This window comes from Mugil cephalus, chromosome 8 (assembly GCF_022458985.1).
Source record: "Mugil cephalus isolate CIBA_MC_2020 chromosome 8, CIBA_Mcephalus_1.1, whole genome shotgun sequence".
In the NCBI taxonomy this organism is placed as follows: domain Eukaryota; kingdom Metazoa; phylum Chordata; class Actinopteri; order Mugiliformes; family Mugilidae; genus Mugil; species Mugil cephalus.
Genome location: NC_061777.1, coordinates 15,183,203 through 15,327,381, shown reverse-complemented (window position 1 = coordinate 15,327,381; position 144,179 = coordinate 15,183,203). Strand labels below are relative to the sequence as shown.

The window sequence follows — 144,179 nt, the reverse complement described above, 5'->3', positions numbered from 1 at the left end:
TATCATCGCCAAATGCCACAGGATCACATACGCCAACCTCTCAAGATGCTACTGTGCATTTTTCCCAACAACCATTTACTCGACATTGAGCTTGTTAGCACGACTGGCAGCAGAGTACTCTCTAACCAGATGGTTGTGTTTTGAATTCTTGATCACCTTTGAAAACTCTGATCTTGGAGAGCGAATGAGTCACACGCTCCCCCGGCTCATCAGCTACCTCAGAGATGCCCTTGAGCAGCACACTTAACCTGCAGCTTCTGAAGTAGAGCCACTCAGTGGCCAGCTGCACAGGACCTGCGGTTATATTGGGCTGCTTCCAGAAGTCATTAAACGCTACTGTGTGAATTTTAAATTGGGCCTTTTCAGATGCTTTTCATTCCCAGCCAAGAAGCATTTAGACCCATTAGATTTGTTAATTTGAGATCCTTTGAAGGAAGTTCAACTTAAAATGTCAAGTAGTGGCACACAGTATAACTGCAGAACGGGTGTATGTGGTGAAATAACATTAAGTGCACTGTGGTTGTTTAGACTAATCAGAGAAGAAGATGCGGCACCGTTTTTACTGCAGTCACTGGTAAACATGCAATGTCCAAAAAGGATTATTTAATTAGACATTGTGTGCAGCCATCTGGATCTGCCAAAACATGTTGGAATTCACTGAGCAGCCTACCTAGACTTTTGAAAAAGTTATACTTTTAATCACTCGCTAATTACAAATCTATTCAACAAAGCCAGTCAAAACACAAACTCTCAAAATCTGTCAGCATTATCTTTGTCTTGCGTGAATTAGCTTTTAAATAGCAAGTTTTTTTTTTTGTATGATGGAGTCTTTGTTGGCTGGCTTAGATGCACAGTTACTCCTACACACAAGAACAGCATTATGTGAAATCTGGAAACACTAAAACAAGACTCCATCATGAAGATGATTACATTTATGTGACTGTGTTTATTGCAGATTTGTGCATTTACTCTAAAATGACCATGCTTTGGAACAGAGAGAGGGGGTTGGGGATTTGACCAGACACCACTGCAAACCAGGGATCATTATCCAGCAGATTTCCTTTACATTAATGAGCACTGACAACTGGAACCAACCCAGCAAGCAACCAGCATTCCACATATAGAGTCACCCACTCCGAGACCTTGTTCTGTGTCCTGTTTACATGTATTTGCAGACAAATGTGATCTTGTTTCGCGCTGGGGAGAAAGGAAGGATTATGAGCAATGGGTCATTCCTCACACAAATTGGTTAAAATCACATTTTCTAACATACAACAACTCCCAAAGCGCCATAGTTTAACTGTTGGGGCCCTTCGTGCCCATCCATCACCACAATGGGAAAGATGATTTACAGTGCGCTCATAAGACCTTCAGGAATTCCGTCCAGTGATAAATTAACTGGGAAAAGATCCTTTCTACATCCCCGAAGGATTTCACACTAAATGCCACCATTCCATACGGTTTACTTTAAAAATAAATAAATACAGTGCAGCTGATCTCGTAGAAGCAAATCTTACGGTTGTTCTTTCAGACTTCATGCTAGATAACCAACTCAGATGATGCTGCCTTTATTAAACAATGACCAAACAGGATGTGAAAACACAAATGCGACTGCTTCCAGTGGAAAGGCGCGTGGATTCATCACATGCTGAAAAATAAGCCTTCCATTTCTTTCCCTCTTCTTTTTGCAGTGGTGAAAGATCATGAGCAATTTTGGGGCCGGGTGGCCTGGAACACATGTTCTGCCTGAAAGGATTGAGTAATGGCGTAGTAGTAGTAGATCACTGATAAGTAAGTGCTCTAAAAGTGTGCTGTAGCGCGAGGGAGAGGGTGTATAATAGGGGAGCTGGACACCCCTGATATAACATACAAACAGTAAGTTATCCAGAACTAATGTAGTATCGTCAATCTTGGGAGTCTCATGCAATCTGCATTCGGAACATGCTGAACCTCATTGCTGTGCTGGGTGTGCGCAGCCTGCATCATGCTTATTGAGTGTTCTCACAATCTCAGATTGCGCACCGTGAGGTAAAGTCCATGAAGGTTATATAATAGCCACGTATGGAAGAGAGCGTTTCCTTCATGTGGAGGCAAATGCTTTTGCTTTTGGATTACTGCTAAGGTACTTATGTTGATATCAACAAATGTTCAGATCACAGGCATTCTCACCCTCTCTAAAAGTATTTTTCCACTCTTAAATGTGTATAAGCTCCTTTGAGTCGTCCCTGCATCTGTACGGCTCCAGTGAGGAATCATTCCCTGTCACCACATCTAAGCCACTTTGCTCACCTCAGCAGGGAGGGGGAGAGGGAGGAGAGAGACAGGGAGAGAAGGGGAAGCACTCTGGGACGATAACCACTGTTAAGAATTTCAAAAAGAGATTAGGCCACATTCAGCTACAACAGAGAGAGGGCTATTGGGAAAGACTTTCTTCACAATCCAAAGCAAAAAGTGAATATCCTCTCAGAATTGTGTGGCTTATAAAGTAAATCTGTCCGGTAATGTGGACTGAAAGTAAAGATTTTAACAACCCAGTGACGACTTTTCCGCATCTCCCTGTGTGACAGTAAGGGTGGATTCGTCTCTGTTATGGATTCTGACTGCCTTGTTACATAACTGTGACCACACTAGGCTGAAAAAGAAAGAACAATAGCTTGCTTTAATGAGTAGCGCATATGTGTGTGTGTGTGTGCGTGTGTGTGTGTGTGTGAGAGAGAGAGAGAATATAAGCTACTCCAGACAGCTTCATAGTTGATGGGATTCCTTTTAGCACACTCAGCAATGTGTTGCTTTCTTCTCTTTTTTCCCCTACCCTGTTTCCTCAACTACACATTGGGTTTGTATTCTATGGCTGACTCTTAGGGGTGCTTGAAATGCACAGTTCTGCAGCACTGCGATAAACACCACCCTAGTTAGACCACTGAGGGAATCTACATCAGGATTAATTTGAGGGCAGACACCATTCATCATTGAAGTTCTCTGACGTGAGTTATGAGCTGCTGTAGCTGTTTTTCTGGCTCTAAAACCTCCTGACAGTATTGGAGTACAAAGATGCTTTGACCACAGCAGACATAAAACTATAGCATCAAGATGGCAGCTCTTTGTTGTGTGACAGTGAGCCAGCAAAGCAACCAAAACTATTGAGGAAGTCCATTATGAAACTTGAAATTGGTTCTCTCTGGCTGATTGACTGCCTGACTTCTCTTTCCATTCTCAGAATACCCCAGACAATGGAGACAGGGAGGCTGGCCTTTATTTTCCTAATGTGGTTACTGTATTCATTCACACATCTTCTTGTTACTGTGAGAATCATGATTGTGTTCAGAAAAAAATCTCCTATGGACTAGAGATGTGAATTGCTTAAAATATTTAATCGCCATTAATAGTAAGGTTAACTCAAGTTAACTCACGATTAACTGCAAATGAATCACACTCTTTTTTTAATCTTTAAACTTAAAGGTACTGTATGTTTTACAAGTTTTCAGTCAACATATATGATATGATCTATGATTACTGCAACAACCCAACACAATGACAAATACTGCCCAGAATATTCTGTAGAACAGCTTCAACGGTTGACATGCTTTATCCATGTCGCAGGCTGTCCGGCATGGTGTGCCTTCAGCGAGCTGGAGGAGGGCTGTCTGCATCTGCTGTGTGCTAATGGTTAGTGGTCTGGTGGTGGCTCAGTTCACACTGACATTGAATGCAGGTGGCTTTGTTCTTGTCGGGAGAGCCATCTGGCAGGTGCAGGGAGCCATGTGGGAGACCCTTAGGTTTGTCTATTTGCTCAGGGAGGTTTGTTTCCATTTGATATCCATGGCGCTGCTTCTGCATCACTTCCTGATTTTCCAAACTGCGGGTTGGGCCAAGGGTCTAATCACAGAATGTGTGTTTGTTAGTAATAATAATAATAATAAAAAAAAAAATGCGCCCAGTATGAACATTAGCTGAGAAGGAACCTGTTTGTTAGTTGAATATCTCAATACTTATTAACATTAGGCCCTGGATCAGAGTTTACATGAAATTATATACAATAGCTGTTTGTCATTTTGTACCAACTACCAAAGGGTAAAATGTACCTTTATATATAGCAGTAGGCTACTGCTACTCAGTGTTTGCTAAAACATAGACAAAATAATTATTTGTACTATAACATTTGTACAATTTTATGTATATAATAGCACTGACAAAGAATAATACATTGATCCTACAATGTCAGGAGAAAATGTCATCACGGTCGTGCCTATCCTACAAACAGCATCTCCACACTTCAGGCATTTACCAAATGATAATATACTGTCCATACACGGTGTCTGACCGGCACACAACTTCCTGGATAGCTGAAGCGTGAAGACACTTCCGCAGGTGCTTTTGTTCATGCAGCAACTTCCTTTCTTTTATTCATATTGAAGGGTGGCCTTGGACTTATGATGCAGCTCTAACACGCATGGAAGGCGAAAGGAGTCACTGGAGCAACATGAAATGTTTATCTAAAAGCACAAAATTGATTTACTGTCTTCTCTGCACAGATAAATATTACTTGCTGATGCTTAAAGGAAGTAAATTTAACCATGACTTAGTTATATGTATATCTGTGCAGCTGTATTTTTAATTTATTTTTATTTTCTGTAGTGCTTATTCTAATGTTTTTACATATGCAGTACATAAGCCACTACCCAAAATTTTGCTGTCCTCACATAACGACAATAAATGAATCTTGTTTCTTCAAAATAATATATATATATATGTATTCTGTGTTCTATATAAGCAATCTGATTTAAGGCAGGGAAGGACGCCACAGTATGATGTGGTACTGAGAGTGAGCATTAAAGTGTAAAAACAACAAGATGTGGAAGACTGTTTTCCTCACCTCAATGGTAATTTCTAGAAATTTTCACTTCAAACAAGAACGAGACAGAATGGAGTTTATCATTATTTTTAACAGTCTTCTGCTGACGATGTTAATGACATCTGGTAGACCTCATGTATAATGTAGCGTTGTCTCAGGAACTTAGACCTCGAGACAAAAACAGCGTTTCATGCCGTAGCTGTGAGAAAGCATTGTTCCTCTGTTCTAATTAACTGTATCACAGCTCTGCCAAAAATAAACTCAAGGACTGATTTGTTTCAGGCATATGGAGATGGGTGGGGTGGGGGGGGATCTTCAGATAGAACACCCAAGTCTGTTGGGAAAGAGACCCTGAAAACCTGCATAAATTACGACAGTACATTGCACTCTGAAATCTCTCATTTCTCTGTATAACGTGACCTAATTTCTCATACCTGGGGGACCCAGTAGCATCTTTAACTCCCCCTCTGTCTCATATTCTTTCACTCGTGCAGAGGCAGAGCTTTGCAGCAGAGCGGAGAACACAGAGAACCGAGGCTTTTACCGCGCGGAGTAAAACCCAGGTCAGCGCTGGTTTAAAGTCCGTACAGTGGCGCTGTAATGCCTTTCAAAGAGTACTGTGGTTATAATGATGACCCAGTCTCAGGGACTACCTCTGCAGTATTCTATCAGTATTTGCATCAGAGGTATCAGTGACTTAAGAGTACCTATTGATCAAAGCAAAGGAGTAGAGTACTGTACAACATGACAACACTGCATGGATATGTTTGATTACAAGGTTACTATATAACATTTTATTTTTTGTTTGCATTTTGGCCTAAAGTGTGTGCACTGTTTTTATTTCATAGCGACAAACCTGTAGAATATTCTACTGCATTTAAGCTGACTGATTTGTTTCAGTTCTGTAAAAGAACCAAAAAAAGCTTATTCATGTCAGTGCTCCTTCGTCCATACTATCGCACCTTATCATTTATTCCTCCTACACACATAGTGTCTGTTTACTCCTTACTCCTTCTCTATCTACTTCTAGATACGAAAAACTATTTTATTTTATCATTTTATTATATTCCTGTCACCCATTTTTCTTTTTACAAGAGTTTTCTTTTGTTGTTGTTGTTGTTTTTGTGCTACTGAGCTAGTGAGACCAAAAACGCAGTTAAAGCAGGCTTGAATTGAACTTACCTCTGAGTGAAGGCATCGTGCTTAAGGTGCCTTACAGAAGAAAAAGGTGTATAGAGTCGGAGCTTGATATGCAGACGAGCATGGCAGGACAACAGCAAGTAATAAACATGCTAATTGAGGAAAGTGTAAGAGCCACTTATCTGGAGACTAAAAAAAAAAAGCCACATTAAAAATGGCTCATAGCATTCCCTTCACCTCTGCATCAAAGAGCATTAGCAGCCGTAGCCAGCGTTACGCCGTGAGGCCAGGCAGGCGCTGCAGCCGCAGTTTGTTTTTCGCCCTCTACCCACAACTTATAAAATATTAAAGGGCTATTGTGATTAGAACAACATAATCATCACTTCTGGCATTTACATATAAAGTGTATGCTTTCGTTGGAATAATGCCTCGGTGCAAGGGGGAGGAGGTCTGCAGTCTTTAATTTCTCTGGCTCTCGCTACTTGTGCATAGAGTGTGTGTTTTGTGTGTTTTCATTAGAGTATACAGTAGATATTCTCACTTAAAGGATTTTAACTAGTAATTCAACTTTATCACATGATTCAGTGAGTCTATTTGCTGTAATAATTTAGTTTATTTATTTAATGCGAGCTAAAACTGCGTGTGCTGCGTTTTTATTGAACTACTTTTCCCTCCCTTACCTGATTTGACTGTGAACGAAAGTAAAACAAATACTTTTGTAAAAGTTCTGCTCTTATGCATACCTCAGTGCCATTTTAATGTCTTGCTATGGATGCCACGGTAATGGAAACACGAATCTGTCCCCATAACTAAAAGCCTCCAGTGGTTCTGCACTGTTAATGCAAATGGCTCGGATGATGAATTTCTGTCCTGATGGGAATGGTGTGTGTCAGGATGACAGCATCCCTTTTCACCTGGTGATTTGAAAAGCATGGCATTGATGTCGCGGAATGTCATCAACAAGCAGAAATAATGTCAGGTGAATCGTGGGCGATTCTGAAAACGCATTTGAGATGATGAAGTGCCAGAATGATGGCCTGCTATCACTTTGTGTGTGTTGTTGCTATCTTCGGCGTTGCCCTTGAAGAAACAGATGAGCTCTGTGGACACCGAAAAACAAAGAGCTATAGATAATAATTTAGATCATTGTTCTCTGACACAGATTGTTGGGCCCCGCCTGAATTTGAACATGGGCTAAAATCGTTAAGTATTCAAACAATACATTTTGTTGAAATAAAGAAACAAAACAGTGTAAAATTGGCAGCAGATGAATTTAACACGTTGACAAACGATTCACCTTCATTACAGTCTTTTCCCCCACGCCTCTCAAGATTAAAAACAGTTTGTAATCTGTCGCTCTGATTTGAAATTCCTCCTCTGAAGCTACTCAGTTTAATTCTATGTTTTATAAGAGATCTGATTCCAACGGAAAAAGCTAAATATGAAATAAGCTTTTGAGTCTGTAAATCTCAACATGTGTGAGAGAGAAACTCTTCATACAGTAAGCAGAGATCGCTTTGAAGCCAGCTATAGGGGGAAATTATTTGCCTTTGTTGCATTTGCTTACTCATTTTCTCCCAATCCCTGTAAATCTAAAGCCCAGCTTCAACCAATACCAGTTTCCCAGGGGCAAACAGTGCCAATAAATCCACAGTGTAAAAGTCTTTGTTGTGAATTTAAGAGTTTGAGCACAGACATTTCTTTTCCATTGTAATTGTGAGGTTACATTTACCACATGAAGTGTTTGCACTGGGTTTCTTCAAAGTTCTTCTCACTGCTTGCCTTCAAATAACGAAACAACCACTCTGTTAATACATCTATTTGTATGCGCTCCCTATTCAGGTTCATGATGGTGACGTTTCCAACGCTGCTACCACACCTCTGAACACTCACATGGCACAAACAGCAATTACCTGCTTTTTTTTTTTCTTAATTGAGCTTAGCATCACACTGCTGACAGGTTTCACACATTAAACATTCATGTACTGTTCATTCAACGCTTGCTGCTCATCTGTATAACTGGTAGCAACTCTCCCTTCAAATAGATAGATAGATCTTCTCTGCCTGACTACGGTGTCATGTAGAGGGTGGTGGACATTGTTCACTATGGGTCAGATTTTGCTCAAGGTCCTTGCATCTGCCACCAATGTCAGGAACCCAAGTTCTGCCCCTACCACAGAGCCTTATGTAGTTTGTCCACTTGTGAGTTGTCCTTCCTCTTAGTGTTGCCTCCCCAGCACACCACAGCTTAGAAGAGGGCAACGATAGTCTGGTACAACATGCCCAGCAGCTTCAGGCAGATATTAAACAACCTTAGCCTCCTGAAGAAATAGAGATGGCTCTGAGTTTTTTTTGTATCTGTGTTAGCTGACCAGTCCAGTTTGTGATCCAGATGTAGAAGCAGTTCATGTGGGCTTGACAATTGTGGAAGAAAAATGATTATTATTCTATCTGAATATGTACAGCCTCTTAGCTGTTAGCTGTGTTATGTTTCGCAACATGTTTCACTTTATTTTCTCTGCACAAACGAGTGTTTTTGATGATTACCTCAGTCCAATCCTTGCATCGTGTTGGTTGGGTTTGACTATAGGTTTCTCTGATCTGTCTAACTCTGAGTGGCAGATAGTAAACGATAACATTTCGGTTTGGGCCTATTTATGTTACTCCAATTTTGTCAACACAACAAGATGACCTTCTGATAACATTGATTGGGTACAGTGTACAATATGACAGTGTTGCACTAAATCTCCATCATGACTGTGATATATAGATTTTATTTTATCAGCAAGAAATGTGGTAGTCTGTAGTGTTGTTATACTGGATTTAATTAAATTAAGAAAAATTTAATGTCAGGGCCCAAGGACAAACAGTCACAGGTTTACTTTCTGAAAATATTTTACCTAAAGCACAAAAATAATTGACAAACACAAGAGGGGAAAGAACCGAGACAATAACGAACAACTGAATACTATGAAGCACCGTCTCCCCCCATGATGTCACAGTTGATACAGTTGACATTTCCGGAGCATCTGTATTTAACTAAGCTCCATCCTTCAACAAATCTTAAACTAATAAGGGAGGATGCGAAAATGTAATGTACTGCATTGCAGCAATGAATTGATGCACATTACCGTATTTTATGTCAAATGTGAGGCTGTAGATTCAGCCATTACAAGCCATGCCCACTAGCAATATAATAGAAACACACCCTTCATTAAGCTAATTCAGATTTAGTGCAGGAGTGTCATATTAGAACGTATTGGTTTTTACTAGTGTCCCTAATGAACTTGCATAAAGTGATCGTGATTTCATCCTTTAAAAGGTCAGAAACCATCTCTCTTTTGCTTATCTGTCTTCTTCTTGATATTAGCTTTACTTCCTGCCGTTGTCTCACTGCTGCTGTCTGCGTTAATGCCCATTTGCCCATCCATCATCGTCTGTCATTTTCAGCCAAGTGTCGAGCCCTGGGAACCGATGAGGTTATCCCAAATCTAACTTGTGTAGCAGCTGCCAGACACACCATTTATTTGATGAGCAGTTCGATTTCCAGCTATGATCCTTTCATCAAAAAACTCCCGGGGAGCAAATATGATTTCCATTTTAAAGCATTTCAGGTGTTGTTTTGCAATAAACAGGCCCAGGCGCCAATGTACTGTTAATTTTGCGCTGCGTGTGTCATGTTTATGTTGATTGCCTGTTTATGGTCATGTCATAAAATGTAATATAACTCATTTGAACTCCTGTGGTAAAAGGTGGAGAAAACTAGATGAGAAAAACACATACTTTGAAAGTTTTTGTCAGCTAAATCAAGCAGCGACCTCAAAGTGATTCGGTCAGTTAAGCTATCAGAGAATTCACATGAGGTTTATAAGGCTATTTTATAAAACATTAACTTACTTTCACTTGAGGAAAAAAGGAACTAATACCTAAGTTGAGATCTTTGAGAATTTAAGGCTCATTTACTGGACCTTGATGCCATAATCTATGCATATAGCCAACGCCAGTATTATCAGTGAGCATTTATACTTGTGTGCCCATCAGCAGAAATATAACTCAAAACCTAAACTATTTTTTGACAATCAGGTTAATTTTTGTTTCTACTTCCTACTTCAGCTTCAACAATGGTGACCCAAAATAGCTGAACGTGAACATCAGTCATACAAATATTCCCTGAATCTCCTGAGTTGACCTTTCCTCAATGTGTTCGATTTGAATTGATACCAAACAATCAAATCAATAGTGGCAGAGATGGAGAAACAGATGGAAATACTAAAACGGAAATAAGCAACGACCAAGGGGACCAATCACAGCTCTTGTGCACCTTGGAACTTGTGAGTCAAAAGTAATTGTGAGTTCTGTTAAAAAGTCAAACAGATCATCAATAAAAAAAAAAGCTCACCCTCAACCTTTAGAGTTCTTTAGTGAGAACAGCTACACATGGCTCAGACTGCAAAAAAGGGAAGCCTTTCGTGAACTCAAAGTTTGTGTTTTGCAAGGTTTTTAAATTTGCAAAAGAACATCCACAGAAAGGCTGCGGCTTTTGGAACCTCGAAGTTCAGGGCTGTTTTTCTCATAGTGTTGTGGGTGAGTTTCCATTTATTGATGGAATTGTAAATAAATAAAAACAGACAACAAACACAACAAATTTGAACCAATTTTTGGATGCATACTTACAGAAATCATTCAAAAAAATATCATTCAGTTCAATGCTGTCGGCAGGGTGTTGATGCCAGTGACCTGTTGAAATAATAGTTTGCCCAGGAAAGAGTTGATTCTCATTCCGCATGGATGTCATGCAGTTGATGAATTGGGAGCTTTCCTGGCTGAAACATGGGGAAACATTTCATCAGTGCTACACTAGACTCAGACTGAGACTATGCCAAGACATTATGAAGGATTCCCCCTTCATGTTAACTTAAATATTTCGCTTGACAAGTATGGTTGTTGTAGTTTTCTTCTGTAGTTCTTTCTTCTTGGATGTCTTTTTTTGTTTATTTCATTTATTATTATTCTATTAGTTTAAGAAGTGTGAGAATGCCTCTGGGGCATAGTGTAGTAGAGGATATAATTTGAAGAAAAATATTTCCACTGTCCCCTGCCTGCAAATCCAAGCTGGACTTTAGTATGATGGCAACCCCATGCGGCCAATCACATGAAAAATATGTTTTGTGGTTTTATGGTTCCTCTGGACCTCACTGAAGGTAAGAATATGAAGGGGGAAACGTGAAGCAAAGACGCTGTGTGAGGTTAAGAAAACAGGTGCATTCTGCTATTCTGAAAACAACTTATAGATTTTCAGCGTCAAGCACTCCTTCCTTGTCTGTTTTGGGTTGTCGCTAAATACATCGGATGGCTTCCCCTGGGTAAAACCCGTAGTAAACGGGTCCGTTGATGGCTTTCTCCTTTTCCAAATGTTTCATGTAGTTTATTTTTTTGGTTTTGTAGGTGCTGGTTGGGTCTTGTCTCAGGGTCTCATTCATTCATAGGGAAAAAGGACAGGGACAAACAGTCTCCCTCCCTCAACGACAGGAAAATATCGAGCCGTTTACAGAAATTAATTGTACCCGTTTCTGGTCAAGCAAGTTTCTGATGGATTATACCCACAGATTTCCTTATTTAAACCCCAAACTTCCCACCAGTCCCACTTAGAACTGAAGAAGCTGCTCGTACGAGTGCTGAAACGCCTTCTCAAACTCAATAAGTCCAGTTGCTTTCTGGAAATACCCTGACCTGTATGACTGACAACCTTCACAGACAGAATTTCCTTGAGCGCTTTGCAAACAGAGAAAAGCAAATACGGCATATTTTCACTGGTGCCAATTTGTCAAAGTGCCAATCCAACAAAAAAAATGTTGTCTAACTGGCTTCTGCCGTCTCAGACTTGGAAAACCTCTTTTATAGAGAGCCCTGAGGCAGTCTAGATTTGAAAGTGTAGCAAAGTTTGCCATTTCGAAGCCTACCCACATCACAGCCTTCTAGGCACAGATTATGCATTGAAAGCTCAGACCTCCGGTTAGCAAGCTTAACTATCTGTTTGCCATTTGAAATGGTGAGTGAAGTTTATGCGTCAAGAAAAAATAATGACTAGAGTCTGTGTTTCTTTGTGGTGGCTGTGAGAAAATATGCAGTCATGGAATGCAAATTTTCTGCTTTATTGTCCATATATATGTACATATACAAGAAATTCTTGTGAATGTGAATGTAGCCTATCCAGTTACACAGACAGAGCACACTAGGAGCAGTGGGCAGTCATACAAGGTGTCCAGAGAGCTTTTTTGGAGCGTGGCTCCTTTGGGCAAAAGGGGCATGGACACAGATCCGATTTGATCCCCCTTTCATGGCTACCCCCTTCATATTTATGAAGCTTAAAAAGTTGCCCAGTGGTATTATGATAAAGAGGGCTCATCCTCTGACTGCAAAAGCCCTATCATCTGTGCATCAGTGTTGTCAGTGCAAGAATGGAATTCTCCTTGGAGCAGAGATCCCAAGACGATACAGAAAGATATAATTGCGTGTCTTATGTGCAACTATGAAAACCAGTCCCATCCTTCCTAATGAGGTATCTGAGAGGATACATGTATTATCTCAGTAGTACAAAGCCCACAATGAAGCTCTAAGGGATATGTGAACCTTTTCAGATTAGAGTTGTTCCCTCCTGGTTACACTGTTAGGAGCGAACAAAGGCACTCTTACTTTGACAACGATGGTCTTTGCGTGTTTCCATCCAACTATGCTTCTAATTCACAAGAACTGTTTTTCAAGGAGTTAACTAAGAAATAATCCAGAGTTACACACAGTGATTTGTGTCTGAGCACAGTGCGGAGGATGAGTCTGAGGTTTCACAGAACGTGCAAAACACACTCTTCCTAGCCAGAGCAGCATCAGTTATGCTGTTATGCAAAATCCAAAACTCAGAATAAGTCAGGGTGTTTTGCTGAAACACAAATAACAAATAACAGATATCTAGACCAACCCCATGCCCAACGATGTGCTCATTTAAAATGGATAACATTGTGTAGGTCTCACTTGTGCCTCCAAAACAGTTGTGACTCATCAGGGAATGGACGTGGGTCTTCTGAGGGGGTTCTGTGGGGTCTGAAAACAGAATATTGTTAGTGGGGGAGTCTTTTGGTCCTATGGGTTGAGAAGAAGGGTCTCTATGGATCAGACTTGTTCCAGTGCATCTCACGCATACTTGATCAGTTTGGGAACTAGTGAATTCGGAGGCCAGGTCAACACCTTTTGCGGGATGTAATGTTTTGTAGTTGTTCCTAAACTGTTTTTCAGGCTGCATCATGCTGGGGGTGGCTGCTGCCATCAAGGTGCGTCATTGCTATGAGGTGGGGGAGTCTGGTCTGGTCTAGGTGGGTAGTTAGTACATGTCTAAGAAACATCCACATGAATGTCAGGTCATGCCAAAAGTTTCCCAACAGAATTCTAAATTGTCACAAAATGGTTAATGTTGTTGACGTCTCATGTCAGTGGTTTTAATGTTGTGTTATGGGAATATATTCCTCATGGAAACATGTAATATACTATAACTAATACTAATACTTTCACAAATTGGATTAGTCTCCTGTCTTGGTGCAAAGTAATTGCAGCCTGTGGTCCAGCTACTCAAAAATACATACTGTCATGGCATAATCATATACAAGCTCTAACTCTACAGCATATTAGGCCGCATGTAATGCGTATCTGCGTCCCTCTGTGGCATTGCAAATATTACAAGCACGTCTGCACTTTCATGACACAACACAAATAAGTTGGCGTTAAAGTGCGGCATACAATATTAATAACAATTCTACGTGGAAAGAATCCTTCAGCTTGTGATTGTGATTCATGATCATGGGATTCGTTTTATACTTTAAGGCAAACAGCATGGCAGATTTAGCAATGATTGTATGGTGTGTATTTCATTGATTCATGTTTTACACAATTGTGGCTATTCGCTCATCTCAATAAATATCAGCAATTTACACACACATATATATATTGTTAGCATAACATTATTATGTTTCATGATCACTGTGTGTGCAAATTGGTTTCCCACAATTCATTCACCCTTAATTACGGTCGAGCCAGTCATGCTGAGGAAGTGCAGTCTGCTGTGATAAATTCATTCCCTATAATGTAAGTCGCGCTGGCAAAACAAGGAAATGTTGGCCTGACACACAAATGCTGTATTAGATAGTGAAGTACTGGAAATCTGTTTAGACATGATAAGAGGTTTTCCTCACGCTGCTGCTGCTTGAGCCAATCATCATTCAATCATGTAGTGTCTGGCGACTTACCCTGCCAAAGTCCCCGGCCCTGGCAGAGCACCAGTGCATTGGTGATTTCATTTCCACTTGTTTTATTTTTGTAGAAATGCACTTTCAAGACTCGCAGATGGCACGGCATCAAACCCTCAAATACAGCAGTTGACATTTTTACCCCAGGACTAAATTTAAAATCTCAGCGAGAATTGGTCACGAAACTTGTTGTCGGTGAACATTATTTGAGTCTGCAGTTGTTGTTTTGAAATTAAAGTGTGAATTAAAAAATTGATTGACACATTAAAAATGTAATGAGTTATTTTTTTTACATGTTGTTTTTCCAGTTTTTGTTCTGTATTGTCGACTGGACAAATTTGCTATTCAGATTATTTATACAACAAAAGTAAAGATTTATTTTTTTTGCACATTTTATTGTTTAATCTGACGTCGAAGTATTTATTTAAACCCCTGCCTATTTGTATAGCTTTTATAGAAACGCACACAGCAAAGTGGGTTAAATGGTAAACCATTCCTCTATTTTCGACTGAAAAATGTCCCAGAATTATGCACATTGCTGTGAAACTGTATCCTATATTTAGTTTAGCATATTTTGCAGTCAACAAAATAATCTGTTTCCCCGTGCATTGTACTGTAGGACGAGCAGCGCATGATGCGAGTGCCAACACTGACATTATCTTCCCACAGAGGTAGATAGTTGGTGAAGAAAATCTGTTTGCTCCTGCACTTCTGCTCGCTGAGTGACAGGCATCGTTTTGTGCCCGAAGATACTGTAGCCTTAGCAAAACGCCTTTGGCATAATAAGCCAGAGGAGGAACATGAATAATTTCCACAGATTTAATGTGTCGCCAGTCAGTCTGTGCTATTGCACTTTCTCTGTCCGTCTGTGTGGAAATTGTGTTACACACAGAGATAAACGTGATTTGCTTGTAGCAGCGTGGAAGTGACCCTGAGATGGTCACGATAAATCTGTACTGATCTAATATGAGAGTGAAACAAGCACATCAGCACAAAAGGAACAGGACGTTTCAGTGGTCCACAATTCTCTCAAATAAACAAACTCTGTATATACACCACCAGTCAAAAGTTTGGACACACCTTCTGATTCAGTTCAGTGAGACAAACTTTTGACTGGTAGTATACAAGGCCTCTTTGACTAAAAACCAAATGTGACTGTCCTGCCAGACAGAGTGTTCTTTCAAATGAGTCAAATTCACTCAGATGCTATTTGAGCCAAATTATTTCACCACCTCCTCAGACAAGGGTATGTTTTAATACTGTATCTGACTCATAGCGCTTTGATTTTAAATCAGCCAAAACAGACACCATCATTCCCTCGTCTGGTTTCCTTTGCTCAAAGGACACCAGGATTGATTTTGCTGTGCGTTATGAAATCATTTAGCATTCATTTTAGCATCACGCACAAGCAACAGTGCCTGAAACATTTACAGACATATCCTTCTCCCAGAACCCAGAGTACCTGTCAGAACTGAGCTCATTTCCCCATTAAGGCTCCTCTCATGCTGACTGAATGACTGTTCACAGTAAATCAAAGTCCCTTACCGTGTTTGAGCGCTGCCCACAACGGATAAATGTACTCTTACGTACTTGAGGCATTTGCTTCGTGTTTGGTGGGCTGTGAATCTCTGCAAGTAACCCGTCAAGAATCAATAAGTCCGCATCTTTTTCGACGGCCCCTGCGGTGGCTGTAAACCGTCTCATTGGGGAGAGAGAGCTGTGTGATACAGGACGGACAATGACATCCAGGAGTCATGTTGGATGCTCTAAAACGCTCTCAGATGTTATTTCTCTCCCCAGGTTGGATCAGGGTTCAGCCGAGCTCCGTTATTAATAACATTGGCATGGCATAACAGAGATATCGGAGGTAACGGAGCAGCCGAGAGACGTCCGCGCAGCCTTGACGGTGGGAAACTGATCTTGTCAGACAGACTGGCATTCCATATTTTTGATCTATTTAACGCAAATTGTGTCGGCCTTTTGATGCCAAAAGCAACTGAAACAGCATGTGAAGAAGTATGGATAAAAACAAGACGGGAAATGCCGAGAAAGTGGGGTAATAATGTCAGAAATGCACATAAATCAGAGGAAGATGTATAATAAAGCAGAGGATTCGCAAACAGTGTGATATTTATTTTATCGTGACGTGTTACTTTAATCTGCGGTGGCAGCTTCTGAGGCTTTGATATCTCTGGAGTGCCATTTCACATGAATCTAAAGGAAACCTAAATCTATTTATTATGATCCTTCAATCAGCACTGCATGAACCCGGGATGCGTAACTGCCAAAACCATAAAGAACGATCCTTAAGTCTAATAAAAGTCAAATAAAAAACAAACGTCTTAAAATGTAAAACGATCAACGATTCAGTCAAGCCTGAGTGTTGCGTACTGCTTTCATTTTACAGTCCCCTTGACGGAACAACTGCAGCAGTTGGAGAGCCGGCACATTCTCGCATTAGCACAAACCCCCAGGAACCCGTTGATATCAAGCCCCCCCTTCTCTTCTGTATCCAAGACATGGAGAATCGTCCCATGTGATATCTGACTGGGGAGCGAGCAGCACACCAAAGACAAAGTCATTTACATATCCCACATCTCCTGTTTACACGGCTCGCATTTATCATCAAAGGCAACTGTACGGCTAGGTTTTTCAGCCGGTGAGCGATATTAATCAAGCGCGGATCCAACAAGAAGCAGAGAGAAATCAGAAAGCCAGGGGCCCGCATGTTCTCGTGTGAGGTGAAGGCCCATGTCTTGGGTAAATATTGCAAGGGGGATAAAGTGTGGGGGTAAGCAGAAACGAGGGGGGGAAAGGGGAGGCAGCGCAGTTTGCAGAAAGCTGGTTTGTTCGACTCAGCAGTTTGGCGTCGCACGACACGCCGGATTATACTCCACGCTGATGCTTTTGAAAGACAAAGTGATATGTTTGCAAGAGGGAAAGTTAGTTTCCTTTTCATAAAGTGCATCAATAATAACAACAGCGCTAAAAAAAACAAAATGCTACAGCTTTGAACAACCAGTGCTCAAGCTTCAGGCTATATATCAAGGAGGGGGAACAGTGTTACGGCAGTTTACTGTAGGTGCAGCAGTGATGATATAATCTAAAACAGTCACATGGACCGGCTTCAGTTGGAACATTAAATGGACTGTGATAAAATACCCAGCAGCAGGGGCCATTCTCTGCAGAGATCCATCCTTTCCAAGGTCTCAAGGTTCATGATGCCAAGTTCGCAAGGCTCTTAAAGACCATCTCCTGCAGAGGGAGTGCACTACTCCGCTGACTTCCGTAGCTTAAAAGGTTCAGCTTACACCCAACAGCAAAGTGTGGGTGTTATTAGCAGCAATTCATGCCTCAAAACCACTTGACATATCGAGCTCTGAAAAGAAGCTCATGCCAGCTACCATAAGATTACCAATACTAGGCATAGCTGCAGCTAACAATGGTTACACTACCAGTCACAAGTCTGGATGCACCTTCTCATTTAATTCAGTGAGACAGTGTGTCCAAACGTTTGACTGGTAGTGTATATCATGAGGTTATTGGACAATTGGTTTTTAATTTAGCTGATTATTAGCCTATTAGCCTGTATTCACTAGTTTTCAGTATTCACAGTGATTCAGTTTGTAATGATACCAAAAAGAAAAACAGATTGAAAACTAAATTAAACTATTATATCAATTGGATTTCTTACTTGAAACACACTGACACTGATAAACAGAGTTAAGTATAATAAGTAATTTATCAACACTGGTATTACTTATTGATGGGGATCTATATTGGCATTCGGTATCAATAATCTTCTTCCCCGTCCACAGACTCAATAAACCATGACAACATAATGAATGAGTTAGGGTGAAAATGTTAGTAAAAGAGAGATCTCCAAGTTTGAGTTTCAGTGCAATAAGACAAATGCTTTCACTTTGCTGTCAAGCATGACGCATTTGTCGTATATTTCAGTGCTGAGAAGGGTATGAGAGGACGACCTCCTCTGTGGTAAAGCAGTGAATAGTGCATAGCTTGTGTTGCAGTTCTAAAGTTTTTAAGTTGTCGCATCTGATTAGTTACCTGTAAATGTAGCATTAACATTACTGTTTTTAATGTGATTGTGACTATGTAATGCAGATTTCAGATTTAATCTATACTTTTAATGTTAAGATAAATCGCTTTAAAATTGCTCCTCTTGTTTGTCACACTTATAACAAGGGGCACTGATATTGGTAGATCGATCTCAGGGTTGATCCAAGTATTTTTTTCTTTTAATAAATGGTCAGATTGGATCGATATCAGGCTTCAGCCAAACCCTGACTTTTATAGTTGTTTGTTTTAGCTCCATTGTAAACCAACACCACATCCTTGTAGCAATTTACAAAAACTACAACATACAAATATGATAGTATTGTACAGCTGCCCTGCAAACCTTAAATAGCGTTATCATAAAACAACATAATAAAGCCACACTTATTTTTATAGTAACACCAGCCGGGAAGCCGACACAAACATCCACTGCCCACAAAATATTAGTGACAGAAAACTGGTCTTTGTTTCTCTGTTGGAGACTGATTATGCCCTGCAACAGATACAGTATAGTGGGCTGATCAAATAATTTTATTGTGGTCTTTATGTGACTTTATGTGAAAATTACTTGGTTGAAAGACTATCCAGTTGCGTGTGGAGGTATTTTTTATTCTATTTTATCTCCGTATTGTATTGAAACACGCACCATGATGATTTCCAGATGGCGTGAGTCCAGCTACATCAGGGTAATCTAACACACAGAAGTGCAGAAATGCAAATCTATGGTAACCTTATGCAGTCGTGGGCTCTGTAATCACCAAACAGAAAGACAACGGTGCACAGCAGACACGCAAAGTCAGTGACACTCGTTTTCTCACAGATGAAAACAGCAAACCCGTACACACATACATGCACGCGCGTGCACACACACACACACACATACAGGGACAGTGTGCACATGAACAGCATCTCTCTTGACAACCACCACCAGTTTGTTGTGTTGTTCGCATCCAGTCCCCGGAGTAAGGAGCTGTGAACTGGGAGTGAGGAAGAGAGAACAAAGGCAAAATACAGTGTATGAAGGTGGGAACAGATTACTGCAGATTTACCACTGCACGGTAAAAAAAAAGAGAAAAAAAAAGTTGTGCAGTCCATTTACAATGTCGTGTTTGCATGCTCAAGGTCTAATGCGAGAACATAATTGCTTTATTATACACCATGCCACACCATGCCATTTCTCTATGAGCATTAAGTTCTTTCGAGCCGAGCTCTGTAAAAGATAACACACAGATTGTGCCAGTGAATTTCTGAGACTAAAAAAAACACCTCAGAAAAATAGATGGAGAAAAAGTAAAACCAAACTTGTATAATATTCATGTTAGCTGCATTAGTTTTTTTAGTTATTTTTGGCATATCAACAAAGCTGCAGCGTGCTTAGTATGTGTCACTGGCTCCATGCACCGTAAAGGGTCAGATATTTCCCCTCAACACACTGTAATTACAAATAATACTATGTCTGCAGGGGCGCGGAAGATTTGAGGTAGTTGACATTGATTAAACAAAACAGAATGTGGTTTACAGTTATTTAAATAGCAGAGAATGAAACAGGGTAGGTTCTATTCTTAAACCCCATATGGGTTATATTCTATCATTGTTGCCTTTTGAAGTGCTGATTGGCTTTTCTACAACTATTACTGTTTCCATTAGGACATAAGAATTGTGAGTGCTTAATTGCATTTAAGCTCGCAAACTTTAAAACTTGTGATCTGGTCAAGACTTGCAGTGAAATGTGAACAAAAGAAGGTTTAAATTTTGTGGCATGTGTCTCTGACTTGGCTGCATCCACAGGATTACAAGAGCTCAAATTGTGGAAGGTATTCTGTCGTAATCATCTATAGGCAGCATAACCTACACGGAATAGTTCCCCAAACGAAAAACACAGACCCAAACCAGTTGCCGCGAGTTCAGTCTTCCTGACTGCAGGACATTCAGGATTCACTCTTGTTTTCAGATGGAATTCGAACTGCACGCAACCATTTAGGATTTCGGCAGAGTACAAATTGAGTATAGTATTAACGACCAGCCCCAACAGATGTATGCAAAGACGGAATGATGCACTGGTATCCTGGAACATACGAAATACACTGGAGATGAAATTCAACACCTTAAGTACACATACATATACACATACATAATATTAGTCTTTACCTTTTTTTTTTTTTTAGTAAGGCAGCGAACTCGTAATATCTGTAAGAAATTGTTAGTTATTTGAAATGCATTAAATTGCGATTTGAATTTCTATAAACTTGACTTTTTGACCTCCGTTCTTATTACATTATAAGCGTAACACCATAGCAAGTGTATGCTAAACTGGAAAACATTGCTGCGGGAGTCTTGTGCCCCGAGTTAAGCCTCTGAGGCACCACACTGCCTCCTTTCAGGCTGTCTGCTTCCTCCAACAAGCTCACAGCATGAGACTAGTTTCAGTCTGAGTTTAATTTAGCCCTCCTAAAGCATGTACTGTTGCAGACAAAAAGCCCCAGAAGGCACGAGTGGCATTTGGCGAAATGAAAATGCAATTAAAAAAAAAAAAAATCACAGTATTAACTGGGCAGAACTTACTATTCCTAACCAAAAAATGCATTGCCAAGTTTGAGTTTCTGAATTAGCTGCCTCCTTCAAAAAGAAAAAAAAAAAATACAGATTGAAGATGGGCTGTTAGACACCATCGATAACGTCTTCTCACGTGAAGAAGCGACTGAACCGTGAGACAACTTTGCAAATGGTACCAGAGCTAATGACTTATCAGCCTGTGTAAGAGGCAGAAAAATGGGGGCTAGATAGTCCAACAGGCGCAGTGCTGGAGTGACATTATACATGCAGACCACCTGGAAATGAGCCACGAACACTGAAGATGAAGTGGGTAGGAAAATACCAGTTTCCAGGTTTTGAAGTGGCACTCAGTCACAAGTACCAATTCATTTCCTTGATGAGTATTCTTGAAGCGCAGACATCGCTGTCAGATCGCATGGTGGGTTTATATATCAAGCAAATATCTACACATAGGTATTATACAATGAATTAGGTGCTCCGACGCGACTGCTCATTCATTCCAATAAAAGCTGCTCATATGAAGGGTACGCCTTTTTTTCTGAAATAGTATCTATTTCAGGTTAACCCCCCGATTGAGAAACATGTCTTGGAACTGCATTGAACCACTGTATTATTATTTTTTATTATTATCATTGTTTGTCGTACTAATATTTATATTGCTCCTTCCTAGGTGTTGGAAAGCCTACTCCTGTGTCTGAAGATAAGCAAGACAAACTGCACAACCATCTTGTGTAGATTGTACCATCACTTCTCCACACTGACAGGTCTCTTTTTTTTTCATTTTTTTTTACATCTGTGCAGTCATTTGTGGTTATTTATAGGACTTTGTGAAAATCCCCTTGGAGCCACAAAAATATTTATTCCACTTTTATACATAATGCAGTAGTACTCAAGACCTGTAAACAGACTTTGATGTGTAAAATCAGTTCCCCTTTAACCCAACCTTGCTCTGAATGCATACTATGACTTAAGTTACCCTGTTTTAAGATTATTCTATCAACTGCAATGACCACTGTCACCACCTTTCTGCTGTAGCATGTTTCAATTACATGGGCACTGAACTGTTGTTTTTCAAACCTCTACTTTGACCCTATGATGAGAGCTCATTTTACGAACTAGAACTATTTTGACAGCTCTTGAGAAGCACAGTACTTACAATAACCTAAACTGCAGCAAGACCCTTTCATTATTCACTCTTTCCTCCCAATGCCTTAGGGAAGACATCAGTCAAAACAAAAGACAGATGATGAACTGGAGACACTGACTTTCAACGAACCCATTCATTTTCACCTCACGTGAACTTTTAACTTTTTATGGATAACACAGATACCTTGCGTAACGCTGTGATCTGGTAGGCGGATGATATCCGACACGGTTCAGTCTTCGAAGCGTGAGGCACGCGCTCACAGAGGTACTGACCTACAGTATGCACAGGATCTCTCCTGGGTGAATAAACTGTTAAAAGACTGACCATGGCAGGCGCATGATACAACCAAAGCAAAACAACTCGGCTGTCTTCAGGATTAGATGCGCGAGTACAGCATATGTTAGCTCTTGAATGGACGGCGGCTGAAATTCCTCATATTGTGCAAAAACATGCTGACTGTTTGGGAAGTGAAACTCCCCAAAGTCTCATGTTCATTATCGCTGCCAACGCTTTGAGGAAAAAACAAGAGGGCGGTCCTAGCCATGTGGATCCTGTATAGTTTTTGTTGCATGCAAACTGAGGTTTGTCTCAAGTCAGTGGTTCTCATTGTTTTGGTCACTGGCTTATGTATGGATGTATGGTTGGATAGGACCAACGCACATTCTTACATAAAACTCAAGAGGTATATACTATGCTTTTGTATTGACGACTGATATAGACAAACACTATGTCCGTGGGGTCTGTATCGAGGAGACAAAAAAAATTTGTTTTCCATCCCGGAGCAGGAGCATATTATATTTTACACTCAGGAAGGGGAAGTTGGCTGTTGTTGGTGCCTAAAGAAATAAAAACAACAATAAAAAAAACCAACAGTCTAGTCTTGGAAAATAGACCTTTACTGTATATGTGGTCCCAAAACTCAGTCTTACAATAAATCAGCCTATAATGACTGCTTGAATTCAAGCTTGTAGTTCAGGTAGGCCACAGAATCAAGTTCAGCTCGCAAGCCCACCTCATCAGCTGATAGTTAATCTATAAATCAGCTGTCCGCTCAGCCGAAGCATCACTGTTTTAGCCGGCCTTCCCTTGCTGTTTCTCAGCTCTCTTTTCAACCCACCTCCACCCAGCTCCTTCTTTTATGCTGTATCTGTTGATCAATGTGAATACTGTGTCATTGATGACTGCTCTGTTCTGTACTGAGGTCTTTGCTGTTGCTGCCTCGGGCTTTCCATGCAGGCGCATGGAAGGGCAGGGAGGTCCCAGAACAGAGCCATAGCACAAAAAATAATTGACTGCAAGTGCAAAAACTTTCTTTGACTAAAGTGATCCAGACTGAAATATTTTCAACAATGCCCCGTTTCATGCCAACGGTGTTCAATGCCCTATGACCTCGTAGCCAAAGAATTAGCTCCTGTTAGCTTGAAGTAGCAACAATGCTGGAGTATTTCTGATTCTTTCTGATTTCAGCTATCTATCTATCTGCTAAACAAACACACGTAGTGCTTAACAATGTAGTGCATGCTACCAACCTAGTAGCTACGGGTCATGAGCATGGTAACGCGGTGGAAAGCAAGCATTATCTAAAGTGCTGTTGTAGTAAATAATTATGCTCTGCAGGGGGCAGTAATACAGCCTGTAATACAAAAAAAAAAAAAAAGAACTGCCAATAATACAGACAAAAGAGGAGAGCCAGTGGAAACAAGTGAGCAGAAATCTATAATGAAACAGATCTTTTGAAAAGCAAGTTCAGCTTCAAAGATCTACTGCGTGGTTCTCTTGGCAAGAACTAAATTATCTGCATTTACTGTCAATGCAAACTCCTGAATCTCCTGAGTCCTGAATTGAGCAAGGAGATTTCTGAACAGCTTAGATGTAGAGTGATACACACTCGGAAATAACCCCTTCCATGCATATTTATTATTTTTTTTTTTAAATATGATTAATTTTTCTTAACGCATCATAAATATAGAAATCTTGTGATTAATTGCAATTAAATATTTTATCTATGATTACATCCATTGACAGCCCTAGTACAAAAACACAAGTATTTAAGTGTTAACTTAGACAATGTGTGTCCTTTCTAAGTGAACTGACTTAATTGTCTAGGCTTTGCTTTGTAAGACATTGTCTTGTCTTGACTGCTGACATCCCATTCAGATCAAAGCCCCTTATTTGTTCACCTGATTTCCTTTCAACCTAGAACTGACATTTGACCCAGTTCACTGCTTGTGTAGGATACATTTCTCTTCGTGTTCGTGTTTACACCTCTCTTACTGACAAGTGTTTTTCTGATAATATATGTAAATTAATGTTTACATCAGCCATTCGCAGAAATACTGTAACCACATTAACTACTAAAAATGCAGAACAAACCTACGGCAATACTACTGTTTGTGTGTTTACTTCATATGCGCCCCCTGAGAACTACGGTTTCTATGGAGACTTATGTGGGTGGTGGCAGTGGGGACTCAAGAGAGACCTTTTCACCCTCTACAAGTTCTGCTACACTGATGGACCGACTTTGAGTCAGGTTAGTTAATGTGTGTAGCCTTGCAAAGTGATCATTCACAGCTCAAATGCGCATATTAATTCAAATCCCTTGTGTTAAATCCGGCAGCCGCATTAATATTCTTGCAGGAGATGCCTTAGTGCAACTTCTTTTTGTGCCTTAAGATGTTGTAATGTAAAGCCGACTATTAATTTTAAGAGTTTAGAAATGTATTGATCTTATTTCTCCTGCGTCTAAGTCAAAATGATGATTTTCAGGTTGCTGATATTTTTGGACTATTTTATGATGGAACTGGCAGCTTCTGTGTTGATGAAAATATGCAATTAGGAAATAATTGTTTCTGTCATATTTCAGCGTGCACAGTTTGTCCTTATTTTTTTTTTTACCTTTTACCTTTTACAGTGCTGGACTAAAGTCTACCAGAACTGTATCCAAATTCGTGACAAATAATATCCTTGTATTGCTTGGCATTTTCCTAAGTCTCGCGAAAGACTAAAATCTGCTTATTGATGAGGGAAAGAGGATTTTGTTTTGCCAGCTTCACTTCCACCAGCAGCTAATTACGCAGCAGCATCCTCAGTTCCCGCAGCTGTTTTCCAGACCTCCGAGGGGAAAAGAAACAATTTTTGGAAGGCTTACTGCTGAAAGATGGCTCTTGAATTGGAATGGAAAATGTCAAGTGCACTGCTTTGTAAAGAAGGGGATGAGAAAATTGAAAATCCTCCATTCCAAACAGAGAGTTTCTCACCGACTGACAAAGGCGCAGCCAAGACAACCTCAGAAATATTTGCCTATTGTGGTGTCGTGAGCAAACATGGCTGTTATATAGACCCAAGGACAAATCCTATTGACAGCTATCGTTTTACGGTGCTCAGACCGTGTGATTGCGGAAGTGTCCAAAGGGAAAATGAGGACAGTATCTGCAAGCAGGATCGTTATATTGATCGTAACCCACGGACTGATGGCCCTGTCATGTCAGTGGTCACCCCAGCTCCGCTTAACTTATTGACCATTTAATAGTTTTTGCAAAGACAGTCAATGGTGACTCAGGAATTAATCCTTAACATTTACTTTCACTCTGTGCCCCACTATGAAAATACCCGCAGAGTGCATAACATCAGGTTATTGCATTTTTGATTGGTTTCAACTCAGATAGTTTTTTTGAGATTGGGAAGTAAAATCGCATCAGTTCTGGTTGGTTAACTATCACAAAAAGGCTCCCTTTCAAGGTCTCTGGTCTCCAGGGCACTGCTCTCTATCAATACCAGTTAAATTAAAGTCTCTGTAGTCCACTAATACAAGGGCATTGGATTGTCGAACATTCCAAGACGCTTGTTTTCATCATAAATGAGGTCCTTTGTTGGGGATACGTGGGAATGGAGAAAATAAGCTTTGCTCCTTTATACGAGTGCTGACTGTTTGCATTTTTGTTGTTGTTCTTTTTTTTTAATATATATATATTTTTAGTGATGGGAATTCCGTCTCTTTTTCAGAGAGCGAGTTCTTGTGGTTCAGCTCACTAAAAAGAGCCGGGTCTTTCAACTCCCAACTGGCCCCTCAGACTTTTTGTTTCTTAAATTAATTTAATACCAAATTATGTGTATAATGTAAGAATTACTAATGGAATTAAATTACATTAACTGTTTATAAATAGCTTTATTTAAATCCTCATTGAACTGCTGCAAAAAACTGTCATCTAGAGGATTGCCCAAACCCGGGCTTGAACCGGCAACCTTCCACACCACGAGGTCACAAGTTTTAAGGTTCAATTTCAAATCGCAGTCTACATCCCGTGTACGCACGCTACTGTGCTCCTTCTGTTGCGTGTGTATAACCCGTCCACTCGCTTAGTGTGGACGCACACCATACATCTTGACGTGAACTGGCTCCGTCGTTCACTTCAAGGAGCCGACTCTTTCGTTCGTTCGGGACCCACTCATCACTATTATTTTTAAGACACTTGACACTACATCTTTATTTTCAGATCATTAACAAAATATAAACATACTTTTTGTGTTGTAATCCAGTGCTAAGCTTTTCTGTTTTCTGTGTAGTCCACATTATATGTTTCTGCTCAACAGTTGGCAACAAAAAAGAAAGGACAGCTTCGTCCGAACTGACCACCACATAAATTATTGAAAGACACAACAGCAGAAGTGACATTTAGTAGTCTGCGATACTTGTCGTCATTGCAGTTTGTCAGCAGCTTCTGTGACTCATTCAATAGCTTGGGGGGGAAAAATAATCACGCATGAGAGAGGAAACACTGTGATAGTGTTGTTTACACTCTATAAATGGAGGTTTGATGTTAAGTGTCGCCTCTCGTTCCTTTCATTCATCTCCCCCCTTTTTCCTCCCACAGAGTTGCTTCAGCGTGTATCATGGTGCCGGGGAAGCTAAACAAAAAATAAATAAATAAAAAGAGTGCCGGAGGAAAGAAAAATTTACTCATACTCTGAGTCAAAGTTTAAAAATATCATTGCAAATGTATCACTAGGGGAGAGGGAGAGAGTCAAGCGAATCCAAACCCGGGTATTGTCTATATTTTTTTAGAGGGGGGAGAAAGAGCCAACTACATTGTACTAAACATTGCTGGCCATAAATATGATAAAGACTGTGTGAGAAACTTTTTTTAAGTGTTTGATAAATATGAACTTTGCAGCTTAGAAAGTTTCCACTTTTATGTTGGCATTTTACTTTTCTGACAGATCTTATTCCCCTGATTGCAGTTTTTATGCTAAACAAAGTTGGCTGGCTGCTGGCAACGGCTATACCAGGGGTCGGCAACCCGCGGCTCCGGAGCCGCATGCGGCTCTTTCGTTCCCCTGTTGCGGCTCTCTCGTTCCTCTGTTGCGGCTCTCTGCGGCGAGCGGTGCGGAGCAACGACACTGATCAAAGCCGTTCACTTTTTTTTACGCTAACTGCCTCAGAATAGCGGCAACTAGTCACTCATCAGTGAACGAGCGAGAGCTACACAACAACTGAATGACACTGAATGCCACACCACACTCACGGTTGTAACATCAAACAACCAAAAAACACTGAACTCCCACAGTGCATTGCAGCACATTTACTAGTTGCTATCGAGTATTTAATTCAAATGTATTTTTATTTTAGTGCGTTAGTTTTTTAAATATAATTCTAAATTTGAATTGATGGTGATCTTTAATATGTATTTAATTTTTCTGTCGCTCAAAATATACGTCACAACTGCCGACGTGCGACACCCACCGGCAGACCCAGGCCGCTATTTATTGGACTTTTCGAACCCAGGTAAGCCAACCACAGATAAATCCCTGTTATGTTACATAAATGCAATTTCGTTTTCTCTGTAGCAGTTATTTCATTTCATAAATGCAACACACTATAGGCCTAGCATAGAGGTAAAAACGAGATAGTGTTATCTTCATTTTAGATGTCAAAGGGGTTTTGTGGCTCCCAGTGTTTTCTGTGGGAAACGGATCCAAATGGCTCTTTGAGTGTTGAAGGTTGCAGACCCCTGGGCTATATGTTTAGCATAAGGAAATGATTGATCTTCTCATGTTAGGTTTGCAAGGAGAGTTTAACATGTACTGGTCTGTCAAGTTAGGCATGATTCAACCTTAATTTCACCCCAGAACTTGTATGTCATATCATGAGATAATACTATGCACAGACTGTTTCCATATTATTATTATTTTTTATTATTCTAGTGCTCTGGAACGATTGCCCTTTTTATGTGTGTTTAAACACTGCACAATCACATGCAAATAATCTGTGTAGATATGCAAGAAGCAATAAACACATAAATACAAATCTTTTGAAATGTCCAAATGCCTTTATGTGCAACTCTCTGTGTCTTTAAACACATTTCGCGGTTCCACCAGTACAAAGGCCATAAGTAGCCCCCAGTAAATGGTTTTTATAAGCAGTTCACTGAAGCATGGTGTCTCCTTACCTGAAACCCTCCACCATTATCCCTTACATATTACCACTGATACAATTCATTTTCAGGCAAGTGTGGCACAGGCCAATGATTCCCTCGGCTGATTCCACTGCTCAGGCTCAAGATCTGCCCCTCGCGCTCCGGAGAGAGCGAGTCATCCGTGTGTTTGTGTCCTCGAGACGTGGACTTGGCTGCAAGCCTTGAGGAGCACTTACATTAGGAAAATGAAAGCCCAGCTTCTTTGTGACTCAGGCCTCCTCCTGTTGTGTTTGGTTTAGGCTGAGTGGGTTTTAAGACGTTTGTCTAGACTGAGGTTAGAGCAGAGGGCAAACCAGGGGCAGCTTTATTGCTGAAAAGCAAACTTCAGACAAGATTTATGATCGCCGCTGACACGGGAGAATCGCTGCTTTTAATCACTCTTGTCAAATAGGATTCTCATCAGGAATGGGTTCATTTGTGAACAGGCAGTGGAGAACTGCTATTTAGCAGCACACAAAGAGGAGCATTTATATGAAATAAACACATGACTGCTATTGATTGCCTCCTACCCTCGCTGTAATTGCCTGCATTTATACTCATCTGCAAGTGAGAAACACCTCAGTGTAGCTGCTGGTTTGATCACCTTGCTCATTAGAGTGTTGGTTGACTAAATTTCTAAAGTTGTAGTTCACGCAAGGTCCCTGCAAAACAAGTTTCCAATTTTAATCAGCAAATCCTGCTTTCGGCCTGTTTAATAATTTTTTTGTGAACAGTTTCTAGTTGTGACAGAGACTTTCATCAACTGTAGATGGGCATAAGGGATAATATGTGTGGATGTTATTATTGTTATTATTATTTTTGCTTGGGGATGTCATGTGTTTACTCAAGTCTTTGATGATTCAGGTTGTGTGTGTGTGTGTGTGTGTGTTGGGGGGAGTGGGATGATTATTTGATCATGACTCACATTGGTACATTATAAATCTGGCTGTTTCATGCAGGTGGACAGTTTATTGATTTTTTTTTGCAGCAGAAATACAATCTGTCCAGGCAGTTTACCTTTGTTGATGTGTGGCATTGTGGTGTGGAAATCGGGTTGCGGGGGTCTTCTGGGAGAAGATCGCACTCATTAACGTAAATTAGTACACCTCAGCGTAACTGTGTTAGGGTGTATTCACTGCTTTACTGCAGGCTTTGAAGCCATGTCCTTCTAAAGCATCTCTGTAGTGTCATGCTAAAGCTGAGCCTATTTGGCCTTGTCTACGCAGTTTGTTTCTTTGACGACACAGATATAGTTCTCTTTTACTAAATAGAGCTGTCTCTCAAGAGACTCTTACAGTTTACCTTTCACGGAAATTAATTTGACATGAAGGACTTCATATACTGCGCGGATTCTCCTGGGTTTACGCACCCAAATGAATGAGTCGCCTGACCGCCTGACTTTCCCAAAAATGGGCAAATGAGCATATTTGGGAGTGGAGCGGAAGTGTGTAAGTGATGCCAAGGCATACGGCTAGCAAACTGTGATGGCACTCAACTGGCCACACACTTATAGTTATGCAGTTTGTCAGGAATCGTGTTCTCATAATGACAGTTGTGACTCTTGATTCTTGATTTTCCTGAGATTTTGGAGGAAGCCTCAAGTGGCAATTTGAGGTACTGCAGTCCATGGTGCTTAAAGTTTCCCTGTTTACCCTGTAGACTGTGGAAAGGTGAAAAAAGTGAAGCCAAATAAAGTAGAGCTCCTCCTGGTGTCTGGCGGCAGTATAGGTCATAAGCTCCACCTTTGGACCAAACCGAAACATTAAAATACATGTCAGATAAATGTATTTTTGAGGATGGTTCGAATCATTTTAGGTAGGCGATATAATGTTGATGCAAGTGTACAATTCAACATTGCAGAAGTCGGGTCGGGTCATCGATATCGCGGCTCCGTGGCTCCGCTGTCGGACCGCACTGCACAGACTCTGGATCAAAACCCGCAAGATGGAAACACTCAAACACTGCTCTGATGAAGTGCTGCTCAAATTACGGCTTGTGTGTAAAAAGAGCCTCAACCAATGAATAAACCAGCTGCTCAATACCGAGTTAAAAACTCTTTCACTTGCGAGATAGCGTATCGACGTGTTTGATCTCAGCCATGCAAAAATGAGAACGTGTCAAGACTACCTGTAAACAAACCACGTTCAAAACTGAATCCTGAAAATGTGACTAAACAAAGCTGTGTATAAACGAAAGCTGTGCGAAGTCAAACACGTCCCCTATGTTTGGGGGATCTGTGGAGTTAAGTTAAAGGGAGCTTTGCTGAAACTAAACAAAGTATTTTCCTTTGTTTGAACTATGTGTTTTCCTAGATTTGGTGATTATTTACATTGTCTGCCATTACTGCAATATGTGCCCGGAATCACTGAATGAAAGAGCTGAAAGAGAAGGAGTGAGAAAGTGCATGTATAAGGTTACGGTTCTGTCTAATGTTTGGTTCCTAAAACTGAGTCAGGAGTAAATTTGTTGCTACTAAAACATCAGCAACAATCAGGAACGTTTAGAATAGCGCTAAAGGCCACGCCGTTCATTCAGCAGACCTCCATATGCAGCATATCTCTGCATTATTCATTCAGCACAAACTGATAAAAAACACTGTGGAGTGGAACGTCAGCGGAACGTGGCTGACTTCTGAGCAGTCCCAGCCAAATATTATGATTCCCAACCATGGTTTACATAAGAAATTCGGGTTTCTGGATGTTGGGGGATTCATCCCAGTCTTTTCAGGCAACCACACAGCTTGTTGCCTTGGACATATTTGCTGTAGAAACAGATGGAACGGAGTGCACAGTAGCAGATCATTGTTATTATGGTCACACAGTGGGGGAGAGTTATGGAAAATGTTCCTCGTAAGGCAATGTATCATGGTTCATTCACTTTGAAAAAGGTTGACATTGTAAAAGTACAAAAAATGAGAACACTTTTGACGTGAATGGAATTCCTTAACTGCAATTTTCTTCTTCTTCTCCTTTGCTATTTTACTGATAAAGTACCTAGTGTTTTCGTAGCTGCACTATTTGTCTGCTCTTCAGTGACAAAATGCTTTAAGCAGTTTTGCACTGAACATCCCAATCACAATAACTCAAAGTCTAATTTCCGCTGCATTTCTATAGTAGCACCTGCAAAAAAAAAAAAAAAAAAAAAAAGCATAATAATAATCGTCAGAATGAGAAAGGCAGGGAGCGCATGGGCTGAAGCCAGTGGTATCAGCGGCCTGGGACTAACGGAGGAGAGAAACAGGGCAGTCTGCTGGGGGATCATAACTCCACTCTATGTCCCATTGCTGAGAGAGGAAAGGAAAAGAAGACACAATGCAATATTCTCTTTGGAATTAATTCAATGTCTCTTCTCCAAGAGCATCTAATTTAGTGTTCCTCGCCTCCCTCACTGTCTCAATCTGCCCCTCGCTCCCTGTCTCTCCCACTTTCTTCATCCATCTCCTTTACTATCTCACTGTGTCCATCCTGCTCAATGATACCACCCCTCCCCACACACACACACACACGCCATTCTCCCACCTCTTTCACTTGACTCTCTTCCTCTCCTTCTCTGCCTCAGGCCTTTGTTAGACTCTCTTTGTGGAGAGCGCAGAGAGAAAGAGTGAGGCCTTGAACACGACTCAAGCCGGTTGATTGGGAAGGAGAGCACGAGAACCTGGAGACATGTGAGATGAGAGAGGGGGCGATGCGGATATGAAAAACCTCTTCTCCCCCCTGTGAGAGACGGGGAGGAATGAGAAAGGGCAGCAGAAAATACTGACGGAAACTCGGACAGGCAAGAAGAAGAAAGTAGTTACTGCCTTATCCGCTGTTTTAAAGAGGGTAACCTCATTAACACTGTGGCTACAAAAATGCTCAGGGCGTGAAAGATAATAAATTCTCATGCTAATAGTACATTCTCAGTCCGAATTTATAGATTCCTCACATAGGCTTCAATTATCGTTATTTCTGTGTCCTAGACAAGCTGCGTCTCCTCTGTCCATTCAGAGAAAAGCCTAAAATCTCAGTGCCCATCAAGGTGTGGATTATTGCTCGGGGGGGAACCAGCAGACACGCCCCTCCGACTCCAACTCGACTTTTGCCGGAAATAAAAACATGCCGCCAGTTTTTAGTGTCTGAAATAAAAACACCAGTAAATGAGTGGAATATGAGAAGGTCACTGTGTTTTCCAGCCCGTTGCTCATCCTAAATGGGTCCCCACGGCCTAAATGAGGATGGATGTGAGCTGAAGAGGATTCACTGGTCGGAGCGCAGACTCTCCGCAAGCCGAGAGAAAGACAAGGGCAGAGGAGTCGGGAAGAGTGGAGTTTGGAAGAAGGACCGGCTCTGGTGAGGTTTTAGGTACACTAGTGTGGAGGATTTACAGAATATAGTTGTAGCCGCTTTGTTGACTGTGTCGGCTGCCAGTGGCAACTGGGAGGAGGTTAAGGGGCCTGTACTTAGTGTACAGATTTACCAGCGAGCCCCAGTGGCGGTGGTCAATCCTCCATGATCTCTCGCCTGCTCTCTTTATCTCTCTTTATCTCTCTCGCTGGCAAAGTGAGACTAATGAAGTGTTTTGAGTTGCCTTATTAGTACTAAATACACACTTGCTTCTTGTTTTTTGAAAGTGCGGTTTGTCTTATTGAAAATTTAGATCTTTAATTTACCTCCAAACAAAAAGCACTACCCGTAAAATAACAGCGTTATGTTGATCTCTTAATACGCGAGATCAGCGTAATACACCGATCAGGCACAACATTATGACCACCTGCCTACCATTGTGTAGGTCTCCCTTGTGCCTGCAACACAGTTGAGACCCTTCAGGGGATGGACATGGGTCTTCTGAGGGTGTCCTGTGGTGTCTGGCAAAGGAATGTTGATAGTGGGGGCCTTTGGGTCCCATGGGTTGAGGGGAGGGGCCTCTGCGGGTCATCCCACAGATATGTGATCAGTTTGGGATCTAGTGAATTTGGAGGCCAGGTTCAGTTGTCCGTTTTTGAGTGTGTACCTGTATCATTCTGCATCCCGCTGGGGATGGCTGCTGCCGTCAAGGAGTATTATTGCTATGGGGTGGGGGTGCCTTGTCTGGCCTAGGTGGGTGGTACATGGCTAAGTGACGTCCACACGAATGCCAGGTCCAAAAGTTTCCCAGAAGAACATTGTATTGCCAAAAGATGGTCATTGTTATTTATTTTAACCAGTGCTGCTCATAAATCTTCTGTTTTAATACTTTGTAAATGTGATTTCATATTCCACTAAGAATCACGTGCTTTGGAGACAGAGTCTGGAAGTCTGACACAATGGGAGGTGCTGCAATCCTAGCAACAGAGGGCACTTTCTCATTAACATGATAGCAGACTTTACTGTGGCTACTCTGGGTGATTTATTAGTCTTGACCAACTGCGTACAGTTATAGGTCTCTATCTACATTAAACCATAAGACACTTGATATCTTTCATGATTCATGATGAGGAGCTTGGAAACACCTCAAGGTCAGCCTGATAACTCCGGGATGTTGGATGGTCACATCAGTATAAAGTCTGAGCCTTACCCCCTTTCTTTCTTGTGTGTGGAAAGTTCTCACTAAAATGTGCGGAAACAGTAATGGCATTCCTACATATGAGATTTCACAGCATACCCTATATAACCTAAAAACAACACAGTCCCACAATCAATTATTGATCTACAATAAATGTCAGGAAAGGGGAACATCATAACTTTGACATTTCATATTTATGAGCAGTGAAAAAAATAAAATAAAAAATAATACAAACTGATTTCCAGTTTCCTGCATCAAATACAGAGAAAAGTGAACAAAATGAATACACAGCGCCCACCGTGGGTTAAGCAGGGTACATTTGAAACTGGCTAAGTGCAATTGTCAGCCTGATTTAACCCCATGCAGATTCTTCAAAATCCAATCAGAGATGGCTGAAATGTCCCGCACGGTGCAGGGACAATCAGCGTGGCACCATCCTTGTGCGAAATAAGCTCATTTTGAAAATGCCACAGCTCAATGAGAAACTGTCCACGTTCAAGTTTCATTAGTCTTATGTCACTGGAATCTGAGCGGACGGATGCATAGTTGGTCATTGTGGTTGAATACGGTTGCATTACCATCATCTAGCCATGCTCTCAGTGAAACACAACAAAAACGTTGGATGTTGATATGGTCACACACTTTCTCTTTGGTAACATTGCAATCAGTGTTAGAGCTTACAGTCGAGTCAGTCCATCACACATCACCTCTTGACTTTGCCAAGCACAACAGACAATGCCATAAATACAGTTTTCACAGATCAGGCATAACATTATGACAGGTGAAGTGAATAACATCTTGTGACCACACAATGTTCTGCTGTGAAACGTTTGGACCCGACATTTGTGTTGATGCTACTTAGACTCATACCACCCACCTAGACGAGACCAGGCCCCCCATCCCATAGCAATGACACTCCTTGATTATGCTCATCTCGTGTATTAAGAGATCAACAAAATGCTATTATTTTATGGATATTGCTTTTTGACTGGAGGTAAATAAAAAAATCTAAAATTTCAATAAGACAAACCACACTTTGAAAAACTAACAAGCAAGTGTGTATTGTGACGGGTGGTCATAATGTTATGCCTGATTGGTGTAGTTGTTACAATGCAATAAAGTGCATTGAAGGTGCTTATGAAAGTACTGCACTAAATGAACAAACAAAATATAAATAATAAAAGTATTTAAAATGGTATTTGTAGTAACTTCTGTTAACATAACTTCGGAGCTGATGTTCTATTGAAATAGGACCTGCTGAAGGTCTGCACTTTAACACGCAAAAAAAAAAAAAAAAGGTACTTGAAACAGCTCCATTCATCAATGTGCTGCCCGCGGCTTGAAAATGAAGGCACTGGGAGGGAAGGAAGCTGTTAGGGAAATACTAAGGAGGGCGATTATACACAATTTAATGTCCCAAGGTGGCGGTTTTGTTTTGTTTTGTTTTTGGAATTACTTTACAGAAGAAGTATGTATTCAGGAAGTTGTCTCCACCGACTAGACAGCGCCCCAGTCGGTGTACTGTGACCGACCACGAAGCGCGCATCCCCCGACCAGCCAAACACGTCTGCCCTGCCTGCAAGCTGCGTAAATATTCACCGCCTAGTCGGAAAGCGATGCACCTTCAAATTAAAATCAAAAATCTCTCTTTACTCTGAAAAAATAAATAATAATAATAAAAAGAAATGTTGAATGGTGGTGTCTCACGTAGCTTTATGAATACAACTCAATGGAGGAAAAAAATGAATGAAGCACCGTACTACATTTCTTTTATAACTCAAGTAAAAAAAAATAGTTCATACCATGAAAAAAAAACATAATAGGAAATTCAACTTGTCAATATTCGTAATACATCGTGTATCAATAATATTTGCAATAATACAAATGGAATTAATGACAGGTATCATAAATTGAATGTTTTATTTTGTAGCCCAAAGGTGGACCGGAAGTGATGACTCCTCTGACAGCAGAGATTTGACAGCAGTTGTCCGGGAGCACCGAGCGCACACGTCGCTCTCTCCAGTACATCGCACCACTGCGGTAGGAAGGAGAAGACAGCAGCAGCAGCAGACAGAGGAGTACCCGGCAGGCGCAGCTCACTTGTTCCTGCACCACATACAGAAAATCCCAGGTGGCGAGAGTTTATCGCACAGGAGGACTTTACCTGAGAGGACATAAAGCAACAGCTCCCAGGGTAGTCCTGCAGCCCAGCGCGAGCCAAGGAAGGAGAACTTTTGGCTATTATTTACCACATCCCCGTAACCTTGGAAGTCAGACCTGCTTGTTGTGAGAGGATGGGGCTGCTACTCCTTTCCATCGCCCTGTGCCTGCGCGCCGCTGTCCCACAGCATGTGAAAGGTGAGTGGAAAAGTGTGGGGCTTGTTATTCCACGAATAAACATTTGGCGTGGGAGAACTACCTCTCGCAGATCAGTTGCGACCGGGGTAATTCACATATTGAAAGTGTTCAAGTGAGCAGCTTATTTAAAGGGAGGGCATCCCTCATGCTGAAAAGCTGAACACAATCTGGTGTATTGTTTGCGGAATAGGAGCAGCCCGCGAGCGGCACGCTTTGGCATAGAGAAGCAGCGCTTCTGATGTGCGCACGACTCGTTAGTTAATTGGTTTACTTATGTTTAAATGACACCTGTTTGAGTCGGTCAGACTGACATTTAAATATATAAATTATCCGTGCGTAATTTCTCTTGGATTTATCAGTCGTCGCGTTTGGTGCGCGCAAAAAAGGTAAAATCAAAAATGTGCACTGCTCCGGAATTTTGTGCATGTGACCATCTTCGGCTCCCTCATTTTTTTCTCTGATGCTTCCTCGGGATGATAAAAAAAAAGCCCCAGGTATAGTGATCTTTATTAATTAAAGATTGGACGTCCCTTCTCCCTCTGGGAACAGAACAGAATTACCAAAAAGAGGATTAAATGGAAGATTTCATCCATGTGAGCTACAGACAAACCCTGATGCTATCACTTAAGAGGAGGTAGAGAGCATCATGATTTAGTTGGGGTATTCTCATTGACTGGGATGCCACCGCAGGAAGGCCAGTTGGGCATTTCAACTCTAACGTAGAGTCTTAACAAAAACTGTCAGACTGCTCTATGTTGAGAGGAGAAAGCTTATAGATTAACCTGACCCCGTGGGCCTCAATTTAAACCATTTCACATCCTCCCCTGCTTTCGCCTTCCGGTCCTCTGCTGATAAGAATGTTTAAGCCTTTGCCAGCTATACATTTTTGGTGACCATGCAGAACCGTACCTGTGGGATTTTCCGTAAAGAAAACAGTGTAGGTCTTGTAGAAGTGGGTCATGCCATCCTCCCTCTCTCTATTAATTTAGCAACATGCTTGCCTCCGGATTCACACATGTCAGACAGACCTCAGTCTCTACGCCGGGATTGTGCCTTAAGCATAGTTTCTAAGGCTCCCTAAGCCTCACAGTGTCAACTCAGAGTCAGCCGTTACAAGACATAATACTCCCCGGTAGGCTGGAATAATGAATGCAGGGAGCCGAGCTGCCTTGGGTTGACTTGTTTCAAGGCTCAGTGAGTTAAAAATACACCGGAAACTTGTCCCTCAATTAATCATATCCCGGTTAAATGTGTGGTATTGAAAAGAGACTTTTGTCCACCTGCTTCGATACCGAGCAGCTGTAACCTCATCTACGGTGAGGGGCTGAATAAGATGTTGTTTCCGATCTGCATTTTAACCTCCTTATAGACACAATAGTCAGCCTGGCAGCACTATTTAGCAATCTTAACCGCTTCATCACTCTCATTCTGAGGCTGGGATGCTGGGACAAAAAAAAAAAAAAAAAAAAATCCTATCATCAGATTGACAGGACCCCGAAGCGTTGAAAGTCCCCGTCACAAAGAAAGAGATACAGAGGATGCATTGTGATCACTAGAAATCCTTTTTGTATTGAGCTGAAGATGCATTCAACTTACCTTTTGTCATTGCTCAAAGAGAGCAGGTGTCTTCGCGGATAGCCGATAACAAACACTCTATTGGGGGATGTCACAGGGCGCCTCTGTCCACTGAAACAAATTGATGGGGTAGAAACATTCGCCTTCAGGTAAAACAGACGCCATTGTTTCGAGCAAGTGAGCAATACATCACTTCCTCTACTTGGTTACTGGTGCTGACTCTCACACATTGTCTTGGATCCCGGCCCCCGTCCGTCCGCACAAAGCACATGACTGCACCCGTGGGGCCCCTCTGTATGAAAATGTAAGATGCTTTTGTGCTTGTTTAGAGAGTCGCTTTTTAATCAATTTTACGCATCTTAATTTCAGTCTCAGTCTTTTTATAATGGCTGCACAATTAGAGCCTTTTAGGCAAATGGGCGGCCATCTGGAGTGGCAGCGCGATTGTCTGCTCTTGGTGAATCGTGATTAATGCTAATATTGCTGGTCGCTGTTCACTTCGCCGGTGCAGCGCAGTCGAAGAAGTCAGTCAAGCGCCCATGTAGAAATGTCGTAATTTGCCGAATGACTGTGGCTCCAGATTGGCTTGATAAGACGGTCATCGAGTCCACAAACTGTAATTTAGTGGTTTTCAAACTCAGAATCTGACAGACGTCGATTCGCTGCCAACAGGAATGAAGCCTGGCACATTCATCTCAACAGCAGACAGAAATTGTATCTGGATGGGACGTGATGCTACATTTATTCCTTCGCTCCAATTATTTGAAGTCAACTGAACTTAACAGGAAAAAAAAACTGACCTTTTGTACGTAAAGAGGAGGATGGATATTAATGGATGACGCGAGTAGATGATAGCAATTTGTTTAAAACCTCATTACATTTGCTGGCCACTGAAGGTTATGGCTGATGTATGGGTGACTTTTAACAACAATGACTTGCAACCTACCTCTACAGCGCCCTTCACTCTGGTTTTAAATGGCACAATCTTCAATCAGTGGAGAGAGGTCGGACCTCTGTCAGATAACCAGCCACGAGAACAGAAGAGATCAAACCACTGGACGGCAGCCCAGGCACGTGGAAACCGAACTTGGAATGTGAGAACACAGCAATCGGTGGTGTAGTGAAATTGGATATTATCTTTTTTTTCTTTTTGTAACCGTAGAACTTAATTGGGCTATTCATCACACTGCAGATATTCCTTGATACCTTTATTATATGAAGGCGACTTAATTCGTTTCTTATGCGGGCAGGTTAATGGATACAGCGCTATACGTCTGTGTGCTGCAGTCAGGCCTGTGTTGTCCTGCCTACATTTCATGCTTGAGTTATTGGGAGGGCACTAGAGGGACAGTTATAGAGGCTGCAAGGACACGCACAGAGGAAGCGCTTACCAAATAACTTTAATATAGCCCTGAGATGAGGATGGCAGCACAGTGGTAAAATAAGTTGTTTGAGCTGACACCGACTCATGCGAGCTTTCAGACAGCGGCAAAATGAATGTGTCACTGTTGTTTTGCTTTTTCTTTGTATTCGATTTTCTCCCTTGTAATTGAGTAACGACATGTCCTAAGTGTCTCACACAACTAAAACGCTGAGGCTTGTGGTGTACTTACGCTCAGTTTCTGGGTCTTCAAGGTGGCTTATCGACTCTGCATTTGTACAACAGAGCGTGAAAAAGGACTCAAAACATCGCACGGACACAAAGGCAGATCAGTGTTAAAAATAGCCTCCTTTAGTCTTAGCCTCCGAGTTCTAGACGGCTTTTCTACAATCCTCAAATCAATGTCTGATGTTTCTGTTCACAAAACTCGGGAAACATTGATTCTGACGCCTCCCAGACATTTGAAAGGTCCGCCGCTTATTAAAAGCAGCATGTGACATTGTGACGGCTGGTTTACTGCCAGTGTCAAAGAGCCCGCTGAAAACAATAAAAAGATTTATGTGGATGTTTCGTTTGTAGTGTCAGTTCATGTTGGTGTGCACATCAGTTCGTCGGCTGAGAACATGCAGCAGCTTAGCCTTTAATAGTTTGAGCGTTCATAAGACTGCATGCTGGTTTTAAGTAATCCCACTAGGTCACGACTAATGACTCACTACACTGTGTATGTGGTTAAAGCAAAAGAGCAGATAAGAAAGTTGCCCGGTGCCTGGTTTGAAATGAATACACTGTAACGCTTGGGCTCGCTGTTTACTTGGGTCAGGTCTTATAAAAAGAAACAATTTTAAGGAGGCAAACATTCTTTATGAGGCAATTTTCTTTATCTTGCTGTTAATTCACATGCAACATTTGTCACTAATTGTAACTTGCTGTCGTTTTCGTGGCTTCACTTTGCCAATATATGAGATGTTTCTTCAGCAGAGCCGGAGGACTGTTCAAATTTGGATCTTGCACAGACGTCCCGTAGGTGCGTTGTCGAGGCAATCCAAACCTCCTTTAAACGTGGTGTTGAAATCCAGATTTGAGCAGTCCGTCTCTTGGCAATTGACGGCATTCTTTGAAATACGTCTCGATGACATCTGTCACTTGACAGCCAAAGTAAATCATGGCACTGTTTTTCAAATGGTAGGACTACTGTACATGTGGTGCAGAAAGAGATGAAGATGAAACGCAGGTTTTTATTTACTCTCATGCTGTGTGATTCTGTCAGCACCTGGGAAATTTAACACAAAGTATTACATTTATGTTTTTAAAGCCACGTTTTACGGCTTCCTACAGTTGTCAAAGTCCATATACGAACCCAGTGTCCTGTTTAATTAAAGTGTCGGCAGTATTCGCACGGCTTACTGCAATAATAGCATTAACATTCTACAATGTGTCGTGCAGCTTCTAGTCTTTTTGATAAATAATCTAAAAGGTTGATGGTTCTGTTTATAGTCTCGCGTCAGGGTTAAGCTTGGCGCCATCAGACAAGGTGTACAATGTTTATTTTACAGTCTTAGAAGCGCGAGATATTAAAAATGATTTTAAAAAAAGAACTTTGCATTGGTCTACTTTCTAAGGGTTGTCTTCGCTCTTGTTTCTTCCGCTTGTACGTGAAATGGAAGAGCACAGATTTCATCATATTCTGCTCTAACTTCTGCAGTATAATTACTTTGCAGGAGCTCAGTTACTCCTTTTGGGAATCAGCAGCAGTTTGATGGAGAAAAGTCTGATATCTCTGTGAGAGGGAAATGAGGGAACATGGTGCACCGCTCCACTGCAAGTGTTGTGTTCTATCTATCTATCTATCTATCTATCTATCTATCTATCTATCTATCTATCTATCTATCTATCTATCTATCTATCTATCTATCTATCTATCTATCTTCTTGTATGTTTGTGTGTGTGTGCGTGTGGGAGTTGGGAGGCAGGAATGCAAAGCGCACTGACAAGCATCAGGGTGGGTTTTCATTGCATTCCTTTTGCGATCCAAGCACATTTTTTATTCCGTAATGGGCGTGGCTGCTGAGCGCCCCGGACCCACCAGATTTGTCAGGGAGGTGTCACCGGAGCGTCAGCCATTTATCATCAGCGTTGGCCATGAGTGAAAGAGTCCACCTTTCCATGGCAGATCAATAAGCCGAATACATTATTTTTGGATTGAGTGCAGAGCTGCAGCAGCCTGTGAGCCAGAGGAGGTGTGAGCAGCTGTTTAAGTTTTATTGGGAGACCAAAGAGGGTGAGGTTAAAACTGAAAAGCTTTCACACGGATGAATGAATGATGCATAGGCCTTTGAATGTTTGATGTTTACACAAAAAGCCAGCATCCGATGCATTCTTGTTATGTTGAGATCCTCTCGGTGGATATAAAGGTTGTGTTATAAAGGTTATGCACCTTCCCAGAAACTCAACTATGCGTCACGGCAACTCAGGCCGCAAGAGCTGTGATTGGTCTGCTTGATCGTAGTGTATCTCCGCTTTACTGTTTCCAGCTGCTTCACCACATCCACGATTTTTAATTGATTGTTTTGGATCAACAAAGATGAAACACATCGAAGAAAAGTAAACTGAGTAGGTTGGGCGATGCAAACATTTGTATGACTAATCTTCTGCGAAATTTCACCGAAGACAAGTCTCTGAAAAAGAGCACATCGACTTGATTCAGTGTTGTCCAGCCTTGATGCAGCCCCAGCTTCCTACCCCCTCAGCTAATGGTAGCTCCTCTGGTTTCCTCATTTGGGTGATGCATACAACCTACTGCCACCTGCTGGTATTCAAGAGTGTTTTTCTTTCACTTACGCAAAAAAACAAAAAAACAAACAAAAAAATGTGCCAGCTGGCCTGTGTGTTCAAATGCAACTTTTCCATCAAGACACAGGCAACGTGAGGCGGTGTTTCTCCCGTTGTCCATTTTGGGCGTCAACACCTCAATTCTTTCATGTATTTTCAGCTGTGTGCATGGGACATCTAGAAGGAGAGTTTGTGAGTCAGGTTCTGAAGAACTCCAATATGTATTACATTTATCTGTGCATGTGTTGGACAAGCATGGTGTAGCTCATCCAGACTGAAGTTAAGCCCTTTTTAGTCAAAATAAGATTGAGGAGTTAAAGAGATGAGGGGTTTCTTTGCTCTAGTAAAGACTTTCCATTGGGTTGTGGAACACCACTTCATTTTCAATAAGCCCGATCTACTTATTTGAGATTTGGTGCTGGCGGCTTAAGTTCTTACTTCCAACAAGCCCTTAGGAGATGTTACATACTCATTTCTATTCTGGAGAAACACTTAAATCATGAGCCCAAGCTGAGCATTTATGCACCAAGCTTAAAAAAAGCAACTTTTACTTATTCCTCTCTTGCATAGTTTATGTACAGTTATGATGTGACTAAAATCTGAAATCTAAAACTGCTTTTCATCTTATTCCTTGACTTATCACCTCAAGTGTTTGCAGTATTTGGACATATTGATACCTGTGCAGAGTGCGATGTGTTATTTTTGAGCACGTTTGAATGCAATGTGTGGATTCTTGCTGTTCGAAACATGGAGAGGTAACCCAGAAATGTCATCACACAACATCTATGCTGCAATTCTAGCTCTTTTGCACAATACCGATGTACGTGCATGAAAAACTTCAATCATTTGCCAAAGCACAAAATAACATCCCTTTATTTATCACGTCAGCCAGCCTGCTTTCCCACTAAATTGTGCTTTATCCCAATAAGGGGGTGTTTGGTGAGTGATTCACTGAGAGACAAGAGGGAGTATCTGTTTAAGTAAAGGGTAAAAATTGTTTTTCAACCTGCCAGATCTCAACCGCCTATGCCTCAACTCAAATCTGAACAAACTGTCCTGGAATTTTTCCCAAGTACTTTTCTGAAGGGCCATTTGAGGTAATGGCATAAAGTATATGCTATCCATTGAAGTGAAGTGCATTTTTTTTTTTTTCAAAAAAAGTGGAATATCTCCAGTCCAGATGTTTTAGATTACCCTTGGGGTGTGTAGTACCAGACATTCGGAGCAAGAGGGACAGAAAGAGAAAGATGAGAGCCCGGATGAAAATCTTCTTTAATGCAAAATTCAATGAACAGAAACCACTCACCTTCAAACTTCAAAGTAAGGCCCATTAGAAAACTGATAAAGAATCATCGTCTCCGCTGAGTAATTGCAGTCCATTGCCAAAGAAGAAGGGTTTGCAACAAGTTGCACCGTTTTGGTAACTGTTGGGTGGTGATATGAAACAGATGATTAAATTACTTTTTTCCCACTTCGTAGTCTTCCTTTTACGGCTTTAGGGGCAATTCAAAACCAGCTAAAGGCGTAATAATATACAACATGTGCAATCAAGATCCTTTATATTTGGGGTCACAACAACATGCTGTAAAACCGCCCTAATTAATTTCAAATGAGCACTGGAAGACAGAGCGACAAAGGGCAGGGACATGTGAAGGAAGATGTTGAATTCAACATAATGCCAATAAGCAGTATTCATTCGTTCTTTTTCTTCCATAAAGCTCATTTGCTCTGTTGCCCAATAATAAGCGTTGGGTAATCGTCTCTGTAGCCACTTGTTCAGGATTAATGCTAAAATGAAACTTGATAATAAAATAAAATTAGCGAATTAAAAGTTAATACTCAATGAAATAATACTTTATTGACGGCATTGCCTTCAAAGGACGGTGTATGGCCAGTGGTGATATAGCTACTCTGGGTACTCAAATAGAATTGAATTGAATCTTTTTATCAATCTTTGGTTGTGTTTAAGACATCCCCCTACCGTTAGGCATTCCCCCTACCTAACGTTTGTTGGAAATGAGAAATCCACCTATCCAGTGGTTCCTTATCTGTCTTTTTCCAAAAGCCAGTCCCAGCATGCACTGCACACTAGGGCTGCACGATAAATCATTAAAAAACCGTGCTCTTTCGAAACACAACGATTCTTAAGCATTTTATTTCACAAGTGGCAGCACAAACAAATGATCCCATTTCTTACTGGGTTTTTTTACACACCCCTAAAGGCAGCACTGCCGCTGACTCTTCCCTCGACCTATGATAAAGAGTCTTTTCAACACGTGATTCTGTCAATGTCAAAGTTTTGTTAAAGTTAATCAGTGAAATAAACATTTTGTAAAAAAAAAAAAAAAAAAATGGTGCCAAAGATTCGTGATCTCAATTCTAAGCAAAAAAATCGTGATTCACATTTTTCCAGAATTGTGCTGCCCTACTGTACACCAAGGATGTATTATCTATCACAGGGTCAACGTGGCTCTAGATATACACACATTCATAGTCATAAACCATTATTTTGTGTTGTTTTTTGAAAGATATTTTACCATTCATTGCATTCATTGTCAAGTTCAAGTGGTTCCCCACATTTAGTTCTGTTTCCGTGCTGTTCCTTATTCCACTGACATCATTCATCGCACTGAGCACCCTCATATATTCTTCTTTGAACCAGCTCTTTCAGCAGTTTGGTTTCTGTATGATTCACTGCTATATATTCAGGTATATGAAATATTTAGTGTTGTGGCCTTTCAACCCATGCATCAGTTGTCCTAGGTTGCTGTGCTCTATTTTATATGCAAGTGGTACATTGTCAACACTGTTCTTTCAAATCAGAATCGCGTTAGAGCTGGGAGGACTCTGACAAGTTAAATTATCAGCTGAAGATGTTCAAAAGTTTCAATCACAGAGAGTGATTTTATAACGAGGTATTAAACAGGAAACTTTGTGGCATATCTCACCCTCTTTTGCTGTCGCAGTCTCTCACAAACACGGTCTCTGCAAGTTTTAATTATAACACATCAAGCCGTGGTTCTTAGGTGGCTGCCGCAGCTGGGCGGAGAGTTGGCTCGATGTGATGAATAAAACAATTGGATAGGTTTTGCCTGCGCTGTGCACTGGACTGGTGAGTTTGATTGTGGTGCATCTGCTTATTTCACAGATGCACGCCTGTCAGTTTGATGCTGTTCAGTACTACAGTGTAGCAATTACTCGTTTCAAAGATATGTGTGAAGCCTACATCTTGGACTAAGGGCTTATTCAAGGAGACCCAAAATAATGGCTGAAAAGTGGCTACAGTGAAGCATTTTGAGATTCAGTAATCACCCTTGACTGCACATCATCCCTCATAAAGCCACTGTACACTGGGCCTTTTCCTGCCAAACACTGATGCTCTTTGAGCAAGTAGCGCCTGCTACATGAAATTCACTGACCAAGGGGTAAGCAGGATGAAAAAATTCAATTTGTCAAGGCCTGCCCTTTGCAGTACACACAATGCTCAGCTTAGGCCAGCGGGTGTGAAGTGCAAGGGGAACAAGAATCAAAAGACATGTTGTAACTACTTGTTTGCGTTCCTCTAACATGCATTGAATGTTGAGCAACATCACACACAGCGTCACGGCGATAATTTTCTCGGTTTAAATTACTCGTTTGACCATGACCAAACAAGCAGTAGCGCCACTTGGAAGACCTGCTATGCAATAAGACGGTGACCAGCGGTACACTGAATATGTGAACGTATGATCCGCACTCTGTCCTCTATTGAAACCAAGGAAAATTAACTGTGTGGGTAATTGTCTTCAAGTTGTGATGGAGCGTGTTGAAGTGGTGTGTTTTATGTATGAGATGACATTAGTCTGACATTTTAGGTTAATACGATGCAAAGAGATTGGTGCCATTCTCAAATATGTGTGTTCATTATGTAGCCAGTGATACACTTAAACTTAGAGTTGATTATGTTTTGGATTATTTCATCAAATTTGTCACTGTGAAGGTGAAATGAAACCAGCTGATGGTTTTGATCAGACTTTTAATGCTACTGACCCAATTACGATGATACTACCAAGTACAAATTCACATTAAATCAGCTGGCGCCAAGTCTTGGTACCTGTGAGAGAGTGGTACCATATAACTGACAGAGACATTGGCAGCCCTGCACCTTGTTTTATTCCAACAACTTCGTTGGAAAAATTGGCAAGTAGAGAAAGCAGTCTCAACAAGTGTGGATACACTTTTCAAACATTGGAGCAACAAAAATTTCTAAAGTGCAATGCAAAACCTAACAACAGCATTCAAGGTACACAACCCTAACCCTAAGGTGAGGAGATGTCTGGTCAAACATGTAACCTGCAGCCACTATAGCTAAGGTTAGTAGCACATGTGCAGCCAGTGCCAAAGACAAAACTTTCAGTGAGACATCAACTACATGAATAGGTTGTTAAATGTCTAAATTTGAAACCAGTAGCATGTGAATAACATACTATATGCTGAGAAATATTACAGTAAGCAATGATTGTAGAAGTGACAAAAAGAATAACAGACAGCAACCAAAGCAACTCTTCATATAAAATACAGTATCTGTACCAGGAATTCGGTATCACTACCCAGTGGTAGCAAATACATGCTATTTAAACTGATGCCTTGTTAACATTATGGCAAAGTACCCAAACTTACCAGGTGAGTGTGAAGGTCCTCAGTCATCCAGGTCATGGTATATCCAAAAACGTCAAAGCAAGGCAACTTTTCTAAAACTCTTCTGCTTTTGGACATACCAACTGAGATTCAAAATAAGCTCCAAACCAAAAAACAGTCTGGGACAAAATCGGTCATCAAATGGAAATTCTCATATTTACATGTACAGCACTATCATATATTATAGTAATAGTTATATCAGTCTTGATATGTAACACTTTTCATTTAATGCTATAATCAAGAAAGAAAACTGGGGAAGTATTTAATCACTGACCTTTTTTGGAGTTGATTGGTTCTTTACAGCTATCTGTGTCTCCCTGTCACAAACAACACTTGTAAAAAAACGGAGCACAATTTGCCATACTAGCGCGTTCTTTGTAAATTTTGGATCAGTCACAGAGTGTATTTGTGTGGCATAATTTCCCTTTCATCCAAAATGCCACATGGAAAACATTGGGACAACAAGAGAGCTAATGAGGTAAACATTTAACAAACAGGGTCAAAAAAATGCCTCCATGTGCTGTTGAATATGCATTAATCCTGTGAATTGGTGACACACTTCTCAACTAAAACACATTTTCCCTCTCGCCTGTTTTCCTTTCCTCATCTGTTAATCTGCAGTGGCACTTTTTCCATCACAGACACCTTCTTCCTCGCTGCTTACTGTGAAGATTCAGATGAGATGTGAGCTCTCCTTTATACATGTTTGATGAATCTTTTTATGCCGCTTCTGGGATACAAGTGAGAATGTGGGAGATCTTGTCTGGGAAAAAGGTACAAAAGATGGGAGGTGTCCAACTTTGTAATGAGGCTAGCAAGGATCTCCTGGCTCTCGAGCAAACTAGGGCATCTGTAATGAGCGTGCCGAGAGACGTGGGGTGGGCAGAGGGGGGTTAGAGGCAGGGAGGCATGTTGCTAACTTGCACTGAGCCACAAGCTGTAACATCAGCTGTCCAGAGGCAGGAGGTGTCAGTCACAGCTCCCACTCAGCAGGGGATAGTGAACAAATCTGGTAATTGCCACTCCCTTTAGAAGCTCATGCTTTCCGAGAAACTCAGCAAGCTTGATTTTTAACAGGTTTTTAGATGGCAGCGCTTGTCAGTGGAACAAAATACAGTATGAGTAGTATCATGAACTACTATGGGTTTAAGAATACATATTATGCATACAGTGGCATATAATGACACTTTTTAGTCCTTTTTTTATTCTTACAAATACTTCCATGCAAATAGTACTAATACGACTGCTATTGATAATAATAATAATCATAATATTCATAATAATTCATTAAACCAGGTGACATATAATGGAAGTATTAATAATATTCTGAATCCAGTAAAATATTTACCAAACCAAATGAGCTTTGCAGGCTCTTAATTAGCGAGAACCTGAAATAGTATGCTTCTGAATTATATTAATTAGCACAATCCATCAAAGGTCCACGATGTTATGTTTTCTCTGCCAGTCTGTGATTTACAACCGAGGAGGGATTCCAACACTGTTTATTTGTTATGGCTGCTTATTTTTGCCTACTGAGGCGCGCACTTACTCATATTTATTTATTTATTTATTTTTTTACTCTTGAGTGCTAAGCTAAATTAGTAAATGAGAAAAGTGAGAATTTAGAAGGACGGGTATGTTATGAAGTTCTGCACTTTTATTTACTTCAGATTGTAGCGTGGTATTACCAATATTTATCAGCACATATGGAGCAGTCAAATGTGATCAACGTGAACGCATGATTCACGTACAGAGCCATTCAGTAATCCGTCACTTGTCTGGAACATTGTGTAAAACCAGTCAGGAGCTGTTGGAGATGAGCTAACTCATGACTCGACTTGCTTTTGGGGCTGTGGATCAAGATGACGGTGCTGTACGTTTCATTCACCTTTCAGTGTCAAAGGCTGGATGCTTCACATGAAAAAGAGTTGCTGAGGTGCAGCTTGTTGTGTTGGATTTGCAGGTTTGGACCACCTGAGATTTTCCCTGTGTACGTTTAGTGAAAGTTACCAGATCCAGTTTTGAACTACAAGGTGAATGAGGCATTCATGGCATGTACACGATGCAGGTAGTGAATAATTAATATAGTGACATTAGGTGGTGCTACTGCGTGTGTTATTATTGTACCGTGTCACGATAGCAACATTGCGTCATGTCGCTTTTATCAACTTTTGAGAACTCATGTAGTAGGCGTATGTACTATTGCATCTACATTGTCACTGTAGTACAATGCACAGTTTCATTCTGTAGTGACTTCATGGTTCACACTGTACATGGGCTAGACTCTCACCTCAGGAAAGCTACAGTCCCGAGTCACTGGAAAATCCTGTGAACCCTCTAGGCCCTGGGCTGAGTGCATTATCGCTGCCCCTGGCCCATGATGAGGAGAGGTATCGATCTTATCCTCAGACGAAAGCCCTCTGTGCACCTCTGCAGGGCTTAGAGTTGGCTGAGGCAGGATGCACGGTAATGAGAGCAGTGGAGGGCAGAATGGGGGACCGGCTTATTCCTAACAAGGATGGAGACCTTTACACTACAGAAAAGAAAGCAGCTAGCAGGGCAAATTTTAACCCCTACCTTCAAACCACTCTGTTCCTTCTTCTTCTAAACACAGTTTAGGTCGAAACCACACCATTCACCCTACCCTCGGTAGTCTCATCTGGAATTTAGGACTCCTGTGGGAATACATCTCAGCGCAGGCTGCTTGAAAACTAAATTTGGTTTACTCCCACTATGAAGTCAGAGGAGGAGTGGAGGTGGCCTTAAACGATTAAATGCATTTCTAAGAGAAAGTGGTTCGAGCTTACCCAGGCCTACCTCTGGCTCGGAAGAAAAAAGTCGCAGCCCTTTGAGCGCCATGGTTGGAGGCTTTTGCGGTGGCAGAGGTTGTTTTTTATGACAGTGACTGCAGAGAGAGAACTCTGTGTGTGACCTTAGAGGTGATGATTGCATTTGGTGAGGCCCCAAACCTCACAGTCACCAGAGCTCAACCACCTACCTCTCGCTGATTATGGGGCTTGGATGGTGTAGGTTTCAATGACGGTTGGCCAGAGCGTAAATCATACTGTATGGTGGTGAGAAGGGTAATCGAGTTCAAACACTTTGTTTCACATCCAACAATGGATGACTAAGAAACTAAGGAACAAATGGGATTACATACAGTGTATTATGTATTCCTTAGTGGTCACTTCAGTCCGCGTTAACACCTTGTGGTACCAGAAAGTGGCAATCTTAAAGCCTGGACACACCAAGCTGACATCAAGGAACTACCAAAGGCTGACTGTGACTTCAGAGTGATCTTCTGGCAGACTCATTCCGCTAATAATTCAACATGCGAAATAAGATAAATAACTGGGACTCAGATTAGTGCCAATGGTGCACCAAAACTAAGGCCCCAGGTGGTTCAAAGGTGATGTGCAGGCAATTGCAGACGGTCAACGTTGGCTTGACACTGGCTAATGTTCAGCTTGGTGTGTCTACTTGCAGTCAAAGCTTCTAACAGAAAAAGATAACCTAATGGTTTGCTACTGCACAGGTAATATTTTAACTTCTTACACTGTGAACTCTGGTCACTACTCCACAAAAGGTCAACAGACAATGAGTTTACAATGAGTGAAATCAAATACTTTTACTTGAGAGTGAAGTACAGAGCGAGCAAAGTAGATCTCTTGATTAATATACTATAAATATTAAAAGCGGGAAATTAATCGCACGAAACAACCCAAGGCAGAAATGTTCTTGTCATAAATTATGGTCTCACTGGTCCTTGACCTATTTGAAAATGGAATATCACAAGGTTGATTTTTCTAAATATTAATATCGGCCCATATTTCCTCGTCGTAGTGATCTGGTTAACTCTGTAATGGGCGGGTTAAAGGACTACCCTCAGCAATCAAGTGACTTCACAGGAGCACCCACAGTTTCTCTCATCTTCAAATGTCCCTGCAACATAAACCCAGATCTCTTCTCTCTGGACTAAAACCTCCCAAAAGCTTTCACAGACTTAGTGGCCAGCAGGCTTTCTGTTATCAAATCCTATTGCATCTGTTTGATGTGCTGCTTTTCCGATATCTCCCTCTCTACGTTCCTTCTCCTCTCTGGCTCCTTTTAATTCTAGTCCACATTCCTTCGTGTTCATTTCTCTCCTTTGTGCCTTTATCTTTATAGGGCTGTTTTTGCACGCTTGGCTGTGTATGCTTCTTGACTTACTACAACCACACTGTCTGCCTTTTTAGTTTTCCATGGATATTTAGCATTTTCAGCCCTCTCTAAACATCTCCCCTCTTGCTTTCCCCTCCCCAAGGCCAATGCAAGTTTATTCCCTCTAGCTATTACACCCAATTAGGAGGAGTGAGAGCTTCAGCCCTCCTTCCTTTCTACACTAACAATGTGGAATACGGTGGAATGAGTCGGGGGTTTTCTCTTCTCTTCTTTGATGTGAACAAATTACACTTCAGATGCACACTTGGCAAGGGAACAAAGACCCAGTTTACTCTTTCAAGTTCGGATTCTTTGTCATTTGGTGAACAACAGGATACACAGCTGAATACGAGATAATTTGGTGCGGACCGGTGCCTTATTTTCTCAGCTGCTCGCTTTACAGCTTAAAACGTTTAACCTCAAATTCCAATAGCAGCAGTATGAATATACGCATATGTAAAGTGATTGAATTTCAACTGGACTGTGATCATGTTGCTAAGTTTATTCCTTGAAGAATAAGTTTCCATGAGTGTTTCCATGAACAGCATAGCTCTGATAGTGTTCATGCTGACGACTGACATGCGTGTGGTTTCCCGTGGATTTTCTCCTTCCTGCGGGTCAAACCAAGTCATGAGCCAAATCTCTGAAAGAACCGTTTTTTTTTTCTATCTTCAGAGGCCCTTCAGTTGAATATAAAACTGCACTGCATGTAGGATGTGTATTCATGATGACCTTTCAACAACTCTTTCGTTTCAGAATCGATGGCCTTGAAAACCCCTCAAGTTAACGTCCATTTTTTTTTCCTCGCCAAAACAAGTTATAATGAAAAGCTTTGTGACCCAGCACAGTTTGATGAAAGAAATGGAATAAAGACGTATTTTTGGTTAAGCTCTATGGTATTGTGCATCAATGCCAGTGTCATGTAGTGAAGTGAGAGCTGAATTCTTAAAAGCAGAAGCCAGCTCTGGTAGGTGTTTGCTTCAAGGGCATACAAAGCCCTTAACAGCAGCTTTGTGTACCACAAACAATAAAGCTCAGGCATGTTTGACAGTTTTCTGTATCATAAAGCTTTACAGGTGATAGAAAAATCCAGTTTTACATATCCTCGCTATGTCAATTGAAACTGTTTGGAACTATTGAAAAATAAAAAAATAAAGAAAACTGGGGTTAACCTCTAGGACTCCATCTCAGATAATTGAAGTAAACAGTGGTTTGTGATACAAAGGGGGTGGAAAATTATCATAAAATTCCTGGAAGCAGCTTGTGCTGCATAATCGGGTCCGTGCACTCTCACACTCAGGGAGCTTGTATGCTTTTGTTTATTGGCTGTACACACTTTGGCAGGTTTTGTCTCACATACATGAGGGTGAGGGCATCCTTTTCATTTTTGCATGCCCAGTTCCTTCCCAATAGTCTGATACGGAGGCCTTACATGGTTTGCTCGCGCTGCCAGGGCCTGTCTAGTTTACTTCACCTCACACCTTCGGATTTCTCATTCTTGGCATGCTTTTCAGTTATGATCTATACATGCATTATTCATTAGAATACACAGATCGAATAAATAAACATGCGTCCGGGACTCGCCACACCTTCTCCGTATGTGTCCACTGCTTCTAATTCGTCTTCTCTCTCCTCCATATTTTCTACCTCATACATAGAAACCAGTGAAGCTGCGTTTTTATCAGGCCACATCTTTATTTTGGAAAGGTTACGCCGTTTCATGTGTTGAAACTGCTTCTTATGACACTGTTTTTGTTAAAAGCCACATGTAGTTTTCTTATATGAGAACAGTACATTCAGCACAGTGAGTTGTTTTCGCATCCCAAACCTCTTTTGAACCCTGACCACTGCATAAATCCAAATAATGTGCGGACATGTCCAAAAAATAAGTGGAAGCAAGGACGACTGGACTCGCAGACAGCCGCAACATTTGGCTTCTACAAGTCCAGTTGCCCTTGTTTCAGCTTATTTTTTGGATATACCATGAACTGCATGACATGTTGGTTAGGAGGACATTTCTGCAACACATCAGAAAATGAAGCAGAAATAACATAAATCACTTTCTTATATTACTGTAAATAATTGTCTTATTCTGTGTAGTACATCCTCACAGGACACTAATTGGTCTGAACCTCTGTGGTTTGCCCACGAGCACAAAACTTTAAGCCTGGCAAGATGGATTCTGTAGCCCTGGGAGAATCCAGCTGCCTCACAAGGTGAACATTACAAAACATTCAAAGGCATTTGTTTTTTCTCACCTGTGTCTCGCCAAGATGTGCTTAGGGTGGATCGTGGCTGTTCAGAGTACTCACTTGTCACACCAGTCTGCCGTCATTACGGCATTTCGGTGGTTGTGGATGAATGGAGATACACACATCACATCAAGTACTGTAGCCGAAGATTTATTTCTTCTTTTTTTTGAACCAAACCAGAATCGTTCCCTCCAAAAAAGAACTTTATCTGTGAACATTGTACTTCAAGAAAGGGTGGTTTTAGGAGGAAAAAAAGTTGATACTGATGTTTTCCATCAACATATTTGTGACAGGAAAAGGCATTCATTAGCAAAATTTCCTCATTAGGCTAATAGGAGACATGTTGCGGACACAGTTGATTCCTTCACAACATGCTGTGTTTGCTGTTGTGTGTAAAAGTGATGCCGAGGAGACAGGGTGGACATGCTTGAGAAACATCTCCCCGCTGAAAAGCACAACTTTCTGCACAGCCGCGCATATCCGCCTCTTTGCCAAGGCATCTCATTAAACTGAGCAGCAACTGTTGTTCAGTGAAGAATTATTTTTGGAAATGCGGCGATAATTAAGGTGGAAACCAATCGTTTTTGTCGTCACACTCGATGGCACGGCCTGTGTTTCAGTTTTCCGTCTCTCACTCTGATAAAACTTGTGAACGACTTCAGTATGAATTTTGTATGTATTGTCAGAAAAAGCATTTACGTGCTCTACTTATGAAGTCCTGTAAGGTGTGGGCGATCAATGCTGACCATATAGCGGTATTGATAACACACATAATTTGCTGACACTTGGTTTTGCACTCTGACACTTAAGAGCAGACCTATCGATCCCATGTCGAAAACACAGTATGAATCAGACCTTGGATGTATTGACCACATTACAGAAACACTTCTCTGCAGACAGACAGATCCAATGGGATTTTCTTTATATTATGCTTGGAACAGCAATTTGATGCTCTATTTGACTGAACATCCCCTCCACAAGCAATCACATATAACTATGCTGTGTAACATTATGGATTTTAAACATTTTTGCGCTGTTTTTTTTTTTTTTTTTTTTTTTTTTTATATCAGGCTCATGAGTAAAAAGAAACTAATACTGCTTTGGTTCAGCCCAGACACACCATGTTGAATAAATACAGAAACACAAAACGAGCATATCACTTTGAATACAGCTAAACTAATGCTATGCTAAACTGTCACATGAGAAGAACGACTGTTATTACAAAAATTTAAGTAACAAATAAACACACCGATCAGCCACAGCATTAAAACCACTGACAGGAGAAGTAAATAACACAAGATATCAACCGCCTAGACCAGACCAGGCACCTCCACCCCACAGCCACGACGCTCCCCGATGGCAGCAGGCATCCCCAGCAGGATGCAGCCTGACACAGACACACACACAAAAACAAGGAACAACTCAAACAACGAGAAAAATATCTCAAGGTGTTGACCTGGCCTCCAAATTCTCTAGATCCCAAGGCCAAACACAACAGGACACCCTCACGGCGACCATGTCTACTCTCTGATGTGTTTTGGAGATACAAGAAGGTAGACATTCAATGTTAGGAAGGTGGTCCTAAGCCCGGTTTTAAAATTTAACAAACTAATATTAGAATCTTAAAACACGCAGACAATCCATATCTCCTTTGTAAAGCATCTTCATCTTTCAGTGCCTTTGTCACTATGTTAGAAAATACCACTGTAAAGCAAGAAATATATAGAAAACCATACCCAAGGTATATCTCTATGTCAGAAATGCTGCAATAAGATATATTTTTTTGGTCTCTCCCTAACCCTAGCCTATCTGGGTGGAGTTTTCATGTTCACCCTGTGTCTGTATGGGTTTTCTGCAGGTATTCCGGTTTCCTCCCATCCTCCAACGACATACTCATGAGGTGAACTGACGATTCTTAATTGCCCGTAAGTGTGAGTGTGAGTGTGAATGGTTGTTTGTCTCTGTGTTAGTCATGCTAGTCAACAGACTGGCGACCTGTTCAGGGTGTAACCCGGCTCTCGCCACAATGACAGCTGGGATAGGCTCCAGCAGACCCCTGTGACCCTAGTGAGGGGATAAGCGATAGTAGAAGATGAGATGAGATGAGATTTTTGCCGTCCTAATTTTTCACAATACTTCACTTTCATGCATTACTAACTTCTTAAGAAAGATTGAAATGGCATGAAAAGTATCCCTTAAAGCCACATAAATCGTACAGGAAAAAAAAATCCCTGACATAACACTGGTGGTAGAGGGGGGCTTAGCTATGTTGCAGAGCTACTCGCTAATGGAGGGCCATACCCTGCACTTCTGCTCCGCTGACTCAAAGGAAAATGAGGATGGATGGGGTATTTTCATACAGAGATGGTGTGTACCACTCCAGCTGTTATACAAGGGTATGCTACTGCACTTCCTTGTCATTACTTGGGAGACAGCTAATGATAAGGAAGTGCCTCAACAATGCCTCCCTAATTGTTGTTGGTATTGTGACTGTGAGTCATTTCACAGTTAGCCACCCACTCCACGGCGAGATGATTTAATGTTAATAAGCACTGCTGTGATGGAAGAAACACTTTTAAGGTTGATGCTATGTGGGAGATAGATCCACAGTGAGCATCTGTTGGTGGTAGGAGAGTGTGTGCTTGTGTGTGTGGGCAGGGGGTACAAGGAAAGGTGATATCTGTAGTGCTAATGTAGCACATGTACACAGGCTGCCATATGTGCCTCAGTGCAGCTAACTAAATCCTCATTTGCAACAAAGCACTTCAAACATTGCTTTCCTATATTCGCTGTCAGAAAAAAAAAATTAAAATAATATGCAGTGTAAATGTAAATATGAATTCTGACAAGGTTTAATGCCAGCCCGACTGAGTTCTGCACCAATCTTTGAAACAAATAAAGTGTTTTTACACACTTGCCTGCAGAGAGTACTTTTTCCAAAATTCCTAACCATGAGTGACATTAAACCTCAGCGAGGTTGAATTATGTCACTTCTATGAAACGCTCGCTCTCACCTGGTGGTACTATTCATGACGTGCTTATTCCGCAGCTGCCTTGCGAGGCGATTATCATAATAAATACCCCCCATTTATGGCTTAAAACACATGGAACATTTTAGACTGCGACTTGAGCCGTGCACTAATTAAATGCAGATCTGTGACAAATTAAACTAGTGTGTGTGATAATTTTATGGATCTTTTTTTTCCTCCCCCTAAAACTACTGTATCCTGATTAAAACAGCTCATGTCTCCTTACGCTCTGCCAAATGCCGGGAAGGGACATGAAAACTCCAACTAAAGTTTTACTGCTTGAGATTCATAACTACAGGCACTCAGCAGACACAAACAGGATTTGTCAGGCCCAACGAGCAGTGTCTGGGCTGCCAGCATTAGCAGTGACAGCTGACTGTCACTCTGGATGCTCCGCTGCTAAATGGGAATACGATCCATTATACAGATTGTTTTTGACTTTGCCACAGGCTGACTGGCTCTGAAGGTAAGACTAATAAGTTTTACAGAGTTGTGATATCAGGTGGATCTCAGTTTTTCTCATGTCCAGTTATTGTTGGGTTGTCAGCTGACTAGAAACGATAATAGAAAAGAAAAAAATTGCTGGTCACGGTACTTACAGGCGGTGAAACCTACCACTTGGGCCCAATACATCAGCCATTGTCAACCCATGGGTGACCGTCTGTGGCTCTTCTTTTGCTGTGTCATGTCAAGAGGACAAATACAAAACCTAAATATCTGTCCATATGTTTTCATTTTGTCAAGAACACAGACCACTGCCACCTGCTGGATTGGAGAATTATTTCATCTAACTTAAACGCTAGTCGGCTGCAGTCTTTGCGCTATGTTGTGTGAAACTTTTTGCCATTTACAAGTCGCCCTTGAATTCAACTTTCCTTAAAAGTGTTGAAACATGATTGTTATTACATAATTGTAACACCCGCACAATTATATAACACCCTCTGGGTGGCAAAAACTTTATTCTTGTAAATTACACTGAAATGAAGTTCTTCCACCTACTCTTTTGTCCGGGAAACCAAGCGTCAATCAGGTCAATACCATCAAACACGGCATCATGATACCGACTCCCATGGCTGTGTAATGCACAGCAATCATAATAACAGATACTGCAATCATTGTGTTGACCCGTCCCACAGACAAATGGAGGTACATCAGAGCATTAATGTTATCTTTATTATGAAAGCCTTATGGGGTTACAGGGTTAATACTAATGCTAAGGAAACAACACTGGAAAAGTACATTAAACGCTTCATGCAACCTGGTCCCACTCATTCCAAATGCATTCGCCTCTTCACATTAAACCCTATTGGGCAGCTATTTCTGAAAACTATGCATATTGTATGCAGCTTCTCAGCTTTCACGCTGTCTACGATATTGCTCAGCCTCCCAGTCATATTGGTATTTAATGCCAGTAACTAGTACATTATGAAACTGCTGAACTCCACCTTTTGACATCTCGACAACCTGCGCTGAGAGAAAAGTTTTAGCGTCACGTATTCGCTGTCTTTACAAGTCAAAATCATTACAAGTAAATTACCTCTACTTTCTGACAAATACAGTTTCTCTCTGTATCATCTTGCCCACGAGCCACGTATAGGTTTTCGCTCCCTCTCCTCTCACTCCTTTTCACCCTCTCGGATTCCATTTCTAGGTGTCTGTCAGCTTGTGAAACTGCGTCACGTGGTTTATCTGATGTGGTACTGATGCATTTTACACTTTCATTCATTTCAAGTAAGCCCCTTTCCTATTGTCACAAAGATATCGCTCTTCAGCTCTGTGAATCTCCAAAAGTCTTGTCACTCAGATGGTCCTTACAACACAACATTAATAATGGTATTGGTCAGTATGTCTATTATTAAATGCACTATTGATTTTTATTTGGCCTTTTTAAAAATTATATCATGGCTAGATAAAAGCATGTGAAATCAGTTCTTAATGTCACCGGTGGGCTACAACAGGAACACATTTCTGTCATGTTAAAGTCATGTGAACACCTTAATATTTTACTGTATATCTTCCATTGGTGTGTTTTTTTGTGTGTGTTTTGGTTTTGTCTTACGCACATTTTTTATACCCGCTCGTCCCATGCACTCGCTCCTCTATCTCAGCTGAACACCTTGAGGCCATATCAGCTGCTGGCCTGTTCCTATTTAGATTATGGATGGTTATTACTGCCTCCTGGCTGTCAGTCAGATTAAACCAATATGTCCCAGCATGGAGGCTTATCATGCTACAGAGAGGATCCTCTCCTGGGAAGGAGGAGGGGCCACTGAAATAAGTCATCTCCAGAACCTTACATGTTTTACAAATTTATTAGTGCGGCTTGAGATGTAGCAATGCATCAAGTGTTTATTGTAGGAGACGGAGCAGTATGTTAGAAATTGTCCTTGTCTGTCTGTCTACTGTACATCTGTCTACGTTAATAACATCAGAAATATAACCACAAGTGTTACATTGTCGTATGCTCTCGGCACCTGGTGTTGATTACTCTGAGTGCTTGTAAAGTTCCCATTTGTAACATTTAATTTTTGGTGGATAGCAGAGTAGTTTTTGGTTTTCAACCCCCTTCTGATTGTTGACAATAAATCATTATTTATATAGTTTCGAGGAACATCAGTGAGACTTGCCCAGTGAGTCACTTTCAAGATTCTTTATAGATCTCTTTAAAGGCGCCCACTGCTGGAGGGAATACACTGGTGCGCCTTTGAGGACTCTTTTTATGGAGAAACTTAAAAGATCTGTTAGACCCGCAGGTTTTTATGAGGAGAGCCTGCCCAATGCTCAAGCAACATTTTCTCATTCTTGTTGGCTGGATGTGACCAAAACAAAACACGTACCAGCATCATTTCTGCTTTCCTACTTTCTTGTGAGTATGCTTTACAAAATAAGAGGTATTTCCTCCAAAACGCGTGAAAGTTACGGCATTTTAACTGCCAGTTGTGACTGACAAGTAACTCCTTCACAGTCAACTAAAGCACTGTCCAGAATCAACATGGGAACTGGTTATAACATAGAGCACAGATAACATAGAGCAGGTTAGCATCATGCTACCATAACTCAAACACAGTCTGTTTAAAACATTGTTAACTAATTAAGAGTTTTACAGATGAATGAAACTACTTTACGACACAAACGGAATCACTACTGTACAATAAATTCAAGCCATGTGCCTCTTTGGGGTATTTTAACTCGTTAAATGTTCTGTTCAAAGTGTAGCATCTCAATCATCCATTTCTCTTCATCATGTGAGGAGACATCTACAAAATAAAAAAAAAGATTCCTCTGAAACTGAACTCAGCCGCCCTGAACTGAAACCAGAAACGAGAGAGGATGAGCTTAAGACATGTTAATACACTGATCAGGTGTAACATTTTGACAACTGACAGTAGAAATAAATAACATTGACCATGCAGTGACAATGCAATGTTCTTTAGGACCTGGCATTGGTGTGGATGTTACTTACTCATGTACCACCCACCTAGACCAGACGTGGCACCCCCCCATCCCATAGCAACGACAATCCTCGATGACAGCAGCCATCCCCAGCAGGATGTAGCCTGACACGGGCACACACATACAAAATGAACAGCACAAGGTGTTGACCTGGCCTCCAAATTCCTCAAATCCCAAACTGATCAAGCATCTGTGGACTGCACTGGAACCAGCCTGATCCACAGAGGCCCATTCCCTCAACCCATTGGACCTAAAGACCCCCACTATCAACATGTTGTTGTCATACACCACAGGACACCTTCAGGAGGCCCATTTCCATTCTCACATGGCTGGATATGTGAATAGCTACATAAAAATACATGCATAGTCGCTACATACGTAAAACAGATGCTATAGCCTCTTTTTACTGCAACAACACTTTGAGGACAAACTAATTTGTCAGTGTCTTTTAAAACAACATAAATAACTGTTTCAAACAATATACTTGCTGGTTTCGTGGTGGATGTCTGAGTATAGGCACGGCTTGGTTAAAGTTAAGAAAATATAATCATCACGATGCTACTGTTGACTCCTGGTATTGTGTGGGTCATGAACAGTGCTCTCTAATTTTCTTAACCCAACACTCCCTTCAGCCGTAAGAGGTTCTTCAGTAACAATGCCACATCATCTCTGCTCCGGGTATTTAAGGAAGACAATATATACTCTTACTTCTGCAAAAGGCATATTTGTAAATTTAAATTAATTTTTAAATGTGGAAAACATGTTGGTCCCATGAGTCAGTAGTAAATAAATGCAGGTGTTTGGCTTCCATGGGAAACAAACCACGGGATGCAACTCACACTGGGGCGATTCATCTTTAGGAAACAGCATCAGAAGACATAAATTTCACCAGTCCGGTGAATTGTAAGCTTGGTATTTTATGCGTTCTTATGATTCACCACTTCCACACTCGGATAAACAACAAAAAAACTTTCTTTTATGTATCTGTCTTCTCAGCATGCGTATTTATGTGTGGTTATGAATAGCTGTCTGCAGAGGCGCATGGTTTTCCCTCTATTTCCTTTTTTTTTTTCTTTGTAAGCGCGTTATTCTGTTTGCAGTATGAGTCTGAGTCCGCTTGCAAGTGTGCGTCGTGACCCTCCTGGTAAGAGAGGAGAGGAAATGGCAGGAAGAAAACCACGCTAAGTGAAGCGTGGAATGTGCTTGGTTTGGGGATTACATTGGCCCATGTGCATGGGGAAACACAAAGGGGAGATTCTGCTGCCAGACAGATGAGAGGTTGAGAAAGTGGTTGGCTTTGGCTCCGTACGACTTCAGCTGAAGCGTTCTCTCACATTAAAAGCAGTGTTAAACGCTGCGGTTCACCGTTTAATTCCGTCTCTTTATCACAATTGTGGCTAAGTGAATCATTTTACTGTGCAGATGCTGTCGTCTGGGTGGAAATCATCAGTTCCAGACGTGTCCAAAGTACCTAGAGCCCTCTTTCCAGAAATAAAGCACCACAATAATACTATATTAAATTATATAAGCAATGTGAAATGTCCTGGAAACGTCCTGGGAGCACTTTGAGAAGACATTTGATTATTCTTATGCAAAAACCCCACAATGGAAACAAATACGCTGATGTTTGGTTTCAAACAAGGACAAATATTCATTTGTTTCTCTTGGTTGTGATTAGAAACGAAACAAGTTTTCTACGATGGCTTTGGATTCATTTGTTCATAGCTGTCTGTCAGCTCCACGATCTATGTGGCCTTAACCTTCTCCATATGCTCCCACACAATTAGTATTCAGTGCTGAAATGAAAACGTGTTCGTGACATTGAATCATACGTTAATTAAACAAGCATTGGTAAGCAGTATCATTAGCCACTGAGAAATAACTGACACGCATGTTTAATTGGATCTGTAAAGCAGCGAAACCCTCATTCAAGTCTTGTTTGTCTGTCCGTCCACAAATCCATGGTAGCCCATTTGTGGTCCCCCACAACATTACCAGCAATATTGTTTACCACCCTTTTTCATCTGATGCCCTTGGTCAACCGTAGCTGTGTCCAGCTTTCAAGCAGAGTTTCTGGAGCTGTTTCACGAGTAATGATGGAGATGGAGGGCTGTGGTAATGATGGCAGACAGGCCAAATCTCAGCCACGGAGCCGGGCTGGGGGCTTGGGAGCCGGGAGATGCAGCAAGCTTGTATGTATGCCGCAGGGGCTAATCCTACACTGGTCCAGAATGATGAGCACATATTAGTCAAAGTCAGCGGACCGGGGCACATTCTATGAACGAGGGGGGATGGGCTCTGATGCTGAGCCAGGTTAGAGTACGTGTCATGGAGTATTTCTGTTGGCAGGATTTTGTACCCTACAGGTAGCAGGTGTGTCTGGCTTTAAATACTGCGCGCTCGAATGAGTTGCACGTCAAGAGCTCACTGCCACATACGGCGGGGCGCGGTGCACTTTCTAATAAAGTTGAATCAGTAGTGCTAAATACATCTGGAGTGCGAAGTTCCTTTCATTCAAATTAAATTCGTAGTTTTGATGAAATTAATATGATTCTTCTCTCTTTCTCTCCTCCCTCCTTTTCGTCCTTTGTGTCTCTACAGCAGCAGATGGTGAGGAACCAACTTCAGCAGGTGGGAAATTTTTATGCTTGGTAACATGACTCCCCTTCATTTGTGTTTGTGTGTGACTGCGTGTGTGTGTGTGTGCAGAGAGACAGCAACAGATTATGTCCAGTGTCTCAATCTCGGCTGAGGCTCCTCTTTCCTTCATTATCACGGAGTCTAATTCCTGCATTGACTCACTAGTCGTGCCAGCAGCCCTCAAGATTATATCATTTGCTAGTTTAGTTCATTTAGTTTGTACCCATATTTAATCTTCCTCTTGGAAAACTATCTTGTTTTGTACGTGAGTTTTGAGATTATTTCCAGAAGCTCACGGTCCAATTTGGACCAGTGATTGCTTTTTTGTTGATTGTTTTTCGTCCCAAGTGAAATCTTCTGATGATTCCACGGGCCGCTATTGAAAATCATTCCTAGCATGTGTGAGCAAAGACTTTATGATCCATTAAGTTAAAAGCACCATTACTCCATAGAAATGTCTACATATGTATTATTAAATGCATTACTTCCATAAATACATGCCATTAGCATCAACCTGAAAGCGCAGTGTATCCACTTTGTAAGGGGTGCACCAACTCTGCTTCATGCTGCTCTTACAATTTGCATTTAGTAGGCACCGAAGTACAATTCCATGAATTATCATAAAGGTGCACCTTTTTAAAATCGTCTTCTTAAGAGAGCGTGTTGGGGAGCTGGAAGGACACCCTCAGATTATTAAAAGAGCTAATGTAATGGGAGTTTTATTACAAAAGCAAGACCACAGAGGACAACAGTAAACAAGAACCTGATTTATCTTCATCAGCGGTGTAATTAAAATGTCACTTCACATCCCTGGGAAGTACTGCAACTGAATACAAACTTCCCAGCTCTAAGTGCATCCTCGGCATCTAATTGTCTATGTTTCTTTCATTAATATTAATCCCCGCTGGTTTGTTGGAGATCAAGTAGGTTAAAACAAGAATTATTTGTTTAGATAAGAAGTAATACCCCAGGAATCAAAGTAGTTTGTTGGTGTAATGCGAGGATTTGTGTAATCTCACGCTCTAATCCCATAGACAACAGGACAAAAAAACAACACACGAATGGTGTGTATTTACATTTGCAAAACAGTAACTTTTTTCAGTTTGATTGAAAAGTTAAATACCTCGCTGTGAATGTCAACTGAAAGTATTACCTCGTCAGCATTTTTGCAGATGCTCTAAAAAAGCCCAATTTAAATTTAATTATCCGGAGAAATAATAACAAAATAAGCCAACTGGCTGAAAATCAAACATGTGCCTTGATATGTTTTAAATGAAGTATTACAGATACAGATTTTTAGCATCAGTATACATTGTTGATGGCTTAAATCTTTCCAAATCTTTGTTGTTCTGCGCAGTTTACATCAGAATCATGCGAACAAGGCAAACAGCACAAGACTTAATTACTGGATTTACAAAATGACCTGAATTAGGTGTGACTTGTGAGCACTGACCTGTAACTGGACCGTGAGAGAAAATAGGACAGGGTGATGCAGAAGGGCAAATTGCTCCTGACAGCTTTGAAGATTTTAGCAATTCAGCTGCTACTTTCCCAACCTTCATATCCATTTAATCTACGTATTCACACGCATTGTCTGCACTAATAAAAACATAAGGGGGTTGGGTGGGAGGGGTTCCTTACCATGTTTGGCCTCTTTAATTGGGCAAATGTTTCATTCTACTGTAGTGGACTCTCTGTTTTATAACTAAAAGTTTGGGAGTTGAGAGAGGAAAAACCTGCTGAATGTGCTAAACCTGAAAGCATACTGGGTTTCGTCTTGCCCCAGCGGAATATTAAAATGAGGGGACTGGCTGCCTACACTTTATCTTCATGAATTGCAATTCTTTCTGTGCTTCCAAGGAAGATTGTTCAAATTAGGAGGAAAAAAAAAACATATATATACTGTATATATGGAAAATTCTTGATTACAGTAAACACAAAGACTTAGTACCTTATGCTGCCTTACACATATAACACAATAATAAGCACAAGTTGAAGAAAGTGCTTCACTTTTCTAGTCTACATAGTGGTTTTTAAGTCATTTTAATTCACAAGATCTCATGATCATGACAAATAAATACTCCCTTGCCCTCTCAGATTGTCGCATGCACGATCACATATACATTCTGCACTGCTCTTACTGTAAGCTCTTCATTAAAGTCTTAAAGCTGCTGTTCTATGTTCCAGTTCGCCCATCACATATTACTAAATATTACACTTTATATGTCCTTTGCTGTAAGAGTTAGTGTTTTCCAGATGTTTGGTCCCCCAAGCTCGTTCATGGCATTTGTAAAGCAACGCCTGTTTAAAGACCGAATGGGGCCTCTGTGGTATGCAGGCCGAGGATCTTCGGGGAGGGTCCATGAGGTTAAAGGCTCTGGGTGACCAGAACTTAGGAAAGCCCTTTGCAGGGGGTGGGGTACACATTTCATGTAACCTGAAAAAACAAATTCTCAGAAATTGAATTCGCCATAGCGCAGCAGGTGCGCCAGGAGCTGCTATGACTGCACAAGCCCAGTGGTTGTGGCATGTGCAGTCAAAATACTATGAACTCCGCGGAGACTGCAAGAAGAATTTCTGAGCCCTAAGGTTAAGTGGGTAACTAACAGCCTCCAAGGAGAACACAGAACAGTAGTCCTCCTCGAAGCCAGCCTCAGTTTAATTTTGAAATCGTTCGGGGGTGCCAGAATTTTCTTTTATTATGTGCAATTTGCCCAGAGACATTGGAGTTAAAAAACTACCTTTTTTGATGAGAGCCTTGGGAGGAAGGCAACAACTCTGACATTTTTGTGGCATTTAGTCCCGGACAAGACGGTCCCCATTTCTTTGTATCTTCCTAGAACGAGGATGATCCTCAACATGACCTTGCCTTTTGGATAGTCATTTGACATATTCCAAACCGTTTTGTTTCAGCGGGATTCTTATGACTTTCACCTCTCAGTGCATTCGTCTGACATTGACAAATGCTGATGGGCTGAAAAGGCGGAGTGGCAAGGGCACTGGAGAATAGGAGGCCAAGGACCCACTAAAAGCCTGATCCTACGGTGGCTCGAGCCTTGATGTAATATTGGTGGTACAGTGCCAGTTTTCATCAGTCGAGGTGCAGGATGGGTGCAGTGACCATGAGCCCATGAACCAGTGAAGCCATCACAGAAAAAGAGGCAGGGTTAAAATAGATTTGACACAATTAGGCCATGTCAGATCAGTGAGATGTGGCTCGGTGCACATTCAGAGCCGGGGAGCTTAGATGTAAATTTCACACTCTCGGGGAAGGTAATATGCGCGTATGTGTGTTTTTTCTTAAAGATTTTATGAAATGTTAACTAGATGGATGGTGAGCTGCCGTGCGACTGTTAACTCAGTGCTTTGTTAGACGGAGGAGCTGGTATTCAGAAGTGACAGTTTCATTTTCACATGCGTTTTTCACTGACAGTCATTTCAGTTCTGTCATTTTGATGTCCACAAAAGGTTTCTCGGTAAAAGTTGCGGACGTAGCCGGGCTTAGTGTTGCTCAGCAGAGCTGTCAAGAAGATCAAGACTTGTGTGCAGATGCTTGTTTGTGGTTACAAAGTGTATTGGATTAAAAGCGCTTCCTCCTCCTGTGCAGCTGGCCCCACCACCCCAACCTGACCTGACCCACTTCACTAGGATCAGCCAAGATCTGGAACGAGGGACAGTCAATAATTACTTGTCCATCCTCGTCAAAGACCCCACACAATAATGCAAAGGCTATAAAGATTAAGTAGCAGTAAAGAGAGGGTCTTTCTTTTCCTATGCATTTAATTGTCCTTGAAACAACCATGATATACGGTTCACAAAACGAGAGGCTCAGTATTTAACTGTGTCCTTCTTACATGGTAAATTCAAGGAAGTCTTTAAAGCTCCAGCTTTTAAGCTTCATTTGTGATTGTAAAATTTAGTGTAGTGAACTATAGGAGTTAAAAGCATTGAGCACGCGATGTTATCCTTCTCCCTAATGAAGGATTCCTTGTACGTTTAGAGTGAGCGGATGTTCACGAGAGCTTTCAACTAAGATATAAGGGCACATATGTAGCCATAGCCCTGGAAATGTCAAGTGTTTGTGATTGATCTGCAAAGAAACAAAGGACGCTTTTCCTGCGTTTGACCATTGGTCAGGTTTCCACAGCTGATTGATTAGCCTCTCTTTGGAGCCAGAAAAGAAATCACAGCGCCCGTGCCGGACACAACAGGGGCTCACATCAATCACCGGGCAAGCGTTGGCTTGTACAGGAGAGCAGCAGCTGACATTCACACAAGAAAGCTGCCAATGTTTCCTCCTGACATGCATCGCGCAGTCACGCATCACACAACTTGCACAGTGAAGAAAACATCCACTACTGTTGACACACAGTGTCCACTTCCTGGGGTCTTTTTATGCAAAAGTGTTGGTGGTGGTTTTTGTTTTAGTTGTATTCCGTCCCTTCCCCCCTGCAGCCCTTGCTGTATGCATTCATGCTTTATGGGAAAGCCAATTGTGGAAGTGAATTGGGGACTTAATTTATTTAAATCTTAAAAGGAACAATTTATTTCTCAAAATGGAATTTCGGAAATGGAATATATTGTGCAGCACTTGGTTGAAAGCTTTAAATGGGTTTGTGTTTTTTACTGTCAGTGTGTCAGGAAGTAAAAATACATTCTTCCTCAACAGACTAAAGACGTAATACCAGTTATACAATGACCAGGCATAACATTATGACCACCAGCAGGTGAGGTGAATAACATTGACCATTTTGTGACTATACAATGTTCTGCTGGGACATTTTTGGACCTGGCATTCATGTGGGTGTTACGTAGACATGTAGCACCCATCTAGACCGGACCAGAGGCCCCCAGGACCCCATAGTAATGGCACTCCTTGATGACAGCAGCCATCCCACGCAGGATGCAGCCTGACACATGAAAAACAGTGCAAGGTGTTGAACTGACCTCCAAATTCACTACACCCCAAATTGATCAAGTGTCTGTGGGATGCACTGGAACAAGCCTGATCCACAGAGGCCCCTCTCCTCAACTCATAGGACCCAAAGACCCCCACTAACAGCATCCTGTTGCCAGACACCACATGACACCCTCAGAAGATCCATGCAGAAGGTCTCTGATGGATCACAACTGTTTTGGAGGCGCAAGGGAGACCTACACAACATTAGAAAGGTGGTCATAATGTTATGCCTGATCAGTGTAAACATTTTTTATCCCTTCTCAGTTGAATAGTTTTTAATATGCTGTGTGGATCATGATTCATATGTTTGTGTGTGCTAATCTGACACATAGTGTAAAAATAAGCAGTGTTTCCAGCGCCTTGAAGTATTTTTAGTTTCAAGCTGATGTCTGGCCTCATGCATCACAGTAAATCAAACTCTTTGATATGCTGCTCTATAATGTTGTATTTATAATGTCGTATTTATAATGTGGTGTGTATAATGTGCAAAAAGCTCAGACTCAAACGTATCTGTCATTCAGAGCGCTCTATCGTCTCTCGCTGTCCCTCTTCTTTCTCCTCTGCTCGCTGCTGTTTTTCTGCTTTATGCGCTCTCCATTAGGGAAGCTGTCAGTACAGCGTTGTGTGACTATGGATCGTCACATCAAAACAGCCCTGAAACCTGTCACCCCACCCCCCCGCCTCTCCCTGAGAGAGCGCGGCCTCTGCGATAGCTATTATACGTTCCTCTGTTCGACTGATTAGCCACCGTTCCAATTATTACTGATACAGGTCCTGGCTTTGAAATGCTGTGACTTCGATAGGATTAGCGCGTTTGTAATTTATATCTAGAGGTCTACTAATTCCAACAAGAGGGCAATAATAAACTAGGTAGTGGTATTTTTTTATCTATATTCGTTTTCTGGGTTGGAGCTAGTCTTAAATGGTTTACCAAATGATGTGTTTTACAATTCAAGGCCATGTCTGTTTACTTGACGTTGTCAGATGTTTTGCTCCTGGCCATTCATTTGTCAAACTGACTCGAGAGGGCACGCTATTCCCACTTGAGGCTTCTTCATGTTGCTTATCACTTAAAAGGAAATAAGAGAACCGTCAAAGCCAAGTTTACCTGTCATCGGAAAGAATGCAAAAAATACTAGAATAGACACATAGAGGCACACTTTTTTTTCTTCCTCTGATGCTTCTGTCCAAAGACTTTACATGCTTTAGGCCTTCCATACAAACCGTAGAATTAGGGTTAGGGTTAGGGTGAGGGCTGCATAAAGATGGATGACGGAACTGCTCCTCAAAAGTGAAGGCAAAGCAAGTGGAGCTCCTCCTGGTGACTGTTTGACAGTATAGCTCATAAGCTCCACCCCCTCCACGTCAGTGAAAGGGACTTGGGCCAAACTAAACCACTAAAATACATGTTAAAATTTTTTATTTTTTTTTCCAAGGGTGGTTTCTGTCATTCTAGGTAGTCAAGACAATATTGATGAAAACTTTGTTTTAGTTATTTGCTGCTACAGAAACAGGATGTGACATAATGGCATCAAACGTACACATAAACTACCAGTTGGGACTGTGAGAGTGGTAAGAAAAAAGTACAGTGTATTTTCCAACATTTGCTTGTAACCAGTGGAAATAGAGCAGAGCGTAGTGTTAATTAAACGGAAATGCGAGTGAGTCTGGCAGAAGTGTGGTGGGGTCATCGATAATGTGGCTCCACTCTTGGACAGTGCTGCGCTGACTCTGACTCCAAACTTGCGCTGCCCATATCCTCAGGAAAATAGTTTCAGTTTGGCCAATGCAAGGAAGTGGGGACGTGTCGTCCGTATTTACACAGTCTATGATACAAACCACTAGATTAACATATCATCATTGGCTTGTCTCTCGCTAATATCTACTGAAAGGCTTTTAAAGTTATGACATCCGCCTAAAAGTTTTGACAGCCTTACTTTTACCAGTCACATGAGACGACTATCGACAGGTCTTTGAGCTATGAATCCAATAACCCTGCATCAAAGCCTTGTCATTTATATGTGGCCCCATGCCGTAGACCGGTCCCACTTTGATTTTAGATGGCGGTAATACAGCACCACGGTGTGTGCACTGCGAGTAAAATAATCTATTGTACTGACAGTGTTGTAACTGTAATAACTTCGATTCAACGCCTCGGTTTTCGTCACTGGTCCCAAAGAGATAATGTTACGAGGAGAAAGAACTGGAAAAACATCAAAACACAGAAGGGCTCCAACTGAGTTATTTATCATTACCAGGATATCTTTTAAGGCCTTTTCTTCAGTTTTTTTTATCCACTTTTTTGAACTGGATATATTCTGCTTGTTTTCTTGTTTTCTAAATCCCAAAGCATGAATTCTCTCGTGGTTAAGCTTCCTGGTGTTTCGACCGTGGTTGTGATGAATGTAGCGGGGTGTGCACAGCACGAATCCGTGCGCTCGGTGACTAGGAATATGAATTCCCTCGCAAATTAGTGTTTGCCTCCTAAGAACCCTTTGTGCACTGAACCGCACTGACCCTTGGACAGGAGAATGCATAAGTACCCTTTGAGTTTCACTAGGAATAATGAACGGTTTTAATTTGTTTGCATGCGACAACTTGTGCAAAGCTGACTGGTGACTGGAGGTTCACAATAACGCCCTAGCACAACAAAGAAATAAATAAAAACATTATTCACATGCCGAGGTAAGCCAGCGAGCCCGTACTGTTTTAAAGAGCAATATTTATCATTAAAGGAATAGTGCTGGATATGCACAGCACACCTCTTACTTTTAGACAATGTTTTCTGGATTATGTGGAATGTGGTGAAAATATGAGTTGCACACAATGGAGCCCCGCGAGGGATGTGAGAAGGCGGCTGCAAGTCAACCCTGTATTGATTGTTATCGATCAGCGATTGATGCTCTCTGCATTTTGCAACACCGGCACACCGCTGCATACTGTGCCTTCCGTTTACCAGAGCATCAAAGCATCAGCGGTGGAAGGTCACGTATTAATTATCCTCCGAGGCAAAAGTCTCGCAAATGCAATCACTTAAGCAATCACTGTTTCAGAGATGAATGTGGGAAATAAATAAAGTGCACGACTGATAACTAGCTTTCTAGATTGGAGATGGAGAAAAAAAAAAACTAAGTAATTAATCCCGTTTAACTGGGGCATTGTGCATAACGATGCCCACTTCTCATTATTAGCAAAGGGAAAAAAAGCTGGCTTTCCATTGTAACAAATAACCTACTAATCGCCTGATTTGTGTTACTTTATTGCGTTGTGTTTTTTTCTTTCTTGTATTGAAGCCGTATGAATTTTCAGCAAACCAAAGTTAAATTGAACAAATGTACTCTACGAATATGTGTGTGTGTGCATGTGCTGCGAATACTTTTCAGTGCATTTACATGATAGTGCACCTTCCAGCTGGTCTGTGCTCTCATCTCGGCTCTGCGACAATGAGGGTTCATCTTCCTGGAGGGAACACATTCAGCGGTTTCTAGACGGTGCCTTGAACCGCCCTCTAGGGCACAGAGACCAGCAGCGGTCACTGGGAGCCCCGTCAGCTTCGGTTTTGTAATTTATGAATCCAAACTTTTTTTTGCTGTTCAAAAGCACACCCGTTGTACATTTTTTTTGGTCTGTTTATTTTTTTTTAATTACTGGCTATGTAAGGTGGTCAGAGAACATTATTGTCACTGTTGACATGGCAACATTCATTTTATTCTTCCACTGTGAATATATTACCTACAGTCATCTTATATACACAGTAAAAGGGAAATATTCTCATTATCGTTTTCTTACCTTCTCCACAGTTTCTTTTTTTTCCGTTGTTTAGAATTTTTTAATTGCTATAATGACAGGTAACATTTGTCTTCCTCTTTATTCCACACAGGGCCCTGTCACCCGAACCCTTGCCACAACAGAGGAACGTGTGAGATCAGCGAGACCTACAGGGGCGACACCTTCATTGGTTACGTGTGCAAGTGTCCACCAGGCTTCAGTGGCGTTCACTGCCAACACAGTAAGTTGGGCCGCTCCCTTCCTTGTTTCCTTCCTTACATGGAGAGTAGAATATAAAATCAACATATTTATAAGGCAAGGTTAAAGCCTCCATGTCTCCTTTGAAACATTACCATGAGCTATGATATTTTTTCCTGTTTGATCAGATTTTCCAAATGAAATAACGACCTTGGGCAGTGAATAAACACTAATCGGCTGACAGAAAGTAAATTCTCGTTGAAAGGACAAGTTCAGCAAAATGAAAGTGGGCTCGCTAGAGAAAGGAAAGCGCTGAACTAGCCTTCTTTTGTTGCGCGTGCTCTTCATAAAGGTTAGTGTCAGAACATTTTTTGCTACCTATGAAATAGTACTTTACATTAGAACGGGAGCATTGTTCTCACCTACAATGCAATTTATGCTGCTTTAAGAGGGACTCTCTGCAGCTAATTCCCTGGAAATGGACACAAGGGTAAGAGGACAAGCACGTTTGGGCGAGACCAGCGCCAACTGCTAAAACATGGGTAAATGATAAAGACTTCATTGCAAAATGGGCGTCCGCAGTAATCTGGCAAGCTGGCTTTTACGAATTCTACAAAGACAGGAACAGGGCAATGGGAAATCAGCAGTACTGGTCTTCTTAGAAGAACAAACGCTGGTATTGATTATTGTTTCAAAGCTTTCTTCAGCCTTTGTCTAGATTTGGCAACTGTTCACATCAACAAGAAGCAGTCAGCGTTAGTCAGTTTGACATTTCAAAAAGTTGCTTTTTCCGAAGGAGTCTGTTTCACTTTTAACTGTTCTCAGTAGTTCAGGTTCTCAGCGGTGAATAAGGAAATATCATATGGAGGCTCGCTCGTGTCGATATTACTTGCGGAATCACCTACAAATAAGGCTGCTATCCACTGTTGGGATCTAAAAACCCACTTTTATTTGTCTGAAAATCAAAGCAACTCATACACGAGATGGAATCAGCGTGGGCTCTCCAGCAACGCAGGCACATATTCACGGCATCAAGCGTACACGTCGATATCCTGCGTTTCTGAATGGATCTCGGCATTTGGAATAAGCTGCGTCTGTAAGTGCTAAATCTTGCTAAATCCAGCAGTGTGATATGTAGGCCAAGTTCCCTGCCTGCGTGTGTGCTTGGCTGAGCACCGCATTAGCCTGCACACAACGCTTGTCCTTCATCACAGGTCTGCTTGTAATGTGATGCACTTAACGTGCCATGGTGCAAACTGCATGGTGGCTTTTTACTGGTTTAGCTAAACGTAGCTAACTGACAAAAATAAAGAAATAAATAAAAAAATGCTGGGAACAGTCAGTATCTGTCGTTGATTATTTGTTTCCCCCATTGCTGTTATCTTTCTCGCTTTATTAAAAGGCATAAAATACGAACGGAAATGAAACAAGTCAGTGTGTCAACGGCACGCCGCTGTGTTTGTTTCCAGCCTGAATTGTGAGCAATCGGCCAGCATTCATGTCATAATTCAGTTATTGTTTCCTATTAAGCTCTTAGGGTGGTGTGAAATGGATTCGATACGGGCAGAATACACATTAACGTCTGCCAATTTTCCTCACGGTCTTTACAGTTGAATGGAAGAGAGTGGGTGACGGCGGGAAAGAGAGAGAGAGATACGGGGGTACTTCTGGATCTGAAGACATTAATAATCAAATCTGTGTCTGAGTAATTCCTCCAATTATGCCATAAAGGCACATAAATTATTGTCCCCTGAGGATGACGGCTCGGCTGGCTTTTTTATTGTATGGTGGGGCTTTTAATGAGTGACAAGCCTAATGAAAAGGATAAATGTGAGGAGCACTGGACTGGGTGTTCAGTAGAAACAACCAAAGACAAGGGGATGATGTCCTGGTGAGTAAAACGTATTTTAATGCACATGTGGTATTTGAGTATCAGTTTAATGGAGATATAATGATATCACTAATAACTAATATGTTGTATCTGTAATACATTTATCAGGCTTCTCTTTAATAAGCTCACACTGCCTCAAATCCTCAAATATTAATTCTCTGGAGCAAAAATTTCACTTTGTAGATACGTATAAGCTTTCTTTCTATTTTTTTCTTTTTTCGTTGGATTCAGAACTGTGTCAGGATTACCCTTCACATGTGATATGTATTGCTCTGTGTAATCAGTATTTCTCCACACTTCATGTTCAGGTTTGGCGAGTGTGTTCTGTACAGATGTAACATGAAATATGTGTAGGCCTGGCCTGGCTCCTTACCGTTACTCTTAAAATCTCTTTGCCCTGTCAGATCCAAATCCAATTTCACACCTTTAAACGTTATCCCGAACACATGCACTACACATTCCGCTTGTTAGGCCAGCTTTATGAAGCGCAGATGTCGCACACGGAAAAAACCAGGAGAACTACGAGCTGCTTCCGACTTCTTTTTGAAGTGCAGAAACGGCGTGTTGCCGTCAGTGAGTCATCTCGAGGTGGTGAGATTTCCACATTCAGGGCAGACATCATAAAATCACAGCTGAAGGTGATGGCGGCATGCCGGCACAGCGCGCGTTCAGCTCAGAGAAAGTTTCCTAAGATGGATTTCACTCACTGGATGCAAATAAATCCCACAGTTTATGAAAGATCGGAAAAGATTGCAGAGATGTTAGATTGTTTCTTCTGCACTTTGCATTAATGATCCTGCCGTGCTGAGTTTTCCATACTTTTTTTTTTTGTAAACAAGAACAGTTGAGACAGTTTCAGTCTCGACCACACTTCAGGCGAGGATCAGAGTTATCATTGAGTTAGTGTCAATGCTTTCAATATTAGAGCCATTGTTATCACAAAGTCATTCATCTTACGAATGGCGTGGCGCCGTGTCCCCGTGGTGACAACGGTACAAGTGCGACGTTGTCGGGCACGCAGCCAAACGCTGTAATGAACTGTCACAGTGAGAAGATTGGGACTGATTGCCTCAGACGTCGCTGCACATCATTTTTAGGGCACGTATTCTGAGCCCATCAAGGACAAATGTGGAATAAGAGTTTTTTTTTTCTTTTTCTGCACTAAATTTTGCCACAAACTCTCAGCATCAACGGCCCTTGTTGTGTTGAGATTGATATGTAAAACACAATTAGATGTGATGAAGTGGCACGAAGCTGTCAGATCAGTAGAAACTTCTTTTTTATCCTTTGAGTAAAGAAAGTTTCTGTGGCTCTTTTTCTCTGTCTCCCTTAACGATGTTGGCTCCTTCCGATTCCCTTAAGCTCACCCTCAGCACTGCAAATCACAGTGAAAGTTAAAGCTCGCAGTGTTTCTAGAAACCATGACTCAGCGCAAGTTCAAGTTGGTGGCCGTGAATGCCGAAGCACGCCGCAGAGAAAAGAATTACCAAGTTAATTCAGCCAACTTCTTTCTTAGTCGCTTAGATGACCGGCGTTCTCCTTCTAACTTTCCGCGGCTTAAAGGTCCTTTGAGTGGATTCCATCTCGCTCTTTGATCAATATGTGTATCTGACTTGCTTTCTGAAACACAGCAGCGTGGCAGGATCGATGGAGGCTAAACGTTGGACGTGGAAAATGTTTTTTAAAACACGCCCCATGCGTTTGATCACAAATTGACAGTTGGTGCTGGCCGTCGTGCCGTACTGGCCCCGCTGCCTCCTCCAGGATAATAAGCCAGTGTTTATGACTGTGGCCTGGTGCGAAGCCGTGAGGAATCATTACTGTTTGTCAATTCAGGAGAGACACAGGAAAAGAAAAAGGCATTCTCTGTGCTCACTATTTGGTATATACCCATTTAGAACTGCATTAGCGACCTGTTCAGGGTATCTTGCAGCCGGCAAGGTAGCATCCAGAGGCGATTACACCTTCTTTTCTTGTATATTTACTTTTTCTGCTCTGACTCCTCACCTGCACACGGATCTTCACGCAGAGTGAGCAAGAGAAATTGAGATCTGACTTTTTCAACTTTCATCTGTGTTCCTGTGAGAGAGAGCGAGAGAAGAAGAGAAGATAACATAAAAATAACGCTGCAACCCGAGGCGGCGTGAATCAGTATGAAAACAGCAGCGGTTATGTACATCTTAACCTTTACACATTCAACGACAACAACAGACTCTTGCTTGTCAGACACAGTGCAGAGGTCTGACAGTCTCTGCCGGCGCCCTCCACCACCGCCGCCGCTGCCACTTCACTTTACCAGCACTCGGGAGTAGTTACCCGCACCTCTTGTTGCGAAAAATCACTTGCCCTTCTCAAACCTGCCACCGCCTCACAGGAGGTGACTGTAACAGCGGATCTACAGTATTTTGTGACGGCAGGGGGAGGCCTGGCATATCTTCCCCTCCTACTGTGTAGGCCATCGGGAGAGTGCAATAGGTAAGGTGAAGAGAGAGATTGTTGGGCTTGTGGTTCTCTGTTCCCTCTCGCCGCGATGAAGGCAGTTGTTATCTCCTTCTGGCTGTGAGGCTGCACTTCTAAAGTCAATCCAGTAAAGATTACGAAAAAGCATGGAGACTCACTTTGTACAAGCTTTTAAATGTTAATGACAGCCCACTGGGCCTGAACAATCCCTTTAGTTAGTCACGGGAGTTTTTTCATTTGTAATGAACAATATAAAGATTTTTCTTTCGTGCTTTAAGCGAATGATATATTATTAAAAACACACAATGTAAACACAGGTCAAGGTTCTGACCTAAAATATAGAAATGGGAGAGTCCGTCTCATTGTCAGCGTTTCCTCCTGGAGCTCCCCTCACAGCTCACAGAACAGAAAAACACGTGGACGAAATAAGTGTTTGTTCATTCTGTCCGTACTGGATGTTATTTTGTAAAAATGATGAGAGTTCTGAACCAGTAAATAAGCCCATATTTCCAGAAAATGATCTTGCAAATTGTCACTGTGTCCAGAAAATCCACCTCGTATTTATCTCCGTAATGAAACTTCACAAAGTGGCGCCGCTTTTTTTGTCTATAGCTCCGGGGAAAAGCTGTCCATGTACGGAAATCCACTAGCCGTCTAAGGTCATATAAGCAGTAGAGCTGAATTTTGTTTTAGAGCGGCTTTTCTCCTCAAGTTATAATGCTTTCAGGGCAGGCTTAGCTAAATGGATTAGGATAGATTTAAGTGCGACTTAAGTTAGCGAAAAGTTTGTTAAAGGAAAAGAACTTGGTAAACAGGCAGAAGGAATACTTTGTCAATAGAAAGTTAAGCTATTAAAAAAAAAAAAAAAAGCGGTTTAGTCATAGTGCCCGAGGTGTGTACTTGTAGGTACAAATCTGTCTCTTCATAACAGCCATAGGGTTACAAGACTTGAGAAATTTAGCTGAAATTATGCAAATCTGCATGGCAGTTTTAGTTTGAAACGCATGCATTAGCATAAATAAATTTAGCGTTTTTTCATTGTAACTTGTGCCTAAATGTAGGTCGGGTTAGAAATTTAGCTCACGTGGCAGGTATTTAAATTGCTTTATTGCAATCTACAAGTTATAATTAGCAATAGTTCATTGTTTGAGTTTGGGTTATTCACTCAAGAGTCTTCAATGTATTTTTTCCTGACACCTTTAGATTGTGTGAAATTCTTCCCAAGATCGCCTATCTAAAAATGTGCCCCACGACCATGAAGTGTCCTCAGAGCTACAGTGAACTGAGGAAGCCTCGAGGCTGTCCCCGCTGCTAGATTGCTGTGATGTAGAGTTGTGTGGGGAACATGGCCATTTCCAGACCTCATCTCGACTTCGCGTTCGCAATCCCGCAGCCCACCCACTGCTCACAGTCTGTGGCAAGAAAGCTGCATTTACAGGAAGAGATGAGTGTAGAGAATCCTGGGGGAAGGGTCCGTAGTCCAGCAAGCATCCCAGGAAGTGACCACAATCACGGAGCCAGGCCGACAGACGCCAGTGATCAACGCCATGTGGAAAGACCATAAGTGTGCTTGTGGATCAAAATGGAAAGATGGGTTATGCCTGCGGGCCGGCGCTCGGGTGGTTTTAGCTTGGTGTGCGTATTTGGTGTTTCCCTCTTCAAAGCAGCGTCCATTTGTGTCGGTGGAAATAGCAGAACTCCTCATTCAGTCAGCGAAGTCTCTAAATCCAATGTTGATGACTTATGTATCTGTTTCTGTGCCATGTTGAAAACACCAGAATGCATCTTTATACACCAGTGTTCATTATGGTATTGGGTATTATGCTATCATTTTATATAAAGGTATTGTTTTTATAAAATAAACGAATCCACAAAAGAAGAGAATTAATTGTTAGCATGCATTTATTGTCGAACATGAATAAGTAGTGCATGCACGTGGGGCCATAAATCTAATGTAATATATTGGGCTCCATGATGTTCCCATAATTGGAATCATTACATGTTAGAACAAAGGTTTAAGATTAGCAATGATCCTTTTTAGGTTATGGTTAGGGTTAAGAAGAGACAAGAAAAGCAATGCGTGGGGCTTGGTTAGGTCTCCATGAAATGATATTAACTGAATGTAATATCCTGAAGTGATGGAAACGTGACTCTGTAAACCTGTAGCAGGCTGGATCTCTGTGTTTGACTTGCCAAGTGCTACAGTTGCTTCTCTGTCTGGCTGATCGTCTCTTGGTGAATCGGCTACTCTTGGGGTCCCGGTGAAAAGGGTGTAGCAGAAGCAGATGTCTGCTGTTTGTGTAATATAACTAGCATTGTCTTACTTGACAGATGCTTAATTATCTCCATTGTAGAGGTAGTGAATATGCACTTGGCATGTTGTTCTGTCAAAGGGGTTGTGTTCTGCATATAAGGAGGCTTTGGTAAAACCCAGAGTTGGGGCAACTTTTACCCTCACATACTACATGTACAAAGCTTTATGAGGGGTTTACCCTAAACACATTGGGTGTTGCCATAAACATTATAAAGATTGACGGCAGAACAGGCCCTCAAAAGTGAAGCCAAAGAAAGTAGAGCTCCCCCTAGTGACTGACTGCAATCTAAGCGCCACCCACCCATGTTAGTGGATGAGACTTGTGCCACATTAAAAAACAAAAGTACAAATCAAATACATTATTTTCAAGGACAGGTTCAGTTATTTTAGGTAATTAATATAATACTGGTGCATCAAATATTTTTTAATATTTTTCTGAGAGGTTTTAGTTTGTTATTTTATGCTATAGAAACAGGATGTGACATTGTGAAGACAGCAAGTTGCCATGCCAACCACTCTGTAAAGCAGTCTCAAGGAGCCGTAAGAGTTAGAAAGTCTATAATCCAAGATTTCCTTGTAACTGGTGGAGATAGAGCAGACCGTAGCGTTAATTAAACGAAAACGGACGGTACTGTGCAGACTTTGGCTGCAAACTTGCAAGATGGTGCCACCCCTATCCCCACAAAAATAGTGTCAGTTTGGCCTGAGCTAGGGAGTGGGAGACATGCCACCTATGATTATATACACTCTACGGGTCTTTCCGAAATGTTGTGGCTATATATTTTCTGTTACTGAGAAATGGATCATAGGCAACACACTGTTGCATCTGTGGGGACCTGTTCTGGGGTCAAGCGCTTGGTGATTTTGTAGGTATTTGTACTAAATGATTCCTGAGATGGAACTCTTTGTCAAAAGAAAACTGCCTTCTTCTTCCAGTCAGGTGCATGTTTTGGGGGGGGGGGTGTTTGCTCCTGCAAAATTGGCACAATTGCGATGTGATTGTGGGTGCAATGGCTCATTGTAGCAGGACTTGTATCTGGCAGCACTTGCTGGAATATGAATATAAATGTACCGTTCGTTTATGAATAGTTTATTTGGAATCCCCTGTTGGCATGAAAATTGTTGTTTCTGGAGCAGAAACTAGTTTCGTCATTTTGTTGGGGCACTACCTGCTATCACTTTGAAAGTCTCTCATGCGAACTGTTGAAGGCTAGCGCTGTTTGTGTCTCAAAGGGCCCCCAGACATATGAAATAAGTAGGTGGGCGGAAAGCTGCTCTTGGTACAATAGAGCAGTGATTACCCAGGTAAATCTTTTCTTTGTGCAAAGACAATCAACAGTTTGTCGACTCATGTGGTAATCCTACAGATAAGGTGCAACGAAACATCCCAAAAGCTCTCGAATGTGTGAGTTTACTTTTTGTCTTTGTATGTGTTTGCTCTCGGTAAGAGATGTGCTAGTTCCATTGTTCAGTGGACTAAACCTGCAGTAAAGAGACTAAATAAAACATAAAAGCAGCTTTAAGAAAGTAGCCGGTGAAACAGTAGGTCAATGCAGAAAATATCACATCTCTAACATAGTTTACAGTATTTTTTCAGCCAGCTATTTGTTTGCTTTGGGTGTGTGTGCATCAACAAAGATGGGAACCAAATCAAACATCAGTATTGCTCTTCAGCTGTCTATTTCCTCAGGTATCCTGCCGCCCACTTTCTCCATTCCTGGAGGAGCTGACCCTATCTGGCTTCTGTCAGAGAGCAGTTTGGATAACAAGCTGGGGAAATGAGCTAAAATCAAGGTGTTTAGGAGCACTTTCTCTGTGGCCCTGACACCAGTATTTTATTTACCCTTTTGCGACGGAGCCTTTTGCTTGGCAGATCAGGCCGTTTTTCCTCTGGATTATTGAATACAAAAAATGGCTCTAGACACTATTCATTATCAGGATGCCCGTGTTTGGCCTTGCTCTTGTTAGTGTTAGTCTGATGCATGTTCACACACCGTCATCTGTCAGGCGCTCCGGCCCATCATCGGCAATATAACGGCGCTGTGTCACCTTTTCCATATGTCTTGAGTAAGCCCTCACATCCTGCCAAATAAAATTGCTGTAGAATCTTACCTTGAGTAAAATGACCTTTCCATGTTAGCAAGGTGGTGCTTTGCTGGCAAAAATTACAGCAGAGACGGTTTCTTCGAAAAATCCAACGTTGCTAGTAACCCCTTGTGTTCTCTCCTCTGCAGGCACCGGGATGTGTCTGTTATAAAATCGCAACGAGCGCCATTTTTTAAAGGTTATCAAGTGTGGCACATTTATTGAAGTGCCACTTTAATACCACTATGTCTAAAAGGATGGTAGCATTTGTTGTGCTTCATTGTTTTGTTCCCTCAGATTGGTTAGCGCCGCTGTTCAGAGTGTTATAGGTTCAATAACATCAATGTTTACCGACTCACTGTAATATACCCCTCTATTTTCTCTCTAATTTAGGTAGAAGTAAAATGTCAGTTTTTGGTGGAGTTTCCATATCTCACTGGGGCCTGGTGATAAGTATGCAGAGAATTATTGTATTTCTAATACAATATATGCCTTTTATCTATAGAGCTCAAAGATGTTCCATTTATACCTCACAGCGTTGCAGCAGCGTCACTTTTCTTTTCTTTTTTTCAAATGGACATTTTATAATATAGCTTTATTTTTTATAGATTCATGGGTTAGGACAAAAGATAATGGCACAGACTGTCATGATAAAGCTGGAGTTAGAGTTCAAAATGGTCAGACCGGTGGCTTGTTAGCAAAATATAACTCCCACGGAGGAATCCAGCGCCTTTAAAAGTGCTTGAATGTTTTGTTCTTATGTTTGTCAGAGCCTGGGCTTTCTTAGGTAGCATTTGTTGAGATGAAAAAAACAATCCTTAGAAAAGCGTACCTTGGATGCTATGAAGAAAAACAGCAGAAAAACACTGACGTGGGAATCGCCTTGAACATATTTGTTCAAAGTAATACACCACCCTTCCCTTCCTCTGTCTCGAGGCCTCGAGCACCCATTCACCTGGTTTGTCTCTCCTGTGGAGGAGTTGCAGGGAACGAGCTGTTACCAGGGCCTAATTGTGTAAGGCCCCCTCGGTCACTCGAGCTGCGCTGTCGCCTCCTGGCCTCTGCAGTAAGGATGGACCTGTTGGCAGATGGCCAGAGCATAAATAGAGATGAAATTCTAAATCCCAGATGGCGGAAAAGAGCTGGGCTCAGCCCTGCCCAGGGCTTTTTGGCTGCCACTGGCAGCCAAAACAGAACGCTGAAAAATGATCAGCTTGACTACACATAGCTGCATTAATTCAGGATGGTGAGTTTGGGCCAAATTAGTATGGCTGCTGTTTTACTACAGATCGAGTTCATTCACTGTGACGGATAAAAGACATTAAGGTCAATGGTCATGAGAATTTCAAGTCTGTAAACCATAACGTGGGATTTTGCCAGGTCTGGTCTAGCGTTTTAGTACTAAAGCTGTCACGGAGCCTTCATCTTGTGTTCAGCAGAAACAGAAAAAAAGTAGTTCAGAGAAAGTATGAGCAAGAAAATAGTGTGAAATTAGTTGCTCCCGAAACCACTGAAGCATTTTAATTTGGCTTCAACATTAAACTTTGCACAAGTAATTCAGAATGTGATCCTAATACATTCTTTTGATTGGTGTGATTTGGTAATGTGGCTACCTTTTCCTTAGATGTTGTTAGAAATTTATGTCCGCCTGCTTTTCATGTCATGACTTGGATTTAATACCATTGTGTATTAATAGCGTTTTATTTGATGGTAACATGCAGACAGGATGGCTCTAGGGATGGATGGATTTTATATAGACTTTGATTGTTCCCAGTTGTTAAATCCAAAGGACTTCAGTGATCCTGTGACTTTTCCTCCGTCGCCACTTAAAACAGTGATAGTCCCATGGCCTTTTGTTCTATCCTCACTAGGGTCAGGAGGCAGGATACACCCTTTCCAGGTCGCCAGCCTATCGCAGGGCTAAGACAGAGACAAACAACCATTCGCTACTCAAACCTGGACCTTCTTGCTGGGAGGTATCAGTGCTAACCACTGAGCTGCAGTGCCGTCTGCCTTTTGTCTTGTAGTTTTTCTTATTTTTGTTTCCAACATCTTATGACTCACACCTATAAAACCAATGGTACCGTCATCACAGTGACGATTTTCATTGTCCCAAGTGGACTCTTTTTTAAAGCCTTTAATGAGCTCCTGTTCCAGTTGGTCCACCTGGACTTAAATTTCTGTTCTATGCTCAAGGACTGATGCCTCACAGTAAGAAGGTTCTGGGTTCAGATCCATCGGCCAACTGGGGCCTTCCCATATGGAGTTTGCATGGTCTCCCTGTGCCTGTGTGGGTCGTCTCCTGGTGCTCCAGCTTTCTCCAACTGTCCAGAGTCAGTGCTCGTTCCGTGAAATAATGACTCTGAAATGGTGTGATTGGTCTCTCTGCGTTAGCCCTGCGACAGACTGCCGACCAGGGTGTACTCTGCCTCTCGCCCAGTGACCCCTGGCCCTCCAGAGGACAAGTGGTTGCCGAAAAACGAATGAATGAATGTTGTATGATCACCTGCTCCATGGTTTGTCATAAATCTGGCTCTGACATGGTTCCCAGATGACTTTGGTAATCCTGTAACGTTTTTCTCCTGGGCTTCTGTGACAATACCTCTTTTTATTGTATTTTTAAATTTTAATCAAAATATCATGTTAACTATTGGTATAAATCCCTGAAAATTGTCTCTCTTTGTTTCTACAACCCTACTGACATTTGACATTTGCTTATTCACATTCAGAATACACTGCATTGTCACATACCTATGTTGTGACCTCATAAGTAGCTGCAAGGGCAGATGTCTCTTGTTATCTTTTTTTTCTCTAAATTAAACCGGAGCTTGCTCTTTGTCCGTTGCCGCCTTCTGCTTTTTATCTGCATGTCATTTAACATTCTAGTAAGTGTATCTTGGCGATGTTAAGGAGCTTGTGGATCAGACTCTGTTGTTCCTAGTTACATCAGTATTCCACTCACACACCTGCTGTGGACTCTCCATCTGTAAGCTTAAAATGACACTTAAGGCTTTCCTCCGAGTGTCATTCTACCTCCGAGCTGAGGGCTCTCCTATTCTGTGCGTCCCAGCTCCGGTGGAGCCCCGAAGTCTGCATGTCGTCAGACTGATGAGTGTTTTGCTTCTCACATACTCAAAGCTCTCTGCATTATATTCCAAGATATCTATTCAAGGGCTTCTCGAGTGCAGCTTTGAATGACTTCTCAGTGGGCTAATCCCACTTCAAAAAACATGTCCTTGGAATACACCACTCTTAATCCTGCATTCACAGCTTCACCATCTCCCCTGAAACATACAGCACGCACCCCTGTGAAAACTACCCCGCATATGAGATGAGAATTTTTGCAGAGGAGATCAATAAAGTCAATACTCGCGCTATGCTCAAGCTTTGACGTGTATAACGAAAAGCCCCACATGTATCAAACACATTTCAAGGATGCACTGGGTGATCCTAAAGCTCTGGTTCAACTGGTTGTGCAACTTCATCTGGAATCCTGTCTTATGTGGTGATAGTCACTTGAGTGGCAGGCGCACGGCAGGGATAGACTGACAGCGCAGATTGGCAGTGGAGACAGGCACTTCCTTGTTCTATCTTCTATCTCCGACTCAACTGGGAGAGACGGGGCTTGTCTTGGCCCTGTGTAGTGTGGACTAGACACATTTCACTGCACCCGGACCTGTCAAACTCAACATTTAAAGGTGATCAAACTTATAGGACGATGCAGGTCTGAGGACATGTCAGCAAAGTATAGTAACATCATAGAACTATCTGAATGAAAGTCACACAGGCATGCATTCAAAATAGATATGCACCGATTGGACATAACATTATGTCCTAATACTGCAACACAGAATGCAACAGAATATTGTTAGTCGGGGTTTTTGGGTAATGTCGGTTGGGGGGAGGGATCTCTGTGGATCAGGCTTGTTCCAATGCATTGCATTGCCTGCGCCAGGCTGCATCCTGCTTGGGGGTGGCTGCTACCATCGAGGAGTGTCATTGCTATGGGGTGGGGGTCCCTGGTCTGGTCTAGATGGATGGTACATGTCTGAGTAACATCCACATCAGTGCCCGGTTCAACAGTTTCCCAGCAGAACATTGCATTGCCACAGATGGTCAATGTTATTCACTTCTCCTGTCACTGGTCATTATGTTATGCCTGATCAGCGTATGTACCATGTGTACGTGTGTGCGTGGTGTGTGAATGTGTAATGCAGCTACAGTATATATATGCCTAAAGCTCGCATGAGCGACCCTCATGGGAAACAGAATGAAAAGCGCTCGCACATTTCTTATGACGTGATGACATGCAGATGGAAAAACGCAGCGTACGTTTTGACTTTTACTGGTAATAAAGCCTCAACTCTGCACACACACAAGCGGCTGAGATGTCCTGTTTTTGCACTGAGATATGAGCAGATGTGTTACATCAAAACTGCCAAAAATGAGCATGAGGTATGTAATATTCACAAAAGGAATAAATAAGCAGGAGGACTGTGCGTCTGTCACAGAGGGAATAGGAGAGTTGTTTTTTTTGTATCAAAACTGCAGCTCTGCTCAACATTGGCTTGTTTACATTGTTACCATCTCAGAGTACACTTGCGTGTCTAGCGTGACCCCAGTTTTTTCAGCGGTTTTCAAGGTGTTTTTATGCATGAAAAACATTGAATCGCGTGTTAACGCTCGGATATGTTTCTGTCTCACTGAATTATAACGTCATGTGCTGCTGAGTGTGTACAAGCCTTGAGCCAGCGTATACATTAGCTCATATGCTAGTCTATCTACTAGCTTATATATTGCCTTCAGTTGAACCCAGTACAAATAAATCAAATGTATCGTGACACATTGAATTTCTGTTCCCGCAACTTCCTCAATAAAATGTCTGCTAAAGAGATTGTATGTTAATGATATATCCACTCAGCTCAGTAATCTAAATCACTGGCTGTGTGTTCATTTCTCCCAGTCGTGAATTCGTTTGACGTGTGATCCCTTCTCTGTATAAGATCCTACGGATCCTACGTGAGGAGCAGCGTCAGCAGCCTCTGCCTGGGGAATCCCTAAACACCGTAAAAGACAGGGTGATTACTTCCAAGGAAGGAAGGGTGTACAAGGCCAGGGGTTAATTATGTCACAGGCATAAACAACCGTCTGTCCACTTCCTTCCTGTCGATCACTGACCGTAGAGGTCAAACCACTGTTTCTTCCCTTGATGGAGGGGTCGAGAGGGTCGGCTCGCTTACAAAACACGTGACTCTGAAGCGTCACAATAGATAAGATGAAGCCTCCCCATGGGGAGTAAACTGTATACATGTGGGCTGTACTGTGTCTGAATGCTGTAACACATAAAAAAAAAACAAGGCGTGAAAACAGTCTCGACGAATCGCCAGCTGTTTGGCTTTACTCAACATGTGACTGTGATTTAACGAAGGGAGTGGGTGAGCTGCAGGGGCACTACTGCTGGGACATTACCTGTCATTTAGATAATTAAGTTTGGGCGCATCGCAAGCGTGCAAAGATTACAGGCTATTAGTGGGCATTTATTTCAATCATCTGCGTGATTTATGTTTCGGTTTGAGGGTGTTTAGATTATCTGATGCCGCTTCATATCTATGTAAAAGTCCAAATTAGAATCCTTATTTAAGTATAGTTCAGCTCTGTGAATCATTCTTTGTTCAACAGCAGAGATAATATGCCTGCGCTGTTGAAAGAATTGGAAGGCAGAGTCAGTGGTCTCTGTGTTTAGGTGGCTGTAGCAGGTGCCGGGCGCTGTAGAGGTCAGCCCAGCCCACGGGTCCCTTGACCCCCCTGCCCCGTCCTCCCCGCACAGCCTGTTCTTCCCTGGACACACAAAAGCCAATTTAGCCCTCAGAACCAGCATTAGTACCTGACACCTAACACTATTCATTGCTCTCATTACTGTCCGACTCAGACACTTTTTGGAGAGCAATTGAAGAGTAAAGCCAGGGATCAAGATGTTCCAGGAGATTGATGAGAGCAACATGAGGGTCTGACCAGACACCCTGGAAATATATTTTGGGGATGAGAGCCTTATTTTTAGGAGGCTCGGTGCAGGGTGAGCGATTGATGATGATGGTGGTGCTGGTCACTCGTTGATTCTTTCATGCTGATCTTCATTCACGTTTCCATTCATCCTGACATAACGCTTTCCCCGCCCTGTTTTGATGGAAAAGCCACTTTATAGCTTAATGTTGAATAGCAAAACAAAACCAATAAGAACCAGACGCTAGATCAAGTATATGCCCACTTTGCTTTCCACAGAACATGCAATATACAAGCTTCATTTCAGCCACGTCTTTGTTAATGTTAATATTAAATTCACGGAAGAAAAGTGGTTTGTCTTTGTTCCCACAGTAAATAGCACAGGATTGTTTTCTGAAGTGAAATGAAGTCACTCTGGATTACAGCTCCGATCCATTTAATTCCATGTTACACATCATTTAATGTATGTGCAGTGAATGGACAAAATGACATGTTTGCCTTCCAGAGTACTACAAACCAGTGTAATTTTTCCAGTCTTCACTTGACTCAGCATTATTCTGGGACAGATCCAACAAAACACTTTGAGCCTGTCTAGTACTATTGGACAGTCAGTGTGTTGGATTGCATTTAAGTGTCTGGTATTTTTCCTGTCGTCTCACTGTAGAAATCTTTACTCAAAAACTAGCTTCTTTAATTATACATAACATTATCCTCATTCAATTGAGAACACCAGTCTAAAAAAAAAAAAAAAAAAAAAAAAAGCAGTGTTTAGCCACATTTAAAGCTTTAATGACATTTAAATGCAGAACAGTGGACTTGGATTGACCTCCTCAAAGGAACCTCTTCGGATCCACGTCTGTGACTGCAGTTGTGTAAACTGATTGTATTTACCAGACCACTGGGCGAGCGTATCTTTTTCTCCGTGCAGTTCTTTTACCCTCTCCTCTCAGTCGTTCGCAGCTTCTGCCTCCCCCGTCCTCTCCGTGCTTCTCATCTTCTCCTCTCTAGTTTTTACCAGGTGGATTAACAGCTTTTCCCCGAAGTGCCGTAATCCCTTTTCTCTCACCTGATTTACTGGCAAGTCTCACTTTCCCCGCGCTGATCTCCCAGGGGCTAATGGCCTCTCATAAAAGGAAAGCAAATTGCATGATGGGCTGGCTGTGTTTTCCACTCAGAGGTTTGCTGTGCTCCGGGGTTATTTAAGTGACCCAGTCTTGTGGTTTACACCCGCATTTGAACCGACTGGTGGCAACGAAGGATATGAACCTAAAGGTTCACAGCGGCATCACATATCGAAGTGGGATTATTACAGTGCTGTAGTGTATATAACAGTATATTGCACTGTGTGCTGAACGATCTTTACGGACACGCTGTCCATATTGCACACACTCAAGAGGTACGTCATTTTTCATATGGGTTTTCATATAGGTGTTTATATACATACACACATTCCACGTTCATTTAATGGACAGAACCCGTCATATCTCTGTGTTCACAAATGGCTATAAAATCACATTTCCCCTTCACTATTCCACCAAGGCAATTAGCAAAAACCCAATACTGCCTCTACAAATGATTTTGACGTGAAATGCTCGACCGATGTTTCACAGGGGCGTGCTCCTGTGGGCCTTGATTAATGATTGTATCGGCATTGTTATAGTTGTCGTCATAACTGCTAACAATTAGTCGTTCTTGAGGGTTAGAGGTATTAAAATAACCGAAAAGCTGAGTAGTTGAATGAGAATTGGCCAGTGTTTTTTTCTCTATCGGGCAGACCCTCAGGCAGGCATTTTTCAGTTTAATAGCTTGTTGCGTGATTGTAAGGCTCCAGTGAAAAGAATTCATTCCAACATATTCCCCACTGATTGCAGGTACCTCCCATAATCAATATGTTTCCCTCTGACAAGAGCTTGTTTGTTCATCTCTGCGCTGATAATGTGTTGCCGGTAAGAGGCCAGTGTCTAGCATTAATCACGCCGGTTAATTTCTACGTCTGTCCTGATTCGTCCTGCCGTGCACTAGCTCATCAAAGCACAGCTACAGTATGTAATAAATGACACGTAAAGTATGATTCTGAATCTCATACATGACAGTTGATGTGAATCGGCCACAGAGGAGTACAATAGAGACTGATTACTGTTAGTTTGTGTCTAATTATAGGAGGCAATTTGAAGGTTTAAACACACCTTTAACACCTCAAATCCCACCTGCCAATGGAAGGCCTCAAGCCTTTGAGCGACCAGGTCTCTTGATGCAGGATTTGAATAATGGGCTTGAGCGAATCCCATCTAAATGACATACATTTAAAAAATCAAATCTATTGTTTACAGTTGATAAAAGAGACATATTATCATTATTATTGTTTTCTCGTGTCATACTTTACTCTACATGCTATTTAGCACACAGCTAATGAGGACTCATTTGCTCACACGTTCAGCCTATGGATAGATAGAATTGTGTTTTAATGTGTGCTGTAAAATGCCCTAACAATGTGCAGGACAAAAATTAAAAGCATTTTCTTTTCCCGAAAGCTGGCTTTTGTCCTCCATCAGGGTCATTGAGAATAATTGTCGTGTCTTACTGGTTGTCTACCGTACAACATACGGTGTTGTATGGTGACTATCAACGGTAATGACTCGAGTATGTGAACCCCGGTGTACAACGAGAAAAAGATGTAACTGTGATGCAATTTGGTCGAGACGGTGCGCCAACTCTGAGCTGAGGCTTTAATGGCTTTGTATCAAATGGCTCCCAAAAATGTCTTGGGGAACAGAAAGTGGAAAAAAAAAAAAAACAGTCATACACAAACATTCATTAACTATAAACAAACAAAAGGCAGTACTACTCGATAGAATTTTTAAATGTAAAAAATGTTATGTTACGTGTTGCGCCATTGATAAAGACGTTACAACTCAAAACACCTGCTGTTCTGACACGTCTTGGCCCACCACGAAAACATATAAGCAACACGAAAACTCGACATGAGATTGTGTTCGGGTTTACTGCCAATCCCAGGTCTGCCAAGGTCCAGACGAATGAGCTGCATGTCTCTTCATGCATACCAGATGAAAAGGAAAATGGAAAAAGATGTGTGCGCAACTGAAGTTCACCTGGACGACTTATTCATTGTCTCTTAGGAAAGACTTTATTGCTCAATTTCACCAAACATCTTTTAGCCAAAATATGCTCGTCTTGTGGGTCCCCCGTGGATTCTTGGGTGAAACATTTCTCATTTCCCTCCCTCTATGTGCCTCTCTTTTTTAATTATTTTTTATTTCACTCTAGTTATTTATTTTTTTCAGAATCCTGCCCTGCTGCAGATTAGTCTCGTCTAGTCACGGTACCTCGTTGACCGTCGTGTGTGAAGCCCATGACTGTATTTCTCTGGAGCATAAGACATTCCCCGAAAAAAAAAAAAAAAAGATGTATTTGCAGATATTACAAATGTGCCCGAGTGACTATTATAGATGTTACAGATACAATCTCGGGGAAATGAAGCACCGTAACAGACTTCCTTTAATCATGTTTCACTTTCTTAAGCTTTCCAAATCTCAGGCCTAGTTACATATTCATGAAGCCAAAAATGTACCTATGAGTCACAGACAGCTCGGAGTATGTTTCGGAGGATTAAAAGTCGTGTAGCAGCCACGGGCAAGTTTGAAAATCATTAGAAATTTGCTCAAAAGTTGTTCAGAGCTCCCTCCTTTTCGTCTAACCCCCTTATGAACTGTCCTTGCAATTTCCCCCCATTAACCGCGGTGGAGTCCAAATGTGAGTGATGGCCGGCGTTGGAGTTTTGTCGCCTTCCGTAATTGGTTCGATGAATCAGAGAGAAGCTGTTTTGGGAGAGCAATTACAGAGCAAAGGTGACTGTACAGTAGATGATCAGTCCGAGACAATTTGTAATATTGATAAGTCTGTTCTGCTCTTGTCGCTTCCTGCGACGTTTGGATGAAGACACAGGAGGCGTTTAACAAGTCTGCTGCGAAAACGTACTGCCAATTTGTGTCGTCCCGTGTCAGAGGTATTTGCTAACACGGCAGATGAGACCGAGTCCAGCTGCAGTTCATCTGCCTAGAACAAACATGCGGCTAAACGAAATGAGTCTGTGTCTGGAGAGCTTGTCGACTGCTGAAGTTGGCTTATTGTTGCTGAGCAGAAGCATTTGTTCCCACAAGACAAACTGAAATATACAGCATAACGTCAGACACGAAAACAAATCAAATTCCCAAATCCTCCAAGTTATAAGTAATACATGTTAAAGGCTTGTGTTTGTTCTGCTGCTATCGCTTTATTGTTGACTTAACAACAGAATACTAAACAAGTTTTAATAGACTTTTTTCTTTCTTTTTACTCTTTTTAATTTCCCCACACAAAACATCTGTTGTCTTTTGCGTAAAAGCCAAGCGCTGTGCCTTTTTAAAAATCTAATCTAGCCTGCATTCAAGCATTCAATACTCCACCGAGGAGTTATTTTCATTTATTTGTTTCGATAAGCATTCGCCTGATGGACTGACGGAGTCAGGTAACGAACAGAGGAAATTCAATATGTGCTACCTACCAATGCATTTTAATGAGGATTAAGTCTTTCTAATGGCTTGGTTCAAATAAATGAACGCGCCCCTTTCCCTGTGTTTCTTGTCTCTTCCAGATATTAACGAATGCGAGAGGGACCCGTGTAAAAATGGGGGCATTTGCACAGATCTGGTTGCCAACTATTCCTGCGATTGCCCAGGGGAGTACATGGGGAGAAACTGTCAGTACAGTAAGTGTTCATGTTTCTTTTGAAGTAATGTTTTCATTGCAACTCTTCTCCAACTTCCAATTGATTTTAACAGCACACCTGATGCAGGTAATTACACAGCACATCGAGCGATCCGATTGCACGTGATTCACAAAGATAACATCCATTTTTATACTTCAGCGGATAGTGCGCAAACCTTTGACATGTCTGATACAAGTTATTATTATGATTAGTTGCAGTGGTATTAGTAGCATGCAGACGATCTGCAACAGTACTTAGCTGTGGTACACGAGTTCAACTCAAAATTGTTCCGTTCCATCCCTGCTGCTCATCCTTAATGAAGGAGTCAGTTGGGTGGAATGATGAGCTGTCAAGTGAAAAGGATTAATAACTGTTGGAGCCACTATGTGCTCAGTGTGCACCGCTGCACGTTGAGGATCATATGCTTCGCTGAAATTAATCCATACTTTGTCTCTCACCACTCTTCTCCTCTTATCATATTGGTAAACACACGGGCATGGATCTGATCTTACACTGCACACTAGATTTCAGTGTTCTGAGTGTGCGTCTTTACAGATGTACACCGATCAGCCACAACATTATAACCACTGACTGGAGAAGTAAATAACATTGTCACATCTTGTGACAATACAATGTTCTGCTGGGAAACTTTTGGACCTGATTGTTACATGTACCACCCACTTAGACCAGACCAGACACCCTCATCAATTCTTGATGGCAGCAGACACCCCCGGCAGGATGCAGCCCGACACAGACCACAAATGGTTTAGAAACAACTCAGAAACCTTGAAAAACGGCACAGGGTGTTGACCTGGCCTCCAAATTCACTTGGTCCCAAACTGATCAAGTATCTGTAGGACGCACTGGAACAAACCTGATCCACAGAGGCCCCTCAAAGATCTGCTGGGCCAATCCAATAGTTCTATGACTTTATCTGGTACTGGGCTGAAGTGCAACAGCAAAATAGTCAAACATGTTATTCTTGCACCACAGACTTCAATTTGTTTACGACGAAATGGCTCTGATTCATTTTAGGATTATCCAGTTACATGCAGAGCCCTATCATGAAATCCAAATTACATGTCACCAGTCTCATAATCTGATAATAATTGAGTCTGGCTGCAGCAGACTGGCAGTATATAGTATTTCTTTAAAACAGTGCAATATGTTAAGGCTTAGACACAGAACGTTCCTGTTTTCATTAAAAAAAAAAAAGGAAACATGGATCAGTTGTGAAATATAGAGAAAAACTTAATGTATAAGTATGAGATATTACAAAGTATCCACAAGCTGTTCATTTATATTGAACAATGACATATTTATTTTGCATGTTCATACAAATGCAATTAAACCTAGAGTGTAACAGTGAATAATGAAAAAAGCTATCTGGATGCTGATAAGTCACATTTTGTGTTTACAAGCCCTCATTTCATTTTTCCCAGTGGCCGTACGGAAAGAGGGAGAGCCTCTGTCTTATCAAAAAGTCGCTTTCTATTCCCACAAAGGCCAGGAGCTAAACGAGACTCCGTATGTTTACTATGCTATTGTGGGGATTTGCTCTGCAGTCTAGGAGCCTATTAGGATTAATATATCAGTGGGCTCGGAGCCCTGAGCCACATCACCTGCACTGCTACTCACAAATTAATTCTCAAAATTTTCTATCTCACATGCACCACAGTTGTTCGGTGACAGGCCAGAGCACCTCAGTATGGAGTTTGGAACATGTCTGCATAGGCAATAGAGACATTTCTGATTCGGTTTGAGGGTAAGAGGAGACGGAAGAGTCAAGAGGCGCAGGCTGACTGAGTAGATTGGATTAGTGAGTGAAACAGTAGAGAAAAAAATTTACGTCATGCTGATTGAACACGGGCTGAGCTCCATTATTTATTTAACAACGGTCATTTCCTCCCCCTAGAAATTCAATATGTGTACAGTGTATTACACAACCATTATTCAGCCAGTTCCTGTCTTATCAGTCTATTAGTCTAAAGTCTTACTAGAGTCTATTAGTATTTGAATGGCTTGTTTTGGCGGTGTACTTAAATCCTTTTTACTCTGCATTCCAAGCTGCACGTATACTGTAAAATGGCGTACACTTCCTGTCTCCTCCTGAGTGGTGACTTTCATTAAGTGTTTTGAATATAATTGGTTGCATCAGGTGAACGTGATCTCACATTAATGCTGGGCTAATGCACGACGTGTGTGTGTGTATAAAATAAATAATCTGAAAAACCCTGAATAATATATTCTTTGGAGGAGATACCTCTGCCGTCGGATCTCGCAAGAGTGGGCTGCTGAGAGACAGGCAGGTCAAGTTAATTATCGTCTGAACTGTCCGTCAAAAAAATACAATTTTAGTTTCAGAAAGTTTGGAAGATCGAGTGTTGCATTTAGTATTTAGATTATGAGGCCAAACAGTCCATTAGAGTCTGTGCTAATGTTCACTCCCACCATTGGGGTTGCAGATGCTTCCGAATGTCAGATGGACTGTGTAGGAATTGTAACCACTCTACAGGAAAAAAGTCTCACAGTCATACACTATTCACCTAACACAGATGTCGGCGAGATAACATTTATTTCCATTTGTTTAATTTGAAATTCAGTCTGCTGGACTATAACCAAACATAACATCGTAATGCTTTCAGGCTGAGCTGCGTGTTTTCAACCAGGGCTACATTTTGCTCGAATGACAGATTTGGATTGCTGGAAACAGCAACAGAGGAAAGCTTTGAAATATGTCACAAAAAATCTGACTTTACGCAGAAGGAATACAGATGTTTTAAGTGGCAACTAAAAAATCTAAAAGTTTGGAAGTGGAAATGTTAAAGAAAGGTTTTGGATTTCTGTCGTCAGTGCCTCTTTACAAGAACAATTGATGCACGTTGGTACATTTAGTAAAGCATCAATCCAGATTAAATCAAATCCAGACGACACTCCCTGTGATGAATAAACTGTTTGTAGATATTCATGTATCTTCATGTAAAATGAATGCTTTATTAATACGCTAATGTTAACATCTGTCAAGTACATTTAACACATGCAGGTTATTGTGACCTTTCATAGTTTGGGAAATCCAGAAGAGCCTGCTGCAGCTGTAACCCTGTGGAAAGCAAGCAGAGTGTGAAGTGCGGTCATAGTAAATAATTATTCCCTGTAGAAGACAGTCACACACCCTGTAGTGCCACAATTCCCCAAAATCCTCAAGCACAAATGGAAACCCTTAACGTATGGTTCCCTTGATAATGTTAATGTTTTGAATGGTTGCAACAATAAAAACATACATTTGCATAAAGTAAGCATATTCGTCCACTCCGTTCTTTATGAGAGCAAAGCTGCTGTTTTTTAGAGGTGGCAAAAACAAGAACGAAGTTCATTCTGGCCAGGTCGTTTATGCTAAACAAAAAAGTGCAGAACGTTTCCGCTTAAACCACGGCAAGTTCCAATTTCCAACCAATCACAGAATAGTTGTCAGACACCAAACGAAAAGAAAGTTCTATTTGGCTGATGTGTCGAGAACAAGTCCTGAACAAAGGCTGCGAGAAAACAATGACGTTATTCTCTTTCCACAGACCTGGTAGAGAGAACAAGTTTCTCCGTTCTTGCGGAGTATATAAGAAGTCATAGTATATAAACTCATCACTTGTTAAATATGCTGTGTGGTTGGTTGGCTCCCCGGTGTGCACAGATAAAGGTAGAATGCCTGGAATGCAAGAAATCATCATCTCTTTTGACTTGTTCCCTCAGCCCACGTCGCGTGTGTGGGCAAATCCAAGCACAGACTGTGGCAGAATAAGCAGCTGAATATTTTCTGGATGTTCTGTGCTATACCAGAAATCAGCTTGAGAATTTTATGTGAAAGCAGTAGTGAAAGTAGTAGTGGAGTTTAGGCTACTGCCTTTTCAGTTCAGTGATTACATTGCCTTCAGTATTGATTTCCTTGATCCCACGGAAGGCGAAAAGCAGGAAGTGGACTCATATCTGTTACTTGCCGAAATGAATCCTACTAAATATACAAGAAGGCATAAAATAGAGTGAGATAACACTTGGCACAAGCTCCCTCAGCCTTTCTGCCGAAGCAAATTTGGGAATGCTACTGTGGTACTTGTCCCGAGACATTAAAGCTTTCAGACACAAATTAGGCTAAATGGTTGGTTAAAGATTCAGTACTGAAGACAGGTGATGACTCTGGTGCGCCCAAGTTCCTAAAAGCATCTTACAGATACAAGGATTATAGAGCTTATAGAACTGAAGAAGCTTTTTGGGTGAGTGGTGAAACATCTTGTCAAAACTGGACGAGTCCAGTTGCCTTTTTTTTCTTTTCTTTTCTTTTTTTTTTAAACGCCTTTTGGAAGGATTATAGAGCCATCTGTCCTGAGAAGAAGCCAAATTATTAAGTACTCAAAGTTTACCTTGGATGTTCTCCCATCCATTAACATGACATAAAACCCAATGGCCCTGTTTCAAATAAATTGCAGGTGGCTGGAACCTCCGCTATCTGCTACAAATCAGCCTCACTTTTCATGGTATTTAATACAAAGTGTTAGCACTTCTGTTGTCCTGTTGGATTCATTTTTATGTCTCTGCCCCTGAGGTATTGTGTTTTCATTTCTTCTGTTTGTCCCAATTTCGGGAACATGACAACTCGGTACGCCGTTGAAGGAATTTCTTTCAAACTGTGCTCAGACATCGGCCTGGACTGAACTGAGTCGGTTTTTAGTCATTTTAGTTGTTGTTGTTCTCGAAAGTTTACTGTCATTTTGTGAGGAATATGGTTGTACGCAGCGTCGTAACACTTTTATACCGACTCCATCGGATAAAATAACACAGGAGGTATACAATAAGTGCAGGCAAGTATAAGATTTAATGTTGGCCCAGAAATAAGATAAATTGGTACTGCCTCCGATATGGGATAAATCTTAGTCTTGTCAGTACCGATACCGACACTGACCTTGGGATTGGTACTATCTATACTACATTCTGAGATGAAACTCATCTAAACTAAACTAGAAACACTGTCCTCGTCTGTTCTGAAATAAATAAATAAATAAATCTCATGAAAACCCTTATGCTCATGCTTTGGCTCTGTCTCTCTTTGTTTAATTATAGTGCAATTATTTTTCATCAAACTATCAATCGCTCTCTGACTCAATTATAAACCAGTGCCATTTGTCATCTGTGGAACCTACGGCTGACATCTGTTTTGTGTGTTTGTTATTCCTTTCCTCTGCCCCCTCTTTCTGCTGCGCGCTCATTAGTATTGGTGTGCTGGCATTAATTTCGGCGGGCCACTAATTTGTTTAGGCCGTAGGTAGGGCTTGTGGGAGATGGATTCAGCTGTCACATCACGGTAGCGCTGGTGTTAGTGATGTGTGCTGTCGCCGGGCTGATGTATGCTCAGGGGCCAGCAGGGCAAGGCCCGGGGGCTGGCTGCCTCCGCCGCTCTGACGGACGACTGGCAGGCAGCTCGTTAAATGCGGCCCGTCATTGCCACAAGGTGAGGAGGACCGCGGCTTTGCAGTAGTGTCTTGTCACAACAGTTGCATAGAATAACAAGAGAGCTGCCCAAGAGGTACAACACCTAGACAAATGTGATATGATGTGCTGAGGCAACATTGCACTTCGATCCATAACATCTGGCCTTAATGGGTAGCAACAGATGCCATCTCGTTTTTTTGGGAGTTAAACTTGAGTGATATGCCACTTGCTGCTTGCGCCAGAGAACCATGCGTAACCCCGACGAACTGAAAGTCAGGATTCATTAAGTATATTATATTGAAGCTATTGATTTGCACCCGCCTGCATGCTTTGCATTTGGTCTGGCGATATGAAGCTCAACTCAATTAACAGTTCATTTGATTGCAATGTGCAGACATTGACTGCTTGCAGAGACAAACCGTTTTGTCATTTACAAATTTGTGCACAAGTGGGGCAGCATAAAGTCAGCTCTCGGAGGTGGAGAGCGGTGTGAGTTAAATCCAGGAGTTTGTGGCCGCTACAGAAATGTACGTTCTTGCATCGCTGACTTTGACAGTGTTAAGCGAATGTTACAAGGTGAACCCGTCCAATCTGCATCCACCTCCGCTTTGTCGCCTACCGCGGCGAGGCGTCCCACTCACTTTCGTATGCACTCCAGTCGCATGACCATGGGAGCTCGAGAACATATGCAAACACCAGTCATTTTGCTCGCTTAAAAAGAACAGCCTGTTGCTTTTTTATCGTTGGGGATCAACTTTAACACCGCGGCGCCTAGAAAAATCCTGGACTCCGTTTCGCAGGTCCCTCGTCTTTCCAAGCGCTAATACACGTCTAAAAATAAAAGCTGTTTATCCTCTGCGAGTCTTTTTTAAAAGGACCAATTTAAAGTCATCCAACAGATATGGGAAAATCAGAAGCTTCTGTGAGCTTCGGGAGTAGGATAGTGCATCCACCTACACCATCCTCTCATCAGTCTGGGAGCAGTGAGTCACATATAAGGAAGAACTAGTGAAACGAGAGTGATTTACCACGCTGGAATATATAAACATATCCCTGTCAGTGCACACAGATACACTTTTTACTCTCCTCCAGCCTCCAGACGATTCCCCCGGACTGTCCTCAGACATTACTCACTGTCTCCCTTGCGTCGCTGTTGACTAGAACCCCGCTGTTTAAGCAGCTGGATAAGTCGTTCCAGAGTTGTTTTCATTGTTCCATTCTTTTCTGACTCTTGGCATTCTTGTGTGGTGAAAGTCTTCTCACAGTTCTCAGCGCTGCCAGTTTTATTCTGTGTGTGTGTGTGTGTGGGTGTGTGTGTGTACCATATGTGGGCCTTTTCTGTCTGCGTGTCAGGGCTCGGTTTTGAAATGCTCGTGTCTTGTTTAAATGGTGACGGCATCACAGCTTTCAGGTGACCCTTGCTCCAGGCTTCCCCCGAAGGCTGGTTTGCACAGACACTTACAGTTGAGCCAGCATGAGCAGGCTGTGGCTCCAGCTGAAGCCTTCGCTTGACATGTCCTCATTCAAGTTCCACTGTGGTTTTCAGGCTCCCACGCACAAGAGTTTAATCATCTGTGAGCGCAGACAAAAGCATATAATGTGAATTATATGAATCAGATACACCACTGCTCATAAAACAGAAGTATAATAAGTTCTGCCTATTACTTTAATCGCTTTTATCCTTGTTTCCGTTAGGAATAAACACAGAGAACAGAGTAGGAAGAGCCCCTCCCACATAATTTCCATCGTGAAATGGAGGCTATTGTGTATCAGTGAGATTAAATGCAGCATTTGTAATAATCCTTTCTCTTTTCTGTAATTCTGAACCATCATTCAATTCAAAAAGTGGAGCTGAAGAGCAAAATATATGTGCTTCTGCCTCTGACAGCCACAAAAATACAGCAACAATAAATGCCTTTGAAAAGGTTGCGTACACACGGAGTGAGTCAGGCAACAGCGTCTGATAAGCAGACGACAAAACCCAAAACACAAACGAGCAGAGGGACAGAAGGCACGCTAGACGGGCTTGAATGCTTGGTGCTAAGACAAACTGGAACCGCGAGAGAACACACAAGCTGAATACACAAGGAGGGGAAGGGCAATAAGCAAAAGGTGAGATTAATTGGGATGAGGCAGGCAATCAAACAGACGGGACACACGCCAAGGATCTGAACTAAAAGCTGGTGTAAGTCTCGAAATAAAACAGGAAACAATCAGCGGACGGGGTCCAACAACAAGGCGGCGGATAATAAATCACATACATATTTCAGGTTTATTTTCAGCCTCATGACGGAGAATTAAATGCCTGCTTTGTTATCTCCCAAATCACAATGTATGCAAAGACAATTTCAAACCAATTTCATGTGAGTGACGAACGTATTAGAAGTTAAGACCTGCATGATGATGAAATGGAAGTTTCACAGCCCCGAAGATAGTCACATCTGATTCATTTGTGGCGGCGAATGCGCCGCAGCTGGCACCAACAATTCACCCACAGTCAAAGCGTTCAGGGCGCTTTCTTGGCGCACCTGAGCTCCTCAATTATGATGCATTTCCGCGAGCTGAGTTATCCTATAATTGTAGGGGAAGCCCTGCGATTTGCAAGCGTATCATATTTTATAATTGCATCCATCCGAAGATGGTGGCATGCCTTAAAATCTAATGTGCGTTGATTGAAACAGGAGATGTTTTGTGAGTAAATGAGCAATTATGAAAATCTCTCGTCAAATTGTGAGAGGATTGCCTAGTTTTTCTACTACTACTGCTATATGATAAAAATTCTATGATTCTACTCTGTAGTCTGGGGTTAAGGTCTGGTCTCTGGGGGCCAATCCATGTGTGAGAATGATGTCTCATGCTCCCTGAACCTCCCTGTACATCACTCCATCTGTCTCTCTTCTTACCCTGATGCCCCATCCCTCTGGAACAGGGTCAATCTGGACTCATCAGACCACATGACCTTATTCCATCGCTCCAGTGTCCAATCTTTATGCTCCCTTGCAAATTGAAGCCTTTTGTCCCGGTTAGCCTCACCGATTAGTGGTTTTCTTAAGACTACACAGCTGTTCAGTCCCATTCCTTTGAGTTCCCTTCACATTGTACGTATTGAAATACTCTTACTTTCACTTTTAAACATACTGTTGTTTTTCTTTGATTTGATTTTCACCAAAAGTTTAAGTGATCATCAATCACGATCAATCAGGATTTTTTCCAACCACATTTCTTCTTCGAAGAACAAACAAATGAGAAGCTACTCTCAAATATATGGACTGCTCAACGAAAGGATGATGCTTTAGCCTGGAGATATAGTGTGTTGGCGCCCCACTTATAAATAGTTAAAGATGTAATATAGCGTTTAGATTTCGGGGATGATGCAGTTTGGAAGCGGTCACAGCTCATCAGGAAGGAGCGTGTGGGAGTCCTCGTAATGACAAAGGAAAGGAAATGATTATATGTATTTATATCCATTATGGTCACCTCAAAGACAAATTTTCAACAGGATGCAGTAACAACAACAAATGTCTGAGAGGTTTAAACAGAGGGACATGTATATTGACTACACTATGGAGACATTTAAGGGGCAAAATCACTGACCTTACAACACGCGGGCTTTGTGGTATTTTTAAAAAATCTATATGCACTCCATAGACTGAGCCGAACACGTATTCAAGTGTTGAAATCATCTCCCTTTTTGTCCGTCTCTTCACCCAGAATGCTCCGGACCGCTGGGCATGGAGGGCGGTATAATCTCCAACCAACAGATAACAGCCTCCTCCACCCACCGCGCTCTCTTCGGCCTGCAGAAGTGGTACCCGTACTTCGCACGCCTCAACAAGAAGGGCCTGGTCAACGCCTGGACGGCTGCCGAGAACGACAGATGGCCGTGGATCCAGGTAAAGCACAGTCGCACGAGAGACCAGGGCGTATCGAACCAGTGAAGACACAGGCACAGTCCTAATTATAGACAGACATTTGTTTATACGTCTTGAAGTGGGATTTTCAAGTGACTTTTTGTACAACAGCACTTTGCATGAATGTGTTTTCTCTGTGAAATGCAGCAGTTTTCGTCTTTGGAGTTTATCACAGTTACTATAAATTTGACAGGTAACTTCATAAGCCATAAGAAACTGTGAGCTAAGGGGTAGAACGGATGCAGATGTAGTCAAGTGTGAGGAACAATGTTTCACTTTATGGTCACGATTTTTTTTTTTTTTTTGGTGTGTGTGTCTCCTCAGCCTTGCCAACTCTTGTTTTGACTTTCAGTTGTGACAGTCTGCAGTGGCACCTTATTCTGTGTCATAGTTTGACTTCGGCAAGGTTTCCTAGCAGCTAAGACCAGAATGCACACAGTAATTATTCAATCAAATAATGGGCTGGCACAGAGTTGTGGTGGTCAGCACTGATGCCTCAGCAAGAAGGTTCCGGGTTCAGAACCAGGCCGACTAGTGCGTTTCTGTGTGGAGAGTGTGGAGCGTGGGTTATCTCCGTGTACTGCGTGTTCCTCCCGCCGTTCACAGACATGCTTGTTAGGTTAATTGGAGATGCTAAATTGACTGTAGGTGTGAGTGTGAATGGTTATCTGTCTCTCTGTGATAGACTGGTGACCTCACCAGGGTGTACCCCGCCTCTCGCCCAGTGACAGCTTGGCCCTCCCCCCGCGACCCTCTAGAGGACAAGCAACCCAACATTGAACATTTTCAATTCATTAGTCATATCAACAGTATTCTTACTAAAAACAAATGAACTGTATATAGCTTTTCATTCCCTTCTTTTGTCAGTCTTGTACTTCAGAGAGCTTCAATAGAGGGCCTTCATTTATGTCAACCATGCATGAAAAGGAGCTTTCCATTTACAGCAATGAAGCATTGATACTTGACTCTTCTATTACTCTGCCTTTGTTTAATGCAGTGCTGTTAGTCTATTCTTATTGTTGAAGGTCTTTGTAAACAGCTCAGCATGTTATATGTGGTTCATTTCTACTGCTACAGAATTGTGAACCTAAGAACTGTAGACTGATGGATGACATAAAGGCTGTTCTAAAGTGAAGCCAAAGCAAGTAGAGCTCCCCCTGGTGACTGGCTGCAGTATAGGTCACAAGCTCCACTTTCTCCATGTTTGTGAATAAACTAAAATACACATTAAGTCCATTTTTTCAAGGATGGTTTCAGTCATCATGTACTCGATAAAATACTGATGCATACTCAAGTGTCCATTTTTCTGATAACTTTTGTAGTTAGTTATTTGAAACTATAGAAACAGTATGTGACCTCACGATGACTACAAGTTGCCATGGCAATCACTCCGTAAAGCTGCCCCGTAGGACTAGAATATTAACAATAAAATAGCAATAAGAATTCAAGGTCCAACATCTCTTTGTAACTGGTGGAGACAGCGGCGAGCGTGATATTAATTAATTCATTAATATTAAACAAAACCCCGAATGAGTGTGGTTGGGTCATCGATACTGTGCAGACTCTGGTTCCAAAGTCATGGAGATGGCGCCGCCTGTATCCCCAGGAAAATAGTTTGACCAATGCAAGGAAGTCGGAGCACAGTGTCCATATTTTTACCATGCGGTCCATGGTTTCAATACATAAGTCAATGATTGTGCCTTCCTTACCTATAGACAGCTGTAGCTCCTAAAACGTCAGATGATGCATAGAGCGACTTATTATTCGTGCAGTTGTACAAAAAAAAAATATTTTTTTTCCTCTGCTTGGTTACTTCAGAGCATGTTGTCAGATATATGATACACAGACAGTGAGGTGTGAACAAAGTAGGACAGAAAGGCATACTACACGGCAACAGCACGATGGAGAAAGTGGAGCTACATGTAGCAACAGGAGACGACTAAGAGAGAGGGCAAAAAAGGGATTGTAAAAAAAAAAAAAAAGAAGAAGAGAATTATGTGAGAGAGTCAAAGATGCGGCCAACATGAGTGAGAGGAAAAGACTCTGGCACATGGAGAGGGTGAGGATAGCGGGACATAAAACATTCAGGCAGTTTGTTTGACTTTAATGATGCCACGTGGGATGCTGCGCAGGATGCTGTAGGCATTGTGTGTTTCTACAGAAGACTGGGATAATTGGGACGTGAGTACGGAGGTGTACAGTCATTTCGGTGCTCGGGGATTATGCTAAGGAGTCGATGGTGTGCCTTTGGAGCGCGGAGAGATGGGCTGCGACTGTTTGCATGTCTGACACGCGAAACAGGTTATACTGACAGATGACAGCCCCTTACAGGGCTCGGGGTTCAGATTTGTCCGGGCTGTTCGTGAGGTTTCTCTCTCTGCAGCAGTATGTGCTGTATCTTTGGACGGCAGCCAAGTTCAGCACTTCCCCCCCTGCAAACCTCGACGAATGTTTCAATCACAAACAAACATAGAGCAATACACTTTGAATAATACATCACACAGCTTCGCACAAAGCATGCAAACACCGAATATGTGTTTGTTTGTGTTTGCATCGGCCTGTGCTTGTGACTTGGGTGCGCGCACGCCGGCTTGATACCATTCACACATCTGTGCACTGTGAGAATGTGGGTTTTCCACAGCCTCGCCACGTCTAGCTCACACATAAAATTGCATTTGAACACTCGAGGGAAATATGCTGCCGGTCCCACCAATATCAACAAAATAAAGCTACAGCTGGCTGTTATGGTAGGACGAAACAATACAAATCACTTGTGAAGGCCAAGAGAGTCCCCACATATTTTAATGTGAGTTAAGCGGTTAATTAATTAATTAGTAGCCTTATATATCCGATGTGTATCTGTGTGGTCGCATTACATGGCATGTGGACTGTATGTACAGTATAACTGACTCCAGGACTCTTATTCCGCCTGGGGATTCCAGTGTAACCTTAGTTATTAAAACATTCTGCAGTCTGGTGTGGTTGAAATGTGACCCTGATGGAGGCTTTTCTGTCACAGCATGATTGCACGAGAGAAACCGATTCAAAGGTTTTGGACACACACACTAGGATGTTCTGCGTTTTTTCTGCAAAACACCTTTGGACTTACAGTAAGACAAAACCTGTTCTTTGATAAAATAAATAAACAACAACGAGTCCTAGTCTGAGGTCTCAAACTCACGGCAGCGTATTTAGCACAGCGAGCGTTATCCAGATGATTTCTGTGGAATCTTTGACTGGCTATCTGTTCCGAGGCAAAGCTGCGTCACATCACCGACGGTGGTAGGCCGCCTGAGTTCTGTTCTTGCCACAACATCTCACTGGGTGTTACTGAGCGGCTGTAACGCTGTCTGGAATGGGATACAGGTTGACAAGCCGCCGTCTCTCGGGGGGAGCGAGCTTCTTCTGATGGCCGACTATGGACGCTACACGGGTCGACATATAAACGAGACGAGAAAAAAAAGGAAAACATTAAACGCAGATGTTACGTCAGCATTTGAATAGTGACAATAAGAGACTTTAAAAAACAAAAATTAAAAATTGTGCTCGCGTGCAGCATCTTTGCATCTGTAGCTGCAGCTAAAGTCACCTTCTTTGCTTTGATACCATGGTCCTCGCCTGTTACTTAACACCTGCTGCGAAATCACCACAACTCCTCAAACAGAATCGCAACAGAAAGACGATTTTCCAGAAATGTCGGCTAGTGAACAGTGGCATTGTTGCTAGCTTATATTCTGACTTCTTTATTTCCCAGAGACTACTTCTATTGTCTTTCTACACGCTTTAAGTATCCATTACGTGCCGTGTCAGCATTTTGGCCGGACTTGCTAAGGTCTTATAGGCTGGACCGGCTGCAGCTGAATGCCTTGCAGGCACGAATGGGATATGTCCGAATGATGAAATTGTATTTAATGTCTGACTGCCCCCACATCGGCGAGTTCCTCTCTGAGCCAAAAGTCTCTTGTTAGCAGCCAGGTCGCTTGCATATGCAGCCACCTACTATTGTACTACATATTCATGATTGGCAAACCAGCCTGGAGGTGCATTAGCGTTACCCTCTGCCAGGCATCCGGTGAAGTTGTGTTGTTTTAAATGAGTATTTATTTATGTATTAATATGCCTGGAGCGCGATCTGGTAGCACCGAAATGGAGCATATATCATAAAAACGCATTTAATTCTGTTCTTCATTATTTAGCAGAAGACTTTCAGGTTCTGACGCACTCTGGTGAGACATAATTGAACCGGACACTTAAAACAGAGCAAACAACAGGAATCAAAGTTTTTATCACGACTGCGTATGGAATTATTTTCATCATTAATTACACTGTTGATCGTTTTCTCCATTAATCAATTACTCGTTCTGCCTGTGAAATGTCAAGTAACAGTGAAAAATGGCCTTCATAACTCCCCAGAGTCAAGCTGCCTTTCACTGACTAATTGTTTCGGCTCCAGTTCTTACGCATGGCTCAGATTTTCTCCTGACGTGTATTTCTTATGACACTGGTCTATGAATTTAGATTAAGACATAAATGGAAACAGTGTTGAAAGCAGATCTCTGTGCGCATGTCAAACACAGGGTGTATGTTTCCTACTTTGTAATTACAAATCTGCCCTGTTTTAAGCTGATTAATACTTAGTCCTTGCTACTAATAACATAACTATAGATGTGCTCTCCAATTAGAAATCAAAGACATGTTTGAGTATGACCTTAAATGTATGGTCATTTCTTTGGCATTAAAACTGAATAGATATTCCCTGAAGTGTGAAGTGTAGCTGTGGGATATATGCAGTCTCAGGATGTTGCATAGTGACAAAGATAGTCGCCGAACATTTTCTGCCTTTACTGAAACTTCTTCAGCGGGAAACCAGGTTAAATCGCACTGTACAAACATAAAGATATTTATGATTTGCGAATGAAGTTTGAGATCAGAAACGTTTTGATGTTGGAGTTCTTTTCTTTGGGGGCTCATTTTAGTGGGGGCGCCTCAAACGCAGGGTACTGTGCACGCCTGTGAAAAGAAAAGGGTGAAACAGTGAAAGGGGAAGAGTTCATTTCAAACTTTTTTCTTCTGCATCGTTACTTCTCACTGTCTTTGCCGATAAACCAAACTTGGAGGCTACACATCTGCTGAGGCGACACTTTCCGCATTGTTTTGTTTTTGTGCTTTTTAAAAATAGTGCAGATATTTTCATTCCCAAAATATGCACGCAGTTTTGCGTACACCGATCAGCCGCAACATTAGAACCACTGCCAGGTGAAGTGAATAACATTAATAATCCTGTGACAGTACATCGTTCTGCTGGGAAACTTTTGGACCTGGCATTCATGTAGGCCAGGCGAGACCAGGCGCCCCCACCCCGTGGCAGTGACACTCCTTGATGGTTGCAGCCATCCCCAGCAGGATGCAGCCTGACACCCTCAGAAGACCCATGTTCATTATCTGATGAACTGTTTTGGAGATAGAAGGGAGACCTACACAATGTTGGGTAGACAGTCATAATGTTATGGCTGATTGGTGTACATAGTACCAGACAAAGTAATGCTGAAATAGAAAAGCATCATCGCATAAGAATTGTACCAAATTTGATCGAGTTACTAAAACATTTATTTTCACTCATAACAATGTCCCTAAAACTTGGCGTGTTAATATTCTGGCCTCAGTAGTTGGCTGGTGTCAATGGGAGCTGTAGTTTCTTAGCCAGGAATGTATAAATGTTTGCACAAGGATGTACAAGTGAGGTGAATGTCGTTTTTTTTTTTTATTTTTTATTAAGGGGTATTTTTTTAACAGAGGTATCTTCTCTGTAACTAATATTCCAGTGTGAGTCCTGAGGTCTTGGATCTTAGTCAGCTGAGGACTGAATAGGCTCTTGATCCATCACTGGGCATCTCACAGAGCCAGCATTTAACATACACCTCCCAAATTTCACGAGCCACTGCAGTACCAGACCTCTGAACTACAGGGCAAATGCACTTTAAAGGGAACATATCAGAATTATGGCCTTTTTTGACACGTAGTCCCTCAGGAACAGCTCGTGGCTCCCATCCAACTGCGATAAGTACTAATGTTGCCGCGGTGTTAATCCGTGTTTGTCGGTGTAAACTTTATCCACCCCCGTGTCAGTTTCCTCTGATGCCTTTTAATTGGCACTTCCCTTTACGATGACACATGTGAGTGTGTAGACGAGCAGTGTGCACGAGGAGGATGCTTCTGGCTCAAACAAAGAAATGCATCACTATTAGCACTCAAGTGACAGAGGTGCGTTTTCTGAGTGGTCATTAAAAATGTGAAGAATCACCCCAATTACCCCAGCAGTGGCCTTTTAGTGACAGGGCTTCTAATTAGTGCAAGAAGTATCTATCTCTATGGAGAAAGCTGAGAATAGCGGAGAAATGCTGCGAATGAGGAAGAGTGGGTCACTGCGGCTCTGAGCCTCTAAGAGGGGTCCTTATGTATAATTAACCGGATACATTGGTTTAAGTTTGTAGAAGGGAAAAAAAAATATTTAATTGAGTCTCTGCAAATGGAAATTAGAATGAAAATCTAACAGTGCTTATTATACTTTACTCCATTAGTTTCAGACAGTTCAGAGACGTAAACAGTTCTTTTCTTGTGCTGGATCCTAAAGAGCTAACATTCTTATCTGTAATGTGTCCAGGAGACATAGATTGGATTGTTTTCATTAACAATAAAAAAAAAGAGAGTATAGCTTAGCGGGCTTAGCCTTTCTATTTGAGCGTTTGCACTCAAATATTTTACCTTTAAATGGCCTTATTTCATAGCTACTACCTTCTACCATTTCTGCGGCAGAAAATGAGCTCAAGCCCCTGGAATACTTGCCTGAATGCGGTCACACTGTCAGTGGGCGACAGGCCTCCGTTTCTGGAATCGCCTTTAAAGCGCTTCATGTTCCTAAATAGAAATAAATTTGAAGTTTGCAAAGATTAACAGAAACTGGGGCTTGCCTGTTTGCAGTATGACATTAAGTCGTCTCATCTAAACAAAGAGAGCGGTAATGACTGCAGCCTTGAGTCATACACAACTAGCTCGATTCATGGGAGTGATTCACACTCTCTTTTAGTGTGAATGTCTTTTTATTGGTCAGGCCATTCTAGGTTAATGGCCCTTTGCTTAATACTGACACAAAACTGTATTACTGCTGCCTGTCTGTTCTGGAGCTGTTGACGACTAGGCCGCTGCGTTTTTATATCGGACGAACTTCAAATGTCAAAACGTGTTTGTCTTTTATTTTTTCCTCTGAAAAGATAAGCGACTTGGTGTGAAGTTAGTGCCAAAATACTTAATGGATTTACTTTATCTGAAATTGCTACGTGTGTACCTACATTGTTTTTTATTTTTTATTTTTTTTATTTCAGGTAATCGTAGTTAAAACTCACTGTAACAAACAGACAGTGTGTGCGAGCGTGACAGCACAATGTATGAGTATGAACCCTCCGCTCCTTAGTCACCACAGGCTTCTTCATTTTGTCACAATGAAGTGAGCTGTCGCCGGCTGTCGTTGGCTGTCTCATTTTTAGACGCGAGTTCACCAGAATTAGAGGGCCAGAGGCACTTTTATAGGCAACCAGCGATGACAGATTGAAAGCAAAGACTGGAGGAAAAACATGGGATGTGGCATGTGTGATATTACTCACATGTTCTCCCTAACTCCCTGCAGTCTTGTAATTAGACGCAGGCTATTGACATTTTTTGCGGAGGCATGGGTGGAAAAGGAGCCGTGAGCGTGATAGTTTCAGATTCCTTGACTTGATCAAGAATTATTAAAACTTTTTTTTTTAAGCCCTGACCGAGATACAGTTGGTCAGGCTGCCCTTTAGAAGAATCTCTCCTTCAGCTGAATAACTTTTGGGAGAAATCCAGGCTTTTGTGAAGGATGAGTGTTTTTGCTAATTAATTCAAAGACTAGTCTAGCGATACACAATGAAGGACACTTGCAAAAACTGCTCAAAAAAAAAAAAAAACATATCAAAACCCATTCAATGTCTAGCAGTAGAACAGAAGAATAAAAGAAATAAAAACTGCAGTTTTTCCTCAAGGCTTCTTTATCAAAATGACCTGACACGAAAGATCTTAACCGGGTGTGTACATAATGATCCTCCTTTGTGTGCGCTAAGGAGGATCTATGGAAACCATTTATCATTTCCCTCCTTTCTTAGCACGCTCTTTTCCTCTTGGCTCACCGAGCTGCTTTACATTGGCACCGTATTGACAGTCTGCGCAGGCTGGACAGACTGGATGTGGAGCGTGGGGATTGATTAAATGTTCCATTTGGTCACAGACTTTCTGAATAAGATGGATGGCCCTGACAGAAAAGATATAAGGGGGTGAATTGATTCCCGCGACACGCGCGCGCAGCACGGCGCGCTCTTGCGACGTCTGAAACTGAAGCCATGATTTCACGATTTTCACCTTTCTTTTTTTTTTCTCTCTCTCTCTCTTCAGATAAACCTGCAGAGGAGAATGAGGGTCACGGGCCTAATTACCCAGGGTGCAAAGCGAATCGGCAGCCCGGAGTACGTCAAGTCCTACAAAGTAGCCTACAGTGACGACGGGAAGAGCTGGAGAACGTACAAAGTCAAGGGCAAAGATGAGGATATGGTGAGTCGCGCGGACATGGGCGTGCGCGTCCGCCGTCGCCCGTTGCTTCTTGCTCTGTGACACACAGATAAGGACACACACACATCGCACGTGCGCACGCACAGCGACTAGAGACTGCACTCAGTCAAGGACGGAGTGGAGGACATGATGAGATGGCTTTTTAATTAGCTAGCGCACACCGGGCCCATCCTGCTGCCCCTTACCCCCCTCCACTTTTATGAGTTCTAGATTGAATTTTTATACTATTTGGGGATGAACAGCCACCAAATAGGCCACACGGCATTCTATCATTCCTGACAGCAAACCACGGCTGTCCTCTGTTTGGCTGAGCTCCGGAAGACCCGGACCCCCGAACTCCTTCCCAGATTTATTAACGGCGTCTGTCTGGTCTTCAGCGGTATCAACTTCCAACTCTTTTATTGATTGCTTATTTTTTATTTATTTATTTTGTGTGTGTGTGTCTGTCTGGTCAAAACTAGACACGCAGAACACATGACCGTGTGTGCACCCTTCACTCAAATCATTCTGTCATTAATCTCAGGTCAGTTGGATGAAACCCACCAGAAGGTAGAGTGATATAATTGGGGCGCTAATTTAAAACACACCACTGTTCTTATGAATTACTGGCTCAAATGGTGCGAGAAATTGTCTATTTTTCCCTGTAATTCTAGCTCATTGACCTTGAATGACAGCAATTTGTTGAGTGTGGAGTAGACACTGGAGACAGCGGCGGGCAGAGTGTCACGTTATTGCAAGCTGATCCGCCTCGCCGTCCTCCCCGCCCCTGATGCGCTGTCATTTCATCCCTCGCAACAGATTTTCAGAGGAAATGTCGATAACAACGCTCCGTCGGCCAACTCCTTCACCCCACCCATTGAGGCCCAGTTTGTGCGCATTTACCCCCAGGTCTGCAGGAGGCACTGTACCTTGCGCATGGAGCTGCTCGGCTGTGAGCTAACAGGTGAGCGAGCTGTTGTCACCCGCGGACTAATCATCATGAATCACAAATAAACCGTGAATGATTTGAAAATTCACTCCAGAATTCGCCCTCCGTGGTTCATGTTCATGTGCTAATGTAATCTGCTCATTTTTGTTATGTCCAGGCTGTTCTGAACCACTGGGGATGAAGTCAGGCCACATCCAGGACTATCAGATCACGGCCTCCAGCATCTTCAGGACGCTCAACATGGACATGTTCACTTGGGAGCCAGGGAAGGCTCGTTTGGACAAACAAGGCAAGGTCAACGCCTGGACAGCTGGACACAGCGACCAGTCACAGTGGCTACAGGTAAGATGTTATCTGAGCTGAATCAGTTGTCTGCTGTAGGTACTGTAGAGATAAATCAATGTTTTATCGGGAAAACAAACGACAGGCAGTCGGCTTCTTGCAGATATCTGGTTTTGACTCTGCTGGAGGATTAGCTCTTACCTCCCTGGCATAGTAATTGATGGCGTGCACATGGTAATGCATGCCAATGGATTCAATTATATTTCATCTGGAAAGACTTCACTGATGGGTACAGTGTCCATTGTGAATTAAATTATATCTTGAAATCCGTATTCCGTTAGCTCACTCCCAGTGTACTTCTGAGAAACGGCCAGTAAAAGGAAGTCAGTTCTGTTTATTTCCATGCCAGTCTTTGTGAATCCAACACCCCCACATTGCCTCTGCTGGAGACCTTAGCCCTGCCCATCCTTGGCTGCAGTCCAGGCTTTCTATCTCTATGAAACCAGCCGATCTATTTGTTTTCATTACAGTAACCGATGTCAGAACATGTCTCCTGAAAGGGACAAGACGCATCTCTAAGTGGACGCTTACCTCCCAGTCTGCCTGTTTTACAATATGTGAGACTGATGGAGGCTGAGCGAGTTTAGTCGGACTCATCGTGTCCAGTAAGCCCTCGCGTGTGGCCTTGTGTATTGGATTTTTTCCCCCCGTTCTTTTAAAATAAAAGGCAACAAATGTGCTTTCGGCTTCAAACTGGGGAAAGAAAAAGTGATAGCACAGAAGAAATTGCGATGTGGACCGTCTTCTCAGGGAATTGAAGATTAGTGATTTCTTTGATTTCTTGGCCCCTCTCTTGCGCTCTCTCCACGCATGCCGCCTCCCCTAGCCGTGACACAGTTAGCGCTCCGTAGTCATCCAGACCTGTCTGGCCGTTATTAGATTGGCTGGGTCTTGATTCAGACATGTTTTTTTATTACACTGAAAGCTTTTTTTAGAGGGTGACGGCATGGAGTCTTCTATGTGTCGGAGGAGACAGGTACTTAGGCAGGCTCCAGCCATACCAGGGAGCTCATCTAAGCAAAATTGATTGCTGTGGCTAAAGAAAAACTTGCGGCCTCATATTACATGCTGTGCCGGCAGGAAAGAGGAGACGCCATGCCGATGCAGTGAAAGAAATCAATGGCTTCCACTGCTAAGGACCATTCCTGTACACACTGGTGTATAGAATATCTGGCTTTTGAAATGTAGACGTTGAGAGTCGTATACCACAGAGTAATGCTTTACATTTATATTGATAATGTTGGATATTCAGTGATCATCTTTCTTATGCATCCCCATCAGTGCCTTCTTTCTGCTGGTTGCCATGGCAAATAATCGATTCAGGGACTGAATTACTGAATGACTTAAAACCTCAAAGAGTGATGGAATTAATCAGCCTTAATAATAAAGTAAGTATTCCTATAAATCAAGACAGCTGTTCTGTTGTGGGGTGGAAGCAGTGGGAAACTCTTTGCAGACACCAAATAGCATAATGTGGGCTGTTAGATTGATTGGACTGAACGGGACCTTACTTGTATAGCAAACTGACAAGTGATGAGATCAGCCCTAATCACCTTCTCTATCTTGTATTTTTATTTTTTGATGAATTCATTGCCGGTGTGAGTCTTAGGTGGACTTTGGTAACCTTTAAAGAATTCTTTATTCATGGCTCTGGGGTGCTTTAAACCAACAAATAGGTATTTTAGACATACCCCCAATAGTAAATCTAAGATATTTGATGGTTTGTTTGACCAGGCTGTGTGGTTAACACGTTGAGAACATAGCTCTCAGCTGACTAAATACTCCACAATTGATATTCGGTGCCACGGAACACTGTAAGTCAGAACAAAAACACGCAGAGCCGGACCCGTTGGTTGGCGTCCAAGCTAAAGTTATTCTGGCGTGGCAGGAGATAAAATTACACAGGGGGAGACTGAACCAGCATCCTTCAAGATGTTTTCAGGAGAGTAGCTGAAGCTGTCAGACCGAGCTGCCAAATGTTCCAGCTGGCGTAAGCTGATTAGTTAATTATGCACATTAATGTGTCCACGTTGCAAAGAGAAATTGCTGGAGAGACAGTAGCTACTTTTCTGTTTCACTGTGTTCCTCTTAATGAGACATATGCAGGGCAAATCTTCTGACTAGCTCTGCTCGGGACTGTGAAGGGTTTTTTATTTTGCGGTGGATTATGGCACACATGTTTCAAACGAACAAATAAACGAGGTTGCTACGGAGTGATCATGTCTCTTCTTATCCCTTCCGTGGAGTCGCAGTCAACAAGTGAGGCGTCCTGTTGAATTGCGTCTCATGTTGTGGACAGCACTGTGTAGGTTTTTAGATGGAAGAGGGGGCCAGTTTTTTATTTTTGAGGTGATTACATCTCTGATAATATCTTATCCACGAGTATTTTATTTCATTGCTGGTTTTAGATTCTCCTCGATTCTTTAAGTTCCAGAAAAGTCGCTACACTAAAATGGATCACTAACACAATTTACATTACATGTACTACTGTTTCCCCTGAGATGAAATATCTGTTGACTCAACAAGTTACGTACTGTTGTGCATGCATGGCTTTGTGTAGGGACAAAAAAAAACACAAAAAATCCCCAGCATCGCTTCATTTGTAACTTGTTAAATTTCTATCTCCAGCCAGCAAAGGTTACAAAACAAGCTATGAACATTATTCCTTTCCGGTGGTTCATTTGTTATCCACTGTCTCCAAGGTTTTCACACCCAATTATCTCCTAAAAGTGATAAATATGTGTGGCGTGTGGCTCTGGCACCCTGATAATCACCTCTGCCTCTGATGATGCAGAGTGAGCCGGAGCATGTGTGAAAACTTTGAAAGAACGACCATACACCCTATGCAAATAGTGTAATGATGTTTGCACTAAATTCAGCCTAGAGCCAGTGTTGCATATCAGTTCACACTTTGCCTAATACAGTAATGTGGTAGCGGCCGTTCCTTTTTGCCCACTGCAAGCAGTACATTTGCATACACATTAACTTGTGTCATCCTTGGCTGCAAACAGAAGATGTCTGCGATTATTATTATTATTATTATTATTATTATTATTATTATTATTATTATTACTGTCAGATTGTTAGACAAAGTTTTTACTTAATTTCACTAATTAAATCAAAGACATTGTTCTGTCTAAGTCGATGAGGATTGATGCTTACACCGCATTAAACAGATTTATCCTACTTGTTGCTTCTGTTTATTTTGTAGCAAGCGTGGATGCATTTTTTATTTATTTATTTTATTGAAGACTGAGCTATGAATTCACAGAATTAGCCTAACTAATGCGGAGCTCTGAGAGTGGATGTTTGCATAGCCAAGTGCCAAAGAGAAAAGAGTCTAAGGTAAGGAGTAGCATGCACATTTAGGAACAGAAAAAAAAAGTGCCTCTCTGCTGGAACACAAAAGACCAAGGAGAAAGCACAGTGGGTGACTATAAACAAAGACGGTGGAAACAAAGTAAAGAGACACAAGTAAAGTGACCTGTCAGTGACACAGCTGTGATATTGCAGGAGTGCTCAACAGGCTCCTGCTAGTGTTATTACCCGCCTAACACTACCTTATAAGCACTGTGTTTTTTTTTCTCTGTCAGGATATATAGTAGTTTCTCTTCCCGTGTGGCAGCCAATAGGAGCCAGTAGCAGGAATAGAGTGTGATTACTTCAGAAGTGCTTGTGCCCTCGTTCTGAATGATGGGCGCGGTGCATCTCTTTATATTCGGTGCTAGGGTGAAATGTTGCTTGCGCTCCACGGGCGCACATTGTTGGCCCCGGGAATCCAGTTGAATAATATAAACAGAGTGCAACGGCAATAAATGGCTTCGCCTCAAAATTGTTTCTGTCTTCAGTGGCAGGAGTTGGGAATCCTCAGAAAACGCCGGGGACAGAAATTGGGTTGCGGCCATTTGTTTCCTGACTTTGGCTAAATCCATGTGTGCAGTGAATGGTCACTAGAGATGATGAAGCCCAGGGAGGAGGTGGTTGAGCCGCCCAATTCACTCTTTTTGGCTTTGAACGAAGGGCGCCAGATACACGCTCTGACGCTCTGTGTCACCCAGAGACCCGCAGACAAATACATTAGCATCTTCAGAAAAACACTGTAAAGTGGTTTGAGCTAAGTGGCAGGGAAAGACCCTCTGCTGCTGCTGGCATCGTGGCATCAGCAGGTTTTTGTCAGCTTCCATTCTTTCAGCTCACAGCCCAAAGCTTCACACATCACCTCTGATGTGTGTAAACATTGTGACATCCTGATGGAGCTTTGCAAGGTAGTGGTTGATGGTCTTCACGCCGTTTAAATCTCTAGATCTGATCCATATCTGGAAGAAACTGCCCTGAAATAAGAAGAAGAAACCATTAACTGCTTCAGTAACACTGAAGCAATGGTTAAGAGTCTTTTAGAGTACTGTGGGACACAGACGCTGTAAACTTTGCACGTTGCCTACAGTGGTGTGAGGCATTTGTACTTGTGCGATTATCAGTCTGGCTCGTTCTGCAACGATGCCACCCAAACACTAGTCAGCGCTGTGTCTATTTTGCCAGTTGGGTTAATAATTGTTTCTACTTCCTGCTTCGCTTTCAGCAATAGACAAGACGTACAAATGTTTGTATCGCTGTACCTCCTCAGTTAACCATCCAAAACAATCACTTTAGAAAATTGCGGAGATGAAGCAGCCAGAGATTCCAAAGAAGCATGCTACTACCAAACAGAGCAATTACAGCTCTTGCGGTCTGCATCGTTGTGGCATGTAGTTGCATTTCTAGGGCCTGCGTATGCCCTGCGCTGTCGTCAAATTGACACAGAAGCCTAAACCGCCTATTAGTGGTGGACAAATGTTGTCACTCACTCAGCTGAGCACCTCTTAAAGATTTGCATACTGGAGAAACCCTAGGATGGTTTGAAGGATCACTGGGAGAACACAAGTCAGTATCTGAGGAGCAGAAGGTTGAAGGTGAGTGCGACCTCGTCATGTTCAGGCAATGCACCGAGCAAGTTGCACTTCGAATGGACACAACCCAACATTTGAACTGGGAGAATCAGCCGTGTGCCTTGCATAGAGCCCTTCCTGTCTCATTAATCTCAATGTAATGGCAACTGAACGTAATCGTTGATTTGGACTAAAACGTATGAAGCAGATTTGCATCTTTATGTGGATCGTGTCTGAAACAACACGGTAACCAAACAGCAAGGAGAAATCTGTTCATGCATTCAGAAACTCAGTCCATCAAACGGCCACTGATTACTGCCTAGTAAGTCACGAGGAGAAGTGAATGAGGTAGAAGCAGAACAAGACACACTCGAGACTGAGTCAAACTGAAGGACTTGAGTATGTTTTGCAGGGAGCAAACCTTAAATATATTTTGCCAAGAGTAGTATTAATAGATTTCTATTTTAAATGTGGATTTCATTGTGCTCCCATACAAAAAAAAATAATAATGATACATACCAGGGATGGCAACCACTTAATCTGTCTTTATCTTATGGAATACATAATATATAGAAATCTCTCTCTCTCTCTCTCTCTCTCTCTCTCTCTCTCTCTCTCTCTCTTTTCCTCTCTCTCTCTCTCTCTCTCTCTCTCTCTCTTTCTTTCTCTCTCTCTTTCTCTCCATATATATATCAGGACATGAAGTTTTAGGTTTGTGGCAGCTTCTTATTCTGCTTCATTTAAACATGTTGTCGAAAACGGGACAGTGGTGGACAAGGTACAATACCTCATCAAGTTTTACATCTTTAACTTCTTTATTAATGCTTATTAACTTCTGTAGTTTAATACTATGCTCGAATTTACCAAATTCTATTAATAGTGTCGAGCTACAATGTCACTAATTAGCAATTGTGTTTTTGTTCGGCAATGTTCAGGAATTGAAATAAATACTGTTACACATTGGTGACTTTTTCGTTTTATACAGCAAAATAATCCGTGTCCACATATGAGGACACTTTTTCAAAGATGATGCTTAGCATTTGTACTTCTTAGGTGCTACTAATCTCAAATACCTTGGCGAAATCAAAAATGCATATCAAAAAAAAGTTCCGGTCTCTGGAGGTCAAAGCCATTACACAGAAACTATTCTCCAAAGTTAAAACAGCAACTCTGCTCCTGCGCTCCCTGTGTCCCAAATACTTCTCGTGTCATCAGTTTCTGTTTGAAGACATGTTTAATTTAACAGCGCAAATTCAAATTGTTCTTGTGATCTTGAAGCTCATGAATTAATATCTTAGAAGTGAGCGACTCCACCTGCCTTTCCAGTAGTCCGTAAAGTGTCACTTCACATAGAGCATTGTCCCGTGTGGAGCGGTGGCTGGGAGGAACAATAAGTAGACGTGATGCTAGATTGATTCTTGCTCAGTGCCTCTGAGCATACATCTGATGTAATCAAACTGGTATTATCATTTCACCAATTTCGCCGAGCAAAGCTTCCTAATCAAATTGCTACCTCAAATACAGCACTGCCGACAACAAACTCTGTTTCTTTTAATCAATAGAATTAGCCGAGTGTTTGTTTCATCCACCCACAGAGGAGAATGGCTTAAATTTGTCCCGCTGAAACTCATCTCTTCTTGAGTGTTTACGCGGCGATGATGGAGTGTGTCCTTTTTAAAAACCGACAAGCTGCCTCGGAGAGAGTAAAGGCGCCGTGGCGTGAAAAGATTGCAGGGCATTCTGATTTTCTGGAATAGCAATGATTGTGTCTTTATTTTACCAACAAAAGACCAGTGCTCTGAAATGACTTGCATGAGTAGAATGGCATCAAGAATGTATAGAGAGGTTTAAGGGCAAATCGTCTTCCTGCGCTCCCTCCTTGATCCCTCTCAAATGCTCAGAACCAAGAAGAGGATCCTCCAAAGTCTCGCATTTTGATACCGTCATCCTACACTGATCGGGTCGAACCTAGATAAAAAGGCACTTCTCCCTGCAGGTCGGACTATTCTAATCACACTCTTTATTTCACCGGCTGCGCGGCGTTTTATCATTATTTGTCCTACAACGCCACGCACAAAACCGAATCAATAGGAACAGCACCTGTAGCCACGTTTTCTTGCTGAGCTAATTAAAGAAACAGAACGCTACAGGGCCAGTGTATCTAATTGGTTTCTGCTGCTATCGCTGATAAGCCCACAAGCCTTCGGATGCAGCGCTGAAAAAGGTTTAAAGTTCGGGTGATTAGGTGTGACAGTGTTAATTATCCAAAACAACGCAGAGAAGATTTTCATGTTCATAGCTTAGTCAAGCATTTGTAAACACACACAGACTGTGAATCTATTAATGGCATCCTATTCCTCCTTTTTGTTTTTTATTTCCCCCCACCCCACCCCAACTTGTTGACAAGATCTGAGTTATGGCACTGACGCCCGCTGATGCACATCTTCAAAGCCAGAATAACAGATGACCATGACTGCAGATCCCTCTGCCAACACTAGCTTCAGCAGATGTGCCAGCTCACATTCAGAAAGGCGAGATCCAATTTGCGGCTGTGTAGCCATGAACATTGTGTGCTTGATTACAATACTTGGCAAGCTTTTTGACTATGGAGGAGGCCGTATGGGGGGGGGTTGTTGTTGTGAGCCGTTATCAGACTTCTACGTAGGAGCCTGTGAAACGGGGCCTATATATCTGATCCCGAACCGCTGCGTCTCCAGCTTAAGATTCCCATGTACTTTGAACAGCCGCAAATAAAGTATGTCGGTTCCAAAACGTCCCCTGAAGCTTCTGATAATTCCATCATCTTGAGAACATTATACGAGAATTCGAGAAGATTCTTAGAAAGAGTCCAGACTAATTTGAAAACATGCCCGATGTAAATTTCATTAAGGCATTATTGTCGGAGCCTCATTTTAATCCTGTCCAATGTGGCTCTTTCTTTGCTCTATTTTCTTCAAGTTCCCTGCAGCAACTATGCTGATTCAATTAGCCCCCAAATGAAGTTACGGGAGGGATGGTAAATCCATCTGCTTCTCTAATTCAATTGGGTGGTTTTTAGTGTTCCCTCCCTCCAACACCATCCTTAAATGCGCAGGTCTGGAGCCTGAGTAATGTTACCCTTTTATTTTCATTATCCGGGGAAGCCATCTTATCCTTCAACACTACATCCTTATCCTCATCTCTTTCTCTCTGCCTATGTCCCCCTCGCTCCCTCTCAGCCGACGCGGGATGCCTTTATCTGTTTCATCTTCGGATGATTGATTCATGAGTCTGCAGCAGCACCTGCTATAATCGCGGGATCTGCAGGAATTGTCAGGAGCGAGGATGCGAGATCTTAAAAAATCAGTGCACAGCCATACATTTAAATCAGACATCTTTATGCTGCTCACCCAGGAGAGAATGGGCTGCACTTAAGGAGCACATGGCAAATACCTCACTCAGAATGGTCCAATTTCTTAATGTGTTTTAATGCCGGGTAGCTGTCGGATTACACATTGTGAGACATTTTTTTCTTATTTTGTGGTTGCTTTTTATTGCCTCAGATGCGCTGCTTTTTTTCTGCTACTTGTGCAGGGGTGCGTGTTAGGTTGTGTGCGTACGTGTGAGAATTTGACATGAATATTTTATGTACTGCGTGAGAAGGAGGGGAGCGGAGAGAGGAATGAGGAATGATGAGCTGTAAGTGCAGCAGTTGGAGTCGTAAAGATTTTTTTTTTTTTTTGACTCCAGCCTCTTTTTTGCAGGACCTTTTAAACTTTTTATCATCTTTACCAGAGTGGGAAAACCGTACGTTAGGCCATTAAAACGTTTCACATTTGCATAGTGTTTCGACGGAAAGCATCAATTACATCCTGCATGAATTACAGATTTGACTTGAGTCAAGATCACACATGGAGACAGGCTGCTAGATTTTATCGGCGAGTTGGTGTCCATCAGATGTCTAGTCGCGGTGCGCATTAAACAGGGTGTGAAATTCCCCCAAGTCCTGTCCTGGTGCACTGTCAATGCCATTTTTTACGCATATGATCCGCCTCCCTCGCTTCACTCATCCTAACATGGCGAACATCTGGCCGGTTCTGCAGATCCTGTTCTCCTTGCTTTAATAGCTCTAAATGATGCAGACCACCATGGTTGATTTCCTTCCTGTTCCTTTTGCCATGGCCAATTCCCTTCGTCGTTTCCTGCAACCGTTTAGACTTAACTTGACATGCTGAAGTGAGGCTCCATCTGCTTTATGGCTGTGTGCTCTGAGTAGACCATTACAGGCCTATTCAGGTAGTAATGGTTAGGCTTTAATGTACTGGCATTGATGAAAGCCTGCCTTTCTTTTGGAGCAAAGAATAGGGATTAAGTAATAATGGGACGGCCTGAGTATGCACCTTCCATTTTAAAGTTATTGTTAAAATGTTACAGTTTAAATGATTGAAAATCTTACTGGAAAACAAATAGCAGACCGTGCAGACATTTGTCTTGCAGGCCGTTAAAGGGGAGAGTCATTTTTCAACCAAAATGTAATTTTACACCAATCAAGCATAACATTATGACCTCCTACCTAATATGGTGTAGGTTCTGACTCATTGGATAATGGACATCAGCCTTCTGAGGGTGTCCTGTGGGTCTTATTGGGGGCCTCTGGTGGTCGGGCTTGTTCCAGTGCACCCCCACAGATACTTGATTTGGAGGTCAGGTCAACACCTTGTTCTGTTGTTCATGTTTCATGCGTTATTCCTGAACCATTTTTGCACACGTGTCTGCATCCTGTTGGGTATGGCTGCTGCCATCAAGGACTGTCATTGCTATGGGGTGGGGGTGCCTGGTCTGGCCTGGGGTCTAGGAGGGTGGTACATGTCTTAGTAACATCTCCCAGCAAAACATTGTACTGTCACAACATGGTCAATGTTATTCACTTCTCCTGTGAGTGGTTTTAATGTTGTGGTTGGTCGATGTATAATCCAGTTCTCAGTAATGCCGTCTGATTTGAGGAATGAACATGCCTGTATGTTTTACTGATAACACAAGTCGAAGTGTTTGCAGCCTTGCTTAAATGCGACCATTAGCATTCAGACAGACTCCCTAGGACATTGCTAGTGCGCTAATGCTTGGCAAGCGATATTTACCATGGACCACGTCCATCATGTAATTTAACTTTTCAGCATAACATTTGCTTCAGCACAGTTGGATCTGTGAGAGGGAAATCGGAAGGACCACCAAAGTTATTAAAGTTCTTCCCCATCATCCTGATGGGGAAACGAATATCTGTGCTACATTTTATAGAAATCCCTAAAGATGTTTTTGTGACATTTTCCTTAAGCACTGTGAATGTAATCATGATGGTTTGCAGAGCGATTATGGTACATCCTCTGGGAGGTGTATGTTCATAAGATTTTGTGACATACCATCTAGTAGAAACAGCCCACAGTACATATGGAAATTATGGTCTGGTGGCGGTAGTAGGATTCATCTTCAGGGAAACAAACATTGCCACGCTCAGACCCTATCTGCTAGCATGGTTAAAATATTTGATCAGGCGACAGGGTTGTTTGCACTAAGCCTGACTGTGAATATATGCAAATTCTAGCACAATTTTAGACGGAATGAGAAAGAAATTAATTTCACTTACATGCAACATTGCGTCATGTAAATATGCTGGCATGAAGACTCGAGAGAAGAGCCACAGGACGGACGAGGGAGGATTTTTAATGCACAGCGATGTTTGTGCCATGTGTAACTGTTTGGCTCCCGGATTTGTGCGTTTTGCAATTCATTGCGAGTCAACGTGTAGCGCTTCCCTCGCATTCGTAGCCCTCCATCAATTTGGCCGCAAGATGTGCTCTGACCAGCCAACCAGCTGACTCCTGTAATGTACTGCCAAAGCGAGTCATCTCGATCTGTGACAGCGACATCTATTCTCACGTCAGGACGCCGCGTGCCACGTGAAGATGTTTCTTTCAGGCGACCAGATTCGATTCCACATTTAGCACTTTAAGAAAAAAAATAATAAAAAAATCATTGTGTACAAGTCACATTTCGAAAAAAGAGAAACTGTTCAGTGCCACACTGACCAGCCTGTGATGTCTTCCCTCTGTGACATTGCCTTTTTCCATGCCCGACACTCCGGGGCTACTTCATACTGCCTACACACCTTCCCTTCACTGTGTGAGAGCGCAGCAGGCATTTATACCTTTTGACATCCCACCACCCCATGAGTAAACACCAGCCACAAAAGGTGTTTGAGAGGAGATTCACTCCGTGTGTGTGCTGGGTGCAGGCAGCATATGTGCCTCACAGGGCCCGTATTTAAATTAGTATTACTTTCAAACACAGCTCTGGGTCTAAGTTGCTGCACGGAGTCTGTTAAATTGTAGACTTTGATTCCGCTCAGCGAGGATTACCGAGAGAGGCTGTGTTTCGCGATAGATCATGATCACCTACTTGCTCTGCGTAAACAGTGGTGCAACATTAAGCATTCATACAAATTCTCTATATCTCTCGACGTTCAGACATGAGTGGTGTTGCTTTTTTATTTTACCATGGGGTCTTTCCGTGAGGAGTCTCCCTGTTCTCTCCCTGTGCCTACGTGGGTTCCCTCCGCATGCTCCAGCGTCCTCCCACAGTCCAAAGACATGCTCGTTGGGTTTTATTGGCCGTTCCGAATTGGCCGTGGGTTTTTTATGTGTGTGTGTGTGAAGGGCCGTTTGTCTGTTTGTGCCGGTCCTGTGATAGACTGGCAACCTGTGCAGGGTGCAACCCAGACCCTGTGACCCTCTAGAGGACAAGCATTTACAGATAATGAATGAATGAGCCTTTTACCAAAGGTCTAGCTATCTTGTGAGCAGTGAGATGGGAGCTGTGTTTCTTTATTTCTTATCGTAAGGAAAGAATGTACTTTTTCCGTCTGGTGGAAGTGGAGAACTACCTCCCAGCCCACCCACCCACTCCTCTTTATGCAGCCTGAAAGTATTAAGGTGTATTAAAATCTGGCCCTGAGTGAACTCATAAGAGACTTTCCTCTCTTTTTTTTTTCTAAATTGGCCTGCAGCTATTTATAATCAGCACTCTAGATTTTACATATTAATAAGTCATTATGGTTCTTTGTCTAACAGGTTGTGCTTATGAAGGGGCTGCAGGCTGTTTGTTTGCTACAGTAATGAAAATACAAACAAAACAAATGAGTGTTTGGCTCTAATTTATTTCAGCTGATGTAATTGCTGAGTAAGGCCGCAACTTATTTGATATCTTTTCATTTTCACTTTCATGGCTCTGCAGCGGCAGCACGCCTTCGCTCTGAAAATATGTCACGTAACGTTTTTTTTTTTTTAAGCTCAGCGAGCCTCAGACCAGCGCTTCATCTTATGAGAAGGGTTTAGCCACCTCACCTCTGTGTGCAACAGCCCATTTTTCAACGCAGAAAACTATCGTGACCCAAACAGGCTTTTCTTTGCACTCAGCAGAGAAGCGCTGTACTCAGTCAGCCATCTGTCTGGACAATATCTGCCCGCAGCATTATACCTCGTACCTGTTTTTCGCAGTAATTCCAGTCGTGCTTTTTGGGTCATGTATGGCGGCTTTTCTGCTTTGGTATGTGCCATGTAATATTATGTTCAGATAGTAAGCAGATCTGATTGAACATGGAGAACATCATGTCAGGTCACCTCCCCTGGAGCCCATGTGCTGGCTCCCGCATTCTCCCGGAGAATGGAGGCTTCATTACCTGGTTGAAATCAGTCTGATTAGATATTTTTTTATATATATATATATATATATATATTTTTTTTTTTTAATTTTTCCCCCCACAAATTTAAATACCTTTAAATACACATTAACATAATTGTAACATATTATAGTAAAGGGATAAATGGAGAGCGAAGACGTTACCGCCACCCTAGTGTTGCACATGTCTGATAGTAGTTAGAGGGTCCATACTTTGTCTCTCCATCAGTTTGGGGTCCTTGACCTGAAAAACGCTGAAGAACCCTGGTGCACATTGCTGTTTGTTGCGAACACTGGTGCACTTTGAGTAGCACCTGCTGCAGTGAAAAGTAATTTCCCCTTGGGATTAATGAAGTAATTCTGATTCTGATTCTGAACGTAGCTCTTTATATGGACTCTAAATAAAATTCAATAACCAAACCATACCCAAAACATCACTCAAAATGGAATTTGTTTGACTTTGAGCGTGGCTGTGGCTCTGCCGGCTATGGAGAGACGGATCTGGCAGGAACATATCATGAAGAGTAGAAAAAGAAGAAGCTATTTCCCCCTGATGACACTGAATTCATTCAGTTGTAAAAGATGGCCCTGGCCACATTAATTCAGGCTCCAAAAGCACTTGAAAACAATATCGGATCAAGTGTTAATATAGCCTATTAGGCACTAATATTTTCCTCTTCATTGGGTTATCAATGTGTTACACTACCCTTCTCCGTACACTTCAAAATTCCTTCCCATCGGGGCTACATCCGATCTGAGTGGGTGCCTTTGTGGAAAACGAATGTCCACGTGAACGCAATCTGTGTCATTCACAATGCTTGTGTTAAAGAACCTAATCTAATTTTAAATGATCCACAGAAACATATTCACAGTTGTCGTAGGTGACTGCATGAGTCACAGTCTGTAGCTTGTATTCTCGTCCTTCGTACGGTACGCGAGATTCATGCCCGCGCCCTGTGAAAGCGCTGAGACAACACGAGCCTGGAGGAGTTAAAAAATAAATGAATGAAGAGCTGACAGACAGTCGCTTTGATTTCTCCTGTGTGCTTGCGCGGCGCATGGAAACTTGCGCGCTCGACTGTCAGTATGCTCGACACGTGGAATGGAGTTCTTCATTCTTTCTTAATTATGTTGCATGTTTAATTTCCTCTGAGTAAACGCTGCCTGAGCTATCCAACGTGATTCTTATCTCAGCGCGGTCTTGGCCCTCTGAGAAGCCTTCACGGACCTTCTGATGGTTTAGCATGATAATGATTCTGCATCGTGGTCTTGGGGAGCCAAGGACATTCACGCTCAACGTGATTACATGAATTTTACATCGTTATGGATTTCAGCGGATGCTTAAATAAACAGACTGGCCTCGGGTTTATCAAGTATTTTTCTAGAGAGAGGAGCAATGAAGCATGACATTTTCATTTTCTTACTACGGCTTTAAGCTTTAACGATAGCTGCCCCGTTGTGTGATTGATGGACCACAGTCATGTCTTCCTCATTGCTCTCTGAGTATCGCGCCATTCTGACTTCTGCACTGTGAATATACAGAAAATATGCATCTCTGGAACAAACACATGAACACACTTCCAGCTGTAAAGATTAAATGAGTCAGTTAAATCGCTGCAGCTGGAGGGGGAATGTCGGCGGGTTGCTATGTATGCATGCACTGCGTATATAACATCAGAAACTGGGCCTCATTTGGCTCCTTTTAAAGCCGCCGTTGGCTGCATTAATCTCTTTATCCTGCGATGGCAAAGCCACTTCAAATGGGGACATGAGATTTACACACCAACTCCTGTCTTAATGAGCAGCAGAGATAAGGGTTTGTCTGGCTGAAGCGCACGAATGTCGCCTATCCCCAAGTAGAAATGGGTAATTCACCCTGTCTCCGTGCGGATGTGTTGTTGTATTTGTTGCAAAACTGCAATCTGAGATCAGCGCCACGTGATCCTTATTCTGTGATCTCAGATGCAGCAGGCAAAATTCTGGAATTGATTATCGTGTTTCGTTCCTTTGTAACATCGATACCGCGCGCATCCAGAGATTGCTGCGAAGAGTTCACACTCCTAGTTCGTCTGGGTTAAAAGCTTCTGGAGAGGGGGGCGATGAGGCTGAGAATGCGATGGGAGAAAGAAAAGAGGGTGGGGGCTGGAAGAGAGGCCTTGCTTTAACAAGCTTATCTCGCTCCCTAATTCAGTTTGGGCCATCAAAGTGTTCAGAGGCGGCGTCGCTAGGAGCGGTCGTATTTTTTGACCGCTACCTGTGACAGCAATTACAGGTTCCCCTTCAAGCATGCCTTTGTTTTGGTGGCAGGCTTCGACTGCTCGGGTAGAACGAGATTACCTCAGTGTTCTGCAACTGGAGTATAATCAAAGCCCCACAATGCAACGTGTCACGCCCCTCTGAATCAACCAAACAGCCCTCGCCGCCATTTCTTTTTGGCCCCCCTTCATCCCGGCGGCGTGTTGTGGCGTTATTGTCATTTTAACAGAGCTGTTGTCTAAACGTATTCATATACATCACAGCACAATATTTCACAGTGCTGGCACAGCAGCATTCGGATTCGGCGGCGAGCGCTACATTACACAGAAAGGGAAGCGGACGGAATTCATTTAAAGGCAAAACTTCATGAATAGTGCATTTGCAACAAATGAAGCGTGCACTGTGCAGCATCTGCATAAATGCATACCTGTAACCACAGCGATGCTAAGAGTTGAGGTGTGTCTGCATGTAAACTTCTGCCCTACTTTCTTTAGCTCAACGTTTCACAAATGGAGAGCCGGGTGTTTATCCGCTTGGACGCCTTTTAAAGAGTCAAGGGTTTGCTTTGTAGCTGCTAAGGCATGGCTTTGTGTACATGTGTGTCAGGACCAAGGTCTATTTCTGCTTATGTGCACAGCAGGATGTCAGCGTTTAAGAAAGCCTCAATAATACCAAGGGAGCAGTCGTCCAACTTAGAGTAGCTGGGAGAGAAGAAAAGCTCTGAGAGATGAAAGGTCCCCCCCCCCCAAAAAAAAAGATAGTTTTGGAGTTTGTAACACACTGCAGGCAGCAGAAACGGGATGTAGAAAGATGCAGTGCAGTGATCTGCAACACGTCAAGACCAGGAGGAGGTGGAGGAACGGAACTGAACCTGTACCTCACGCGTTGGTTGTTTGCTTTTTTTTTTTTTTTTTTTATCTACAAGGTGCCTTATTTTGTTTTGTCAGAGCGTTGTGACACAGTATACAGTATGTTGGCCTGTGACCAGGCCAATTAGTGTGATGTATGGTTGTCTCGGTGTGGTGTACAGCATATTCAGCAAAGGAAATAAATCTCTGTGCTTACGTTTCCCTGGTGCGCTCGCTGTGCTTCTAAATTTTGCCAGAGCGAAATGCCAAGTCGAACCCAGTTTTTCTTCTCGTACAGATGGCAAATCTGTGCTGCGCTGATATATGTGAAAAGTATGACAGTTTTATTGTGACATTTAGGCTATTAATATCACCGGGAAATGCTATTAATTATTTACCGTCTCTCTTTTCACATTGTTATAAAATGACAATCCTTCCGATACAGTTGCTCACATGAGTAGTTATGGAAATTTCCTACCTTTAATTCCTTTAAAAATCGTTTGAAGATACTTTATAATACAACATTTGTTTCTCACATCACAGTATATTATTCATTTTACATAACTCCTACAGTTGAAACACGTTTCTTGTAGTATGGCTTGACCATTTTTAGATGTAACCACAGAATATTTCTCCATCCACGCATTTTGGGTCTCAGCTTAACTCAAACCAACGGTGCTGAATGCTTTTCGAAATAACAAAGCATAATTGGACACTAAAGTGTTGACAAAAGTAACATTTTGCTTATTTAATGGCACTCTGCCGCAGTAAATTGTTTGCAACAAATGAGTTCCTATTAAAAATTAACCCAAATGGAGCAGTGTGGGTCTCAGAAGCTGCTGCAGCGTGCAATTTCTGTTTTGCTGAGGCGAGGTTGTGGACTTAGCCTTGTTGTTCAATATCCTGTGAATAATTGAAACTGACTTGACTTGCACACAGTGTCTTTATTCAGTAAGTCCTATGATGACATCAAAAGGAAAGAAAAGATGCTGACTAGAATGTGAAAATGTAACACGTCTGACACTTTTTTCTTTATTCACTAGCTTGAAATTTCTTGAGCCGCTGAATTTACCGTCCTCCGCTCTGTTTGTCTCGCTTTCTCTGCTTCTCCTTCGCCTCTCTCAGGTGGACCTGCTTGTGCCGACCAAGGTCACGGGTATCATCACCCAAGGAGCTAAAGACTTTGGCCATGTGCAGTTTGTCGGCTCATACAAAGTTGCCTACAGTATCGATGGAGAGCGGTGGAAAGTTTACCAAGATGAGAAACAGGGGAAGGACAAGGTAAGCTGCTTTCACATAATGACTTTGATATTAACGTCTGCATAACCAGACCAAATGTTTGTTTGTTTGTTTGTTTTCTTTAAATGCAGTGGAATAGTTTGGGGACGGCTACTAGTTTGAGTTGTGGGAGCATTTCGGGTTGACAGCATCCCGACAGAAAAATACACGTGAATGGGAACAACCCTGAAATAGAAAGCGGCAAATGTCAAAAAGACAGGTATCAACTGTGGAAATGTCCATTTTGGGAGCTGTCTGGTCCTGCTTTCTACTTCCCTTTAGCATCGTCTTATCTGCTGCCCAAACTGAACTCGCCCGCTCCGTCCCTATTGCCTCCCTCTGGTTTGGGGATCAGATAAGACCGTTCTGTCAACCTGGCCTGGCCAGTGCGGGACTGAAAATCTTGTTTGCGGCCCTTCAACAGAGTACACATGTCCATTCCAATCACCCACGACAGCAGAGACAGTGTAGAGCTGCAGCCGCCGCTCTGCTGATATCAGGAGAGCTGCAGGCGCAGGGTTACAGCTAGAGCTGAAGCCTCTTGTCTTTCAGATGCTGGTGTCAGGAGAGGTAATATTTACTTTTCTCTCTTGCTGTGTTATTGAAAGATAAGTCGTTCTTATTCGTGTAATGCTGATGCGTTGCCTATGGAAATCAAGAAGACAAATAGTGCAGTATCTGCAGTTTAACATGCTGGATAATTTGTTGGTTTAATCTGTTGTTGTTGTTTTTTTTTAATCTGTTGAACATAATTTTAATTTGTTTATTTTTCCAGGATTTACAATTAGCATTTTTTAGCATTTGAAGCTTGAGCTTGAAGATATTTGCATAAATAAACAACCGTTTTTATTTTTTTATTTTTTTTAAAGCCCAGCTGTCAGAACTTCGTTGCTTAATTCGGACTTGTAGTTGCGCGTAATATGTTGGGACCAGGTCGAACAACGTGCACAGATACTCTGAATCTGGCCTCCTTATAATACACTCAGATTCACAGAGGACACGTTCATGCTCGAGTAAAGTGTTTTCTTGTCGTTTTGTGGTTCAGCAACATCTCACACAAAAGCTGTTTTTTGTTCGACTCCAGTTGCCACGCCTTCGTCTATTAACAAGAACTTCTTCCGTCTAAAAATAAAATCCCCACATGAAGGCATTGCTGGGCTATTTTCTGGCAACTTAAAAACCTTTAGTTATTAATTTGCCGTCATTTCATAGTTCACTTTCAGATCATATACCTCGCGGTCTGAGCGCATAAAAACCTCAGCTATATGTTTGTTTCCTTGTAAAAATTGATTCTCAGCAGTTCGTAGGGTTGTGTGTTAACTCCAGCAGCCATTTCTAAATTAGATTTTCTTAAAGAAAGACTTTTATTCTGTTCGAATCAGAGCTATAAATCTGAGCAGCAGTTTATTAAGGAAAATAACCGCACCCTGTTCATGCCCATGTTGCAGATCCAATGCAGCCTCCATAAATATAGGATCTTTTTTTAATTTATTTTTCATTTCTGCACTTCAGCATGCTTTCCACTGACATAACCTGGATACTAGGAAGCAGAGGCCTTCTTAAGTCCACCTCTGAATGCAAACACAAAGGGAGAGAAGTACAGGTGTCATCTCCCTATTGCATTTATTTTTAAATCTCATTTTGAGAAGAAAAGAACTCCAGAGCACAGCACTTTTACCCAGCACCACGTTTATTTTTAACTGTCTTTGTAAATCAAATGCAATTCCTCCCTGTTTTATCATTGCTGTTAAATTCAGAACCAAGGGCCGGCATTCAATCTGACTATGTGGGCTCTGTATTAGAGGGCAGGCGTGTTAAGCAAGACTAGTGAATATGTCAATCAGTCTGTCCCTCGACGGAGCCAAGTGGCTGTTCAGATGTATGCTTCTTCAAGGTGTTTTCCCCCTCCAGTCAGCTCAAACAACCATTAATGTTAGAGGACACATTTGGCTGCTGGATTCCCCAGGCTCCTCCTGCCACACCACAATGCCCGACTTGGCAGGGATATACTGCGAAAGTGCGTGTGTGTCTGGTTGGAACACAGCGGTAGAGGCTTGTAAGTATTCTTCTCAGCTCCCCCCTCCAGCTCCTGTGTGGCAGAGTCTGCAGGCAGTTAGATCTAGATTGAGAGAGGAGGCTCTGTCAGAATACAGATGTTGTCAAAGCAGGGCACAGCGGCACTCGCACCAACAGTATCCCTCTACAGAATCTATCGAGTGCCGTGCTTGCCTTTTCTCTGCACGCAAATCCCAAATACCTGCAGATGTAACCGAGGCTTATTGTGTAAAATTAATTAAAGTGGATTATTTTACATATCAACTGAGTTGCATCCACAACTTTGTCGCTATGCCGACCAGCCCTGCACATCTGCTCTCGCACGGGCGTCAATATTTACACAGTCTGTCGATGGGGCACAAAAGTAATTGATTTAGGTTTAATAGTGTTTCACTCTGGTGACATGGGGTTAATTAGCCATTAGAGGCTTCAGTTCCCTCCAGGTCACAAGTTAGGTTTGAAAGCTTTGAACACAATCATCTGAAGATGGACCACTAATCGTTTTTTATTTTTTTTATTTCTGCAGTCCGAGAAAATGTTAGCCATGAGAATCAGCTAACCCCAGGATAAGAGAAATACAGTCTATAGATAACTCTTCACTGACCTCTTTGAAGAAGTGGTCATGTTGTGCGTTTCAGACTGATTGAGTGTAACTGCCTCTTCTAAGCTGGCAGGCTGCTCTTGACCTTTCACTGAAGACATAGAAGAGTTTTCCTGGTGTTTCCTGGTATTGCCGAAGCCGCCTCAGGCAACCTGAGGGCAGAGAGCAAAGAGATCTGAGTGACCTGATCCTTTGACCGGTGCAGCACGTTTAAATAATGGAGTATTTGCACACAAGGCCGTCAATTGTAAATCTATCAGATTAGAAAGTCAGTAGTTCGGAGTAGACTTGAGGACCCTGGGTCAGGTTAAAGATACATTCAGAGACATGTGCCCTTTGTCCTCGTGTCGAGACTGCTGGGTAATGTAGTTGCAGGTGGTGAAGTGACATAACTAACTTCACACATAATACGGTGCAGGTCTCCCTAGTTAAAACAGTTGTGGCTCATCAGAGAATGGACATGGGCCTTCTGAGGGTGTCCTGTGGTGTCTGACAATACAGTGCTGTTAGTGGGGGACTTTGGGTCCTATAGGTTGAGGGGAGGGGCCTCTGTGGATCAGGCTCGGTCTCCAGTCCATCCCGCAGATACTTGATCAGTTTGGGATCTAGTGAATTTGGAGGCCAGGTCAACACCGTGTGGTGTTCTTCATGTTATTTTAGTTGTTCCTAAACCACAGTGTTAGTGTCATTACTGTGGGTTTAGGTGGGTGCTACATGTCTAACTTACATTCACACCAATGCCAGGAAGTTTCCCAGCAGAACACTGTATTGTCACAAGATGGTCAACGTTAATTATTTCTCCTGTCAGTGGTTTTAATGTAATGGCCGATCGGTGTGTAGGGTTACGATATAAGAATGTAAATACTCATGTACATTCCCCAGTTCAATCAGTTTGATCAGCGCTGAAAATACTACCTTTAACCTGTTGCACAACTATTTTGTTTTTGTCGGAATTCGCAGACGTGAGTCCCCATGAAATCACCCTATCATGTTTAAGGGTTTTCGTATATATCATATGGCTTATATTACACATACATGGCCTACCTCCAGTATAAACCAGCATAAAGTCCAACACTGACAAGCTTTTGAAAGTATTCTTATAAATTTTAGGACTAAAATTATTTAAAAAAACATTGTTACAGCTTTTATACAGTTTGCAGGTCATCCATAGCGTGTTTTCTTTGCAGTCGACTCCCTCAATACTTCTTCTAAGTTAATAAAAATGATGCATTTTGTTCTTATCTCATCGCTGTCTCTGGAATCTTTTATTAACACTAAGTTGTTTTCCAATATGTTGCTGTTGTTGTTGAGGATTATTTCATCACTTTGCTCACCCTTATCTTTCATTTTCCTTCCTAACATTATTTGGCCTTTTTGTTGTGATTCTTCACATTTCCTGCTCCGGAAACGTTATTTTACAGACGTTGCTTCTGATACCGTGCACGTCCCCAGACAGTCTAGGAGACACCTTTGTCATATTTCAGGCAGCCAGCGGTTTTTATGTGCTTCCTGTCCTGGCTTTTCCCATGTGCTCTGGTTGGCACATCACCGTTAATCCTGCAGATGGAACATTTCTTACAACCAAATGTAGTCCTAAAATACAATAAAAAGTAAAAGTAAAATGAGTAAAGACAGAATGGATTTTAAGATGTGTGTGAGTGCTATTCTTAGTCTACATTTGTTATATGATGATTGTATGCATTTGCAATTTCAAAACACTGCCGAAAAGAATTTAAATAGCTGTTTCCGTACTTTTGAACACATAACATAACAGCAGTTTGTGCTTATTCTGTGAAACAGAACACACCTGCTTTAGTGTACATTTATGTGCAGTTGTTTGTTATTCAGAGAGTGTGACTTTTCATCATTAGATGCGATGATTAATTGCAGAAAGCTACACTAAATGTCACGCAGCACCTCCTGGGACTATGAGAAGAGCCTCCAGGCAAGTGACTGTACCAGATGGCCTAAAGTAATAGGGTTGGGCTGCCATCATATGGGCTCACCACCTGCATGTTTAGGAGTACGAGTGTGATTCCAGTTATGGCCAATGATGTACTTCACTGAGGGTAACCTCTAAAGTGCTTGTTGTTCATGCTGGATGTGGACAGGTCTATTCATTATGTCTATAATGTACCACATGATAGTTCCTAACATGGACTGTATAAACACAGTCACCACTTCCTTACGTCGGCTAAACTGACACTATTTTTCCGGGGATGCGGGCGGTGCCGTCTTGCAAGTTTGGAGCCGGAGTCAGGAGTCGCGTTATTGATGACCCGACCCCACGTTCTGTACTTATTATTTTCATATTTTTTTTTACAACTCTCACAGTCCCATAGGGCCGTGTTACGGAGCGTCGGCATAGCAACTGGTATTTGCCATTATGTCACATTCTGTCAACTAACCAACTAAAACGAGGCTTATCAGAAAAACAGGACACTTGAGTAGGCACCAGTATTATACCAACTATCTAAAATGACTAAAACCATCCCTGAAAAAATATATATTTAACGTGTATTTTTAGTGATTTAGTTTGGCCCATATCCCACCCACTAACATGAAGGGGGTGGAGCTTACAACCAAGCTCTACTTGCAGTTCCACCTTTATATAGTCTATGATTCCTATCTGGAACACAGAACATTGTATTTGTACAAATTTGTACAATCTACAACTGAACATGAAAACAGGCAGAACAGCAAGAGAAAGTTAATTTTAAGGCTCTCTATGTCCAATGCTCTTTGGATATGCTGTGACCTTGATGACTGAGAACTTTCACAGACATAACGCTCTCTATAAAATATCTGCTCTTTTTCTTCGTGCCTTGTTCAGTTTCTGGAGGCTGTCTAAAAATATGTTCAAATTACTGCATAAGATTTAGAATATTATCATCCAGATATTGGAGTTGGTTATGTATAGTGTATTTATTGCGCTGCTGACATGTCTTGTGTCTCTAAAGAAAAAAAAAAGAATTGGCTGAGTCGTGTGTGTTATAATTTGATTTGAGAGCTTTACTCTGCCCACACTCGGATACTCCAAATATGGACATGGGGGTCAAGTTGGGGCAGAGCTAAAGCAGCCTGGTTGCTCAGGTTACCGACTGTCACCCAAAGGGGAAATTGCCTTAATTATGCAGAATTTTAAACGTCAATTAAAAAGGGAAGAGTTAGAAAAAAAATTCTCTCCTGTAGAGTTGTCATGAAGAGTGAAAAAAACTATTGAGACCAAAATCGTTTTTTGTACCAGAGTGTAAACATGTTTAATATAGCTGTAAATTTGGGCTTATAGGTCTATAGGGATTTGCTCCCTTTTGGAGCCAGCCTTAAGCGACCACTCGATGAATTACAAGTTTTTGCACTTTGGCATGGCCTTCATTGCTCAGACCCGGAGGTTGTCTGACTGTTTAAACCGTGTGCTACGGTATAGATGAAAAAAGGCTGGGGAGAGAATGGGTTTCACTGCAGGAGGTGGATGATGAAAAACAATGTAGGTTGGAAAGGTGACCTGCAAATGTATTTCTCATGAAATAAGTAATGAAAGAGCACACCTGTCACATGATTTCAGCTTTATTTCTCAGTACGAGTAGCTCGCATGAGCTCTGAAAATGAGCAACAACAACCATATTACTGGAAACGCGTTAGTACACCTGCACGAGCAAGAGGTCTGATAGATCACTGAGTGGGACAATCATACCTCATATGTAAATCCAATAATGGATTATCAATTATTCTGTGGGAGTATCTTCATCTAGAAATATGGTCTCTCTATTGAGAATATACAGTTACGTGCTTTATTGAGATTCATTTGTCATAATATAATTTGTTATATATAAATAACTGTATAATGAGTATCACTAGTGCCCAAATGAAATGGAATTCCCACTTTTGGGTTATCTTCAAACTCAAGTGGTATAAGAAAATATATATATATATAAAAATTAAAGCATTTTTACCTTCCACGGGATCTGTTATCAACTTCCAAATTTTCTTTATTGTACGTTGTTTGCTACAGCTTCATGTTTTATTGAGGTTCAGTCTTAACCTATAGACTTAGTTTAGTTTCTAAAGAAAACTAAAAAAAACTAATAAATAAATAGTTACAACTTTCACCATTTCATCTGTGTTTTTTCCTTTTTTTATTTAGCAAGGCTACTTAAGTTACCTAAATTAGATTTTTCTTTATGTTTAGAGAAACTGTAATTGTATCATAATGGCACCTTCTGCTTTATTACAAGGGTGGAAGAGACTTCACGTTTTGCAACAATAAATAAAATGACACTGTTTTTTACGTAGCTTAACTGATTTGATTTAATTGACTTACGACTACAACTAGTTGTTTTTTTTTTTGTCAGTATCTGGATATTCGCCGATACGACTATTTAATAATAACATGACAGTTGTAACAATATCAGGTCAGATGTCAGGATTGAGCCAATACCAATACTCTGTAGTGGTGCTGATGTTCTATGTCTAAAACAAAAGATTTAAACCAGCATTTTTACGTGTCAGTGAAGCATCTTTTGGCGGGTGCAGCTAAGGTTGCCTTCACTTTTTTCGATCCCGTGGTCCTCCTGTTTCTTCACTAAGAAGTCCCCGATGCCACAGCCTCGTAGGAGCTCAATTTTCTGGTTAGCTCCTCAAACTGAGCCAAAATACAGACAGTCTTTTCGAAAGTGTCTGCTGAGGGCAGTCAGTTATCAGACGGAAACATTCTCAGGGCCTTCTTCTGCACGCCTTTCTACATCATCATCAGCACCGCAGCTTCTCCGAGCCAAAGGGCCCTAACCACTAACCGCTGCCTACCTGCTCAGCTATTGAGAAGCTAATGTTATATCGCTGTAATCTGGATCCGGATGATCACTGAATTAGACCAATACCAGTCAATGTAGCCGATACTCAGGATGCAGTGCTCTTCCCTTAACTAATACTTTACAATAAATACACAGATAAAATACCGGAGGCTTATTAAAAAGCATTTTTGTTTTCACTGAATGAAGATATACAGTATGTATTGCAGCATCCTCTTGTCTATTACAAACCAAAATCCTGCAGATATATTTGCACTGAATGTGTAATTTACGCACTTTACTTTTATTCTACCCACTGTACCCATGACTGAGGAAGTGCGCTGCTGACTTTCCAGTTATGTTACTGCACTGATAAGCTTTCCCTCCATGCAGTTATTTTACCGATGACACCAGGGGCGTCACTAAGTTTTAAAGGGCAGGGGAGGCTTAGCCCCCAGGAGACGCACAGGATGTGAGCGAATGTAGTGCGTGAGCAAAAAATTTCACAAACAGCTAACAAAGACTGAGAATTTATTTACTCTTACTATTTCAGTCTATTTTTAAAAACATTCCAACAACAAACACAAGTTCCAACAGTAACTATTAATGACTGCTCAACATGGAGGCATGACTTTCACTCACAACACAACAATTATTCTTGAGTGGAATGGATTGGATAAGGACACACTGAAGGGGCTCGCTCTACCTTACACTATGAAGTGAAGGGAAATGGACAGATTTATGATCATATTTAAGTGATGATATATAATTATTTGTTTAATCACATATTCTGTACAGTCTGTGAATATTTCGACTACACTAAACTGTTTTTCTCCGAACTCCTCATCCTCTCATGATTATTTGAAAAGGGACTCGGTTGAAATTTACTCCGAAAAATCCCCTACTCGGATGTAGCCGACTGATTCTCCATTCCACACAACACTGAATCCCATTATATCCCAATTACACAGGCATAATCATATCTGTTTAATTGAAGTGATCATATCCTTCAATGGAGCACTCCCTGTAGATACATTTCCTTCTAATATACTTCACTCTACTGTCTATTAAGCACGCACAAATGTTCTAAAAATCAACAATAGCATGTGTCCCGGTATGATAATTATGCTTACTTGTATGTGGTGGGCTTTAAATGTTGCTTCAGGGTTCATCTGAAGGCTCATAATTGTAATGGAACTGGATTGCAGTAAAAGTTGCTGACTTTAACTATGAGTAGTAGTTTTATGAGCAGATGTGTAGGCATTGCATGTTGGTCAAATATGCGTATCAATGCGTAGATGTTATGAGTTTTACCCATCCAATGCTGGCACCGCAGGGCTTTTCTTTTGTAGCAACATATCTAGCATTCACCAGCGCCTTCTGTCTGGTTATGGTTAAGGCAAACGAGACCAACCAACAAGCCTAAGGTGCATGTTATTAACACCATTCAGTTAGCAGGGGAAACAGCAGCTGGTGTTTTTCGCTAAATGTGAAGGTTTTACTTCCAGCTGTGCCACTTTAACAATACGCAATTTTTCTCAGGGGGGAAAAGTGTTCATGTGCTCACGTATGCTGTGCATAAAAGCAGTGCCAAGAATAGGTACAGGTTCAGGGTACGCTCTCTTTCTGGCGCTGTTTGAATTGAGGCTCTGATTGGCCGTGCTTCATTCAGTACTTCTTCAAGCGTGAAGTCTTCAAGGTAACAGTCATGAGAAATCAAGCAAGAAATACACTAAGAATGTTCTGCACCTGTCTCCTAATAAAAAAAAAAAGCTATCAGGGTTTTTTTTGTTTTTTATTCCTCTGAAGCTATTTTTTCACAACATGTTGGCTGCTAAAACGCGTGGCTACATTTTCTGTTTTTTATTTATTTTCTCTTTTTTTTTGTGTTAACTCCTTTGAATATCACTGCAATGCCAAAATTATGTTTTCAAATTAATGGGCAGCAGACGACAGACAAAACGTTGACTACAAAATCAGTTTCTGTTTTGCTCATAAACAATATTTTGTCCCTCTTGTCACTTTTTTTTTTTTTTAAAAAACAGGTATTCCAGGGGAACTTCGACAATGACACGCACAGAAAGAACGTGATAGATCCACCCATCTACGCTCGACTCGTTCGGATCCTTCCCTGGTCATGGTACGGCCGGATCACCCTGCGCGCGGAAGTACTCGGATGCACAGAGGAAGAGTGAAGTCCTCTTTCTCTCGCCATAACCCACGTCCCTCGGCATACTGGAGCACGTCACGCAGTGCAACAGAAATAAACTGTGCAACCTGTAAAAAGAAATCAATTTCCAATGGATTTTTGAAGAATAAGTGTTTGGCTGTGGTGGGTTTCTGTTCGTTCTTTTGTACAATGATTTCAAACCTGCCCCTTGTCCCCCTTTTGTCTTTTTCTTTCCTATTTAAAAACGTGATCTCTGTCTTTTTATTCTTCCCAAGATTTGCCATCCTGTTTGGAATGAACTTCTAAAACACATATATATATATATATATATATACACGTATATATATATATATGTGTGTACACACATATATGGGAGGGGAGGGGTTGAGGGTGGAAGGAAAGGGTTTTCTCACTGTGGTTTTAACTTGTTGCCATGGAATCTATTGTACAGTGTCACTTTTTAACAAAGATGTGGAATCTGTCCGTCGTGCTCCATTGGACATAATTAACCAACTTCATACCATAACTAAGTACCAAGTAGAGATGACATGTTATCACATTATCAGATATATTTTTACTTTGATTACTACACCTCCTCAAAGCCATGCTTCTACCCTAATGGACACTGGCATTGCTACATCAATCAAAAACACTATTAGTGCTCTTGTATTATATGTAAAAGACTAAGAAATTGCATGGTGCGTGAATTATACATGTATATTATGACAAATCATTTAAAACCTCCTCCAGCCCTGAGAGCAAATGGCTTTAATTTAGGGACCTATTTTTATGTGCATTTTCAAATAGTTCTGAAACATTACAGCACACTGCAGAAAGCTTACTAAAGATGGCCGACGACATGCGAGACGATGAACGAGCGCTGGCACTGCTTCACTGACACTGAGGCTCACGGGATGTTGAAATGTCTTAACGCCGCTCTCATAAGGAGATTCCTTTTTTTATGATTTTTTTTTTTATTTGTAACTATTTGATTATCGACGCATTTTCTAAGATATTTAAAATTCTTTTTTTAATATATTTATAGATTTTTTTAATTTTATTTTATTCATAAAATCTACGTTGAATGTCCTCGTGCCGTCTTCTAAGAGATCTAAGTTGAATCAATTAATAAAGCTCAGGATAGATGTCATTCATAATAGCAATTTTTTGGCCACCTATTTAAAGAAATTCTGTGTCTCATTATTTAAAGAAAAGCTCAGATGAGTGAAGTCGGTTATTGATATCACCCGTATATGCATAATTTGAATATATCGAATATCCCGCTTTCTTTTAATCCTTTTGATATGATAAATGATAGCTTTTAATTAATTTCCTTACTTTCAAAAGAGAGCAAATTAAGATTACTAATATACTAGTATATGTTGTTATCTCAAACCTGCGATGATGATTAACCACGATAACAGTACGGAACTCTAAGTGAATATCTCTATTTCAAAGGATTCAGTTTTTCTTATCATGTAGTGATGAAATGTTAAAGAGCAGCTTTCTGGATGTTCAAATGGCTGTAGGGATATCCTGAAAAATTAAAGTAACAGAGGATAAAGATGCTGTTATTCCAGTGATGTCAAAACATTTTGTGTATGCAGTTTTCACTGTATTATGGGTCCTGCCGCTGGCTGCAGTTAATGGTTAAATAAATGGAAGTAAACGGGTCCCGAGGTGTCGTAGCAGTGTCAAACTTTACAGGCCATTCTACGCGGCTTAAAAATAGGGCCGGATTACCCCAGCGGGTTCCCCTCGTGACGAGTTATCCCAGAAGCTCTTGAGTGCTATAGTAAGACCTAAAAGGAGCCAGGGCCACTTTTATGCGTCACGTTTCACTTAAGACTTGTCAGCTTTTAGTCCCTTAACAAACCAATCATTTCACACTTTTGGAACGAATTTCATTTGTTCTGACATTAAAGCGCAGCACCAGAAAATAGAACGGGAAAGTGAGTCATTTACAGGAAAGAACTGTTAAATTTATATGCATCAACCTTTCCCTGTAGATTTGATTGCATGACAAGACTGGAAACGCAAGAGTGCCACTCTTATTTTCAAATTTTTTGTGTTTAACAACTACAAAAAAAAGAAAAAAAAATAGCAATTTTAATACCATCATGCAAAAAGATAAAAAAAGCAAGAAAAGATCAAAGTCCGAACACTTTGTAGGTGAGTCATGTTGTGCGCCAGGACAATTTGACGTCAGAGCGATTGTTGTTGTAACTGACAAGTACCCATATGAAGTCTGAAAACAAAAAAAAAATGTTATCTGAAAAACTGGAATAGTATTCGGATTTGGCAAATGTAATGTACTACACAGTTTATGGTGAAGTGCAATAGCTCCAGTGTGTTACATGAAAGGAATATGTTGGAAAAAGGTGACGTCGCACTGAAAGACGTTCATGTAGATTATCAATATGTGGAAATTGTTATTGGTGTGATTCAGTGACTTTCACTCTTTAAGTTCATGTACAAAGGATGGGCATAAATAGCGTGTTCTTCACTGATTATTTGTCTTTTTACACTTTGACTCTTTCATTCTTTATTGCCAAATGGCTATGTGTTGTCCAGCTTCTGCTCTGATTGATCTTTGCAGTTCGTGCGAGCGTCCATCACAGAGCAGACCTGCTATACACGGAGCTTTTAGGAAGTCTGCATGATGTACGCGTTCGAGCGGTACGGCGTAACAAAAATGTCCACAGGCACATCATGTTCTTGCATATCGTGAAGATCTGATATCGTCTTTGCTTTTTTTGCTCACCGTCGGTTGTCTTTGTGCTGTGTGAAACTTTTTTTTTTTTATCTCACCGATCCAGAGTGGGAGAAAAGCGGAGGCTCATCCCGTCTTTGTATTTCTGCATCAACTGTTCGAATATTATTTCTCCTAAACCTCCTCAGTGTGAGTGTCGACCACTATCTAGAAAATGTACCTGTTATAAATACTGGCTGGTTCAAGTCTGCAGAGGAGAGTGATGAACTGTGTACAGTCAGAAAAGACGTTGCTTCAAGCAAAATCTCTTTCAGTTTGACAAATAAAAACATATCTGTGAAAATTGAGTGGTTGGTTTGTTTTCTTTAAATGTCTGAACATGCATTATGATATTTCTATGGTATGAAGGCTGATATCTCATTACAGGATTCTATCTATCACCTTTCTTATTCTAGTGTGGGGCGGAGGGAAACAATGAAAGGAGAAAATTCTTGACATTACCCTTTGTTGTTGAAGGTTATTTGTTTAACACAGTAGCTCATATGCTTTAACACACTACTGTCATTATGTCACAGTGTTATGTTGCAGTGAATTCCTCTTCCTCACTTGCTGTGAGCCCACACCATGCATCCCCAAAAGGCTGAAATCCCAGTTCCTGAGTAATGTAGTATTTTTCATTTTCACACACAAACAATTGCACATTGTGGCAATGCATCTATACATTTCTGCAAAAAGAAAGAAAAAAAGAGGGTGACTGGTCTTGTAGTGATTCTTGAAGATGTTTTGCTGCTCATCCAAGTACAGTTAACAAAGACTGATGTGGAGTTGGGAGTTTAAATGAGAAATCAGAAACTCAATCAGGAAACTGTTTGATCCTGTCTTTTTTCCCCAGTGAATGGGTGCTCTAACAGCCCATTATCAGATGGAGGCTCAAGTCTCAAGGTGTAAATGGGGATGAAACGTCTTGGGACAGATGTTAAAACTGTGTTACAGATTGATGGCGAATTGTATCTCAGTCCAGACTTTCAATTTTTTGACTTAGCTTCATTTACTCCTCTTTCAAACCCTTTGCCTTCTATGGCTAAAATGTGGACATTGTTGTCTTCAAAGGAGTGTCCTTCGTCCTTCAGGTTTACAAGGGCAGCTGAATCCTTTCCTGATGAGCTGGCTTTCCTGTGTTGAGCCATGCATTTGTGAAGGGCTTGTTTTGTTTCCCTCAAAACACAACACTGTAGATCCCTATTGATAAACTAAAAGATAAAAAAGTTATTCCTGTATCTGTTCAATCAGTACGTAGCCAGAGCACAAGAGACAACACAGGGATGCAGCTAGCCTGGTTTTCAAAGATGACAAAGTTGGCTCTACCAGGACACAGAAACTGTAAAACTGATACTGTAAGACTCTGCAGGTATTTGCTGCAAGCAAGATGCATAGAGATACACTGGAAGCCAGAAACATCATGCCGAAAGAACACATCGATCACGCACAACGTTAGATCCACTTATAGGAGTAGTTTAAAACATTGACCATCTTGTATCAATTCAATGTTCTGCTGGGAAACTTTTGGACCTGGCATTTATGTGGATATTGCTTAGACACGTACTGCTCGCCAAGACCAGATCAGGGGTGCCTGGTGGGAGTCCCCTAGATCCCAACTGACCTATGTGTAGGAAGCACTAAAACAGGGGTGTCAAACATACGGCCCACAGGCCAAAATCTGCCCGCCAAAGGGTGATCTAATCTAATCTGATCAAGGCATGAATTTGCAAAGTGCAAAATGGGGAAATTACAGAACGTCAGAAGATTACTGGTATTTGGGAAGGTTCATTAAATTTATGGGGTGTCCTATGGTCTAGATGGTTCCTGAACACACCACAGTCTTGGTTATAAATGGTATGGACAGGTGTAAATCTGTTTGATTAACCAATTAGTGATTCTCAAGTAAACCTACAGGATTTCCAGGTGGGTGGAGCCATGAGGAGAGACGAGATAGAAAGTCACCTCTAGAACTTAGTTCAGTAAACTGTAAGTTAGTGTTCATTTAGTTACGTGCCTGCACAGTTTAGTGTTTGCTGGAGAGACCTGACGCTCAGTGGGAGCCTTTTTCCGTTGGTAATTCTACTTAATTGATGCTAACGCTGGCTAGCTCTTCCTGCTAGCATTATGAGAGAAATACTTGTTGCACCAAGCTGCTGAGAGCCTAATAGATACCTGTGAATGTGAACGGAGCCTGGGGACGTGTTTCTTCACGAGGCACTGCTGAAGGAGGGTTTTGCCAGACTATATCTAACAGCATCCTGCATCCCAGGAACTCTGTGTACTGTTAAGAGACTGTGAACTGGATTCAAATGAGCTCCAGCATTTGTTACTATTCAAAACACATTTGCTTGTTTAGATATTAAATAAAAAAAAAAAAAAACATGTTATTTGTCCTACGAGAAGTACCTTTGTGATAATGTGTTTCTTGGTAATGAGTAGGAAACTAAGGGACTACAGTGATTTTGTTAATGCATGGGAAACTGAGCTCTCATTGGAAGCATAACCAGGTCTCTCTGCGCACTAGAAAGAGGCATACATTCTGGTATACACATATGCCAAAGTTAATACTTGGATAGACCGGTCATCCACGCAAAGAGTGAAAACTAATTGTTTTGAGGTGAGTTACCCACCGTCCTGCAGAATAAGAGAACAGAGTGCTACAAAAGCAACTGCTATTACTACTAGGACCCAGAGTCCCCCACTAACAATATTCCTTCATCAGACACCACAGGATATCTTCAGAAGACCCATGTCCATTCTCTGATGAGGCACAACTGTTTTGGAGGCACAAGGGAGACCTAAATACTATTTGGAAGGTACTCATAATGTTGTCCCTGATGCCTGTATGTTCATCTATCTGCTGTTTCAGTTTTCTCTCACTGTGTTTTCCTCTTGTTAATTCTGCTTAATGCTCTCGTTGTCAACATACACTTTCTTTAGTATCTTTCTTTAGCACTCCTATCATCACACACCTGAATCGTGACTGGATGTTGGATGCATTGTTAACATGGTTCGTGTCAAACGTCTAACAGAACACTGCCATGCAACAAAAGAGTGCAGTGTAGTGCACCAGTGCAGGCATGTGTGTGTGTGTATATAATAATGTGGAAAACTAAAATGAGATGGAGGCAGACTGAAAGTGGACTGATAAGTTCCTCTCGAGGCGAGTCAGAGTTGGCAGGAAAATGTGCGCTGGAGCACAGATGAAGGCCATAAGGAAAAACACGTGGCTCTATAAAAGTGTTGTTGGAGTTTTGACCATCTCTTTACCTCCTCCTTGCACCTTGTTTGCTTTTGTCGTCTTTTATTAAACCCCTTAGGAGAAATGTCTTCTATCCATTTAATCCATCCACTTATAGAGTCTGCCTCTCTGACCACAATCACACAGTCGTTTCCCCTTGGAAGAAGGTGAAGTTACCCAGAAAATTCAGAGTCCATAAGATGTCAAACTTATGAGTTCCAGGTTTGACTCTCAGTGGCGGCAGCTTAAATGTTGGGTAATGATTCCCGTTATCAAAGCGCCAGTGCAGGGACAGATAACTGGCTTATAACTCAGGTGAGCGAAGCAACTTGGCAATTATAAGATGGCTGAATTTTATTTTATTTTTTTTATTTATTTTTTTTGTGGGGTTGTTCTTTTCACTAAAGTGACATCAGTCAAGATTTTACACTCAGCGTGAGAGGGGACACATTTTTGTGGTTTCTAAGAAGAACTGTTCTCTCTATAACCAATGTTGCATTTGTGGTATCTTATCTGTATATCACCAAAGAAATGCAGATTGGATACAGCCTGTCAAATGATTTACTAGCAATGTGGATATGGAAGTAATCTGCTAATTCATTCATATAAAAAGCACCATTTCCTTCCAAATTCTATTATTTGACGTTTTGATCTTGACAGTACTGTTAAGAATATTCACGGCTGCATAGCGCCTACAGAAAAGGCAAAAAAAGTCTACCCATGCTTGAATATTGATTGCTTGATTTCCGTAATATTATTAATTGAAGGTAATATCTGTTGCTTTCCCATAAGAAGCTCTGTGTGTAGCAGAGCAGCAGCACTTTGTTTGCTCTCTTAATTTCAGCGTTTCCATAGCTATTTGGGTTTCTCCTTCTTTCTTGACCTTTCATTCCTTTTGCAATTTCACTTCTTTTCTTAAGCAAAGGGCACAATTCTATTACCGTGATCAAAAGGTAGGTCGTACTTATTCTGGTGGCACGCTGATTAAATTTAGCGTTGGAAACCGGTGAAATGAGTCGGCAGATTAAAGCATCACCAAACTGTGTAAACCTGGGGTAGGAGATATCTTCATTTGGAAAAGGTCTTGAGTGTGTCGAGTGAAAAACTTTTTCAATATATGTCAATACTTAGACTTTTTTTTATTCTATTCTATTTTATTATTCATCCTTTAAGCAGTCCACTCTTTACTCTTGTTATGTTCTCCTTTGTATGCTGTTCCAAATTGCAATTTCCCCATTGTGGTACGAATAATGATTTTCTAATTGTGATTTTCTTAGCGCAAAACTACGCAACATGTGCAAACATATGTAATGTCTAAGGTTATATCAATACAGGGAGTAAAAAAAACATACACAGATATATGATAAAAACACACATACTCACCGCATAGATC

At 41.8% G+C, this 144,179-nt stretch overlaps 1 protein-coding gene across 3 annotated transcripts; it reads left to right on the top strand.

Annotated features, from left to right (window-relative positions):
* The first annotated feature begins 36,012 nt into the window (after positions 1–36,012).
* edil3a (EGF-like repeats and discoidin I-like domains 3a) lies at positions 36,013–139,853 on the top strand. Of its 3 annotated transcripts, none has more exons than XM_047592333.1 (10): positions 36,013–36,390; positions 62,391–62,417; positions 71,267–71,395; positions 90,754–90,867; positions 100,054–100,235; positions 108,720–108,875; positions 109,692–109,836; positions 109,979–110,163; positions 127,028–127,183; positions 136,669–139,853. In XM_047592333.1, the coding sequence occupies exons 1-10, from the start codon at positions 36,327–36,329 to the stop codon at positions 136,816–136,818; spliced, it is 1,308 nt and encodes a 435-aa protein (XP_047448289.1). In that variant the 5' UTR covers positions 36,013–36,326; the 3' UTR covers positions 136,819–139,853. The 3 variants fall into 3 exon arrangements, with proteins under 3 accessions (XP_047448289.1, XP_047448290.1, XP_047448288.1); XM_047592332.1 differs by having other exon boundaries at positions 36,014–36,390; positions 62,388–62,417; XM_047592334.1 differs by lacking the exon at positions 62,391–62,417.
* The last annotated feature ends 4,326 nt before the right edge of the window (positions 139,854–144,179 follow it).

Bases quoted from the DNA above. Each gene is read 5' to 3' on its own strand.
- edil3a (XM_047592332.1), top strand. From the start codon at position 36,327: ATGGGGCTGCTACTCCTTTCCATCGCCCTGTGCCTGCGCGCCGCTGTC. The intron at 90,868-100,053 runs GTAAGTGTTCAT...CTCTTCACCCAG, and splicing joins GGGGAGAAACTGTCAGTACA to AATGCTCCGGACCGCTGGGC. The intron at 108,876-109,691 runs GTGAGTCGCGCG...CCCTCGCAACAG, and splicing joins AGGGCAAAGATGAGGATATG to ATTTTCAGAGGAAATGTCGA.